This window comes from Ranitomeya imitator, chromosome 1 (assembly GCF_032444005.1).
Source record: "Ranitomeya imitator isolate aRanImi1 chromosome 1, aRanImi1.pri, whole genome shotgun sequence".
Taxonomy (NCBI): domain Eukaryota; kingdom Metazoa; phylum Chordata; class Amphibia; order Anura; family Dendrobatidae; genus Ranitomeya; species Ranitomeya imitator.
In genome coordinates, this window is record NC_091282.1 from 1,043,998,968 (window position 1) to 1,044,143,146 (window position 144,179).

At 45.1% G+C, this 144,179-nt stretch overlaps 1 protein-coding gene across 3 annotated transcripts; it reads right to left on the reverse strand.

Moving 5' to 3' along the window:
* Nucleotides 1–28,051: 28,051 nt before the first annotated feature.
* TMEM154 (transmembrane protein 154) lies at nt 28,052–114,658 on the reverse strand. 3 transcript variants are annotated; one of them, XR_011316974.1, is made up of 7 exons: nt 114,530–114,658; nt 91,736–92,003; nt 83,496–83,523; nt 70,124–70,206; nt 49,696–49,741; nt 47,169–47,315; nt 29,770–30,360 (listed from the first exon to the last, which is right to left on the reverse strand). XR_011316974.1 is itself a non-coding variant. In XM_069744072.1 (7 exons), exons 2-7 carry the CDS (start codon nt 92,001–92,003, stop codon nt 30,328–30,330), a joined length of 561 nt encoding a protein of 186 aa, XP_069600173.1. In that variant the 5' UTR covers nt 114,530–114,658; the 3' UTR covers nt 29,770–30,327. The 3 variants fall into 3 exon arrangements, 2 of the variants coding, with proteins under 2 accessions (XP_069600174.1, XP_069600173.1); XM_069744072.1 differs by having other exon boundaries at nt 47,169–47,271; XM_069744073.1 differs by lacking the exon at nt 47,169–47,315 and having other exon boundaries at nt 28,052–30,360.
* Nucleotides 114,659–144,179: the final 29,521 nt, after the last annotated feature.

A 144,179-nucleotide genomic window follows, 5' to 3' on the forward strand; every position in this document is an offset into this window, starting at 1 on the left:
TTCGCTATAAAATGTGGAGATATTAACGATAGTTGTTATTTGGTTGAAAATGCCTGTGTAAATATCTGTGTTATAGGTTTAAAAATGGACAATGGTGTGATGGACAGTGAATCACTCCAAAACTTTCACAGGGGCCCCTTTGTTTACCCGGGGTCCCTGCTGTTCTATGGTTGCACCTACTGAACTGGGAGTCATGGACTGTGCATGACCAATCTTTTGCAACGTTCAAGCATCCTTACCTTCCATGACGGAAAGCACTGTTATATTTACTTGTTCATAGTATGTAAAAATTTTGTGTGTTTCCTATTAACATGTATTGTTATTCTTCTTTTCCCAGTCCGGGAGTACTGGATTTAATTGGGGGGGGGGAGTGCAGCTTCCCAGAGTCTTGGTCGTTGCAGTAATGTCGCTCTGCCACTAAGGGGAGCGATGTTATGTCTGATTGCACTAAAGGAGTTCACTTGACCAGGTATCACAGTCACACACTACACTTCACACTCCGGCCACCAGGGGGAGCAAAAGGCACTATGTACTAGGCCACTCCTCACACTGGTAAAACTGGGGGTTGGATAGGAAGTTAGGTGAGAACGCAGCCTAGGAGAGCTCCATGGAGGACCTGTCAGGGGTGGGTTCCTGACAGGGTCCTAGCAGAACGAATAGAAAGCAACGGAACCGCACCTGCACTACCTTGCGGCGGTATCCTAAGAAAGGACACGAAGAGAAGGATATTGTGGAAAGTGAGAAACGAGATCAAGCACAAAGGAGAGCCAGTAGGAGCCGTATATTATATATTATAGTTTGTTATTACTGAAGTAAAATATGAAAAATAATTGTAAAACATTTTGATATTTCTACTTTTGAACACTAGAGGGAGCAGCTGCTGAAGTTTGTCATGAAAACCTGGCGTACAACTAGCTCACATTACAACTGCAGTAAATGTGGGCGGGATCTGATCACATGTGTGTGATGTCACTAATCTCCTCCCCTTCTCGATGTTTGTAAAAACATAAAGGATAAAGTTTAGGATCACAGTGCAGAGCCATTTTGTTGGTGAATTTACGTATGCCAGCTGTATTGCATAATTGGTAACATGAGACCCCTACAGCTAAGATAAGGTTGCGGCTATAAACATTTAAAATCAATAAAAGTCTTTCTGGGGGGTTGAGGTGGTTATACCTATCTTATACCTACCCTGTATGCGTAAATATTTGTAATTATCTTGGTGGGCCTCAATAAGTATACTATTTTGGACTATTGTGTGTTTGTATCATCCTGGCTTTTGCATTATGGTCTGACCGAGTAATAGGGGTAATTTGGTAAGGCACACTAGTATAGCCCCCTAGACGCTAGTATTGCTAGGATCCCCATTTAATAGGGATCTTGTAAGGGTCAGCAGGGTCAGCCGCCGAGGAGCGGGGGCGCCATTTTGCGTTCAAGAGGGGGCCAACCTCCTCTGTCAGGCAGGAACTACCGGTTAGGGTTTCTGGAGGGTGTAATAGCCATTAAGTAGGCTAGTTATATATCTATACACCTATAGGGCCTGGTACGGTCAGATCGGGCCTTTTTAGCTAAGGTTTATTATTGGCGATTTATCACTTGGTATGTTTTTGTGGTTTGTTGTTGTGAATTCTGTGGTCAAGCTCCCTCCTGTGGTCATGAGTGGTACTTCGGCTGGTTCTGTCTATGAGCTTCCTCTGGTGGATGTGAGTGGGGCTGCGGCTTCTGAGTTTCCTTCCTCAGGTGACGAGGTCAAGTCGTTAGGTGCTGCTCTATTTAACTCCACCTAGTTCTTTGTTCCTGGCCTCCAGTCAATGTTCCAGTATTGGTCTTGCTCTCTCCTGGATCGTCTTGTGGCCTGTCTGCCCTGCATAAGCTAAGTTCTGCTTGTGTTACTTTTGTTTGCTATTTTTTCTGTCCAGCTTGCTATATTGGTTTTTCTTGCTTGCTGGAAGCTCTGGGACGCAGAGGGAGCACCTCCGTGCCGTTAGTCGGTACGGAGGGTCTTTTTGCGCCCTCTGCGTGGTTGTTTGTAGGTTTTTGTGCTGACCGCAAAGCTATCTTTACTATCCTCGGTCTATTCAGTAAGTCGGGCCTCACTTTGCTAAAACCTATTTCATCTCTGTGTTTGTATTTTCATCTTTACTCACAGTCATTATATGTGGGGGGCTGCCTTTTCCTTTGGGGAGTTTCTCTGAGGCAAGGTAGGCTTATTTATCTATCTTCAGGGCTAGCTAGTTTCTCAGGCTGTGCCCAAGGCGCCTAGGTCTGGTCAGGAGCGCTCCACGGCTACCTCTAGTGCGGTGTGATAGGATTAGGGATTGCGGTCAGCAGAGTTCCCACGTCTCAGAGCTCGTCCTATGTTATTAGTAACTATCAGGTCACTTTGTGTGCTCTTAACCACCAGTTCCATTGTGTTTCTGAATCACCAGTTCATAACAGTACTGGAGGCCCAAAGTACTAATGCTTCTCAATAGAAGGAAAAGAGAAGTTCTGAGACCATTTTTTTTTCTCTGCACTGTGTTTTGTCTTTCTTTTCCCCTAGACATTTGGGTGGTTCAGGACACAGGTGTAGTGATGGACATTAAAGGTCTGTTTTCTTGTGTGGATCATCTCGCTGCAAGAGTACAAAATATTCAAGACATTGTGATTCAGAAATCTATGTTAGAACCTAGAATTCCTATTCCTGACTTATTTTCTGGAGATAGAGCTAAGTTTCTGAATTTCAAAAATAATTGTAAACTGTTTCTGGCTTTAAAACCCCGCTCCTCTGGTGACCCAGTTCAACAAGTTAAGATCATTATTTCTTTATTACGTGGCGACCCTCAAGACTGGGCATTTTCCCTTGCGCCAGGAGATCCTGCATTATGCGATATTGATGCGTTTTTTCTGGCGCTCGGATTGCTGTATGATGAACCTAATTCAATGGATCAGGCAGAGAAAAATTTGCTGGCTCTGTGTCAGGGTCAGGATGAGGTTCATTGTTCGGTGTTGGCTGGTCATCCTGGAATCTTTGGTACCAGAGATTTGGTGGCTAGATCCTTTTGGTGGCCGTCTCTGTCGCGGGATGTGCGTTCGTTTGTGCAATCCTGTGGGATTTGTGCTCGGGCTACGCCCTGCTGTTCTCGTGCCAGTGGGTTGCTTTTGCCCTTGCCAGTCCCGAAGAGGCCCTGGACACATATCTCTATGGATTTTATTTCGGATCTCCCCGTCTCTCAAAAGATGTCGGTCATTTGGGTGGTTTGTGATCGCTTCTCTAAGATGGTCCATTTGGTACCCTTGTCTAAATTGCCTTCCTCCTCTGATTTGGTGCTATTGTTTTTCCAGCATGTGGTTCGTTTACATGGCATTCCGGAGAACATCGTTTCTGACAGAGGTTCCCAGTTTGTTTCGAGGTTTTGGCGAGCCTTTTGTGCTAGGATGGGCATTGATTTGTCTTTTTCCTCGGCTTTCCATCCTCAGACAAATGGCCAAACTGAACGAACCAATCAGACCTTGGAAACATATATGAGATGTTTTGTTTCTGCTGATCAGGATGATTGGGTGTCCTTTTTGCCTTTGGCTGAGTTCGCCCTTAATAATCGGGCCAGCTCGGCTACTTTGGTTTCGCCGTTTTTCTGCAATTCTGGTTTCCATCCTCGTTTCTCTTCAGGGCAGGTTGAGTCTTCGGACTGTCCTGGTGTGGATACTGTGGTGGATAGGTTGCAGCAGATTTGGACTCATGTAGTGGACAATTTGACATTGTCCCAGGAGAAGGCTCAACGTTTCGCTAACCGTAGGCGCTGTGTGGGTCCCCGACTTCGTGTTGGGGATTTGGTTTGGTTGTCGTCTCGTTATATTCCTATGAAAGTTTCCTCTCCTAAGTTTAAGCCTCGTTTCATTGGTCCGTATAGGATTTCTGAGGTTCTTAATCCTGTGTCTTTTCGTTTGACCCTTCCAGCTTCTTTTTCCATCCATAATGTATTCCATAGGTCATTGTTGCGGAGATACGTGGCACCTGTGGTTCCATCCATTGATCCTCCTGCCCCAGTTTTGGTTGAGGGGGAGTTGGAGTATATAGTGGAGAAGGTTTTGGATTCTCGTATTTCGAGACGGAAACTCCAGTACCTGGTTAAGTGGAAGGGTTATGGTCAGGAGGATAATTCCTGTGTCTTTGCCTCTGATGTTCATGCTGCCGATCTGGTTCGTGCCTTTCATTTGGCTCATCCTGGTCGGCCTGGGGGCTCCGGTGAGGGTTCGGTGACCCCTCCTCAAGGGGGGGGGGGTACTGTTGTGAATTCTGTGGTCAAGCTCCCTCCTGTGGTCATGAGTGGTACTTCGGCTGGTTCTGTCTATGAGCTTCCTCTGGTGGATGTGAGTGGGGCTGCGGCTTCTGAGTTTCCTTCCTCAGGTGACGAGGTCAAGTCGTTAGGTGCTGCTCTATTTAACTCCACCTAGTTCTTTGTTCCTGGCCTCCAGTCAATGTTCCAGTATTGGTCTTGCTCTCTCCTGGATCGTCTTGTGGCCTGTCTGCCCTGCATAAGCTAAGTTCTGCTTGTGTTACTTTTGTTTGCTATTTTTTCTGTCCAGCTTGCTATATTGGTTTTTCTTGCTTGCTGGAAGCTCTGGGACGCAGAGGGAGCACCTCCGTGCCGTTAGTCGGTATGGAGGGTCTTTTTGCGCCCTCTGCGTGGTTGTTTGTAGGTTTTTGTGCTGACCGCAAAGCTATCTTTACTATCCTCGGTCTATTCAGTAAGTCGGGCCTCACTTTGCTAAAACCTATTTCATCTCTGTGTTTGTATTTTCATCTTTACTCACAGTCATTATATGTGGGGGGCTGCCTTTTCCTTTGGGGAGTTTCTCTGAGGCAAGGTAGGCTTATTTTTCTATCTTCAGGGCTAGCTTGTTTCTCAGGCTGTGCCCGAGGCGCCTAGGTCTGGTCAGGAGCGCTCCATGGCTACCTCTAGTGTGGTGTGATAGGATTAGGGATTGCGGTCAGCAGAGTTCCCACGTCTCAGAGCTCGTCCTATGTTATTAGTAACTATCAGGTCACTTTGTGTGCTCTTAACCACCAGGTCCATTGTGTTTCTGAATCACCAGTTCATAACAGTTTGTGTAGTCTCTTGTGTGGGTCTTTTTTGTGAGGTGTCTAGAGTAATTATCATCGATAATATCCCCACATAATTCTAGGGACTGGTAGAAATCTCCCACTTTACCAGCACCAAAGCAACCCCAGACCATCACATTACCTCCACCATGCTTGACAGATGGCGTCAGGCCAGGGCCGTATTTAGAGTTTCTGCTGCCCTAGGCACTTTTAGTGCTGCCTCCCCCATTGTTGAATATGACACTATCGGCAGTGACTTTGGCAAAAATCGCTGATGTGAAAGTAGCCATTTGCAGCAGATCTGGCAGTTTCTCCGCATCTGCCGCGTAATGGATCACTTATGGCAACAGTGCAATCGGCCTGATTCATTCCCTATGGGACTTCCGGACATGTGCGGCACTTGCGGTTTTGCCGCGATCCAGCAAATGCGGTATTTGCAGCAATGGAAAAAAACAGCAGTGTTTTTTTGTCTAACGGCAAGTGCAAAACCGCAAGTGCTCCACATGTCTGCAAGTAGCCATCACTACCTGTCCCTGCACCTTGCTAGCTCATCCCTCCCTGACCTAAAACTACACTATAAAGCTTTAGAAAAACAATTTATTAACTGACATATTCCTATGATAATGAGGGCTCAGGCTACGGCGTAGACTGGGACGGGCAGTCTCCGGGTCTCCTTTCTCTCTCTTTGCACACCCTCAGTCCCTGCCTCACTGTCTGTGCACAGACATAACTCCACCAGACCCAGTAATCACCGCTCACAGTGGCAAACCGGCAGAGGTGTACCTAGGGTTTCTGGCACCTTGGGCAAGAATTCAGTTTGGTTCCCACCCCCCCCCCCCCCCAGGACGTATGCAATTTGCACTTAGTCATGTACCCACGAGCTCCTATCCCTAATGCTCTCAATGTTTAGTGAAAAACTGAGAGAAGCGGAAGAGAAGCTCGTTGCTACAGGACCATAAGTATGAAAATCGCATATGAGTGAAGTGTCCATGTGACGACCACTGGATCCTGCAGAGCTGAATAATGACATCGCAGGCTTCTGAAATCTCACAACGAATGCACTGCATACTTTTAGGATTCTCATTGGCCGGTGGACAGTCATGTCAACACAAGCATGCGATTTGTATACTTCTGACCACATTACGACTAGACCTGCCCGGCCTCGTTCAGTTCATTTTCATTGAGTGAGGCCACACAGTCAGCACATGACCGTATGAATGTAAATCACCAGCACGAGAGAATCCTGACAGCGTGCAGAGCGCACTGTGAAAATTTAGAAGTCTGCAGTCACAAAGAATGACTGCAGACTCATTACAAACCTGGACATCCACTTTAGTGCTCCTAACATAAATAAAAACATGAGAGTTAGTTAGTATCACAAATAACATTTATATCCAGGTACCTTATAGATAACGACGTCTCTGGGGTCGTTCTCCTTTTCTTCATCTTGTCCAGACCCCATGATGAGTTTTCTCATCCACAGCTCGTTTCTGCAGATTTCCATCTACTCCGCTCTTTTGCAGAAAATTTCCACATGATGACCTTAAAGATGCAAGTGTCATTAAAATGCTGCTGTATGAAAAATTGCCCCCCACTATATTGTCTGCACAAAATATGACCCCCACACTGTCCCTCTTATGGTATATGCTCTTCCCACTGACCTCTCCTTTCCATACCAGCACCCTCGTCACACTGTCCTCTCATACTGTGTCCCCCTCTCTCATCATACTTCTCCCTCCTTGGTATACTCTCCCGTCCTGGGTGTGCCCTTACACTGTCCCTCCATGCTACGCCCCCACTACTCACTTTCTATTCTGTGCCACTCACTTTTCTCCCCCATTCTGTCTCCTCACACTATTCCCATCCCTCCTCATACTGTCTCCTCTCACATCCCCCTGTTCACCATACTGTCTCCTCATATATTTATCCCCTCACTTTCTATACTGCCTGCTCACACATACCCCCCGACTCCACATTCTGTGTCTGCACACATCCCATCTCCTTCACTACCCGAACTCTGTCCACATACATTTTTCACATTGCTACTCATACTGTGTCCGCATACATTCCCCCATTCACTCCTCATAGTGTCTGTACCCATCCCCCATACTGTTTACTCATATATGCCCCCCATTCCCCCATACTGTTTCCTCAGATATGCCCCCATTCCCCTGTACTGTTTCCTCATACATGCCCTCATTGTCCCATATTGTTTCTTCATCTTGTATGCATAGCTCGGCTCCCCCTCCCATCTTGTATGCATGGCTCGGCTCCCCCTGTCCCATCTGGTATGTATGGCTCTGCTCCCCCTGTTCCTTCTTGTATGCATGGCTCGGCCCCCCTGTCCCATCTTGTATGTATGGCTCTGCTCCCCCCATTCCATCTTGTATGTATGGCTCTGCTCCCCCCATGTATGGCTCTGCTCCCCCATCTTGTATGCATGGCTCTGCTCCCCCCATCCCATCTTGTATGTATGGCTCTGTTCCCCCCGTCCCATCTTATATGCATGGCTCTGCTCCCCATCCCATCTTGTATGTATGGCTCTGCTCCCCCATCCCATCTTGTATGTATGGCTCAGCTCCCCCCTCCCATCTTGTATGCATGGCTCGGTTCCCCCCTGTACCATCTTGTATGCATGGCTCAGTTCCCCCTGTCCCATCTTGTATGCATGACTCCCCCATCCATCCACCGTCCTCCTCCCATCCTCCTCCCATTCATGCATCCATATTCATGACCTTAATCAGCGATACCATGTGACCGCTCACACAGGAAGAAGCTGCAGCGCTGGGACAGAGATGCAGGGACTTTCGGAGCAGAGGAGAAAGGTGAGTATTATGTCTGCAAGGTGGGAGGTGGGGAGGTGGGCGGTTTGGGCGGTGGGTGGTTGGTCTGGAGGTTTGGGTGGGCGGTGACCCTAGACTTTAATTTAAAAAAAAAAACACACAACTTGCTCAGGTGCTGCCCCCCTCGCATCCTGGCGCCCTAGCCACGTGCCCCCAAGTGCCTAGTGGCAAAAACGGCCCTGCGTCAGGCACTCTTCCAGCATCTTTTCATTTGTTCTGCATCTCACAAATGTTCTTCTGCGTGATCCAAATGCCTCAAACTTGGATTTGTCTGTCCATAACAATTTTTTTCAATCTTCCTCTGTCCAATGTCTGTGTTCTTTTGCCCATATTAATCTTTTCCTTTAATTAGCTAGTCCTAGATATGGCTTTTTCTTTGCCACTCTGCCCTGAAGCCCAGCATCTCGGAGTCGCCTCTTCAATGTAGACATTCACACTGGCGTTTTGCGTGTACTGTTTAATGAAGCTGCCAGTTGAGAACCTGTGAGGTGTCGATTTCTCAAAATACAGACTCTGTGTAACAACTCTGCTGGCATCATTGCATGGCATCCACCCCATCTTACTCACTGCTCCAGGTCATGTTGTGATTTCTGTCTGCTGCCGGCTCCATGTTCTGTGCCTCTTGCTTTCTGCCTGCTCTCTGCATGCTTCCTGGCTGTGTGCATAGGGGGCGGTGCCAGAACTCTCTGGTTGTTATGGAATCAGGGTGCACCTGTCTGTGTTCCTGAATAATTTCCAAGAGGCCTCTAGTATTTAGGACAGTTCCACCCTGTGGAACTTGCCAGTGCAATGTGTTATCTCACTTAGTGTCTTGCTACTGAGCTGCCAGGTCTTGCTTGCTCTGTGTTCCTCCTTCTCTGGAGGCTCTACTCCTAGCTTTGCTTGGTTATTCTCTGTCTGCCCTCCAGCAGGCTGTATATCCTGGTCTCAGTGTCTTTGTTCTAGCCTTGCTTTTTACTTGTCTGTCCAACCTCCAGGAGGCAGAATATCCTGGTCCCTGTGTCTTTGTTCTTGGACCTTGTGTCGTTCCATTACCTTGTCTGAACTCTGTCCTACCTGTGTGTCCTTGTCTGTGGCTTCTTTCCCTGCTGTGTCTTTCCTTGTGTCCTCTCTGTTTGCCTGTGCTCCGTACTCTTGCAGCTCTGCTTATGCTCCGCACTCTTGCTGCTCTGCCTGCTCAGTACTCTTGTGACTTTGCCTGTGCTCTGCTCTCTTGTAGCTCAGCTTGCTCTGTTCCCTTGTCTCTCTGCCTGCTCTGTACTCTTGCAGCTCTGCCTGTGCTCTGTACTCCTGCGGTTCTGCTTCACTCTGGTTCTGCTGCTGCAGAATCTCTTGCTGCTCTAGAGCTCTTATCTGCAGCCTTGCGGTGCACCTCCTGTGTGAACAGGTCCCAACCTGTTCCATCATACTTCATTGCTTCCTGCTTGCATCCATACCTTCACCTCCTGGCTGAACAGGTCCCAACCTGTTCCTTCATACTTCATTCCTCCCTGTTTGTATCCGTACCTGTACCTCCTGTGTGAACAGGTCCCAACCTGTTCCTTCATACTTCATTCCTTCCTGCTTGTATCTGTATGTGCATCTCCTATGTGAACAGGTCCCAACCTGTCCCTTCATACTCCATTCGCTCCTGTCTGTTCCAGTACTAGCATCCGCTGTGTGAACAGGTCTCTACCTGTTCCTTTATCAGCCGTGCCTGTCTGCCCTGTGTCTCAGCCGTGCCTGCCTGCCCTGTGTCTCATCCGTGCCTGCCTGCCCAGTGTCTCAGCCATGCCTGCCTGCCCTGTGTCTCAGCTGTGCCTGCCTGCCCTGTGCCTCAGCCGTGCCTGCCAGCTTGTGTTTCTGCCGTGACCACCCTAGCCATGCTCACCAGCCCCTCTGCTACTCCTACCTGTCCTAGTGTGTGTCATGCCGTTGCTGCCGCCGGCTCTTCCCACTGCAGCTCGCCGGGTGCGCGCGCGCGCCGCATTCAGCTCTGCGCGTGCGCACATCTGATTCCTCTGTTGGCGCTCTTTCCTGTCCTCTCTGTCATCCTGGGGGACTGTAACCCGGAAGTAGCTCCCATGCTGCTATGTAAACTGCTTCCTGCTGCTTCTCTGTGCCTGATGTTCATTTGTGTTTACAAGTGCTTCTGGCCACCTGTGGTCTCTGAGCGTTCCTAGCTCTCTGACTTTGGGTCTCCTCCGCCCTCTTCAGTGCCTGCCTGTTTCCTGTGTTCCTGTCTTGTTCCTTCAGTTCCTTTTCCTCTGCAGTACCTGCCCGGCTCCTATATCTTTTCCTTGCTCCCGTCAGCCTCGGTCTCTCCATATTGTCCTGCCAGTCTCCGTGCCTCAGTAGCGTTCCCATCTTCTCCCTTGTCTCAGTATTTCCTTTCTGTTCCCTCTTTCCCTTTGTGCCTGCTGTGTTCCCATCTGTTCTCAGTCGACCCTCCAGCTTCCGTGGCGATAGTCCCTCACGGGCCTGCCCCTAACTCTCCCTGTATAGGGGGCGGTCCACCTGGTCAGCTCGTCCGAGAGGGGTTCGTCATCACGGTCCAGTGGGTCCACTCTCCGTTTGAATATACATGCTCTAATCGGACTGCACTCGGGTGACATCCGAGTGCAGCCAGATTCTTACAGCGTCACAGTAACATCAGGCCATGGACCCCGCTGGAGTCTCTGCCACTCAAAAGGAGTTACTCTTTTTGCGTGAAAACCAGACTAGGATCATGTCATTTTTAAAGAATATGGAGTCTCGCCTAGCGGCTTTACAGCCTTCTGATCCTGGTATTGCTCCGCAGTTGGTTGCCCTTCAGCAGGAGCTAGATCAACAACGGGACACTCGGTCCCATATTTTGAATTTTATGGCCTCCATTAATGATCGGCTTCGCTCCCTCCAGAATGTGGCCTCTGGTTCCACTCCTGTCTCTGCGCCACAACCCTCTCCCCGACTTGCTAGACCTCCTCGGTATGGTGGGGATTCTAAAGCGTGCCGTGGCTTTCTTAATCAATGCCAGTTGCATTTTGAATTGTCTCCGCTACTTTATCCTACCGACCGAGCTAAGGTTGCTTTTATAGTATCCCATTTGGAGGGTGAGGCTTTGGCATGGGTTAATCCCCTCTGGGAGCGTGATGATCCTTTGGTCTCCCAACTCAATCCGTTCCTGGATACCTTCCGTAAGGTTTTTGATGAACCTGGTCGTCTGGTCTCTACCACTGAGTCCCTCTTTAACCTTTACCAGGGTACTCTCTCAGTAGCCCAGTACGCCATCCGTTTCCGGATTCTGTCCTCAGACCTTGGGTGGAATAATGAGGCTTTGGTTGGAGCATTTTGGCGTGGTTTGTCTTCACGGATTAAGGATGAGTTGGCGGGACAGGACACTCCCACCTCTTTGGATGATCTTATCTCCTTGGCCATACGCATTGATCTGCGCTTTCAGGAGCGCACTCGTGAGCTTGCCAGAGAGAGGAGACCTCTTCGCCAGACCACTGTTGCTCGAGGGACTTCCTTTTCTCAAGCAGCCCCGGTGGCTTCTTCATCTTCTCCTGAACCCATGCAGGTCGATCGCCTTAAGTCTTCTGAGCAACGCCGCAAAGAGAGACTCGCACAAGGTCTTTGTTTTTACTGCGGCAGTGCCTCTCATCTCTTACGCGCGTGTCCTCAGAAGTCGGGAAACGCATCCGCCTAGGACAGGTAAGAGAGGCCTTCCTAGGTGGTTATGATTCCTCTCCGCCTCTGGTTTTGTCTGTTATTCTTCATTTAGGTTCCCATCACTTTTCTCTGGAGGCTTATGTTGATTCAGGAGCGGCTGGGAACTTTGTTCAGCTCGAGGTTGTTAACAGGCTTGGGATACCTGTTAGACCCTTGGAGACTCCTAGACAAATAGCTTCTGTCGATGGTCAGCCTTTGCGGGAGACCGTCAACTTGGTTACGGAGGAAGTCGAACTTCAGATTGGAGCACTTAATCGTGAGAAACTGGCCTTTTATGTTTTACCTTCTTTGTCTCATTCTTTCCTTTTGGGTCTTCCTTGGTTGAGAGATCACGAACCCACGCTGGACTGGCGTACTGGAGATGTTCTACGGTGGGGACAGTCTTGTCTGAACAGGTGCCTGCTTCCCGTCAAGCCTGCGTCCTCCTCTTGGTCTGCTTCGGAATCCATGGGAATTCCTCCTGCCTATTGCGCTTTCTCGGACGTCTTTAACAAGAGGGAAGCGGAGATTTTGCCGCCGCACCGTTCTTATGACTGCCCGATAGACCTTGTTCCTGGTTCTACTCCACCTAGGGGTCGTATTTACCCATTGTCTCCTACCGAGACGCAAGCCATGTCCGAATATATTCAAGAGAATCTGGCCAGAGGCTTCATTCGAAAGTCTTCCTCACCTGCAGGAGCTGGGTTCTTCTTCGTTAAAAAGAAGGACGGTTCTCTTCGCCCATGTATAGACTACCGGGGTCTCAACACCATCACGATCAAAAACAAGTACCCACTTCCTCTCATACCAGAACTCTTTGATCGTCTGCGTGGAGCACGAATCTTTACCAAATTGGATCTCAGAGGAGCTTATAATTTGATCCGTATCCGTTCTGGTGACGAGTGGAAGACTGCGTTTAATACCAGAGATGGTCATTATGAATATTTGGTTATGCCCTTCGGTTTATGCAATGCACCCGCAGTCTTCCAGGAGTTCGTAAATGATGTTTTTCGGGATCTACTTTACACCTGTGTTGTAGTGTACTTGGACGATATCCTTGTGTTCTCTCCAGATCTGTCTATTCACAGAAGAGATGTACGGCAAGTACTTCAGCGTTTGAGAGAGAATCGGCTGTATGCAAAACTGGAAAAATGTGTCTTCGAACAGTCATCTCTACCCTTCTTGGGTTTCATCATTTCCGACGCTGGTTTGTGTATGGATCCGGGAAAAGTTTCTGCCGTGCTCAACTGGCCGCGTCCTCTTGGAGTGAAAGCAATTCAGCGATTTCTTGGATTTGCTAACTACTATCGGCAGTTTATACCTCACTTTTCCTCTCTTTCAGCTCCAATCTCCTCCATGATTCGGAAGGGTGCCAATCCTCATCTGTGGTCGTCTGAGGCCGAAGAGGCTTTCCGGTCCATCAAGCAAGCCTTTGCCTCAGCTCCTATTCTTCATCGTCCAGTGGCCAATAAACCCTTCATCCTTGAAGTAGATGCTTCTGCAATTGGAGCTGGAGCTGTGCTCTCGCAGAAATCCTCTTCTGGTCGTCTTGTGCCTTGTGGTTTTTTCTCAAAGATCTTCTCCTCCTCGGAAAAAAATTATTCCATCGGTGATAAAGAACTGTTGGCAATCAAGTTGGCATTAGAGGAGTGGCGGTACCTCTTAGAAGGGGCTTTACATCGTTTTATAATCTACAGCGATCACAAGAATCTGGTGTATATTCGTTCTGCGCAAAGACTTAATCCTCGGCCGGCCAGGTGGGCCTTGTTTTTCGCCAGGTTTGACTTCGAACTTCGTTTTTTGCCAGGAAATAAAAACTCCAAAGCCGACGCTCTGTCTAGGTCATTCCAGGTGGTGGATTTGGAGGACGAGCCTGCACACATCATTGATCCTGCCAGAGTCATCACAGTTGCTCCAGTCTCTCTTACTTCGTTGCCTCCGGGTAAGACCTTTGTCGCTGAAGGGAACAGGAGACGTGTCTTACTTTGGGGTCACGCCTCCAAACTGGCTGGACATGTTGGTTTCAAAAAAACCTTTCGTTTGATCTCTCGTTTTTACTGGTGGCCAACGTTGTCTAAGGATGTCCAAAGTTTTGTCGCCTCTTGTCCTTCCTGTGCCAAGAATAAGATTCCCAGGCAACTACCTTCTGGGCTTCTACATCCTTTGCCAGTACCTTCCTCTCCGTGGCAACATTTATCTATGGATTTCATCACTGATCTGCCTCATTCTTCTGGTTCCACCGTCATCTTCGTGGTCATGGACCGTTTCTCCAAGATGGCTCATTTCATCGCTCTCCCAGGTTTACCTTCTGCTCCCGAATTGGCAAAGATTTTTGTTCACCATATTTTTCGTCTTCATGGTCTTCCTTTACATATTGTTTCTGACCGAGGTGTTCAATTCACCGCCCGCTTCTGGAGATCCCTCTGCAGATCTATGAACATTTCGCTTGATTTTTCTTCGGCCTACCATCCACAGTCCAATGGCCAGGTGGAACGTACTAATCAGACCTTGGTAACTTATCTCCGCCATTTCTCCAATTCTCATCAGAATGATTGGTCTGACTTACTGCCATGGGCTGAGTTTTCTTACAATAACCATCCCAGCGAAGCTACTAACAAATCTCCATTTTTTATCGTCTACGGTCAACATCCTGGTCTTCCTCTTCCGGTTCCTCCTGTCTCTACTGTACCAGCGGCTGATCTTCTGTCTAGAGAGTTCTCCAGGGTCTGGCAGGAGACCAAGTCCGCCCTTGAGTTGACTCAAGTTAGGATGAAGAGACATGCGGACAAAAGACGTCTTGATTCTCCTATATTCCATCCTGGGGACAAGGTTTGGGTTTCTTCTAAATTTATCCGTCTCAAAATCCCTTCACATAAGCTGGGTCCTCGCTATATCGGTCCATTCGAAGTTTTGTCTCGTATTAATGACGTTTCTTACAAACTTAAGTTGCCTGCCTCTCTGCGTATTTCTAATTCTTTTCATGTGTCTCTCCTTAAACCTGTAGTTTTTAATCAGTTTCATTCTTCTAACCTTTGTTCTCCTTCGCCTGTTTCCGAGGATGATGTCTTTGAGGTTAGGGACATCTTAGCCATGAAAAAACTTAGAGGGAGAACTTTGTTTTTGGTTGACTGGAAGGGTTTTGGTCCTGAGGAGAGGTCCTGGGAGCCTCGAGAGAACATTCGGGCTCCTCGTATTTTGTCCCGTTTTCTTTCTAGTCTTAAAAAGGAGGGGCGTAAAGGTGGGGGTACTGTCATGCTGTTGCTGCCGCCGGCTCTTCCCACTGCAGCTCGCCGGGTGCGCGCGCGCGCCGCATTCAGCTCTGCGCGTGCGCACATCTGATTCCTCTGTTGGCGCTCTTTCCTGTCCTCTCTGTCATCCTGGAGGACTGTAACCCGGAAGTAGCTCCCATGCTGCTATGTAAACTGCTTCCTGCTGCTTCTCTGTGCCTGATGTTCATTTGTGTTTACAAGTGCTTCTGGCCACCTGTGGTCTCTGAGCGTTCCTAGCTCTCTGACTTTGGGTCTCCTCCGCCCTCTGCAGTGCCTGCCTGTTTCCTGTGTTCCTGTCTTGTTCCTTCAGTTCCTTTTCCTCTGCAGTACCTGCCCGGCTCCTATATCTTTTCCTTGCTCCCGTCAGCCTCGGTCTCTCCATATTGTCCTGCCAGTCTCCGTGCCTCAGTAGCGTTCCCATCTTCTCCCTTGTCTCAGTATTTCCTTTCTGTTCCCTCTTTCCCTTTGTGCCTGCTGTGTTCCCATCTGTTCTCAGTCGACCCTCCAGCTTCCGTGGCGATAGTCCCTCACAGGCCTGCCCCTAACTCTCCCTGTATAGGGGGCGGTCCACCTGGTCAGCTCGTCCGAGAGGGGTTCGTCATCACGGTCTAGTGGGTCCACTCTCCGTTTGAATATACATGCTCTAATCGGACTGCACTCGGGTGACATCCGAGTGCAGCCAGATTCTTACAGCGTCACAGTGTGCCATCTCCCCAAGTGGGATCAGCAGCCACAGCCAGACACCACCCTGGAGTAGCACCTGGCAGCTGCCTGCCACACAAGCCTGACCTCACCATCAGAGGCTCCAGCGAATATCAAGGCAGCTGTCCTAAGGTACCGTCACACTAGACGATATCGCTAGCGATCCGTGACGTTGCAGCGTCCTCGCTAGCGATATCGTCCAGTGTGACAGGCAGCAGGGATCAGGCCCCTGCTGTGATGTCGCTGGTCTGGGAAGAAAGTCCAGAACTTTATTTCGTCGCTGGACTCCCCGCAGACATCGCTGAATCGGCGTGTGTGACACCGATTCAGCGATGTCTTCACTGGTAACCAGAGTAAACATCGGGTAACTAAGCGAAGGGCCGCGCTTAGTAACCCGATGTTTACCCTGGTTACCATCCTAAAAGTAAAAAAAACAAACAGTACATACTTACCTACAGCTGTCTGTCCTCCAGCGCTGTGCTCTGCTCTCCTCCTGCACTGACTGTGAGCGTCGGTCAGCCGGAAAGCAGAGCGGTGATGTCACCGCTCTGCTTTCCGGCCGCTGTGCTCACACAGACAGTACAGGAGGAGTGCAGAGCACAGCGCTGGAGGACAGACGGCTGTAGGTAAGTATGTACTGTTTGTTTTTTTTACTTTTAGGATGGTAACCAGGGTAAACATCGGGTTACTAAGCGCGGCCCTGCGCTTAGTTACCCGATGTTTACCCTGGTTACCGGCATCGTTGGTCGCTGGAGAGCGGTCTGTGTGACAGCTCTCCAGCGACCAAACAGCGACGCTGCAGCGATCCGGATCGTTGTCGGTATCGCTGCAGCGTCGCTAAGTGTGACGGTACCTCTAGTCTCGCCCCTTCCAGGGTAGTCTGGTTTGTGGGTTCACAAACCCCCTGGCTCATGCCCACCAGTCAGGGCGTGAGCATGACATAATGTAATTGTCTTGTTGCTCTGTTGTGCAGCGGGGTCTCCCACTTCTCTTTCTACTCTGGTTAGAGCCTGTTTGTGCTCTCCTCTGAAGGGAGTTGTACACACCGTTGTAGGAAATCTTCAGTTTCTTGGCAATTTCTCAATTTCTTGCACGGAATAGCCTTCATTTCTAAGAGCAAGAATAGACTGTCAAGTTTCACATGAAAGTTCTTTTTTTCTGGCCATTTTGAAAGTTTAATGGAACCAACAAATGTAATGCTCCAGATTCTCAACTAGCTCAAAGGAAGGACAGTTTTATATCTTCTCTAATCAGTCAAACTGTTTTCAGCTGTGCTGACATACTTGCACAAGGGTTTTCAAGGGTATTCTAACCATCCATTAGCCTTCTTACACAGTTAGCAAACACAAAGTACCATAAGAACACTGGAGTGAAGGTTGTTGGAAATGGGCCTCTACAGGTATACACCTACACTGCGTACAGAATTATTAGGCAATTTGTATTTTAGAGGATTATTTTTATTATTGATCAACAACTATGTTCTCAATCAACCCAAAAGACTCGTAAATATCAAAGCTTAATATTTTTGGAAGTTGGAGTGGGTTATTTTTAGATTTGGCTATCTTAGGAGGATATCTGTTTGTGCAGGTAATTATTACTGTGCAGAATTATTAGGCAACTTAATTAAAACCAAATATATCCCCATCTCACTTGTTTATTTTCACCAGGTAAACCAATATAACTGCACAAAATTTATAACTAAACATTTCTAACATGCAAAAACAAAACCCCAAAACATTAGTGACCAATATAACCACCTTTCTTTATGATGACACTAACAACCTTCCATCCATAGATTCTGTCAGTTGCTTGATCTGTTTACGATCAACATTGCGTGCAGCAGCCACCACAGCCTCCCAGACACTGTTCCGAGAGGTGTACTGTTTTCCCTCCCTGTAGATCTCACATTTTATGAGGGACCACAGGTTCTCTATGGGGTTCAGATCAGGTGAACAAGGGGGCCATGTCATTAATTTTTCTTCTTTCTTCTTTGAGACCTTTACTGGCCAGCCACGCTGTGGAGTAGTTGGAGGCATGTGATGGAGCATTGTCCTGCATAAAAATCATGTTTTTCTTGAACGATACCAACTTCTTCCTGCACCACTGCTTGAAGAAGTTGTCTTCCAGAAACAGGCAGTAGGTCTGGGAGTTGAGCATCACTCCATCCTCAACCCGAAAAGGTCCCACAAGTTCATCTTTGATGATACCAGCCCATACCAGTACCCCACCTCCACCTTGCTGGCATCTGAGTCGGAGTGGAGCTCTCTGCCCGTAACTGATCCAGCCTCTGGCCCATCAAGAGTCACTCTCATTTCATCAGTCCTTAAAACCTTTGAAAAGTCAGTCTTAAGATATTTCTTGGCCCAGTCTTGACATTTTATCTTATGTTTCTTGTTCAAAGGTGGTCGTTTTTCAGCCTTCCTTACCTTGGCCATGTCCCTGAGTATCGCACACCTTGTGCTTTTTGTTACTCCAGTAACGTTGCAGCTCTGAAATATGGCACAACTGGTGGCAAATGGCATCTTGACAGCTTCACGCTTGATTTTCCTCAATTCATGGGCAGTTATTTTGCGCCTTTTTTGCCCAACACGCTTCTTGCGACCCTGTTGGCTATTTGCCATGAAACGCTTGATTGTTCGGTGATCACGCTTCAAAAGTTTGGCAATTTCAAGACTGCTGCATCCCTCTGCAAGACATCTCACAATATTGGACTTTTCAGAGCCTGTCAAAACTCTCTTCTGACCCATTTTGCCAAAGAAAAGGAAGTTGCCTAATAATTAACCACACCTTATATAGAGTTTTGATGTCATTAGACAACACCCCCCCTCATTACAGAGATGCACATCACATGATTTACTTAATTTGTAGTTGGCTCTCAAGCCTGAACAGCTTGGAGTAGGACAACATGTATAAAAAGTATCATGTGATCCAAAAAACAACTTGCCTAATAATTCTGCATGCAGTTTATGAAGATGTTGCACTACAAACCAGACGTTTGTAGCTAGAATTACCACTACTAATTTACCACATTATCAATGTATAGAATGTATTTCTGAATCATTTAATGTTAGCTTCATTGGAAAAAAAATGTGCTTTTCTTTCAAAAATAAGGTGACCCTAAACTTTTGAACAGTAGTGCATAATGTGCACGATTAGCTACGCTTAGAGTGACACGCTGGGATTAGATACAGGGTGTAGTGTAGTTTATCACATGATAGGATTAGATATTTAGCTTAGCCGAGTGTATCACACAAGATGAGATTAGATACACAGTATCTAATGTATGTAATGTGTGACCCCGCTCTGTCCATTTTTATGGGAGCAGTGCTTTAATGTGTGACACCCAGTAGAGTACCTACCAAGTGGGCAGATGAGGCCCTGCGCTCTAAGGGGCCCACCCGGAGCCACGCTGCTGTAAACTGTATCGATGTGCACCGATACAGTTATACTCTGCTGCAGAGCAGGAAGGCATGATCTCCCTGTACTGCCACGTGGCTGCTCTGGCGCCTGTGAGCCTGGCAAGGAGAGGGGCCCAGCATCAGACCACCACCCGTCATCATCATCACAAGTTCAACTGTATAGGTGGATGGATTCCAATGCTGTTGAAAGAAATGATGATGAGTGAGCAGGATGCATCAATTACCCTCTGCGTCTGACGTCACTGACGCAGACACTGAAAACGGGCAAAATGACGTCACTAGATGGAGTCTGCTCTGCTGAGATGTGTAGGTGCTCGCTGGAGAGAATGGAGAAGTGGAGGAACGAGGAGGAGAGGTGAGTATTGTATTTTTTTTAAATGGGGGAAGCATTATACTATTTGGAGGACTATATGCAGTGCATTATATTGGATGGAGGCTTATGAGGAATGCATTATACTATATTGAAGCCTATGGGGAGTGCATTATACTATATAGAGGCCTATGGGGAGTGCGTTACACTATTTGGAGGCCTATGTGGAGTTCATTATAGTATATGTAGACCTATGGGGATTGTATTATACTATACAAAGGCCTATGGGGAGGTGCATTATACTATATGGATGCCTATGGGGAGTGCATTATACTATGTAGAGGCCTAGGGAGAGTGCATCATACTATATAGATGCCTATGGAGAGTGCATTATACTATATAAAGGCATTTGGGGAGTGAATTATACTGTATAGAGGCCTATGGAGAGAGCATTAAATTGTATGGAGGCCTATGGGATGAGCATTATACTATATTGAGGCCTATGGGGAGTGCATTATACTATGTAGAGGCCTATGAGGAAAGCGTTACACTATTTAGACACGTATGGGGAGAGCATTATACTATATAGAGGCCTATGGGGAGTGCATTATACTATAAAGAGGCCTATGGCAAGTGCATTATTTGATATGGAGGCCTATGGGGAGTGCATTATAATATATAGAGGCCTATGGGGAGTTCATTATACTATATTGAGGCCTATGGGTAGTGATTTATACTATATAGACTCAAGCAAAAAGGCAGCACTCTGTAGCGCCATAGCATGCAAATATGAAATATGAAAATGGAATTGCATTACTGCACTAGAAGTATGAAAAACTGAGAAAGCTTAGTACATAAATTGGCCAATTCAGGTGTACTTGTAAGCCACGGTAAGGCGTTTCTTTTTTCTAGGACCCAACAATGCCATTCCTCTCTTAGAATAAAGTCTTCATCTGAATGGGAACCTAATGTGAGTCCTCTCTTAGACTAAAATCTCTCTCTGCGGAGGGGTAGTGGTGCTGCTGTAATTAAGACACCTGTGGCTAAACGGCGAAGTGCTCAGTCAGAAGGTTAATGAATGCAAATTTAAAAAAACTGCATGAAGGCCTATGGGAAGTGTGTTATACTACATGGAGGCCTATGGGAAGTGCATTATACTATGTGGAGGCCTATGGGGAGTACATTATACTATATGGAAGCCTATGGGAGTGCATTATACTATATGGAGGCCTATGAGGAGTGTATTCTACTGTATAGAGGCCTATGTTGAGATTATTATACTGCACAGAGGCCTATGGGGAGTGTGTTATACTGTAGAGATGCCTATGGAGAGTGCATTATACTATATGGAGACCTATGGAGAATGCATTCTACGGTACAGAGGCGGTACACTATATAGAGGCCTGTGGGGAGTGCATTATACTATATGGGGGCCTATGGGGAGTGCATTATACTATATGGAGGCCTATGAGGAGTGCATTATACTACATGAAGGCCTATGGGAAGTGTGTTATACTACATGGAGGCCTATGGGAAGTGCATTATACTATGTGGAGGCCTATGTGGAGTACATTATACTATATAAAGGCCTATGGGGAGTTCATTATACTATATTGAGGCCTATGGGGAGTGAATTATGCTGTATGGATGCCTATGGGGAGTGCATTATACTATATGGAAGCCTATGAGAGTGAATTATAGCATATGGAGGTCTATGGGGAGTGCATTATACTATATGGAGGCCTATGGGGAGTTCATTCTACTATATAGAGGCCTATGTTGAGATCATTGTACTGTAAGGAGGCCTATATGGAGTGTGTTATACTATATATAGGCCTATGGGGAGTGCATTATACTATATGGAGACCTACATTTCTGTTCTGTTGTGATACCTATCAGACCAGACTGCCCTCGGGTGAGTATAATACAACTTATTTTTCTTATCTTTCAGGTCGGAACGGGGGCTTATGTACAGCATTATAGAATGCTTTAGATAAGCCCTGAAAGGCAGTGGCCACATTTTACATCGGCCAAACCTGGTGGCAGGTTCTCTTTAACCTAAGATCTTTATTCTTAAACAATAATGTTCTCAAACATATCTATAAGATGTCAATATGTTTTAGCCCGTTCACTAAGTTCATAGGTGCTCATTAGCTCTGTCATTTCAGCTCCTCTTGTACTTGGCTGGTGGAGTGAAGCAGCCTATTCTCATTTGAAAATTTCTGAGGGGAAACTTAAATAACATCAGGAGACAGTATGACAGTAATATAAATAAAAGCATTATCAATGACAGATGTGAATCGAGATTTTCCTGCAACAGGTGCAAAAATTAATTTTGGTGTCACCTCTTTCACAAAGCCTAAACGATTTGAATAGCTGTCATGTGACCTCTCACATGTGATTTGCATACTTACATATTTACTTGCTCTTCCTGCTTCTTTCAATGTTCAGTGAAAAACTTCAGATGCTGCTTCATTGAGAGAAGAAAGAAGAGAAGAAAATTTCACATGATTTGTCATGTGATGAACCCTAGAATCGACAAGCAGAGCCGAATCCTGACAGTGAGACAGAGGCGTAGCAAAGGTTTTGGTTGGGGGGGTGAAACTTCTGAGTGGGCCCCTAACCAGGTTACCTTGATTACAACTCGGTGACGCACCCCAATAGTGAATGTAGGAGATGACTGCGCTGTTACTGAAAATAATCTCTATATAAAGACCAACATGGATATTACCACCATATGGTGATTGGTAAATACCAGTGCTACAGAACATATAAGAGATCACAGCACAGTTACAGATAATGACTTTCCGCTGACATTCTTTCTGATTAAACCGTTCACTTTTCACGTCTTTTCCATCTGGCCCAGACCGACATGACAACTTCTTCCAGCCAGGATTCGGCTGCAGAGATTGCAAGAAAGACACATTTCATGTCTCATATTTTCTGCACCTTCACCATCTATTCCCAACCTGCACAAACTGCTCATCCTGTTGATACCCCAATACTGAGCCGCTGCTGCCGTATGTGTCCCTATTACTGCATCTGCTGTGTGGTACTATGTGCCCTTTAAATTCTAAAGCAACCCTCTAGAATACAGTAATGCTGGGTGCAAGTGCCCTAGAAAATAGTGCCCATATTTTGTCCCCTAGAAAGTTATAGTGCCCTGTGTGTGCCCCTTTGATAGTCAAGTTACCTGAGTTCCCATATAAGTGCCCACTTTACATTTCAGAATGTCCCGAGTCTCCCCCTGTACAGCTCCCCTATGCAGAGTATGATGCTCTTTTATACACAGTATAATGCTCCCTCACCTTATATATACTGACCCCTTAGTATCCCCCAAACTGTTTGATAACTCAAACATTGTGTGATGGCTCCGTCACTGTAATCTCCACACTGTATGATGGACCCCCAGATAGCCTCCATATAGTATAATGCACCAGATAGTCCTCAATATAGTATAATGCACTCCCCATAGGTCTCCATACAGTATAATGTACCCCCCATAGGTCTCTATAGTATAATGCATTCCCCATAGGCAGACTCTATAGTATAATGCACTCCCCATAGGCAGACTCTATATTGTATAATGCAGGCCTCCATAGGCAGACTATATATGGTATAATGCATTCCCCATAGGCCTCCATATAGTATAATGCAGCCCCCCCATAGGCAGACTCTATTATAAGGCAGCCCCCCATCGGGAGACTCTAATATAATGCAGCCCCCCATAGGCAGACTGTAATATAATGCACTCCCAGGCAGACTGTAATATAAGGCAGCCCCCCATAGGCAAACTCTAATATAATGCAGCCCCCCACAAAGGCAGACTCTAATATAATGCACCCCCTCAGGCCTCTATATTATGATGCACCTCTATAAAAATAAATAAATACTCACCCTTCTTCCTCCTTTTTCCTCTGCTGCTCTGAGCTCCCATACATCTCCGGTCCCCAGGCGCCAAGTAGTGACATCATTGGTGACGTCAGATGCTGACAAGGAGATGATGGGAGAGGGAATGTAACGCTCCTTCTCTCATCAATGCGGTCAAATGTATTGCACTTTCAATGATGGGCGGGGGGCCACTACAGGCAACGGGCCCCTCAGCCTCCTCAGGGGCCCCATAGCGGCTGGGCGGCAGAGCAGGGAGATCGATTCTCCCTGCTCAGTGGCAGAATGTAGCTGTATCAGCACAATGTACACACAGATACAGTTACAATAGCATAGCTCGGGGTGGGCTCCCTCAGAGCACGGGGCCCAGGGCGACTGCCCCCTCTGCCCCCCGTAGCTACGCTACTGGTGAGTAAATTACATAATGAATGAAATATAAATAACATTAGTGTCGCCACGTGTTTGGTTTAGAGCTGCATAACCCAATGAACCTTTTGCCTTGGTGCACAATAGACTATGTTCACTAGACTAAACACAAAAATTAAGCTTGACTTAAGTTGGTACACATGCAGCACATAAACGCGTGTTCACATTGGCCATAAAACATATAAAACCTACAAGAGAAAAAATTAGCAAAAAACCTGCTGTATTATTATTATTTATTTATATAGCACCATTGATTCCATGGTGCTGTACATGAGAAGGGGTTACATACAAGTTACAAATATCACATACAGTAAACAAACTAACAATGACGGACTGATACAGAGGGGCGAGGACCCTGCCCTTGCGGGCTTACATTCTGTAAATAAGTAAAAAGCAAAAAGTGCTTCTAAATAACAGAGTTTTTAGTAATACTGTTTTTAATTAAAAATAGCATAAAAGCTATCCCACCACGACAAGGTAACTCTGATCGGGACAGTCCTACTCTGTCTAATAGTAAAAACCTTACCATGTGTCAATGTTGACCTCATTGTGAATAAGGGCAGACAACAGGACTGGGCCCAACCAGTAGAACACCAGCCTGGGGGAGCTTTATATGCAATCTCCAGTTCAGAAAAGGGTGGCCACACAAAAATTGAACACAAAAAAAATTGAACACAAAAAAGGGAGGACCCAGAAGACCGCAGCGTCTGATTTCTCCTACTCCTACACTGATTAGAATCACTTCATCTTCTTATTAAACTATGTAAATTTCTTTTGGCAGTGCAGGGGTTAATCTGCTGTGCTGGAGCATTTAGGCTATCAGCTGTGCACTATTAGCCACTCCCATCTCCTATATAAACTAGACCCTGGCTAGCACCCATTGTCAGAGTGCTTATGCTGCATGACAGAAGGTTGTTGCTCATTATTATAGGAGACTGCTTTTGGTGGGTTTATCTGTGACTGTAGTTAGGTTTTCAGTGTGTGGTAATTCCCTTTCTTCTCCTACTTTGGTTTAACACCATCCTCCTCTCCCCAGTGCATTTCGATGTTATATGTGTGAGTATATTTGTATGTTTGGTATTTTTTGTTATCTTCACCAACAGAAGTAATCTGGGGAACAGGGCAAGCTAGAGCACCCCTAGCATGAGGGATAGGGAAGGAGCCCCTGGTCCTGGGACACCCGGCAACAGAGTCGTGGCACCCTCACTTTAAAAAATATGACCCACACACTGTCCTCTCTTATAAAATATTTCCTCCACACTGTCCACCCTTATGAATTATAACCACCAGTGTTCGTCAATAATGCCTAGACTTGCCACGCTGTCCGACTATAAGTATAGCCACCTCATTGTCTGCCCTGATTAGCTATAACCACCATATTGTCAACATCTTAACTGTTGAAAAACTGGCCTTTTTGATGAAGATGAAGTGGGTGTAGGTGTCTCTTCAAAAGAAAAATAGATTTCAAGATTTTTGTTAAGCTGATCCTCTAAGTGATCCTCTAAGTCTCAGGTTCATTGATGGGTGTTGATGCAGCAAGCAGGAAGGCACGTGGGAAGCGATGACTTTGCACATTTTGCAGTTTCAGGAACATCAGAACGGATGAAGTGGAAACCAGCAAGGATGGAGCTAAGTTAAAGCACAGTATGAATAGAAGGGGGAGTACACCAAGCATGCAAGTGTAGAGTCTCAATTCTAAGACACACATGTGTATCTTAATGGGCCTTAAAGGTAGTCTGTCATGTAAAATAGCTATTAACCTGCAGATTTTGGGTTATTATGCAGGTTAATAGTGTGCTGAGACTGCCCAGAGCCCACACAAAAAATAACTTTATTCCCCTGACAGCGTTCAGCTTCCTGTCATAGGGGTGGTGCCAGCACGGTTTCAGTGTATACAGAGCGGAGGCTGCAACCACACTCCTAGCACTGACTAACAACAGGCCCTCCATTAGGGACAGCTGTCAGTCAGTGTCAGGTGCCTGGTTACAGTTGCCCCTCCCTATACACAGAGTGGTGACTGAATCTGTGCTGGCACCACCCTTATGACAAGACCAATGCTGCCAGGGGCTCTCAGTGCTGGCACCGCATGGTGTCAGAACGCTATTAACCTGCAGATTAACCCCATATCTGTAAGTTAATATCATTATTTTACATGATAGGTTTCCTTTAAGTTGGTCTAGGCAGATAATGTCATTGACCGACACTGGGAAACTTTAAAAACTCAATTTGGAGCACAACAGAGGGCAGAGGACCCAGGGGAAGGATACTCAGGGCAGGTGTGTAACAATTTCTTTGACATTTGGTAGAGTTTTATAGAACTTTTATCTTACTACATTCATTAATCCTAGCAAGATGGTTTCAACAAAGGCTGTTTGATGGCAGCTTCTCCAATAATGTTATCTTAGTTTTCCTAGTTTTCCACTATAAGTTATATCTGCGGTATGAAAATACAAAGCCATGAGGATGAGCTCCCCTACTACTATTTCCCTTACAATCCCTACAATTTTCAATGATGGGAGGGAGGAGAAAACGTGGGTAATTGTTGTTTTTGGTTTTAATTTGATGCTACCGTTAAAGCTTATTTTATATTTGACTAGCTGAAGAGCCCAACGTTGCCCGGGCATAGTAACTAACTGTGGTTAGTTATAGCAAATTATAGTAATTATCCTCCATCCCATAGTCCCGTGCCCATATACCCATCATACGTATCCTCCATCCCATAGTCCTGTGCCCATATACCCATCATACGTATCCTCCATCCCATAGTCCCGTGCCCATATATCCGTCACACATCCTCCATCCCATAGTCCCGTGCCAATATTTCCATCATACATATCCTCCATCTCATAGTCCCGTGCCCATATACCCATCACACATCCTCCATCCCATAGTTCCGTGCTCATATAACCATTCTGACATAATCTTCGCCATGGCAACCATTCTGACATCATGGTCACCATGGCAACCTATTATGACATCATTGTCACCATGGCAACCATTATGACATAACCGTCACCATTGCAACCTATTATGACATCATCATTGCCATGGCAACCATTATGACATCATCTTTGCCATGGCAACCTTTATTACATCATTGTCACCATGGCAACCATTATGACATCATCATCATCGATACACACATACATACACAAATACACTCGTTTTTATATATATATAGAAGATTAACCTATTGCACAGCAATTTATATTGCTACATTGACTTATATCAAAAATATTATATATAGAATGGTTTCTTTTTTAGTCGAATCATCCATTTATTACTCTATTTCATTGGCTTGTATACTTTAAAGGTTTTTGTAATTCTAAAAATGTTAAATTAAACATTCTTTAAAAAATAAATGATAGTTAAGATTTTTTATGGACACACTTCCTAACTTTAAGGAACCATAAAGATTATAAGTGATACATATCTAGAGCTCACACAAGTCATATTAATATATTCTTAGAATTTACCGTGAGCTATATGGTAATAAATACAGTCCCAATAACCTGTACATGTTTCTTTAGCTTCCAAAATATCACACACGTTTTCAATTTTTTTTCAAGTGAAGGCTGTCTTTGCAATTCAGAACAGGATAAGTTGCCCAAACTCATCAGTAGGGTAAATGAAATTGGGCTTTCTAACATACCCTTTAACCATCATGAAGCTGTGATGAACTCTCATCCACCAAATAAACTGTTTCCAGTACAATTATTTGTTGGTAAATCCATTGATGGTGGAAATCATCTTGCTGGGCCCTCAAGTTCTCCATCATACTTAACCTAATACGGTGATTAGGGTCTGTTCTTATCAAATGTATCTTATAACCCCTTGCCTATCCCTTTCTGTTATCAGAAGCTCCATTTAGGACCTAAGCCCCATCAAAACCTGATAAAATAGATCCAATTTATCACACCGCCATTTATGCCATTTATTATAATATTGTTCTCATTCTATGTGCGATGAGACAAAATGTTTGAGGAAGATATTGTGACATCTTCATGATGACTCGAATGGAAGCACGGGGGTGAATCTGACAAAGACATTTATCAGATAATACTTTTTTTCCCTTGTTATAAACAAGCACATTATCAACATCCTGGAACAGGGAAATTCATGTACTGCATCAAAGGAGCAATGGATCATACCATAAGTGGATGACGTGTGTAAGCCTGTAACATATGGGATGTCATTTATCACTGCCAGCGTGGAAGGAATGAGCCAAACACATTTTCTACCTAATTTGTCAACCCATAATACTGTAATGAGATGGATCCTTGCAGCAGTGTCAGCCGAAGCTTCAGAACGGCAGCTTTCAGATTTTCTTTTTGTGTCACATCTTATAATTTTTCTTTGTCTTGTTGAGAGGTATAACTTTGTTTCAGCTAGTATTAATTGCAAATGAAAACTATACAGTAATATGTTAACATAAACATCAATTTGCAGTATAAAAATGTAGACATTTTATTACTTTCCATCAATTTTCCAACACTTACAAACTGGCCTGTTTTATTCCCAGAACAAAAAAAAAACTTTGTCCCACAGGTTTATTAAAGCTGTATAAAATAATTGTAAGTTGTGTAAAAAGTTTATCATGTATGTTTCACTAGTTGTAATCAAATATCTTTATTTATTACTTTTATTACTCTTATTATTTTATGTCTCAAAAACTTTTGGTTTTGTGATCTCCAATTTTAATAGCTATATATTATTATATAAAGGCCATACACATATGATTGCTAAAGGCAAAGTGTCCATTCAGCCATTGGCTATATGTCACAACTCGCCATACACACTGTCATTCAGCTTGGTGGAGAAAGCCGCTGCCAAGCAACTCTGGCTGCAGCTTATGTCATGACAAAAGGGTCAGGCATTCAAATTCAAAATGGCCAACCCTTTTCTCTCTCAACATCATGTGTCTGGCGAGATTTGGGAGGCTGCTATAAACATTAGGCCATCTAACCCTACTGATATAGGCTTGTTTGGCTGACTTTAGTTTAATGTGTATGGGGACCTTTAAAGAGAACCTGTCATGTAAAATAACACGCCTCGCTGCTGGAAGGAAATTAACTTTAATCACCCTCGGCAGCATTTGCCGGGAGGAAACGTACTTTATTCCCCCCAGCAGGCTAACTCTTTCAGTCATAGTGGTGGCATCGGCATGGTTTCAGACACCATTCTGTATATAGAGAGCAGCGGCTGTAACCGCACCCCCAGCACTGACTGACAGCCGGCCGGCCCTAATGATGAGCTGCTGTCAGTCAGTGCTGGGGGTATGGTTACAGACGTCGCTCTCTATGCACAGAATGGCAACTGAAACCGTACCGATGCCACCACTATGACTGAAAGAATGAGCCTGCTGAGGGAATAAAGTTAATTTCCTCCCGGCAGTGGGGCTCTCGGTGCTGGCACCGAACAGTGTCAGAATGCTATCATCTGCAGATTAACCCTATATTCATTTTAATCCTACTTTAATATTTTACACTAAGATTATAATGGCAGTGTCCATGATCAGCTATTGAAGAACCTATATATTGTCTTTGCACGGGGGGTCTTCAGATGTCTCTGACTACCCCAGGTGCCAGTCAATTTGGGTGCATGTGTAGGGAAGGTTTAAAAGGAGTTGGTTCACAGAAAATAACGATAGTCCTAACACATAATGTTCTATTAAATATTCCTGGTCGACAATGACAATGTAAGTATAAGCATGTCATCAGCTCACTAGGTTATGCAGTGGAGAACATTGGCATAAGACTACAGGGTAGATTATGTGAGTAGCACTTGGCACTGGAACATCGGTGACCACGTACATGACTACTGAAGTGTGTTGGCTTGTATGTGCTTTGGTTTGACATATTACAGAATGGATAGATATACTGGTAGATGGGACTGGAAATCAGTGACCGATAACTTTACCAAAGGTGCTTATGGAATGTTCTCCAGACATGTTGAAGCTTTCCTTTACCTAGGGAAAAGATTCAATTTGCTGCTCTAGCATCTAAATCATCTTCACATTGGCTCGTTTGTAGGCCCTTGGCATCGGGCACTCTGGGCAACTAATGCATCTTTACAGCTCCATAACTTCATTGTAAAGTTTGTGAGAGACCGGAGTGGGTTGAAAGATGAGTAATTGTGACAGAGAACACTGTACAGTCTATAACATCATTGTACAGGATTTATATACAGGGGACAAGAGACCGCATTATTACAGTATGTGGCCTGTGGCCAGAGTAGACAACTCCAAGCAGAAGTCGTCACCCGCAGAGAAATAGATTTATGATCTGTAGCTGAAATTAAAGGTAAAGCTCTGACTATTGAAGACTATTTATCATTTCCTCTGTCACTCATATAATTCTTACAAGATTATTGTCCACAGTGGTTACTTAACTCTTTTCCCTTTTATACTTTCTTGTTCATTTTTCATAAAGTGATGATGTACGACAGCTCATGATATATGAATTTTTTCTAGAGACATTCCTTAATAGTTCTAGCTGGAGCGGAGTCAGTTTTCCATGAAGAACTGTATTTTTCTTTTCTTTCATACATCTGTTTTGGAGATTCTCAGTCTTTTTTCTGAATTATCAAATTCATGTGGCATGATTTGTACAAATATTACAAAAGCTATTTTGAAAAAAAAAATCTAAAATGTTGTACTGATATTTTCTGAGGTTTCGTATCATGAGATAATATCCACTTGCGGATGGAGAGATGAAGGCTAGGCTCTATGAATAAGCATCATGTATCCGTTCTGCAAAACAAATAGACATACATTGATTGGTAACAGCAATGCAAATGTTTGTTAGTACACAACACAGGTGTACTTAGAAAACTAGTGAAATGTCAGTCCAAACTATGTAACATGGAACTGGAATATCTACATCAAACTTAAATTTTACATACAATTGTGTGAAAAAGTGTTTGCCCCCTTCCTGATTTCCCATTCTTTTGCATGTTTGTCACATTTAAATGTTTCAGATCATCACAAACAAATGCAAATATTAGACAAATATAGAGCGCCCCCAAGGGCGGCAGGGTACTCGGAGCCGGGCCCTTCGGTTTTCGAGGGGGATGTCACGGTGGCTGACCCGGTCCGTGGCCCTAGGGGCATCTGTTGATAAAAGAGGGGAAAGGTATTTAAAGGGATAATGTTCGTGATGCCACCTGTGGTATTCGGTCAGGGTGACCGACGATGCTTAGGGGTCCGCCGGGGTGGTGTTATGGCAGCTAGATGGTATACCTTCCCACAGGTGAAGTATGTCCCCAGGGCTTCCCGAAGTGTAGATGATGGATGGTGTGAGGCGCAGTGAAGAACGAGGACACAAGGGTGCAGTCTCTTTACCTTTTTACTGAAGGTTCAGCATCCACAGTCCAGAGCACCAGATCACAGGGCAGGCAGAGTCCAGCCAGTCTGAAGGCAAATCCAGAGTCCCCTTATCCAGATGGAAATCAGTAGCCTTCCTTTAGCACCTGAGTGTTGTAGTACCTCCCTACTGTGCGTCTCGGTAAGGTCCTCACAACTGATGTTGGTGTTTTTGATGTTATGTCTTTCTCTCTGTCCCCCTGACGGTAAGGATAGGACAAACCCGTATGACTGATGGCCTGAGGCTTTTTACAGGGACACTATCACGCCCCGGCCCCCACTGTTGCCGCCGTGCCTCCTGGGTGTAAGGTCGGGCAACTAATATGGAACTACCTGTCCTGCCGGTCTCTGGAGCCAGGCTTGGAGACGATGACTCCCTCGGTGTTCAGGCTACCGGCTTCTGCACCTCAGAAAGGAGGCAGCCTTTTACAGGGCAGAACTCCTTCTGGTTTCCTCTCCTTTTGCTATGACTTCGTTTCTCACTCTCAGCAACGCAATTCCCTTCAATGTCTCTTTCTTAGGATGCTGCCGCATTAGTAAGCAGGCGCAGCTCCGTGGCCTTCTGTCTAGGCCTCTGACAGGATCCCATCCCTGTCAGGGACCCTCTCTGTCAGCAGCTATTAGATGCTCTTCCTCCCTCTCTGTCTGCCTGACAGGTGCTGCCTGGGTGAAGCCCAGTCAGCTTCTGCCTAACTTCCTATCCAGACCACCAGTTTTACCTAATTGTGAGGAGTGCCCTAATAGACAGGAGCATGGTTCCCCCTGGCGGACTGGAGTGTGAAGTGTGTTGTGTGGTTTGTGATACCTGGTAAAGTGATCTCCTTTATTGCCTTCAGACATAACACCACTCCCCCTGGTGGAAGAATGACATTACTGCAACGACCAGGACCCTGGGGCACTGCAAATATAACACAAGTAACCCCAAAATACAGTTTTTTAATGAAGGCCTTTATTATTAAGGGAAAATTAAATCCAAACCTACAGGGCCCTGCAAAGATGAGTCGGCCAAAATTCCTCCAGAGCGTTGGTAAAGACTCATTGTCAGTTATCGTAAATGCTTGGGTGGCCTGTTGTGAATTCTGTGGCAGAGTTCACTCCTGTGGTCACAAGTGGTACTTCGGCTGATTCTCTCTGGGATCTTCCGTTTGTGGAGGAAAGTGGTACTGCAGCTTCTGAGTTTCCTCCCTCAGGTGATCTGGTGAGCTCGTTAGCTTCTTCTCTACTTAACTCCACCTGATGCTTTGATCTATGCTTCCTGTCAATGTTTCAGTGTGGGACTTGTTTTTTCCCTGGATCATTCCTGTGGCCTGCTGCTCTGCAAAGCTAAGTTTTGCTTATGTTATTTTGTTGCTATTTTTCTGTCCAGCTTGCTTTATTGGTTTTTCTCGCCTGCTGGAAGCTCTGAGACGCAGAGGGACCACCTCCGTACCGTTAGTCGGTGCGGAGGGTCTTTTTGTCCCCTCTGCGTGGTTTTTTATAGGTTTTTGTGCTGACCGCAAAGTTATCTTCCCTATCCTCGTTCTGTTCAGCTAGTCGGGCCTCACTTTGCTAAATCTGTTTCATCTCTATGTTTGTGTTTTCATCTTGCTCACAGTCATTATATGTGGGGGGCTGCCTTTTCCTTTGGGGAATTTCTCTGAGGCAAGGTAGGCTTATTTTTCTATCTTCAGGATTAGCTAGTTTCTCAGGCTGTGACGAGGCGCCTAGGTTCTGGTCAGGAGCGCTCCACGGCTACCTTTAGTGTGGTTTGATAGGCTTAGGGATTGCGGTCTGCAGAGTTCCCACGTCTCAGAGCTCGTTCTATTATTTTGGGTTATTGTCAGTTCACTGAATGTGCTCTGACCTCCATGTCCATTGTGATTCTGAATTGCCTTTCATAACAGTACAGGAAGCCAAAAGTGCTAATGATTCTCAATAGAGGGAAAAAAGAAGTTCTGAGACCATTTTTTTTTCTTTGCACTGTGTTTTGTCTTTTTTTTCCCTAGACATTTGGGTGGTTCAGGACACAGGTGTAGCAATGGACATTAAAGGTCTGTCTTCATGTGTGGATCAGCTCACGGCAAGAGTTCAAAATATTCAAGATTTTGTGGTCCAGAATTCTTTGCTTGAACCGAGAATTCCTATTCCAGATTTGTTTTTTGGAGATAGAACTAAATTTCTGAGTTTCAAAAATAATTGTAAACTATTTCTGGCTTTGAAACCTCGCTCTTCTGGTGACCCAATTCAACAGGTTAGGATCGTCATTTCTTTTTTGCGCGGCGACCCTCAGGACTGGGCGTTTTCTCTTGCGTCAGGAGATCCTGCATTGAGTAATATCGATGCGTTTTTCCTGGCGCTTGGGTTGCTGTACGATGAGCCTAATTCAGTGGATCAGGCAGAAAAAAATTTGCTGGCTCTTTGTCAGGCTCAGGATGAGATAGAGGTATATTGTCAGAAATTTAGAAAGTGGTCAGTGCTCACTCAATGGAATGAATCTGCGCTGGCAGCAATATTCAGAAAGGGTCTCTCTGAAGCCCTTAAGGATGTCATGGTGGGATTTCCTATGCCTGCTGGTTTGAATGAGTCTATGTCTTTGGCCATTCAGATCGGTCGACGCTTGCGTGAGCGTAAACCTGTGCACCATTTGGCGGTATTACCTGAGCTTAAACCTTAGCCTATGCAGTGTGATAGGACCTTGACCAGAGTTGAACGGCAAGAACATAGACGTCTGAATGGTCTGTGTTTCTACTGTGGTGATTCCACTCATGCTATCTCTGATTGTCCTAAGCGCACTAAGCGGTTCGCTAGGTCTGCCACCATTGGTACTGTACAGTCAAAATTTCTTCTGTCCGTTACCTTGATATGCTCTTTGTCATCATATTCTGTCATGGCATTTGTGGATTCAGGCGCTGCCCTGAATTTGATGGACTTGGAATATGCTAAGCGTTGTGGGTTTTTCTTGGAGCCCTTGCAGTGTCCTATTCCATTGAGAGGAATTGATGCTACGCCTTTGGCCAAGAATAAGCCTCAATACTGGACCCAGCTGACCATGTGCATGGCTCCTGCACATCAGGAGGTTATTCGCTTTCTGGTGTTGCATAATCTGCATGATGTGGTCGTGTTGGGGTTGCCATGGCTACAAGCCCATAATCCAGTATTAGATTGGAAATCCATGTCGGTGTCCAGCTGGGGTTGTCAGGGGGTACATGGTGATGTTCCATTTCTGTCAATTTCGTCATCCACTCCTTCTGAGGTCCCAGAGTTCTTGTCTGATTACCGGGATGTATTTGATGAGCCCAAGTCCAATACCCTACCTCCGCATAGGGATTGTGATTGTGCTATCAATTTGATTCCTGGTAGTAAATTCCCAAAAGGTCGATTGTTTAATTTGTCCGTGCCTGAGCACACCGCTATGCGCAGTTATGTGAAGGAATCCCTGGAGAAGGGGCATATTCGCCCGTCATCGTCGCCATTAGGAGCAGGGTTCTTTTTTGTAGCCAAGAAGGATGGTTCGCTGAGACCTTGTATAGATTACCGCCTTCTTAATAAGATCACGGTTAAATTTCAGTACCCCTTGCCATTGTTATCTGATCTGTTTGCTCGGATTAAGGGGGCTAGTTGGTTCACAAAGATAGATCTTCGTGGTGCGTATAATCTGGTGCGAATTAAGCAAGGTGATGAATGGAAAACTGCATTTAATACGCCCGAGGGTCATTTTGAGTATCTCGTGATGCCGTTCGGACTTGCCAATGCTCCATCAGTGTTTCAGTCCTTTATGCATGACATCTTCCGAGAGTACCTGGATAAATTCCTGATTGTGTACTTGGATGACATTTTGATCTTCTCGGATGATTGGAAGTCTCATGTGAAGCAGGTCAGAACGGTTTTTCAGGTCCTGCGTGCTAATTCCTTGTTTGTGAAGGGATCAAAGTGTCTCTTTGGTGTGCAGAAGGTTTCATTTTTGGGGTTCATCTTTTCCCCTTCTACTATCGAGATGGATCCTGTTAAGGTCCAAGCCATCCATGATTGGACTCAGCCGACATCTCTGAAAAGTCTGCAAAAGTTCCTGGGCTTTGCTAATTTTTATCGTCGCTTCATCTGCAATTTTTCTAGTATTGCTAAACCATTGACCGATTTGATCAAGAAGGGTGCTGATGTGGTCAATTGGTCTTCTGCTGCTGTGGAAGCTTTTCAAGAGTTGAAGCGTCGTTTTTCTTCTGCCCCTGTGTTGTGTCAACCAGATGTTTCTCTTCCGTTCCAGGTCGAGGTTGATGCTTCTGAGATTGGAGCAGGGGCTGTTTTGTCGCAGAGAGGTTCTGGTTGCTCAGTGATGAAACCATGCGCTTTCTTTTCCAGGAAGTTTTCGCCTGCTGAGCGTAATTATGATGTGGGCAACCGAGAGTTGCTGGCCATGAAGTGGGCATTCGAGGAGTGGCGTCATTGGCTTGAAGGAGCTAAGCATCGCGTGGTGGTATTGACTGATCATAAGAACTTGACTTATCTCGAGTCTGCCAAGCGCTTGAATCCTAGACAAGCTCGTTGGTCGTTGTTTTTTGCCCGTTTTGACTTTGTGATTTTGTACCTTCCGGGCTCTAAAAATGTGAAGGCGGATGCTCTGTCTAGGAGTTTTGTACCCGACTCTCCGGGTTTATCTGAGCCGGCGGGTATCCTCAAGGAAGGAGTAATTGTGTCTGCCATCTCCCCTGATTTGCGGCTGGTGCTGCAAAAATTTCAGGCTAATAAACCTGATCGTTGCCCAGCGGAGAAACTGTTTGTCCCTGATAGGTGGACGAATAGAGTTATCTCTGAACTTCATTGTTCGGTGTTGGCTGGTCATCCTGGAATCTTTGGTACCAGAGAGTTAGTGGCTAGATCCTTTTGGTGGCCCTCTCTGTCGCGGGATGTGCGTGCTTTTGTGCAGTCCTGTGGGATTTGTGCTCGGGCTAAGCCCTGCTGTTCTCGTGCCAGTGGGTTGCTTTTGCCCTTGCCGGTCCCGAAGAGGCCTTGGACACATATCTCTATGGATTTTATTTCTGACCTTCCCGTTTCTCAAAAGATGTCAGTCATTTGGGTGGTCTGTGATCGCTTTTCTAAGATGGTCCATCTGGTACCCTTGTCTAAATTGCCTTCCTCCTCTGATTTGGTGCCTTTGTTCTTCCAGCATGTGGTTCGTTTGCATGGCATTCCAGAGAATATTGTTTCTGACAGAGGTTCCCAGTTTGTTTCGAGGTTTTGGCGAGCCTTTTGTGGTAGGATGGGCATTGACTTGTCTTTTTCCTCGGCTTTCCATCCTCAGACTAATGGCCAGACCGAGCGAACCAATCAGACCTTGGAAACATATCTGAGGTGCTTTGTTTCTGCTGATCAGGATGACTGGGTGTCCTTTTTGCCTTTGGCTGAGTTCGCCCTTAATAATCGGGCCAGCTCGGCTACCTTGGTTTCACCGTTTTTCTGCAATTCTGGGTTCCATCCTCGTTTCTCTTCTGGACAGGTTGAGTCTTCGGACTGTCCTGGTGTGGATACTGTGGTGGACAGGTTGCAGCAGATTTGGACTCAGGTAGTGGACAATTTGACCTTGTCCCAGGAGAAGGCTCAACTTTTCGCTAATCGCAGACGCCGTGTGGGTCCCCGACTTCGTGTTGGGGATCTGGTTTGGTTATCTTCTCGTCATATTCCTATGAAGGTTTCCTCTCCTAAGTTTAAACCTCGTTTTATTGGTCTGTATAGGAATTCTGAGGTTCTTAATCCTGTGTCTTTTCGTCTGACCCTTCCAGATTCTTTTCCCATACATAACGTATTCCATAGGTCATTGTTGCGGAGATACGTGGCACCTATGGTTCCATCTGTTGAGCCTCCTGCCCCGGTTTTGGTGGAGGGGGAATTGGAGTATATTGTGGAGAAGATTTTGGATTCTCGTGTTTCAAGACGGAAACTCCAGTATCTGGTTAAATGGAAGGGTTATGCTCAGGAGGATAATTCCTGGGTTTTTGCCTCTGATGTCCATGCTCCCGATCTTGTTCGTGCCTTTCATGTGGCTCATCCTGGTCGGCCTGGGGGCTCTGGTGAGGGTTCGGTGACCCCTCCTCAAGGGGGGGGTACTGTTGTGAATTCTGTGGCAGAGTTCACTCCTGTGGTCACAAGTGGTACTTCGGCTGATTCTCTCTGGGATCTTCCGTTTGTGGAGGAAAGTGGTACTGCAGCTTCTGAGTTTCCTCCCTCAGGTGATCTGGTGAGCTCGTTAGCTTCTTCTCTACTTAACTCCACCTGATGCTTTGATCTATGCTTCCTGTCAATGTTTCAGTGTGGGACTTGTTTTTTCCCTGGATCATTCCTGTGGCCTGCTGCTCTGCAAAGCTAAGTTTTGCTTATGTTATTTTGTTGCTATTTTTCTGTCCAGCTTGCTTTATTGGTTTTTCTCGCCTGCTGGAAGCTCTGAGACGCAGAGGGACCACCTCCGTACCGTTAGTCGGTGCGGAGGGTCTTTTTGTCCCCTCTGCGTGGTTTTTTATAGGTTTTTGTGCTGACCGCAAAGTTATCTTCCCTATCCTTGTTCTGTTCAGCTAGTCGGGCCTCACTTTGCTAAATCTGTTTCATCTCTATGTTTGTGTTTTCATCTTGCTCACAGTCATTATATGTGGGGGGCTGCCTTTTCCTTTGGGGAATTTCTCTGAGGCAAGGTAGGCTTATTTTTCTATCGTCAGGATTAGCTAGTTTCTCAGGCTGTGACGAGGCGCCTAGGTTCTGGTCAGGAGCGCTCCACGGCTACCTTTAGTGTGGTTTGATAGGCTTAGGGATTGCGGTCTGCAGAGTTCCCACGTCTCAGAGCTCGTTCTATTATTTTGGGTTATTGTCAGTTCACTGAATGTGCTCTGACCTCCATGTCCATTGTGATTCTGAATTGCCTTTCATAACAGTGGCCCAACCAGTTATTAGGTTTAGAGGGCAATCACTTTTTCACACAGGACCCTCTAGGTTTGGATTTTTTTTCCCTTAATAATAAAGACCTCCATTTAAAAACTTCATTTTGTGTTTACTTGTGTTATCTTTGTCTAATATTTATATTTGTTTGGGGATCTGAAAGTGTGACAAACATGCAAAAGAATAGGAAATCAGGAAAGGGGCAAACTGTAGTTATTACTTTATTTGAAGAACATTTCTCTCTTTGAATAGAATTATAAGGCCACGTGCACACGCTTAGTATCTTACCTCAGCATTTGTAAGCCAAAACCAGGAGGAGAACAATCAGAAGAAAAGTAACACGTCACGAGAAGAAAAGAAACACTTCAACACTCCTGCATTTTTCACCCACTTTTGGTTTTGGCTTACAAATATTGACCAAATACTGAACATGCCCTAATAATTCTATTAACTGGTTAAATGGGTTGTCCAGTCCAAATTGATAAGTCTGCAGTCACTCTTGTCTGTGTGACTGCAGACTTATGAATCCCCCCCAGCACATGCACGGTGTGTTGCGAGGATTCGCCGGTGTCTGAACAGGGACCGGAGGGTATGTATGAGTTATACATTATCCCGGCCAGAGCCCATCTACTGTGCGCAGCCTTGCTCCAAACACCTGTGACGCAACCGTCCAGTGGGCGTGGTCGACTGGAGGCAGGGCCGCACTCCATACTCTCAGAAGCACATTCTACTGAAGTGGATTGCGGTGCACAGACCGGTCGGGTTCGTCCTCGGCAATACACGCTGCGGTCAATCAGAAGCCATCCGCTGACATCAGCGTGCACGTAACTGGGGGCACATGGCAGTAACATCATTCGCTCCTGTCGATTGCACTCTGAAGTCAGCTGCTGGCTTTAGAAGAAGACACCGTGTGGTGCGGGAATGGAGGGAAGGTGAGTATAATGGGATTTTTTTCTATACATTAAAGGGAACCTGTCACCCCGTTTTTTGAGATTGAGATATAAATACTGTTAAATAGGGCCTGCGCTGTGCGTTACTATAGTGTATGTAGTGTACCCTGATTCCCCATGTATGCCGAGAAATACATTACCAAAGTCGGCGTTTTCGCCTGTCAATCAGGCTGGTCTGGTCAGGTGGGCGTGTTCACAGCGTTCTTTTCTTCCCCAGGTTTCCGTTGGTGGCGTAGTGGTGTGCGCATGTCCAAGGTCCGGATTCCCTGTGCCCACGTGAAGACACAGCGCGCGATCTGCGCTGTCATTCCTTTCATCGGTGCGGGCGGCCATCTTCCTGGGGCCGCGCGTGCGCAGATGTAGTGCTCTGCTGCACGGGGCTTCAGGAAAATGGCCGCGGGATGCCGCGTGTGCGCAGAAGAGATCGCGGCGGCCATTTTCCCAAAGCCGAGTTTGCATCTCGGCTTTGGGAAAATGGCCGCCGCGATCTCTTCTGCGCACGCGCGGCATCCCGCGGCCATTTTCCTGAAGCCCCGTGCAGCAGAGCACTACATCTGCGCACGCGCGGCCCCAGGAAGATGGCCGCCCGCACCGATGAAAGGAATGACAGCGCAGATCGCGCGCTGTGTCTTCACGTGGGCACAGGGAATCCGGACCTTGGACATGCGCACACCACTACGCCACCAACGGAAACCTGGGGAAGAAAAGAACGCTGTGAACACGCCCACCTGACCAGACCAGCCTGATTGACAGGCGAAAACGCCGACTTTGGTAATGTATTTCTCGGCATACATGCGGAATCAGGGTACACTACATACACCATAGTAACGCACAGCACAGGCCCTATTTAACAGTATTTATATCTCAATCTCAAAAAACGGGGTGACAGGTTCCCTTTAAAGAACAGTGGCAGAACAGGGTACATATACCAGGATGGAGGATATATTCAGGTGCTTCTCACAAAATTAGAATATCATCAAAAAGTTAATTTATTTCAGTTCTTCAATGCAAAAAGTGAAACTCATATATTATATAGGGTCATTATAAACAGAGTGATCTATTTCAAGTGTTTATTTCTGTTAATGTTGATGATTATGGCTTACAGCCAATGAAAGCTTAAAAGTCATTATCTCAGTAAATTGGAATACTTTATAACACCAGCTTGAAAAATTATTTTAAAATCCAAAATGTTGGCCTACTGAAATGTATGTTCAGTAAATGCACTCAACACTTGGTCGGTGCTCCTTTTGCATCAATTAGGCCTCTTTCATATATCAATTATTTTGCCGTCAGTCACAATCTGTTGGCTTGACAGATCGACGGATCCGTCGCATATTGTGAAAAACTGATGCAACGGATCTTTTTTTTTTGACGGATCCGACTAGCAGATCAGGCTAATTGGATCGGAGCATGCTCAGTTAAAAAAAAACGGAATCCGTCGACGGATTCCATCATTTGGCTTCCATTCTAGAAAACGACGGACGGCGACGGATCTGTCGCTGTCCGTTTTTTCGACGTACACAAAAAACGTTACTTTGTCCGTTGTCTCCAGCCACCGGACAAACAATTTTCAACGTATCCGGCGAACGACGGATGAAACGTGAGGCAATCTGTCGCTAATACAAGTCTATGAGAAAAAAACGGATCCGGCGGCATCAGTCACCAGATCCGTTTTTTACAAAATTCGACGGATTGTGACTGATGGCAAAAAACTGATGTGTGAAAGGGGCCTTAGTGCAACAATGTGGCATGGCATGAAGGCAATCAGCCTGTGGCACTGCTGAGGTGTTATGGAAGCCCAGGTTGCTTTGATAGCAGACTTCAGCTCATCAGCATTGTTGGGTCGGGTGTCTCTTATCTTCCTCTTGGGGTTAAGGTCAGGTGAGTTTGCTGGCCAATCAAGCACAGCGATACTGTTGTTTTTAAACCATTTCCATTTGGCAATGACAACCACAGAGGTCTGCTGCAGACCCCTGGTTGTCATGCCGACCTGCAGTCATGTGATGCTGTTACCGATGGGCGGAGCAAGTGACGCTCTTCCTGTAAGCGCGAGTTAAATACTGCTGTCAGACATTGACAGTGGCATTTAACTAGTTAACAGCAGCGGGTGCATCGCGATTCCACCCATTGCTGTTGCAGGTACATATTAGCTGTATAGATCTGCTGTTATGTGCCCAGAAAGGTACGGGCTCAGCGTCGGAGCCCACACCAAACAGGGGGAATTCGACATGTGCGTTCACTGCTAGAAATTGTATATAGGGAGCCAGATGTGATCGGGGTTAGCTTTCTCAGCTCTGCTACATGCTACATCTAAGAGCTCTGATTGTGTCAGAACGGCTGCACCCAGTAATTTAAGTGATACATCGTTGGATTCAGCTACTCTTTGCCTATATCAGGCAGCTCTAAGATGAGGTAGTAAAAACCTGCTGACAGATTTCCCTTCCCTTTCTTGTAATAATCATGCCAGCATCTAAATCATTAATGTTTATATTAATATATTTTTTTATTAAAGAGAATCTTTAAATCGATGGTCTGTTATGCACCACTATCATTTATCTTTCCTTTGCCTTTGCTCAAACTCCAATACAGTAGAAAATACATCTGTGCTATTCTAATCTGTTCCTTGGCTTTCTTGTAAGCTAATCTATTTCCATCAGCACAATGACCTTGCGGCTAGACAACAAGGTTATATATGTATATCTTTTTGATGGGCAAGTTTGAATTTGATGTTCGTGCCTGTGTTTGCATCCTGTGTAATACATGTGTCGATCACTCCGGAGAAAGAAGCTAGTACATCAGAAATGCTGAACTAACAGTGCAAGTAAAAGGATTGTGTTACTGACTCATGTTTGAGACTGGAGTAGTAAATATGTCTCCAAATCCAGAAACAAGATTTAAATGAAAGCTTGACACTAAAGATGAACTGATTGAACATATTTTTAGGTTTAATGATCCTTAGGATGATTGTATCAGTTACATTTCAAAGAGAATTTGAAGATAAGCTGATAAATACTAAGTGTTCAAATCGATGACAAATGTCGATGTCACACCTTAGTGGGTATAAAAAAAAAAGAACCTGACCAGTGAGACCCACACTGCTACAGAGAATGGAACATTTTTATTTTCCTTCTTCACTGCTGTCACTTTCACTAGCTGTCATAGTTTTGAAAGAAGCCAAGTGCAGCAGCTTTCACTCATGTGGTGGCCGAGATAAATTTGGGATTGTGAGCGTCACAAGCATGAGACCTCAAGCAATGAGATGCCCTCTGGACTAGAATCAGTATTATGGGGAGGAAGAATCAGTGGTCACCTAGTGCACCATTGAGAGGGGGAGTAATTTAGGATTTTATTCTGCCACTTTTTACCAATGTAAAATTATGCTGCATGACCACCTTACTGAAAGTGTGGCTACTGGGAGAAAATGAAGTTATCTCCTCCCATGAGCCGCCGGCTTTCAGTCATGTAGCGGTGCAGGAGTGATTACAGTCATGTCGCACAGCACTGATCACTATACTGTGAGCTGTAGATGTAAGTATAGTGAGTGCTGCTGCGAGCTGTGAATGTGGCCGAACAGTTCATGCCCTCAAAACTGAAAGCTAGCATCTCTTGGTAGCTTTGCAATGCTATTTGCCCGCCGATTAACCCTATACTTACAGGTAAATAGCATTTTCCAATGTGACAATCAGTTAAGCTATGCCATAACAAGTGGGGTTAATTCCAGTACGCTGCTGTGAGCTGTTGTGACATCTCAAGTGGGATAGCGTCAGGTAAACTTCTGTATTATTACAAATGGGTTTCTGTCAATTTTACTTCTGTGACAAGTCAAGTATTATTTAGTCATGGGAACTGCTGTGACTTTATAAGTGAGGAAGGAATACTACTGTGAAAGACATTACTACTAGGGTAGCCTTGCAGTCGTCGCTATGGACCCCGTAGATAGCTCTGGAGAGAAATTTAACTTTATTCCCCCGGCAGCTTTTTGATTTCAGTCAGAGGGGGAGGGGTGGTGCCTGCGCTGGTTCAGTCAGCGCTCTGAATATAAAGAGCCAGAGCCGAGTATAAACAGCCCTGACTGATAGCCGGCCGCAATGCAGAGCCAGTGTCAGTCAGGGCCTGGGGTGCGACAGGTTCCCTTAAAAAAAAAAAAACATCACTTTCCATAAATATGATATGAACCCTCTTCCTATTTGCACATTGTATGTAAATGTGGTAATCAACTCTTCTCCATGGAAATTGTTTTAGCCAACACCCAGTTGGCTAAAAACAAAATCGGATTTTTTTTTTATATAGGGAAGATGTCACATCTTAGGAACAAATAAATACGTCATATTCAGGAGAAGAGTTACAATTACTGTATATTTTAATATAATACAGTATATGGCAAGTGATGGCCAGGCTTGCTACTAAGGTTTACTAACCTTCTTCAGTTATTAATCTGTAAGATGACTTTAATTGTCCATATCACAAGAGATGAGCACATTTTTGTGGAGGTTTCACCAATTTGCGTGCTGCCAGGATGTATTGGATAAATCAGATTGCCAGGCGTGGGATTCGTATGGTCGAACACATCTGCTTACTAAGCTGTTTTGGTGGGAGGAATGGGCTAAAAGTCCGCCAAGCCGATGTGCAGGATTAATCAACAATGACCAGAAATGTTTAGATGTAATTATTGCTGCACAGAGGGGTCACACCAGATTCAGGAAACAAAGGGTCACATATTTTTGCTATTCACAGATGTGTGATTTTTTTTTAGTTTAATGATCCAATAATAAAGTGTAATATTTTTTACTCAATTGTGACATTCAGTTCTATTTCTACTTTTAGGACTTCTGTGAAAATCTGATCTAATTTTAGGTCAAATTTATACAGAATTGTGAAAAATGATGACATACTTCAAAGCACTGTTGTATGTTTGTATAGTTGTTTTTTTTATTTAGTTTTTTTCTTTTTTAGATTTTACAGTATTTCTCTTATTCTAATTGAGCTCGAAGGTTCTAGATAAAAATGGAAATTTAAGGACACCGACAAGCAGGTAGTGCAGCATTAGTGGCAGATGACCTTCATGCCCCAGATGGATTATGTACAGTATTACCTATGTAACACATCAATCAGGAGTTCCTATTAATGTATTGATTTGAGTGAGCCAAACCGTAGAATAGACTAGAGATCTATTTGGGCCATTAAACCGTCCTAACAGAACTGCGGATTGTGGATTGCATCTTCCTGCGTAAGATATATGGCTGAGGAGACTGCCAGGACGGGGGATTTTACTACAGAAATATTCTGTGCGTGCAGCCTGTTTGTGACTGATGTGGAAAACAAACCTAAACGCTGCGTGTATGGGAGACGCTGTGCTCTTATTGGCATCCCTGGCCGGACCAGAGACAGCCGCACAATGCTAATGGAAGGATGCTATACAGGATGCAATTGACCCTGCGCCAGCAATCTTTATAAAATAATTGCCTAGCAACAGGGGTGAGCGCTAGATGGAAGGATTGATTTTGTCTTTAATGAATCCCATGGAGGAGGCAGGAGGTTTGAAAATTGGCTGGAAATACATTGTGGGTGCCAGTCTCTGGCTGCTGTTTTTCACACATATAATAAGGCCTTTTAACGACACCTTTGAAAGCAGCCTTAAAAATATTGGCTGAGACATTGTTTTCCTTCACACGTTAAACATTTGGAAGGATACTAAAGATATTATCATCCGTCTCCACTTTTTGCTCAAACAAGAGATAATAAAGGACATTCATGAGCGGAAAGAATACAGGTTCAAGCGGGCAAACTTGCATGGATGCAGAAATGTCGAAGAGCGCTAAAGCAATTTCCTTATCTATAGCCGGGAGTGGATTGATGCTGTGGCAATAAGGAGCCCAGAAGAACGCCATAGTCTATAGTCTATAATCATCCTTTTTACTGAGGCAGTAAGACTGGAATGGTGGAAATACATATATATTTTAGACACATGTTCCTGGCAGAAAGAATGAGTTTTTGCAGTCGGAGAAGTCATGATGTGCTAATGTAGGGAGCATTAAAAGTTCTCTGCTTCTAACATTTACATCTGAAGATTATTATTGCTCTGGATTATAATATAGAGATAATAAAGTTACCAGTTTGTCACATTATTTTGTAATATAACAGAAATTACAGCGGATCTGTCACTTGTCTTAAATATGTATGTATTTTTGTTTACTTGGTGTAACTGCCTGAAAGGGGCGTTCATTATTTATTTTGTTCCTGTACCTCTCTGTTCCTCAGATATGGCCCCCTCTTCCCTGTATGTGTAACCAGGCACAGTAGATGTGTAACACTATGGCCAGCGCCCCTACATGGTTCCCCTTCACCATACATGCAGGGATGCTGACATACTCTCCGAGCCAGCCATGCAAAATGGTCCCCTGCGTGCTTCCTGTCTTCCTGGTGTAGTGCACGCTGCACTTACCAGCGGCTCCCCTGCACGTTCCCCTGCTCTTGAAGGTACAGCGTGCGCACATAGTAAAATGCCACCAGCCAATGGTTGGAAAGCATTTAGCATAGCGTACACCTGCAAGATAGCTCCCTGGCAATAGCTGGGAGGTATCTTGTTTAAAAGGCACCCTCCTCAATTGGGAGGTGCTAAGCAACACCTGTCACCAGGATTTTGCTAAGTAAACTACAGTCATTGTCAGGTTGGTGTTGTTATACTGATTAAAATAATACCTGGGGTGAAGAAATCCATCTTGTGGTTGTTGTGCAATCAGTGTTAGAAGTTTTCAGTTAATGAGATGCCCATGCTGCAGGGCAGGACTGTAGACAGAGTCTTATCTTCCTGCTCTAGGCCAGAGAAACCAAGAAGAGACCTTCCTACAGGCCTCCCCGAAGCACAAACAGTCTTTCGCTTTTTGTCTCTATGATGAGGAAGATGTTTGTGCTTCGGAGCGGGCCTGTGGGCAAGTCTCTCTGGCTTAGCTAAGGCCTTCCTAGGTTAGCCCGACCCTGTGGCACCGTAGGTCCTTGAACAACGTGCCCCACCTGCGTGCGTAACAAGATGGTAGCATGGAGAGGCTTTGCACAAGACATTCAACTTAGCAAGTCCCAGGGGAAACCTGGCCTTCACCCTTTAACCTCTACACATGTATCTGGACTTATGAAGGGCTCCCAAAAGTTACACCCAAAGAGTGGTTGAAGGCCGGTGGAGATGGCAGAGAATTGTCCTGATGCCATATCTAAACCAGGAGGTCAAAGTTAAGGGCACAATAGTAAGAGAGTTAGGTTGTCAAAGACTAAAAAGGTCAGAAACTAAACAGGACATTTGTGACCATAACTGATAATCTCCAACCAACAATAAGCCACAGCATATATAAGCATATATCAGAAATCAGAAAGGTGCAGTAACAAAACAAAAATAACTATAATAAAACAAAAATAACCATAGATTTCAGAGAACAGCAGCATTTACACTAGGTAAAAAAATGATATGTTTATCGAACGTGATAGGTCTTCTTTAACTAATTTCGGGCTGCCTATAGAATTTAATTCTCCAGGCGGTCTGCATTGTACTGTGCTATGACATTCTAAACGTTATTGCACAGCAAGAAGTGATCAGGCTATCGCCAGGTGCCAGAAAGGAGCAAGGATTGCTAGGATCTAGAAAACCCAGATTAGCGCTGCTGTTCAAGCAGGCGGTTGAATTTGCCCTGTAACGTGGGCTATTATACCAGCCCCAGTTACAGATAAAATCAGCAATGTAAAAATGTATTTCAATGTTAAAATTCCTCAACGTGTAAAATAAATAAAGAAAAATAAATAAATAAAACAAAATTAGGAAACCAAAGCCACAGCCAGTTCAAATTTCTATTTCTAATTAACTGATAGAATTTTATACAACAATTAAAACTACATTTATGAAATAAACAAATCTGAAAATGTGTCCGGTCATTAAAAGGGAGAAAAGGCCAAATCCTGAACTGGTAAAGAATATATATCTTTATGACAGAAGTTAGAAAATTAATGCAACCTATAATATGAACTAATAGATTAGTAAGCTGCAGCTTGCAGGTAACCAAGGAGCAAGAATGTGGAATTCATGTACAGTTGTGCTCAAAAGTTTACATACCCCGGCAGAATTTTTGCTTTCTTGGCCTTTTTTCAGGGAATATGACCAAAACATTTTCTCCACTCATGGCTAGTGTTGGGTGAAGCCATTTATTGTCAAACCACTGTGTTTTCTCTAGTTAAATCATAATGACAACCCAAAACATCCAAATGACCCTGATCAAAAATTCACATACCCTGGTGATTTTGGCCTGATAACATGCATAGAATTTGACACACATGGGTTTGAATGGCTACTAAAGGTAACATCCTCACCTGTGACTTGTTTGCTTGTAATCTGTGTGTGTGTGCATAAAAGCTGAGTGAGTTTCTGGGATCCAGACAGACTCTTGCATCTTTTATCCAGCCACTGACGTTTCTGGATTGAGAGTCATGGGGAAAGCAAAAGAATTGTCAACGGATCTACGAGAAAAGATAGTTGAACTGTATTAAACAGGAAAGGGATAAAAAAAAGATATCCAAGGGATTGATAATGCCAGTCAGCAGCGTTCAAACTGTGATTAACAAATGGAAAATCAGGGGCTCTGTAAAAACAAAGCCACGGTCAGGTAGACCAACAAAAATGTCTAAAACTGCCAGAAAAATTGTTCAGGATGCAAAGAAAAATCCACAAATAACATCAGCTGAAATACAGGACTCTCTGAAAACTAGGGGTGTCGCTGTTTCAAGATGCACAATAAGGAGGCACTTGGAGAAAAATGGGCTGCATGGTTGAGCCGCCAGAAGATAGCCATTACTGCACATATGCCACAAAGTTAACCACCGATCGACCAAACCGCTGCATGACCAGCTCTACTACCTCGTCTACTACCTCTACCTCGCCTACTGTATCCTCACTCATCACTTGTAGATTGTGAGCCTTCGCGGGCAGGGTCCTCTCTCCTCCTGTACCAGTTATGACTTGTATTGTTTAAGATTATTGTACTTGTTTTTATTATGTATACCCCTCCTCACATGTAAAGCTCCATGGAATAAATGGCGCTATAACAATAAATAATAATAATAAAAGTATCTTGCCTACATTACGCAAAACAGCAGAGAGACAAGCCTCAAAACTTCTGGAACAAGGTAATTTGGAGTGATGAGACCAAAAGTTAACTATTTGGCCACAACCATAAACGTTACATTTGGAGAGAGGTCAACAAGGCTTATGATTAAAGTAATACCATTCCTACTGTAAAGCACAGAGGTGGATCGCTCATGTTTTGGGGATATGTGAGCTATAAAGGCACAAGAAACTTGGTCAAAGTTGAAGGACAGATGAATGCACCATGTTATCAACAAATACTGGAGGCAAATTTACAATTATCAGCACGTAAGCTGCGCATGGGACAAACTTGGGCATTCCAACACGACAATAATCCAAAACACAAGGCCAAGTCAACCTGTCATCGGCTACAGAAGAACAAATTAAAGGTTCCGGAGTGGCCATCTCAGTCTCCTGACCTCAACATCATTGAGCCACTCTGAGGAGATCTCAAGTGCGCCGTTCATGCTAGACAGCCCAGAAATTTACAGGAACTGGTGGCTTTTTGCCAAGAAGAGTGGGCAGCTTTAACATCTGAGAAAATAAAGAACTTCATCCACAACTACCACAAAAAACTTCAAGCTGTCATTCATGTTAGAGGGGGCATAAACGGTATTAAGAAATAGGGTATGTGAACTTTTGACTAGGGTCATTTGGATGTTTTGGGTTGTCATTATGATTTAAAAAAGAGAAAACACAGTAGTTTGACAATAAATGGCTTCACCCAACCACTAACCATGAGTGGAGAAAAAGTTTTGGTGTTATCATTCATATTCTCTGAAACAAAACCCAAGAAAGCAAAAATTCTGCCAGGGTATGTAAACTTTTGAGCACAAATGTATGAAAAAATAAGCCAAATTAGTTCTCCTGCTTTGCGCTTCAACTTTTTATCATGTCACTTGGTAATGCTTGTTAAAGAGTCGATATTGACTTTTTGGGATGCTACCTCCAATATGTGGCACTAGAGTTGTAGTTCTCTTCTGAAGAGTCGATTTGCATATTTAAATTCCCAAGGAAGCTTTGCATGGCCTATAATTATGCCAACTCGATCTTTTTTTTATTGACAATGAGCAATATCCATATTTCAATCACCAGTAAAATAGCAAAATATGTTTTAGCTCATATAAAAAAGAGGACAGGGCCCGTTCACATGTTCTCCTGCTATCAGTTAGTTTCATGCATTCATGAGTCAAACGCATAAAACTGAGATGAAGGAACAAGATGAGATGTAGGTGTTACGTGGAAGCCAATGGGGAAAATTGTGTGTATTGTGAATGGGATTGGTGGAAAAACCTGGGGTAAAGTAAGGCCGGAACAGAGAGCAATTACTGGAATGATTGTCTAGTTGACAGATATCATACTGTTGAGAGGCGTGCATCGTGAAACCCTTGTCCCAAGCACCAAGAGATTTCATTCTGTTATTCACAGCCACTTGGCTAAAATCAGTCTGTTGTCTGACAATACTTGCTTTAATGTTAAAAATCAGGAAAAATAACTATTACAGACTTCATGTGTATTCTTCATTCCTATTTTGGCAATAGGAGAGTTAGTAATTATACAATGTAGGACTATTTGCCCATCTCTATAGTGTCCACAATCTAACCATACTAATCTGTGGCTATGATCGCTGCGGCCTGTAAAGCCGTTTTATGCTCATCACACTTTCTCCTGGTCAGTATAGATGGATTGCTTGCTATCTGAAATCTTCTTTCAGTTGGAGCCACCTAGTGGCTACATGATGAAAGTGTCTCTTACCTTGTGTGAAATTTGTTCTCTTCTTCCAGGGTTGACAAGCGACAACCTGCAAATGCAGAGCAATGTATATAGTAATTCGGTAAGGTCTTTATGTAGAGATACATAGTTTTTAAGGTTGAAGGAAGACTTTAAGTCCATCTAGTTCAACCCATAGCATAACCTAACATGCCCTAACATGTTGATCCAGAGGAAGGCAAAAAAAACCCATGTGGCAAAGAGTAAGCTCCACATTGGGGAAAAAATTCCTTCCCACCTCCACATACGGCAATCAGACTAGTTCCCTGGATCAACACCCTAACAAGGAATCTAGTGTATATACCCTGTAACATTATACTTTTCAAGAAAGGTATCCAGTCCCTTCTTAAATTTAAGCAATGAATCGCTCATTACAACATCATATGGCAGAGAGTTCCATAGTCTCACTTCTCTTCCAGTAAAGAATCCGCATCTGTTATTATGCATAAACCTTCTTTCCTCCAGACGTAGGGGATGCCCCCTTGTCCCTGTTTCAGGTCTATGATTAAAAAGATCATCAGAAAGGTCTTTGTACTGTCCCCTCATATATTTATACATTAAAATAAGATCACCCCTTAGTCTTCGTTTTTCCAAACTAGCCCCAAGTGTAATAACCTATCTTGGTATTGCAGACCCCCCAATCCTCTAATAACCTTGGTCGCTCTTCTCTGCACCCGCTCTAGTTCAGCTATGTCTTTCTTATACACCGGAGACCAGAACTGTGCACAGTATTCTAAGTGTGGTCGAACTAGTGACTTGTATAGAGGTAAAATTATGTTCTCCTCATGAGCATCTATGCCTCTTTTAATGCATCCCATTATTTTATTTGCCTTTGTAGCAGCTGCTTGACACTGGCCACTAAATGTGAGTTTGTCATCCACCCATACACCCAGGTCTTTTTCATTGACGGTCTTGCCCAGAGTTTTAGAATTAAGCGCATAGATATACATCTTATTACTTCTAAATATCACATGGTCAGAAGTATCCAGATCCTATGCTCAGACACTCATATTTAAATCACATGCTGTCCATTTCCTTGTGATCCTCCTTTAGATGGTTCTACTCCTTCATTGGAGTCCAGTTGTGTTTAATTAAACTGATAGGACTTAATTTGGAAAGGCACACACCTGTCTATATAAGACCTCACAGCACACAGTGCATGTCAGGCCAAATCAGAATCATGAGGTCAAAGGCACTGGCCAAAGAGCTCAGAGACAGCATTAAGGCACAGATCTGGCCAAGGTTACAACAGAATTTCTACAGTGCTCCAGGTTCCTAAGAGCACAGTGGCCTCTATAATCCTTAAATGGAAGAAGTTTGGGACCACCAGAAGTCTTGATGCGGTGGACAAAGAACACCATGTGTGCTCGAAACGCGTTTAGCTAACTTATGGCTTCTTTTCTGGAATAGCTGTGCAGTCATTCCCAAGCAGCTTTTTCTGAATTTTAATATGTGGAAATAAATTTGATGATTTTTTATTCCGGAGCTGGATTTTCTTCTTACTCATTCAATATTGGACTTTGGGCGGTGGCGTTTTCCTTGCTCGGATGTTCCTGTGGACTTTCATGGATTTGCTGATGGGGGTGAGCTGAAACCTAACCTTTTTCATTGTTCACCACCAGAAGGCTTCCTAGACCTGCCCATCCAGCCAAACTCAGCAATCGTGGTACAGCCCCTTGAGAAAACAATCCGCGAAACGCATGTCGGGGCATTCGTGGTACTATGGACGGGCATCTTATCTTCATATGGGCATGTTTTGAACTCACCACAAGGCATCCTGTGTGGTTATGATCCATTATTTTGCCCTACCAGCACTTTATGTTTGACATAAGCACCTGCTTTTTAAGCTTGGCTTTTTCCATACCCTAGGTTAGGTCCATGTGATATACTTACCTTTACTAACCCATAGCCTGTTACTAGTTCCACTCTACCACATGTGTCTTACTTGAGTAAACTCTTTTCCTCTTACTCATTTTTTTGTACATGTTTAGTGTAACTTTTGAGATTTTATGATTTTTTTGTATTGTAGAAATTCTTAAATAAAATTTATTGTTTTAAATATACCCCCTTTTCCTTTTGAATGGTGTGCGTGGATACTTGTTATCCATTTTTTAGGCTACATATTCTCAACGCACCCCCAGTTTAAACACTATTTGGGAATCATTATCATGGTGAAGGTCCCTATTTATAGTTCATACGTCTTTGGACATGTTTGTAATCGTGGGAGAAGATCCTTGGTGAGATAGGTACAGACGAACCCAAATGTCACTGTGGCTGAGCTCCAGAGATGCAGTAGGGAGATGGGAGAAAGTTCCACAAAGTCAACTATCACTGCAGCCCTCCACCAATCGGGCCTTTTCAGCAGAGTGGCCCGACGAAAGCCTCTCCTCTGTGCAATAAAGGCACAGATGATTGGCCTCGGGGAGACCAAAACATCCAACACCGCGGAGACACCATCACGTGTTTCTCAACGCAGTGATTCCAGAACACTGCCTCCATCCCTTATGGGAAATATGCAGATGCATGTAAAGAAGCTGCGGAGACACCATCACGTGTTTCTCGACGCAAGCAGTGAATAGCCAGGCCTTTCCCCGGGAAGGAACAACCACGGGAAGGGCAGCATCCTATGAAGGAAAGCCACCTATGCCAAGCATGGTATCCATCCACAGACAGCTGTTTCGGGGTTTTTGCCCCTCATCAGTGTGGAGTAGGAATCTGGCTATTAGGAGCAGTGCCTAGTAAAAAGGCTATAAAGGCACAGATGATTGGCCTCGGGGAGACCAAAACATCCAACACCGCGGAGACACCATCACGTGTTTCTCAACGCAGTGATTCCAGAACACTGCCTCCATCCCTTATGGGAAATATGCAGATGCATGTAAAGAAGCTGCGGAGACACCATCACGTGTTTCTCGACGCAAGCAGTGAATAGCCAGGCCTTTCCCCGGGAAGGAACAACCACGGGAAGGGCAGCATCCTATGAAGGAAAGCCACCTATGCCAAGCATGGTATCCATCCACAGACAGCTGTTTCGGGGTTTTTGCCCCTCATCAGTGTGGAGTAGGAATCTGGCTATTAGGAGCAGTGCCTAGTAAAAAGGCTATAAAGGCACAGATGATTGGCCTCGGGGAGACCAAAACATCCAACACCGCGGAGACACCATCACGTGTTTCTCAACGCAGTGATTCCAGAACACTGCCCCCATCCCTTATGGGAAATATGCAGATGCATGTAATTTCTCGATGCAAGCAGTGAATAGCCAGGCTTTTCCCCGGGAAGGAACAACCACGGGAAGGGCAGCATCCTATGAAGGAAAGCCACCTATGCCGAGAAACACGTGATGGTGTCTCCGCAGCTTCTTTACATGCATCTGCATATTTCCCATAAGGGATGGGGGCAGTGTTCTGGAATCACTGTGTTGAGAAACACGTGATGGTGTCTCCGCGGTGTTGGATGTTTTGGTCTCCCCGAGGCCAATCATCTGTACCTTTATAGCCTTTTTACTAGGCACTGCTCCTAATAGCCAGATTCCTACTCCACACTGATGAGGGGCAAAAACCCCGAAACAGCTGTCTGTGGATGGATACCATGCTTGGCATAGGTGGCTTTCCTTCATAGGATGCTGCCCTTCCCGTGGTTGTTCCTTCCCGGGGAAAGGCCTGGCTATTCACTGCTTGCGTCGAGAAACACGTGATGGTGTCTCCGCAGCTTCTTTACATGCATCTCCTCTGTGCAAGACATATGAAAGCCTGCATAAAGTTTGCTAAAAAACACATGAAGGACTCCCAGACTATGAGAAATAAGATTCTCTGGTCTGACGAGATAAAGATAGACCTTTTTGGTGATAATACTAAGCGGTATGTGTGGAGAAAACTAGGCACTGCTTATCACCTTGTCCAATACAGTCTCAACAGTGAAACATGGTGGTGGCAGCATCATGCTATGGGGGTGTTTTTCAGCTGCAGGGGCAGGACGACTGGTTGATATAGAAGGAAACATGAATGTGGCCAAGTACAGAGATATCCTGGATGAAAACCTCTTTCAGAGTGCTCTGGACCTCAAACTTGGCCAAAGGTTCACCTTCCAACAAGACAGTGACCCAAAACACACAGCTAAAATAACAAAGGAGTGGCTTCAGAACAACTCTGTGACCATTCTTGACTGGCCCAGCCAGAGCCCTGACCTAAACCCAATTGAGCATCTCTGGAGAGACCTGAAAATGGCTGTCCACCAACGTTCACCATCCAACCTGACGGAACTGGAGAGGATCTGCAATGAAGAATGGCAGAGAATCCCCAAATCCAGGCGTGAAAAACTTCTTGTATCATTCCCAAGAAGACTCATGGCTGTACTAGCTCAAAAGGGTGCTTCTACTCAATACTCAGCAAAGGGTCTGAATACTTATGACCATGTGATATTTCAGTTTTTCTTTTTTAATAAATTTGCAAAAATTACTACAGTTATGTTTTTTTCAGTCAAGATGGGGTGCAGAGTGTACATTAATGAGAAAAAAAATTACATTTTTGAATTTACCAAATGGCTGCAATGAAACAAAGGGAAAAATTTAAAGGGGTCTGAATACTTTCGGTACCCACACTGTATACCAGTATAAGGAACCTTTACCAGGGTGAGGAACATATTGCCAGTATGGGCGCTATATATACCAACATGGGGCCCAGGTAGGATAAGGGGGACTCGCCAGCACCTGCACAGAGTGAACATGAAGCCTATGCTCATAGAGAGACACAATACTGAAGAGCAACACCGGGAGATAGAATGCGGATTCGTGAAATTTCTGGCTGAGCACCCGATCTCATAGGGACAGAGTGATGCTGTGGGAGGCGATGCATAGCATAATGAAGTGAGGAGGCAGCATTATTTTCTGGGTACCGTCCTCCTCAGAGCCTGAAAGATGTCATTTACATGAACAGATAAAAGATGATTTCTTCACAACAAGGCATCTGATATGAGACATACAGGTAGGACTTTTTCAGCAACCTGTATGCCCATATTAATAGGTTAGATAGCTCAAATGTGATGACAAATTCCCTTTAAAAAAAGATGAAAAAACGTACCCGTTTCTATAACACTGCAGACATTGAAAGACATGCTATAAACATAAGGATGAATGACTTCGGGGAGATCAAAACATCCAACACCGCGGAGACACCATTACGTGTTTCTCAACGTAGTGATAGTGATCCAGAACACTGCCCCCAGAAACACGTGATGGTGTCTCTGCGGCTTTTCTACATGCATTTGCATATTTCCCATAAGGGATAGGAGCAGTGTTCTGGATCACTGCGTTGAGAAACACGTGATGGTGTCTCCGCGGTGTTGGATGTTTTGATCTCCCAGAGGTCATTCATCCTTATGTTTATAGTCCTTTTACCAGGCACTGCTCCTAATAGCCAGTTTCCTACTCCACACTGATGAGGGGCAAATACCCCGAAACAGCTGTCTGTGGATGGATACCATGTTTTGGCATTGGTGGTTTTCCTTTTGGATGCTGCCCTTCCCGTGGTTGTTCGTTCCCGGTGAAAGATCTGGCTATTTATCGCTTGCGTTGAGAAACACGTGATGGTGTCTCTGCGGCTTTTCTACATGCAAATGAAAGACATGCTGTCATACATTTGCATCCATTTCTCAGCTGTTTTTTGTTGTTGTTATGGGATATCTATATTGACTACTAACGTCCATATTTTATGCTTGATATACTCGGTATCCATTTTTTGGAGAAATTTCTCTTGTTTTATGTGTGTAGGTTTGACACAGCATGGAGGGTTTATCTTATTATAGATTTCGCCTTGTTTTTTCATGCTTTCTTTTGTTTTTCATTTTTTGGTATTTTGGGGCATTTGATATAAATAAAAGTATTTGTTCATCCCATATACGCTCCAACTGTTGCTAGCTTTTCTCTGTATATGTATTACATGCATATATGCAGGGCCGTATTTAGAGTTTCTGCTGCCCTAGGCACTTTTAGCGCTGCCTCCCCCTTTGGTGAGTATGACACTATCGGCAGTGACTTTGGCAAGAATCGCTGATGTGAAAGAAGCCTTTTGCAGCAGATCCGGCAGTTTTTCCGCATCTGCCGCGTAACGGATCACTTATAGCAACACTGCGTTTGGCTTCATTCATTCCCTATGGGATTTGCGGCACTTGCTGTGATCTGGCAAATGCGGTACCATACCTCCCAACTTTTGAAGAAGGGAAAGAGGTATAAAGTTTGCGGCGCACTACGGCAAATTTTAGGCCACGCCTCTGACCACACCCATTTCACAGCTTGTCACACCCATATCCAAGTCCCAACCACACCCATTTAGCACTGCTGATCACACTGTTTCATATACAATAATTATAACCAAAAAAAAAATGGCCACACAGTGCTCCATACTGTATAATGGCCACACATGATGCTCCATACTGTATAATGACCACACATGATGCTCAATACTGTATAATGGCCACACATGATGCTCAATACTCTATAATGGCCATTGGCCACACATGATGCTCCACGCTGTATATTGGCCACACATGATGCTCCATACTGTATAATGGCCACACATGATGCTCAATACTGTATAATGGCCATTGGCCACACATGATGCTCAATACTGTATAATGGCCACACATGATGCTCCATGCTGTATAATGGCTACACATGATGCTCCATACTGTATAATGGCCACACATGATGCTCAATACTGTATAATGGCCATTGGCCACACATGATGCTCCATACTATATAATGGCCACACATGATGCTCCATACTGTATAATGGCCACACATGATACTCAATACTGTATAATGGCCTTTGGCCACACATGATGCTCAATACTGTACAGTATAATGGCCACACATGATGCTCCATACTGTATAATAGCCACACATGATGCTCCATACTGTATACTGGCCACACATGATGCTCCATACTGTATAATGGCCACACATGATGCTCAATACTGTATAATGGCCATTGGCCACACATGATGCTCCATACTGTATAATGGCCACACATGATGCTCCATACTGTATAATGACCCCACATGATGTTCAATACTGTATAATGGCCACACATGATGCTCAATACTGTATAATGGCCTTTGGCCACACATGATGCTCAATACTGTACAGTATAATGGCCACACATGATGCTCCATACTGTATAATAGCCACACATGATGCTCCATACTGTATACTGGCCACACATGATGCTCCATACTGTATAATGGCCACACATGATGCTCAATACTGTATAATGGCCATTGGCCACACATGATGCTCCATACTGTATAATGGCCACACATGATGCTCCATACTGTATAATGACCCCACATGATGCGCCATACTGTATAATGGCCACACATGATGCTCTATACTGTATAATGGCCACACATGATGCTCAATACTGTATAATGATCCCACATGATGCTCCATACTGTATAATGGCCACACATGATGCTCCATACTGTATAATGGCCACACATGATGCTCCATACTGTATAATGGCCATTGGCCACATATGATGCTCCATACTGTATAACGGCCACACATGATGCTCCATACTGTATAATGACCCCACATGATGTTCAATACTGTATAATGGCCCCACATGATGCTCAATACTGTATAATAGCCACACATGATGCTCAATACTGTATAATGGCCACACATGATGCTCCATACTGTATAATGGCCACACATGATGCTCCATACTGTATAATGACCCCACATGATGCTCAATACTTACATAGTTACATAGTTATTAAGGTTGAAGGAAGACTATATGTCCATCTAGTTCAACCCATAGCCTAACCTAACATGGCCTAACATGTTGATCCAGAGGAAGACAAAAAAAAAACCATGTGGCAAAGAGTAAGCTCCACATTGGGGAAAAAAATTCCTTCCCGACTCCACATACGGCAATCAGACTAGTTCCCTGGATCAACGCCCTATCAAGGAATCTAGTGTACTGTATAATGCCCCTCTCTGTTATGAAAGGCAATTCAGTATCACAATGGACATGGAGGTCAGAGCACATACAGTGATCTGATAATAACCCAAAATAATAGAACGAGCTCTGAGACGTGGGAACTCTGCAGACCGCAATCCCTGATCCTCTCCAAACACAACTAGAGGCAGCCGTGGATTGCGCCTAACGCTACCTATGCAACTCGGCACAGCCTGAGAAACTAACTAGCCTGAAGATAGAAAAAATAAGCCTACCTTGCCTCAGAGAAATACCCCAAAGGAAAAGGCAGCCCCCCACATATAATGACTGTGAGTAAGATGAAAAGACAAACGTAGGGATGAAATAGATTCAGCAAAGTGAGGCCCGATATTCTAGACAGAACGAGGATAGGAAAGATAACTTTGCGGTCTACACAAAACCCTAAAGAAAACCACGCAAAGGGGCAAAAAGACCCTCCGTACCGAACTAACGGCACGGAGGTACACCCTTTGCGTCCCAGAGCTTCCAGCAAAACAAATAGACAAGCTGGACAGAAAAAATAGCATCAAATAGCAAAGAAGCACTTAGCTATGCAGAGCAGCAGGCCACAGGAATGATCCAGAGAAACACAAGTCCAACACTGGAACATTGACAGGAAGCATGAATCAAAGCATTAGGTGGGGTTAAGTAGAGAAGCACCTAACGACCTCACCAGATCACCTGAGGGAGGAAACTCAGAAGCAGCAGTACCAGTTTCCTCCACAAACGGAAGCTCCCAGAGAGAATCAGCCGAAGTACCACTTGTGACCACAGGAGGGAGCTCTGCCACAGAATTCACAACAGTACCCCCCCCTTGAGGAGGGGTCACCGAACCCTCACCAGAGCCCCCAGGCCGACCAGGATGAGCCACATGAAAGGCACGAACAAGATCGGGAGCATGGACATCAGAGGCAAAAACCCAGGAATTATCCTCCTGAGCATAACCCTTCCATTTAACCAGATACTGGAGTTTCCGTCTTGAAACACGAGAATCCAAAATCTTCTCCACAATATACTCCAATTCCCCCTCCACCAAAACCAGGGCAGGAGGGTCAACAGATGGAACCATAGGTGCCACGTATCTCCGCAACAATGACCTATGGAAGACGTTATGTATGAAAAAAGAATCTGGGAGGGTCAGACGAAAAGACACAGGATTAATAACCTCAGAAATCCTATAAGGACCTATGAAACGAGGTTTAAACTTCGGAGAGGAAACCTTCATAGGAATATGACGAGAAGATAACCAAACCAGATCCCCAACACGAAGTCGGGGACCCACACGGCGTCTGCGATTAGCGAAACGTTGAGCCTTCTCCTGGGACAAGGTCAAATTGTCCACTACATGAGTCCAAATCTGCTGCAACCTGTCCACCACAGTATCCACACCAGGACAGTCCGAAGACTCAACCTGTCCTGAAGAGAAACGAGGATGGAACCCAGAATTGCAGAAAAACGGCGAAACCAAGGTAGCCGAGCTGGCCCGATTATTAAGGGCGAACTCAGCCAAAGGCAAAAAGGACACCCAGTCATCCTGATCGGCAGAAACAAAGCATCTCAGATAGGTTTCCAAGGTCTGATTGGTTCGTTCGGTCTGGCCATTAGTCTGAGGATGAAAAGCCGAGGAAAAAGACAAGTCAATGCCCATCCTACCACAAAAGGCTCGCCAAAACCTCGAAACAAACTGGGAACCTCTGTCAGAAACGATATTCTCTGGAATGCCATGCAAACGAACCACATGCTGGAAGAACAATGGCACCAAATCAGAGGAGGAAGGCAACTTGGACAAGGGTACCAGATGGACCATCTTAGAAATCGATCACAGACCACCCAAATGACTGACATCTTTTGAGAGACGGGAAGATCTGAAATAAAATCCATAGAGATATGTGTCCAAGGTCTCTTCGGGACCGGCAAGGGCAAAAGCAACCCACTGGCACGAGAACAGCAGGGCTTAGCCCGAGCACAAATCCCACAGGACTGCACAAAAGAACGCACATCCCGCGACAGAGACGGCCACCAAAAGGATCTAGCCACTAACTCTCTGGTACCAAAGATTCCAGGATGACCAGCCAACACCGAACAATGAACCTCAGAGATCACTTTATTTGTCCACCTATCCGGGACAAACAGTTTCTCCGCTGGACAACGATCAGGTTTATTAGCCTGAAATTTTTGCAGCACCCGCCGCAAATCAGGGGAGATGGCAGACACAATTACTCCTTCCTTGAGGATACCCGCCGGCTCAGATAAACCCGGAGAGTCGGGCACAAAACTCCTAGACAGAGCATCCGCCTTCACATTTTTAGAGCCCGGAATGTACGAAATCACAAAGTCAAAACGGGTGAAAAACAGCGACCAACGAGCCTGTCTAGGATTCAAACGCTTAGCAGACTCGAGATAAAGACATACTGATAGGGAATTTAGATTGTGAGCCCCATCGGGGACAGTGATGATGATGTGTGCAAAAACCTGTAAAGCGCTGCGGAATATGTTAGCGCTATATAAAAATAAAGATTATTATAAAAATAAAGATTATTATAAGTCAGGTTCTTATGATCAGTCAATACCACCACGCGATGCTTAGCTCCTTCAAGCCAATGACGCCACTCCTCGAATGCCCACTTCATGGCCAGCAACTCTCGGTTGCTCACATCATAATTCCGCTCAGCAGGCGAAAACTTCCTGGAAAAAAAAGCGCATGGTTTCATCACTGAACAATCAGAACCTCTCTGCGACAAAACAGCCCCTGCTCCAATCTCAGAAGCATCAACCTCGACCTGGAACGGAAGAGAAACATCAGGTTGACACAACACAGGGGCAGAAGAAAAACGACGCTTCAACTCATGAAAAGCTTCCACAGCAGCAGAAGACCAATTGACCAAATCAGCACCCTTCTTGGTCAAATCGGTCAATGGTTTGGCAATACTAGAAAAATTGCAGATGAAGCGACGATAAAAATTAGCAAAGCCCAGGAACTTTTGCAGACTTTTCAGAGATGTCGGCTGAGTCCAATCATGGATGGCTTGGACCTTAACAGGATCCATCTCGATAGTAGAAGGGGAAAAGATGAACCCCAAAAATGAAACCTTCTGCACACCAAAGAGACACTTTGATCCCTTCACAAACAAAGAGTTAGCACGCAGGACCTGAAAAACCGTTCTGACCTGTTTCACATGAGACTCCCAATCATCCGAGAAGATCAAAATGTCATCCAAGTACACAATCAGGAATTTATCCAGGTACTCTCGGAAGATGTCATGCATAAAGGACTGAAACACTGATGGAGCATTGGCAAGTCCGAATGGCATCACTAGATACTCAAAATGACCCTCGGTCGTATTAAATGCAGTTTTCCATTCATCGCCTCGCCTGATTCGCACCAGATTATACGCACCACGAAGATCAATCTTGGTGAACCAACTAGCCCCCTTAATCCGAGCAAACAAATCAGATAACAAAGGCAAGGGGTACTGAAATTTAACAGTGATCTTATTAAGAAGGCGATAATCTATACAAGGTCTCAGCGAACCATCCTTTTTGGCTACAAAAAAGAACCCTGCTCCTAATGGCGACGATGACGGGCGAATATGCCCCTTCTCCAGGGATTCCTTCACATAACTGCGCATAGCGGTGTGCTCAGGCACGGATAAATTAAACAGTCGACCTTTTGGGAATTTACCACCAGGAATCAAATTGATAGCACAATCACAATCCCCATGCAGAGGTAGGGCATCGGACTTGGGCTCATCAAATACATCCCGGTAATCAGACAAGAACTCTGGAACCTCAGAAGGGGTGGATGACGAAATTGACAAAAATGGAACATCACCATGTACCCCCTGACAACCCCAGCTGGACACCGACATGGATTTCCAATCCAATACTGGATTATGGGCTTGTAGCCATGGCAACCCCAACACGACCACATCATGCAGATTATGCAACACCAGAAAGCGAATATCCTCCTGATGTGCAGGAGCCATGCACATGGTCAGCTGGGTCCAGTATTGAGGCTTATTCTTGGCCAAAGGCGTAGCATCAATCCCTCTCAATGGAATAGGACACTGCAAGGGCTCCAAGAAAAACCCACAACGCTTAGCATATTCCAAGTCCATCAAATTCAGAGCAGCGCCTGAATCCACAAACGCCATGACAGAATATGATGACAAAGAGCAGATCAAGGTAACGGACAGAAGAAATTTTGACTGTACCGTACCAATGGTGGCAGACCTAGCGAACCGCTTAGTGCGCTTAGGACAATCAGAGATGGCATGAGTGGAATCACCACAGTAGAAACACAGCCCCTTCAAACGTCTGTGTTCTTGCCGTTCAACTCTGGTCAAAGTCCTATCGCACTGCATAGGCTCAGGTTTAAGCTCAGGTAATACCGCCAAATGGTGCACAGATTTACGCTCACGCAAGCGTCGACCGATCTGAATAGCCAAAGACATAGACTCATTCAAACCAGCAGGCATAGGAAATCCCACCATGACATCCTTAAGGGCTTCAGAGAGACCCTTTCTGAACATAGCTGCCAGCGCAGATTCATTCCATTGAGTGAGCTCTGACCATTTTCTAAATTTCTGGCAATATACCTCTATCTCATCCTGACCCTGACAAAGAGCCAGCAAATTCTTTTCTGCCTGATCCACTGAATTAGGCTCATCGTACAGCAATCCGAGCGCCAGGCAAAACGCATTGATATTACTCAATGCAGGATCTCCTGGCGCAAGAGAAAATGCCCAGTCCTGAGGGTCGCCGCGCAAAAAAGAAATAATAATCAAAACCTGTTGAACTGGATCACCAGAGGAACGAGGTTTCAAGGCCAGAAATAACTTACAATTATTTTTGAAACTCAGAAACTTAGTTCTATCTCCAAAAAACAAATCAGGAATAGGAATTCTTGGTTCTAACATAGATTTCTGATCAATAGTGTCTTGAATCTTTTGTACTCTTGCCGAGAGCTGATCCACAAATAAAGACAGACTTCTAATGTCCATCGCTACACCTGTGTACTGAACCACCCAAATGTCTAGGGAAAAAAAAAGACAAAACACAAAGCCAAGAAAAAAAAATGGTCTCAGAACTTCTTTTTTCCCTCTATTGAGAATCATTAGTACTTTTGGCTTCCTGTACTGTTATGAAAGGCAATTCAGTATCACAATGGACATGGAGGTCAGAGCACATACAGTGATCTGACAATAACCCTAAATAATAGAACGAGCTCTGAGACGTGGGAACTCTGCAGACCGCAATCCCTGATCCTTTCCAAACACAACTAGAGGCAGCCGTGGATTGCGCCTAACGCTACCTATGCAACTCGGCACAGCCTGAGAAACTAACTAGCCTGAAGATAGAAAAAATAAGCCTACCTTGCCTCAGAGAAATACCCCAAAGGAAAAGGCAGCCCCCCACATATAATGACTGTGAGTAAGATGAAAAGACAAACATAGGGATGAAATAGATTCAGCAAAGTGAGGCCCGATATTCTAGACAGAACGAGGATAGGAAAGATAACTTTGCGGTCTACACAAAACCCTAAAGAAAACCACGCAAAGGGGCAAAAAGACCCTCCGTACCGAACTAACGGCACGGAGGTACACCCTTTGCGTCCCAGAGCTTCCAGCAAAACAAATAGACAAGCTGGACAGAAAAAATAGCAACAAATAGCAAAGAAGCACTTAGCTATGCAGAGCAGCAGGCCACAGGAATGATCCAGAGAAACACAAGTCCAACACTGGAACATTGACAGGAAGCATGAATCAAAGCATTAGGTGGGGTTAAGTAGAGAAGCACCTAACGACCTCACCAGATCACCTGAGGGAGGAAACTCAGAAGCAGCAGTACCAGTTTCCTCCACAAACGGAAGCTCCCAGAGAGAATCAGCCGAAGTACCACTTGTGACCACATGAGGGAGCTCTGCCACAGAATTCACAACACCAATCCCATCTTGTATGTATGGCTCATCTCCCTCCCATCCCATATGCATGGCTCATACTCCCTCCTCCTCCTGTATGCATGGTTCATATTCTCCCCCTCCTGTTTGCATGGCTCATACTCCCCCCCTCCTGTATGCATGGCTCATATTCCCCCCTTCCTGTATGCATGGCTCATAATCCCCCCTGTATGCATGGCTCATAATTCCCCCCACCTCCTGTATGCATGGCTCATAGTCCACCACCACCCCCTCCTGTATGCATGGCTCATATCCACCCTCCTGTATGCATGGCTTATATTCCCTCCCTGTATGCATGGCTCATATTTCCCATCCTCCTGTATGCATGGCTCATATCCCCCCTCCCGTATGCATGGCTCATATCCCCCCTCCTATATGCATGGCTCATAATTTCCCCCCTGTACACATGACTCATATCCCCCCTCCTGTATGCATGGCTCATAATTCCCCCCTCCTGTATGCATGGCTCATATTCCCCCCTGTATGCAAGGCTCATATTCCCCCTCCTCCTGTATGCATGGCTCATAATTCCCCCCCACCTCTTGTATGCATGGCTCATATTCCCCCCGTATGCATGGCTCATCTCTCCACCCCCCGATCCTTCTCCCATCTTGCAAGGAGCGGCTTACCATCCTCCTTCATCCCCCCGCCCCCTGTCCCTCATACTCACCTGTCCCACACCGCGCGGCCGCACCGACATCCCTATGGCTCTGTCCCGACTCCCGGCGCAGCACCTTCCTGAGTGAGCGGTCATGTGGTACCGCTCATTAAGGTCATGAATATGCCCATATTCATGACCTTAATGAGCGGTACCACGTGACCGCTCACTCAGGACACGCTACAGACGCTGAGACCAGGCATCGCTGGAGCAGGGTGACCATCATCTTCAAGGAGGGTGGGTGGGAGGCAGGGGGGCAGTTGGGGAAAGGGCGGGGGGGTTTATGCGGTCGGTCGGGAGGTGACCCAGGACTTAAAAATAAAAAAAAACCTTGCTTAGGTGCCGCCCTCCACATCGTCCCCGCCCTAGGCACGTGCCCTCAAGTGCCTAGTGGCAAATACGGCCCTGCATATATGCGCATGTGGTGGGCTAATCCTTCAACTTTGGTAATGCCCACTCCTCCATTTTTTCTTAAAGGTACCTTCACACATAACGATATCGTTAACGATATCGTTGCTTTTTGTGACGTAGCAACGATATCGTTAAGGAAATCGTTATGTGTGACAGCGACCAACGATCAGGCCCCTGCTGGGAGATCGTTGGTCGCTGAACAAAGTCCAGAACTTTATTTCGTCGCTGGATCTCCCGTGGACATCGCTGGATCGGCGTGTGTGACACCGATCCAGTGATGTCTTCACTGGTAACCAGGGTAAACATCGGGTAACTAAGTGCAGGGCCGCGCTTAGTAACCCGATGTTTACCCTGGTTACCAGCGTAAAAGTAAAAAAAAAAAAACACTACATACTTACCTACCGCTGTCTGTCCCCGGCGCTGTGCTCTGCACTCCTCCTGTACTGGCTGTGAGCGTCGGTCAGCCGGAAAGCAGAGCGGTGACGTCACCGCTCTGCTTTCCGGCCGCTGTGCTCACAGTCAGTACAGGAGGAGTGCAGAGCAGCTGAGCGCCGGGGACAGACAGCGGTAGGTAAGTATGTACTGTTTGTTTTTTTTTACTTTTACGCTGGTAACCAGGGTAAACATCGGGTTACTAAGCGCGGCCCTGCGCTTAGTAACCCGATGTTTACCCTGGTTACCCGGGGACTTCGGGATCGTTGGTTGCTGGAGAGCTGTCTGTGTGACAGCTCTCCAGCGACCAAACAGCGACGCTGCAGCGATCCGGATCGTTGTCGGTATCGCTGCAGCGTCGCTTAATGTGAAGGGGCCTTAACACATTCATAGCCTCAAGGAATAGATCCTAATCTTATCTTTTGTACTGAAACATCTAAGGCCGGCGTCACACTTGCGAGTTTTACGGACGTAAGAGCGCAGAAACTACGTCCGTAAAACTCGCAAAAAATACGGCACAATTATTCTCTATGCCCCTGCTCCTATCTGCCGTATTTTACTAATCAGTATTATACGGCTTTCTACGGCCGTAGAAAATCGCAGCATGCTGCGTTTGTCACCGTACTGCGCAAGAAATACGCCAATGAAAGTCTATGGAAGCGTGAAAAATACGGATTACACACGGACAAGCAGTGTGACTTGCGAGAAATACGCAGCGGTGTTAGAGAGAAAAGCCGGTAATTCAGTGCGGTGTACAGTAAAATCACACTGACAGCTTACAGTAGAATAGGTAGAATAAATGTGTACACATAGAATAAGTATACTGTATATATATATATATATATATATATATATATATATATATATGTCAGTGAGACACATATATGTATATATATTAATATTTATTCCAGCGCTATACAGCTTGAAAGCCGGTAATTCAATTACCGGCTTTTTCTTTCTCCTTCCTAAACCCGACATGATTTGAGACATGGTTTACATACAGTAAACCATGTCTTCTCTCCTTTTTTTTTGCAGATTCCACACTACTAATGTCAGTAGTGTGTATCTGCAAAATTTGGCCGTTCTATCTACTAAATTAAAGGGTTAAATGGCGGAAAAAATTGGCGTGGGCTCCCGCGCAATTTTCTTCGCCAGAGTAGTAAAGCCAGTGACTGAGGGCAGATATTAATAGCCTGAAGAGGGTCCATGGTTATTGGCCCCCCCTGGCTAAAAACACCTGCCCCCAGCCACCCCAGAAAAGGCACATCTGGAAGATGCGCCTATTCTGGCACTTGGCCACTCTCTTCCCATTCCCGTGTAGCGGTGGGATATGGGGTAATGAAGGGTTAATGTCACCTTGCTATTGTAAGGTGACATTAAGCCTAATTAATAATGGAGAGGCGTCAATTATGACACCTATCCATTATTAATCCAATTGAATGAAAGGGTTAAAAATAAACACACACACATTATTAAAAATTATTTTAATGAAATAAAAACAAAGGTTGTTGTAATATTTTATTTAACGCCCAATCCAATCACTGAAGACCCTCGTTCTGTAATAGAAAAAACATAATAAACCAACAATATACTTACCTTCCGCAGATCTGTAAAGTCCAACGATGTAAATCCTTCTGAAGGGGTTAAAACATTTTGCAGCAAGGAGTTCCGCTAATGCAGGCTGCTCCTTGCTGCAAAACCCCGGGGAATGAAGCTAAAAATAGGTCAATGATCTATATTTAGCTTCATTTGCGGTGAGGCACCCTCTGCTGGTTGTCCTCATATGAACTCGAGCCTGGGAGCTTTCTAGGTAAGTTCCCACGATCTATGAACAGCCAGCAGAGGGCGCCTCACCGCAAATGAAGCTAAATATAGATCATTGACCTATATTTAGCTTCATTCCCCGGGGTTTTGCAGCGAGGAGCAGCGCTGCATTAGCGGAACTCCTTGCTGCAAAATGTTTTAACCCCTTCAGAAGGATTTACATCGTTGGACTTTACAGATCTGCAGAAGGTAAGTATATTGTTGGTTTATTATGTTTTTTCTTTTACAGAACGAGGGTCTTCAGTGATTGCATTGTGCGTTAAATAAAATATTACAACAACCTTTGTTTTTATTTCATTAAAATAATTTTTAATAATGTGTGTGTGTGTTTTTTAACCCTTTCATTCAATTGGATTAATAATGGATAGGTGTCATAATTGACGCCTCTCCATTATTAATTAGGCTTAATGTCACCTTACAATAGCAAGGTGGCATTAACCCTTCATTACCCCATATCCCACCGCTACACGGGAGTGGGAAGAGAGTGGCCAAGTGCCAGAATAGGCGCATCTTCCAGATGTGCCTTTTCTGGGGTGGCTGGGGGCAGGTGTTTTTAGCCAGGGGGGGGGCCAATAACCATGGACCCTCTCCAGGCTATTAATATCTGCCCTCAGTCACTGGCTTTACTACTCTGGTGGAGAAAATTGCGCGGGAGCCCACGCCAATTTTTTCCGCCATTTAACCCTTTAATTTAGTAGATAGAACGGCCAAATTTTGCATATACACACTACTAACATTAGTAGTGTGGATTATGCAAAACAAATGGTGATATGAGATGGTTTACTGTATGTAAACCAGGTCTCATATCATGTCGGGTTTAGGAAGGAGAAAGCAAAAGCCGGTAATTGAATTACCGGCTTTTTGCTATCTCGCGCTGTATGAAGTAATAATATATATATACATATATGTGTCTACTGACATATATATATATATATATATATATATATATATATATATATATATATATATATATATATATATATATATAATTCCCATAGTCCTATTTAGAACAGGCAAAGGTCACTTCAAATATTCATAATTCACATATTCCTTTGTAGAGAATGGTATCTTCCAAAGGAAAGACGAAGTGAGGATGAGGAAGGTAATTTAAAAATGTAATTTTTTATTAACAATCTTTAAAAAAACAAAACAATCAAAAACACAAAATATAGATAAAATACAGGGGATATTTCAACACCTAGACAAAAATCTGGGGGAGACGGACCTGCCTCATATGGGCACAGGAGATAGAAAAGCCCAGAGTATAGCAGATGATAGTATTGATGGTGGCACTAGTATATGTAAGGCTGAATAGCAAGACACTGCACAAAACTGTTACCAAATTGTGGTATGTGGACCCTGAGCATGGTATTCCCCTCTAAGGCTTGGCAGAAAAAAACCTAAAATGTATCCAGTGGTGCAAAAAAGTATGCTAACCACCTGGAAAAGGATTCATGTGAGATTGCCACGATAGAGGAGGTACCTAATGATAAGGGGCTAAGGTACACATATTAATAGTCCCAGGGTTAATTACCTTAATGTAGCCAGAGGTGCAGAGAGATACTAGTGACCCGTAGCAGGAGGCAGGAGCGGATCCCCAGCGCCCGACAAGCGCTGTTTCGCCGTAGCTTCTTCCAGTGGGGGCGAGGACGAATGACACGCCCCCTGCCGCTCCCGCCCGCCGCGCGCTCTGTAATGGCGGATTCTGAAGTTTTTCAGTCAGACTGGGGCTCAGGTAACGGCGTAGCTCAATTAACAGTCTCGTGCCCAACGGTTATGAGGTGATGGCGGCCATCTTTACTCCATTATAACCAATGGGGAAAAGTCACTTTCAATAGTTTTTAATGGGAAATGGAATTTTCTTTAATAAAGTAAATTTTCAAGATTTTTCATCCAAGTTTTCACAGTTTTAGGCTCCAATCACGGCACACAATACCCGGTATACGGGCTGGCTGAATCCTGTTCGTGTATATATATATATATAGACAGTATACATGTTTTTATTTTTTTTTTAACACATGGATCCCTTGTATATCCGTATGTCGGTTTGGCAAGCCTGCGATAAAAACACGCAGTACGGCTGCCATACGGATTACATACGGAGGATGACATGCGCAAAAAACGGTGACACACCCTGCCTACGGAGGAGCTACGGACCACTATTTTCAGGACTTTTCAGCATATTACGGCCGTAATATACGGACCGTATTTGCATACGCTGAGTGTGACGCCGGCCTAATGGTTATTGGGAAGGGAACAGTAACAGGGTCAGCTGTAACATTGCCTATTAAACTTGGATAAGTTTTATTAGCTGTGTATAGAGCTGTTACCTATCATTGTGATCCTGCATCTGCTGATAAGAAGCCTGCTGAAAGCTCTTCCTGAAAAGGACAGGCAGTATGAGGCTAAAATAGCCCCAGTGGCCAGTGTGAGAATTGCAAGATTACCAATTTAGTTTTTAATAGATATTTTCTTAAATACATGTAACACAAAATCACGATTTAAATAATAAGTAATTTTCAGATGATAGCTTCCCTTTAACTGTACGAAATGTAACTGCAATATGGATATAAAATCTGCAGATTGTTAGTTTATGCTGCAGATTCCCTTTGTAGAATTCACCTGTCACAATGCAAGGTTGAAAGCCGTGGTGCATCTGCAGCAGTTCGACAACAAAATATGCTAGATCTGGAGCAGATATTGTCATTTTGGATTTTGCTGCAGATTAAACCTGTGTGGTTGTAACCAAAATGTGATGATATATTGTAAAAAAAAATAAAAGTAAAAACTATCAGTGTTGGAAGCTCTTGTCTATTTCGTGATAAATATCACATTTTTGTGAATGTGAACTAGTCGTTTATATGTTGTCTCCAGTAAGAGGATGCATTTATATTTTTAGCTTATACGGTAAAGTCAGAATTATCATTCAACAAGTGATCATTTGCGAACACAATAAAGACCAGTTCCTTCTCACAGCATAGTAATCTACTATCTAACAAAAGCAAAATTACGGGCGCCTATAGAGATAAGTGATATAAAAACATGAAGCAAACACAGACATAATGTATCAATGGGTATCTGCTGGAGCTGCAATTTCATAGTATTATACAGAAATGTGTATGAAGTGCTTACTGTTCTTCATGTCGTTCATCCATTTGTCAAGATCATCCATCTCAATCTCCATTACTGATGGAGTGTCCTCTTCAAAGATAGGACTGGAAAAAATGTAGAAAACAGCTGCTCATTAATAATAAGAACTGAGAATTAGGAAATCAGATCTTATCGGCTGGTATTCTCTAGGAACGGGAATATGATAGAGAGCCACACACTTAAGGCCTCATGCACACTGTGTTTAAACTCGTGTGTGAACACAATGGCACCAGTGTCACCAATGTTTTGCATCAGTGTTTGATCCGTGTGTGTCCTGAGAGTGTTACGTCCCCCTAGAAGACCTAAAGTTAGACGGTCACGTCGGGTAATGAATTTTAGGTCATCTTTAGAGATGGTGTGATTTGTGTCCCATATTAATTGGAATTAGTTTCCTCTGAAGAGGTTAATGACCCTTTCTATGCTGGTTAGAAACATGCAGCTCCATTTCAGCTGCTTTTGATCTGGCCATTACCTTTTTCTATAAAAACTGGTCAGACCTTCTTGTCCCTGCCGGTGAAAAGATTTGTTTTCCTGTACTGTGTGCTAAAGCTAAGTGGTTGGAGTGGAGTTGTTGTACTAGGGTTATGTGGTTTGCTGTAGTACGTGTGTGTTTATCTCCTGGTCCCTGTTCCCATTTAGTTTATTCCTCCCCGTCTCTATCCTCCTCCCTATTGTTGGTTAGTGCTTTTGTATGAGAGAGGTTTTCTGTTATCCCTGATTTGTCTTTGTGTCTTGTTTACGTTACATTTCTGTCCCATTCCTCATGCGGTGGGGGAAGGGACAGATCACGGTTTAACAGGAGAATAGTAAGGTCGGATACTGGGGCCTCTCTACCTTCAAGAGTACCCAGGGACAGGGATAGTTAGGGCCCCAGTTCCAGGGACAGATTGAGGCCCCCCTTCCTTACCAAAAACCGCCACAGCATGACAGTGTGTCCGTTTTTACCATCAGTGTCATCAGTGTTTTTCACGGATGGATAAATTAAAAAATGATAAAGCTTCTTCTATACGCTGCAATTTTAAATATATACAAAACAAGGATGACACACAGATGCCATTCATGTGCTGTACATGTTTTTCATGGACCTATAGACTTGTATTGGCCCTTTCCATTCATGATACTGGAAACAAATGGACATGACTCTGTGAATTTTGCACTGACTGTAAAAAATCCCAGACATATAAACAGCACCATAGACTATAATGGGTACGTGTTGTATCTGTTAAAACACAGATACAGGGGTTTGCCAAAAAGGGGCATGGTCTAACATGTGGTGCTCTGGCTCCAATTCAGGACTGGATTCTTTCACACCAATCTTTATGAGGAGGCCGATTCACTAATGTGGCACACACCACTTAATAAATCAGGTTAGGGGCGAAGTGTCTGGCACCTCCATGTGTGCTTCCCAACAAATCTTACTCCAGTCAGGGACTGGACTAAGATTTGTGATGTAAGGAATGTCACTGCTTGTCATGATCTTGACGAAAGGCGGGTCAATTCGCCCTCACACCCCAGCTCGTTACACTTTTTTGGAGCTGGGCAAAAATGGCGTGAACACTCTCAATCAAGGCCAATGCTCATTCCGCGCATTCCCACAACAATATGATTGACAACCTGGTGTGTACAGGTAGGGCAATATTCCACACATGCCTGAATATTAGTCACATTAATGTGAAATTGATTGACAGCGGCCCCAGACCAGTACGGTGACTGCAGGCAGGGAGAGCAGGGACAATCAATGTTCGCTTTTAAACAGAAAGGAGAAGAAGGAGGAGAAGAAATGAGTGTCACGCCCTACCGAAGGATCAATCGGGTAGACCCACTGGACCGCAAATACTGCGGTTGCTGATACCAGGAAGGGAGAGCCAGACCAGGGAAGCAGGTAAAAAGCTTTATTGAAAGAAATACAAATATACTCGGAGAGACACCCCAAAGGAAGGCCTCTGGACCAAAACACCAGGGTGCCTCTAAGGAGTCCAAGGCTTGGAGTGACCCCTATACAGGGATTTCCCCTTGACCTCCAAAAGAGGGTCCGATGAGACAGAAACCTGTGTTAAACCGACCTAGGAGGTTGAGAAGAAATGAACGGACAAAAACGGGGAAGAATGTGGAATTTGGAAGCAGGCTGAAGACTGCAGGGAACCGCACTGGATACAGGACTCAGGATGCTGAGAAGACCAGACACGATCCTAGGGAAAAAGGTAAGCAGAGTGAGACAGGCAAATTGGACTGGTAAACCTAGCTAGACCAGACCTGGAGCAGAGACTTCAGGATAATAGAAGTTGCCCAGGCGGCGTCCAGGAGTGACTGAGATCCTTATATACCTCCAGCCTCCAGGTGATAGGCCGGGAGGAGGGGCAGTGAGTAGGGAGGGGCTGACCCTTTAAGAAGCCAGAGAGCTCGCCTGACCGCCCCCTATGCACTCCCTAGGAGAGGGAGAAAAAGGAGGAAGTGCAGCAGACATGGGAGCAAGGACCCGGGCAGCATGTCTGCAGGGACAGACCCCGGAGCGCCGGCGGACGACCGGAGCGTAACCCTGCTGGCTAATGACAGGACCAGAAGAGGTAAGAGCAGGCGGGGAAGAGAAAGAAGGCACCCTGGACTGCGAGGTGGTGACAGTGAGGACATTAAAATCGAAGCTACCAAGTTCACTTCACATCACCAATATGAGGATAAGTATAAATAATTATGAGACAATTTGGACAATTTTGAAAAATTTATCATGTAACTTAAAAAAAGGAAATTTCAGACTGATACTTTAGATTATAAAAATAATAAAGCATATGAGTAGAAAATAGCATTTGGAAGGAGAAATGTATCAAAATCAAGTTTTTAGAAATCAGAAAAGAAACCAAGGAAAATTAATTTTTCCTCAACTGAATATGAAACATTGGACTCAGGTCAAGATTCTTCTAAAAGTAGGAAGAGTTATGTCTACAATGATAATGAACCATTAAAAAATGGAAAAGGAAGAGGGGACGAAAGAATGGAAAAAAACGGATGGAAAAAGAAACTGGAAAGGATGACTTTAATATGGACAAAAATGTAGTGGTTCTTAGTCCTACCAAATTATCTAAGGAACAATATGAGGCGCTTTCCAAAGGGCTAAATTTTGTTCTAGATCAAACTTTTGACTTATTCCAGATTTATTTGATGTTAACAAATTTTCTATAAATTTTACAATCAAGCAACATTTTTTTTTTCAGAGAACAACAATTGTGTTACAAGAATTAGAATAGGAAAATAATGGTGAAGGAAATATAATCAGTAAGGATTTGATTAGTGTCAATTAAAAAAAAAATCCCTATTATTACCCACTCTAAAAAAAATCAAGGAGTACTGCAATTGATATACTACAAATGATAGTTGAAAAATAACATATTAATTTATACAGTAAAGTTAATAAATAAACAAAACTAGTAGTGATCATGAATAAAGAAATGTGTGCAAGACAAGTATATACAATTCTTGATAATAACAGGACATACAAAAAAGTTAACTGAAAATCCTACATGTAAAAAAACTCTTCACAACCTAATAGAAAAAGGAGGGAAATTACATATCTTTAGTATACAAGAAAAAGAATTGATTATAACAGTATATCCAGCAACTTCCTGTCTTCCATGGACAACCCAAAATTCACAAATAGATGTTTACTCCACCACCACGTCCCATTATAGCATGGATAGGGTCCTTTAATGAAGGGTTAAGCTCGTAGGTAGGTGATCACTTGTGTTTGTTGATACAAATAACTCCCAGTTTCATAAAAGATACTGTGTTGAGAACTATGAACCACATCAAGTGGGATAAATAATGTGTATTTATAACCTATGATGTTATTAATCATAATTCTGTACTCGTGTATGCCTCACCATCTCGCACTGAAGGCAGTGGAGTATCATTTAAACAGTTTCTGTACTTATAATGAACATTTAAAATATTTTATTGTAATGGCAGTGGGGTATTTATTGACACCCAATTTATTTTTGTTTGAAAGGGAATATTTTTTACAAACAAAGGGAGCCCCAGTGAGGTCTATATTCTCGCCTTCTTTAGCTATATTGTCATGTTTATTCTGATGTTAACCCATTTGGAGATCAGTTGATGTGGCCTGGCCGATATGTTGATGACATCCTTTTATATGGAGAGGGGAATAGTTGCCATACCTAAATTCATTAATTATCTGAACATGAATTATGTTAATTTGAAATTCACTGCTTCCTACTTTGATAAAACTATACAATTTCTAGACTTTGAATTGTCAGGAGATGTAGATTTGGGAGTTGTTCATACATCCATGCTCAGAAAATCAGTCAGTGGTAACGTCCTGCTGCAAGCAGACATCTGCCACCCAGCTCATACAATAAGAGCAATCCCCCATGGGAAATTTTTGTGAGCAAAATAGATTTGTTCAGGGAAGAAACATTTTGTAAAGGAAAGAGTCCTCCGGTCACTGAGGCTGTGTCCCAGCAGGGCTAAACTACCTGACCTCAGCACCAGGGGCAAATATCAGTGATGAGGTCAGTGCAGATCAAGCTCAATAACTTCACGGCCGATCACGGTGAGGAATTCTGACTGCAGCAGCTCATTCACCAGTAGTTCTCAGCCTCTGGTGCATCTTGGCACAGTCCAGGTTAAAAATGATTAATCCTCCAGACATGGATTACGGCGTGGGACAGAACGACCGACAGGTGAGGGATATTTTTGTTTTTTTTATTTTAGTTTTATTACAGGAAAACGAGGTGAGTATAACTCTGTTTGTTATTTTTAATTAAAATGGAAAACTGTGTTTAGTCTTCTTTCTAATAAAGGACTTTATTCTGGCTGTGTATTTACCATATAACTATAGGATTAGTAATCGATAGGTGTCTTATAAACGCCTCTCCATTAGTAATCTGTGGTCTTGATGTCACCTGACAATACAAAGGTGACATAAACCCTACAAATATTAACCCCATCTGCCACTGCTACAGGGCAAGGGGGAAGATCTGGGCAAAGCACCAGATGCGCATTTTCTGGGCAGCTGCAGGCTGCTATTTTTAGGCTAGGGAGGCCTATATCCATGGCCCCTTACCAGCCTGAGAATACCAGCCCTCAGCTGTCTGCTTTAGCAAGGCTGGTTGTCAAAAATGGGGGGGACCCCCACACTGTTTTTTTTAAATGATTAATTTAAATAATTAAAAATAAGGTGTGGGGACCCCTCTATTCTTAACCCCTTCCCGACCCATGACGCCACGTAGGCGTCATGAAAGTCGGTGCCAATCCGACCCATGACACCTATGTGGCGTCATGGAAAGATCGCGTCCCTGCAGGCCGGGTGAAAGGGTTAACTCCCATTTCACCCGATCTGCAGGGACAGGGGGAGTGGTAGTTTAGCCCAGGGGGGGTGGCTTCACCCCATCGTGGCTACGATCGCTCTGATTGGCTGTTGAAAGTGAAACTGCCAATCAGAGCGATTTGTAATATTTCACCTATTATAACGGGTGAAATATTACAATCCAGCCATGGCCGATGCTGAAATATCATCTGCCATGGCTGGAAATACTAATGTGCCCCCGCCCCACCCCACCGATCGCCCCCCCAGCCCTCCGATCTGGCCGGTACACTGCTCCGGCTCCCCTCCGTCCAGTGCTCCGCTCCCCCCCGTGCTTTTGTCCGCTCCCCCCGTGCTCCAATCATCCCCCCGTGCTCCAATCACCCCCCCGTGCTCCAATCACCCCCCCTGCACTCCGATCCACCCCCCCTGGTGCTCCGTTCCACCCCCCCGTGCTCCATTCCAGCCCCCCGTGCTCCGTTCCACGCCCCCCGTGCTCCGTTCCACCCCTCCCGCGCTCCGATTCCCCCCCCGTGCTCCGATCCCCCCCCCCGTGGTCCCCCCACCCCATCATACTTACCGATCCAGCCGGGGTCCCGTCCGTCTTCTCCCTGGGCGCCGCCATCTTCCAAAATGGTGGGCGCATGCGCAGTGCGCCCGCCGAATCTGCCGGCCGGCAGATTCGTTCCAAAGTGCATTTTGATCACTGAGATATAATCTATCTCAGTGATCAAAATAAAAAAAATAATAAATGACCCCCCCCCCTTTGTCACCCCCATAGGTAGGGACAATAAAAAAATAAAGAAATTTTTTTTTTTCCACTAATGTTAGAATAGGGTTAGGGTTAGGGTTAGGGGTAGGGTTAGGGTTAGGGGTAGGGGTAGGGTTAGGGGTAGGGGTAGGGTTAGGGTTAGGGGTAGGGTTAGGGTTAGGGTTAGGGGTAGGGGTAGGGCTAGGGGTAGGGTTAGGGCTAGGGGTAGGGTTAGGGTTAGGGTTTCGGTATGTGCACACGTATTCTGGTCCTCTGCGGATTTTTCCGCTGCGGATTTGATAAATCCGCAGTGCTAAACCGCTGCGGATTTATGGCGGATTTACCGCGGTTTTTCTGCGCATTTCACTGCGGTTTTACAACTGTGATTTTCTATTTGAGCAGTTGTAAAACCGCTGTGGAATCCGCACAAAGAAGTGACATGCTGCGGAATGTAAACCGCTGCGTTTCCGTGCAGTTTTTCCGCAGCATGGGCACAGCGATTTTTGTTTCCCGTAGGTTTACATTGAACTGTAAACTCATGGGAAACTGCTGCGGATCCGCAGCGTTTTCCGCAGCGTGTGCACATACCTTTAGAATTAGGCTATGTGCACACTGTGCGGATTTGGCTGCGGATTGGCCGCTGCGGATTCGCAGCAGAGTTCCATCAGGTTTACAGTACCAAGTAAACATATGAAAAACCAAATCCGCTGTGCCCATGGTGCGGAAAATACCGCGCGGAAACGCTGCGTTGTATTTTCCGCAGCATGTCAATTCTTTGTGCGGATTCCGCAGCGTTTTACACCTGTTCCTCAATAGGAATCCGCAGGTGAAATCCGCACAAAAAACACTGGAAATCCGTGGAAAATCCGCAGGTAAAACGCAGTGCCTTTTACCCGCCGATTTTTCAAAAATGGTGCGGAAATATCTCACACGAATCCGCAACGTGGGCACATAGCCTTAGGGTTAGGGTTGGAATTAGGGTTGTGGTTAGGGTTGTGATTAGGGTTATGGCTACAGTTGGGATTAGGGTTAGGGGTGTGTTGGGGTTAGTGTTGGAGTTAGAATTGAGGGGTTACCACTAGTGTTGAGCATTCCGATACCGCAAGTATCGGGTATCGGCCGATACTTGCGGTATCGGAATTCCGATACCGAGATCCGATACTTTTGTGGTATCGGGTATCGGTATCGGATACATAGAGATGTGTAAAATAAAGAATTAAAATAAAAAATATTGATATATTTACCTCTCCGGCGGCCCCTGGTGAGTCCGCGGGTAACCGGCAGGCTTCGTTGTTCAAAATCAGCGCTTTTAGGACCTGAGAATCACGTCCCGGCTTCTGATTGGTCGCGGGCCGCCCATGTGACCGCCACGCGACCAATCACAAGCCGCGACGTCACCGCAAGCTATTAGCGCGCTCATTTTTGAAAAATGAGCGCGTTAATGACTTTCAAAGACGTAGCGGCTTGTGATTGGTCACGGCCACGCGACCAATCACAAGCCGCGACGTCACCGCAAGCTATTAACGCGCTCATTTTTAAAAATGAGCGCGTTAATGGCTTTCAAAGACGTAGCGGCTTGTGATTGGTCGCGGCCGCGACCAATCACAAGCCGCGACGTCACCGCAAGCTATTAACGCGCTCATTTTTAAAAATGAGCGCGTTAATGGCTTTCAAAGACGTAGCGGCTTGTGATTGGTCGCGGCCACGCGACCAATCACAAGCCGCTACGTCTTTGAAAGCCATTAACGCGCTCATTTTTAAAAATGAGCGCGTTAATAGCTTGCGGTGACGTCGCGGCTTGTGATTGGTCGCGGCCACGCGACCAATCACAAGCCGCTACGTCTTTGAAAGCCATTAACGCGCTCATTTTTAAAAATGAGCGCGTTAATAGCTTGCGGTGACGTCGCGGCTTGTGATTGGTCGCGTGGCCGCGACCAATCACAAGCCGCTACGTCTTTGAAAGTCATTAACGCGCTCATTTTTCAAAAATGAGCGCGCTAATAGCTTGCGGTGACGTCGCGGCTTGTGATTGGTCGCGTGGCGGTCACATGGGCGGCCCGCGACCAATCAGAAGCCGGGACGTGATTCTCAGGTCCTAAAAGCGCTGATTTTGAACAAAGAAGCCTGCCGGTTACCCGCGCTGAGTTCAGGGGCCGCCGGAGAGGTAAATATATCAATATTTTTTATTTTAATTCTTTATTTTACACATCCCTATGGATCCCAGGGCCTGAAGGAGAGTTTCCTCTCCTTCAGACCCTGGGAACCATGAGAATACCTTCCGATACTTGATGTCCCATTGACTTGTATTGGTATCGGATATCGGTATCGGCGATATCCGATATTTTTTGGGTATCGGCCGATACTATCCGATACCGATACTTTCAAGTATCGGATGGTATCGCTCAACACTAGTTACCACTGTTTAGGCACATCAGGGGTCTCCAAACGCAACATGGCGCCACCATTGATTCCAGCCAATCTCGTATTCAAAAAGTCAAATGGTGCTCCCTCACTTCCGAGCCCTGATGTGTGCCCAAACAGTGGTTTACCCCCACATATGGGGTACCAGCATACTCAGGACAAACTGCGCAACAATTACTGGGGTCCAATTTCTACTGTTACCCTTGTGAATAAAAAAAAATGCTTGCTAAAACATAATTTTTGAGGAAAGAAAAATGATTTTTTATTTTCACGGCTCTGCGTTGTAAACGTCTGTGAAGCACTTGGGGGTTCAAAGTGCTCACCACATATCTAGATAAGTTCCTTGGGGGGTCTAGTTTCTAAAATGGGGTCACTTGTGGGGGTTTCTACTGTTTAGGCACACCAGGGGCTCTGCAAACGCAACGTGACACCCGCAGACCATTCCATCAAAGTCTGCATTTCAAAAGTCACTACTTCCCTTCTGAGCCCCGACGTGTGCCCAAACAGTGGTTTACCCCCACTCATGGGGTATCAGCGTACTCAGGAGAAACTGGACAACAACTTTTGGGGTCCAATTTCTCCTGTAACCCTTGGGAAAATAAAAAATTCTGGGCTAAATAATTATTTTTGAGGAAAGAAAACGTATTTATTATTTTCACGGCTCTGCATTATAAACTTCTATGAAGCACTTGGGGGTTCAAAGTGCTCACCACACATCTAGATAAGTTCCTTTCGGGGTCTAGTTTCCAAAATGGGGTCACTTGTGGGGGGTTTCTACTGTTTAGGCATATCAGAGGCTCTGCAAACGCAACGTGACGCCCGCAGAGCATTCCATCAAAGTCTGCATTTCAAAACGTCACTACTTCAATTCCAAGCCCCGGCATGTGCCTAAACAGTAGTTTACCCCCACATATGGGGTATCACCGTACTCAGGAGAAACTGGACAACAAATATTGGGGTCAAATTTCTCCTGTTACCCTTGGGAAAATTAAAAAATTCTGGGCTAAATAATTATTTTTGAGGAAAGAAAATGTATTTATTATTTTCACGGCTCTGCATTATAAACTTCTATGAAGCACTTGGGGGTTCAAAGTGCTCCCCACACATCTAGATAAGTTCCTTTGGGGGTCTAGTTTCCAAAATGGGGTCACTTGTGGGGGGTTTCTACTGTTAAGCCACATCAGGGGCTCTGCAAACGCAACGTGACGCCCACAGAGCATTCCATCAAAGTCTGCATTTCAAAACGTCACTACTTCACTTCCGAGCCCCGGCATGTGCCCAAACAGTGATTTACCCCCACATATGGGGTATCAGCGTACTCAGGAGAAACTGGACAACAACTTTTGGGGTCAAATTTCTCCTGTTACCCTTGGGAAAATAAAAAATTGCAGGCTAAAAGATCATTTTTGAGAAAATAATTTTTTTTTTTTATTTTCATGGCTCTGCGTTATAAACTTTTGTGAAGCACTTGGGGGTTCAAAGTCCTCACCACACATCTAGATTAGTTCCTTTGGGGGTCTAGTTTCCAAAATGGTGTCATTTCTGGGGGATCTCCAATGTTTAGGCACACAGGGGCTCTCCAAACGTGACATGGTGTCCGCTAATGATTGGAGCTAATTTTCCATTTAAAAAGCCAAATGGCGTGCCATCCCTTCCGAGCCCTGCCGTGCGCCCAAACAGTGGTTTACCCCCACATATGGGGTATCAGCGTACTCAGGACAAACTGGACAACAATATTTGGGGTCCAATTTCTCCTATTATCCTTGGCAAAATAGGAAATTCCAGGCTAAAAAATCATTTTTGAGGAAAGAAAAATTATTTTTTATTTTCATGGCTCTGCGTTATAAACTTCTGTGAAGCACCTGGGGGTTTAAAGTGCTCAATATGCATCTAGATAAGTTCCTTGGGGGGTCTAGTTTCCAAAATGGGGTCACTTGTGGGGGAGCTCCAATGTTTAGGCACACAGGGGCTCTCCAAACGCGACATGGTGTCCGCTAACAATTGGAGCTAATTTTCCATTCAAAAAGTCAAATGGCGTGCCTTCCCTTCCGAGCCCTGCCGAGTGCCCAAACAGTGGTTTACCCCCACATATGAGGTATCGACGTACTCGGGAGAAATTGCCCAACAAATTTTATGATCCATTTTATCCTACTGCCCATGTGAAAATGAAAAAATTGAGGCGAAAAGAATTTTTTTGTGAAAAAAAAAGTACTTTTTCATTTTTACAGATCAATTTGTGAAGCACCTGAGGGTTTAAAGTGCTCACTAGGCATCTAAATAAGTTCCTTGGGGGGTCTAGTTTCCAAAATGGGGTCACTTGTGGGGGAGCGCCAATGTTTAGGCACACAGGAGCTATCCAAATGCGACATGGTGTCCGCTAACGATGGAAATAATTTTTCATTCAAAAAGTCAAATGGCGCTCCTTCCCTTCCGTGCCTTACCATGTGCCCAAACAGTGGTTTACCCCCACATGTGAGGTATTGGTGTACTCAGGAGAAATTGCCCAACACATTTTAGGATCCATTTTATCCTGTTGCCTATGTGAAAATGAAAAAATTGAGGCTAAAAGAATTTTTTTGTGAAAAAAAAGTACTTTTTCATTTTTACGGATCAATTTGTGAAGCACCTGGGGGTTCAAAGTGCTCACTATGCATCTAGATAAGTTCCTTGGGGCGTCTAGTTTCCCAAATGGGGTCACTTGTGGGGGAGCTCCAATTTTTAGGCACACGGGGGCTCTCCAAACGTGACATGGTGTCCGCTAAAGAGTGGAGCCAATTTTTGATTCAAAAAGTCAAATGGTGCTCCTTCCCTTCCAAGCCCTGCCGTGCGCCCAAACAGTGGTTTACCCCCACATATGAGGTATCAGCATACTCAGGACAAATTGGACAACAACTTTCGTGGTTCAGTTTCTCCTTTTACCATTGGGAAAATAAAAAAATTGTTGCTAAAAGATAATTTTTGTGACTAAAAAGTTAAATGTTCATTTTTTCCTTCCATGTTGCTTCTGCTGCTGTGAAGCACGTGAAGGGTTAATAAACTTCTTGAATGTGATTTTGAGTACCTTGAGGGGTGCAGTTTTTAGAATGGTGTCACTTTTGGGTATTTTCAGCCATATAGACCCCTCAAACTGACTTCAAATGTGAGGTGGTCCCTAAAAAAAATGGTTTTGTAAATTTCGTTGTAAAAATGACAAATCGCTGGTCAAATTTTAACCCTTATAACTTCCTAACAAAAAAAAATTTTGTTTCCAAAATTGTGCTGATGTAAAGTAAACATGTGGGAAATGTTATTTATTAACTATTTTGTGTCACATATCTCTCTGGTTTAACAGAATAAAAATTCAAAATGTGAAAATTGCGAAATTTTCAAAATTTTCGCCAAATTTCCGTTTTTATCACAAATAAACGCAGAATTTATTGACCTAAATTTACCACTAACATGAAGCCCAATATGTCACGAAAAAACAATCTCAGAACCGCTAGGATCCGTTGAAGCGTTCCTGAGTTATTACCTCATAAAGGGACACTGGTCAGAATTGCAAAAAACGGCAAGGTCTTTAAGGTCAAAATAGGCTGGGTCATGAAGGGGTTAATAACCAGCCTTGCTGAAGCTAACAGCTGAGGGTTGCAGCCCCCAGTTGTGAGTTTTGCCTGGCTGGTTATCAAAAATACAGGGCAACCCGGGCAGGTTTTTTTTAATTATTTATTTACAGCTCAGGGGAGGCTGATGTATACTCCCATATGCAGCTCCTGCTCTCACTGTTATTAGCGGCAGCAGGTGTCAGCTGATGGGAGCTGTAGTCTCATCAAGCTGACACCAGTGACCGGAGGTAAGCTTCATACCTCCGGTCACAGCTGCGCTCTCACTCTGTCTTTTGACAGCATGGAAACCGCGGCTCTCTGACTGGCAGGGATGATTTCTCCACCGATCAGAAGCGCTATGCAGGTGGTTCTCACACTGTCACACAGGGTGGGAAACACCGGCTTTTGTGCTGTGTATTTTCGGCTATATTCGGAGATTAAATGGGCAAATATAGCAAATTTGGCAATCGTGAGCTGAACTCAATATCCAAATATTCGCTTATCTCTAGTCATAAATAAAAAGATCAAAAAGAATTGGTCCCAACACAGGTCACTGATGTCACATCGACAGCCCTGCAGACAATGACAGACACCAGGAGCAGTGGCGGAGACTCAGCACTGGACCCGGGGAGGGTGAATAAAGGTTAGTTTGTTTTTTAAGGTTGAGGTTTTTTGTAACTAGAAAAACTCGTTTAAGTAATTCTGAAATATTCATGAGAAATAGGACAGTAAAGTAATAACAGTAACAGTAGGCAGTGACAGAGAAGCCATACCAGTGCCATAGCTCCAATGGAGGCAGACCACGCGTGTGTTATGGGGCCTGAGAAGTGAGGGGCCCATTATCCTACCTTAACTTTTGTTTTCTTTTACACCATTGATTACATATTTTTTCAAAAAACATTCAAAGCTAAGCTACAAGGTTAGATTTGTATCCTTTTTTTGGAACATTGCTTTGCCCATGATATTTATTTTTATGTTTATTTGCTTGCTTTAATTTACAGCATACATTTATGGTTTATGTTCTGATTATATTAGCTACAATCATTGTTTTTCATTTTTTTGGGGGTGGAGAGGTTACAATTGAACCTTTTGCAATGGGACCCTATAATGTCTATGTACTCCCCTGAACAATGTTACTACTAAAAATGTGAACTCTGCAGCCCAACATAAATCTCCTGGCCATGGGAACAATTCCAGTTCTGTCTTGTAGAATATATGCGGGTGGATTACACAATGCGGCAGTGCAGACAATCACTACATCCTCCAGTGTTGTATATAAAAGCTTACCTTTTTACATCTTCATCTCCTGGCAGATCTAAAAATGTTAACGAAGAAAATGTATAATTAAAGGGAGACCAAAAAGATACTTTTGAAAATGTACATATTTTTATTTAGTATATGTACCTTAATTGAACTTATATAGAAAAGCAGCAGAGGGAGAAAAAAAAACAACTTAGAAAGAAACAATGAAGTAAATGGCAACAGTGAGCATTAGGCCGGAGTCACACTAAACGTGTGAAAAATTGGTTTGAGTTTCCCTGCCGAGAGTCATGCGAGTGTCATGCGAGTACAATCCGATTTTTGCACACCTAGCATCCGATTTACATCCGAATGCAGTGCGATAGCTATCCAATTACAATGCGATTTTAACATGAGCTTTTACATAGAGCAATTCTCTATGTCATAGTTCTCAAAGGAAATATTCATCAAAACACACACACTTGGCGGATTGCGCTAAATAAAATAAATAATAAAGTGCAATCGCAACCTGGGGTCCACTGTGCAGAGATATTAAAGTACTGCTACTGAGGAATGATGGAACACACGGCGAGCGATTACTTGCACACACTGGGGTAACGCCACTCCGTGTGAACGGGAAGCTGAGCTCCAAGCTCAGTTACTCCACAGGAAGGAATAGCACAAACGAGGACTAAGTGCTCTGTCCTGTTAAACGTCACAAGACAACTGAACTCGCACTGCAACTGAGCTGTGTCAATCGCACACAGAATCAAAACAGATGCGGAGCTTAATACTCTGACTAGTGTTGAGCTTGCTCTGAAACTTTACTGTGCTAACCGCACACATGTAGGTAAATGCTAAGCCAAGCGGCTAATTGCCCCCACTGAGGCTAGCTGCCTCCCGACGTGTACAGTCCCAAAGCTAGACAGACATACGACACTTGCAGACAGAATGGTAGGGTCTAAACTCACGTAGCCACACACAAAAGATACTAGCGCAGGCGCCATTGGGGGTCTTTCATACAAAAGGCTCCACCCCAAACACTCACGCCCAGTTGGCCAAGACATCGACCGCGGACCAATCCGGAGCTGCCACAGCACCAGAGGCGGAGACGTCCAACCACCAATAGGAAAACGCCCCACCACGGACATGCTCAGTAAGGTGATTTCTGGACTTATACTCCAGAGCGTCAGGTCACCGCTGCCTATCGCTGGTTACCATAGACTTGGCTGGATAGCCAGCAGTAACCAAACGAACACCACGAGCCTGAGTAAGAAGCTGGGACCGACGTCTATGTTCAGCAGCACACGCAGCGGCCGAACCTGAACGAGAGATCGCAGAGGCAGATAAGGTTTGGGATCTATCCCATGCAGCAGTAGAATCCCAACACCTAACACACACATTATTTATATATATATATATATATATATTAGATAGATAGATAGATAGAATAAAAGCCGGAAATTCATGTGCCATATACAGTAAAATCACAGAGTGACAAGTTAGGATAGAATAGATATATATACACATAGGATAGGTAGATATATAGATGTCAGTATCACACATATATATATATATATCTACTATATAATTATTTAAGGGTCACTTCCGTCTGTCTTTCTTTCTTTCTTTCTTTCTTTCTGTCACAGATATTCATTCGCTGATTGGTCTCGGCAGCTGCCTGTCATGGCTGCCACAACCAATCAGCGACGGCCACAGTCCGATAAGTCCCTCCCTACTCCCCTGCAGTCAGTGCCCGCTCCATACTTTCCTCAGTCACCGATCACACAGGGTTAATGCCAGCGGTAATGGACCGCGTTATGCCGTGGGTAACTCACTCCGTTACCGCCGCTATTAACCTTGTGTGACCAAGTTTTTAGTATTGACGCTGCCTATGCAGCGTCAATAGTAAAAGGGTCTAATGTTAAAAATAATAAAAAATTATTATATACTCATCTTTCCCGCTCCTCGCGACGCTCCGGTGACCTCTCCATGGAAGCGGCAGGTTCCGTTGCCAACGAAGTTATGGGAGAAGGACCTGCCATGACGTCACGGTCATGTGACCGCGACATCATCACAGGCCCTGCGCGACAAGGACCTGCCATGACTGTGACCGTGACGTCATGGCAGGTCCTTCTCGCGCAGGCGCGAAGAAGCTGTGGTACCATGGGACAGGCAGGGACAGCGTAAGGAGAGCCAGGAGCAGGTGAGTATTTCATATTCACCTGTCCGCGTTCCATCCGCTGGGCGCCACTCCGTCTTCCCGTCCTCTTGCAGTGACTGTGCAGGTGAGAAGGCGCGATGACATATTAGTGTGCGCGCCGCCCTCTGCCTGAACAGTCAGTGCGGAGAGACGGGACGCTGAGGAGCAGCGACGAGAGGTGAGCATGTGATTTTTTTTATTTTTTATTGCAGCAACATTACATGTGGCACAATGCTGTATGGAGCTTCTATGGGGCCATAAAGAACTGCATGGAGCATTAAATGGGGCATCTATGGGGCCATAACTGGATGGAGCATTATATGGAGCATCTATGGGGCCATAACTGCATGAAGCATTATATGGGACATCTATGGGGCCATAACTGCATGGAGCATTATATGTGACATCTATGGAGCCATAATGAACTGCATGGAGCATTATATGGGACATCTATGGGGCCATAATGAACTGCATGGAGCATTATATGGGGCATCTATGGGGCCATAATGAACTGCATGGAGCATTATATGGGACATCGATGGGGCCATTATGAACTGCATGGAGCATTATATGGGACATCTATGGGACCATAATGAACTGCATGGAGCATTATATGGGGCATCTTTGGGGCCATAACTGCATGGAGCATTATATGGGGCATCTATGGGGCCATAACTGCATGGAGCATTACATGGGGCATCTATGGGGCCATAACTGCATGGAGCATTATACTACGTGACTGGGCAATATACTACGTGACTGGGCAATATACTACATGGACATGCATATTCTAGAATACCTGACGCGTTAGAATTGGGCCACCATCTAGTATATATACACCTTCTCATTTAAAGATTCGTTCTGTATTTTCATGACTATGAAAATTGTATATTCACACTGAAGGCATCAAAACTATGAATTAACACATGTGAAATTATATACTTAACAATAACGTGTGAAACAACTGAAATTATGTCTTATATTCTAGGTTCTTCAAAGTAGCCACCTTTGGTTTGATGACTGCTTTGCACACTCTTGGCATTCTCTTGACGAGCTTCAAGAGGTAGTCACCGGGAATGGTTTTCATTTCACAAGTGTGCCCTGTCAGGTTTAATAAGTGGGATTTCTTGCCTTATAAATGGGGATGGGACCATCAGTTGTGCAGAAGTCTGGTGGATACACAGCTGATAGTCCTACTGAATAGACTGTTAGAATTTGTATTATGGAAAGAAAAAAGCAGCTAAGTGAAAAAAAAAACGAGTAACCATCATTACTTTCAGAAATGAAGGTCAGTCAGTCCGAAAAATTGGGAAAACTTTGAAAGTGTCCCCAAGTGCAGTGGCAAAAACCACTACAAAGAACCGCTACAAAGAAAATGGCTCACATGAGGACCGCCCCAGGAAAGGAAGACCAAGAGTCACCTCTGCTTCTGAGGATAAGTTTATCCGAGTCACCAGCCTCAGAAATTGCAGGTTAACAGCAGCTCAGATTAGAGACCAGGTCAATGCCACACAGAGAGGAGACTTTGTGCAGCAGGCCTTCATGGTAAAATAGCTGCTAGGAAATCACTGCTAAGGACAGGCAACAAGCAGAAGAGACTTGTTTGGGCTAAAGAGCACAAGGAATGGGCATTAGACCAGTGGAAATCTGTGCTTTGGTCTGATGAGTCCAAATTTGAGATCTTTGGTTCCAACCACCGTGTCTTTGTGCGACGCAGAAATGGTGAACGGATGGACTCTACATGCCTGGTTCCCACCGTGAAGCATGGAGGAGGAGGTGTGATGGTGTGGGGGTGCTTTGCTGGTGACACTGTTGGGGATTTTTTCAAAATTGAAGGCATACTGAACCAGCATGGCTACCACAGCATCTTGCAACGGCATGCTATTCCATCCGTTTTGCGTTTAGTTGGACCATCATTTATTTTTCAACAGGACAATGACCCCAAACACAGCTCCAGGCTGTGTAAGGGCTATTTGACCAAGAAGGAGAGGGATGGGGTGCTACGCCAGATGACCTGGCCTCCACAGTCACCAGACCTGAGCCCAATCGAGATGGTTTGGGGTGAGCTGGACCGCAGAGTGAAGGCAAAAGGGCCAACAAGTGCTAAGCATCTCTGGGAACGCCTTCAAGATTGTTGGATGGCCATTCCCGGTGACTACCTCTTGAAGCTCATCAAGAGAATGCCAAGAGTGTGCAAAGCAGTCATCAAAGCAAAAGGTGGCTACTTTGAAGAACCTAGAATATAAGACATATCTTCAGTTGTTTCACACTTTTTTGTTAAGTATAGAATACCACATGTTTTAATTCATAGTTTTGATGCCTTCAGTGTTAAAGTACAATTTTCATAGTCATGAAAATACAGAAAAATCTTTAAATGAGAAGGTGTGTCCAAACTTTTGATATATATTCTAACGCATCGGGTATTCTAGAGTACGCATGTCCCCGTAGTATATGGACAATGATGATTCCAGAATTCGTGGCAGACTGTGCCCGTCGCTGATTGGTCGAGGCAACCTTTATGACATCATCGTCGCCATGGCAACCATTATGACATCTACGTAGATACTGTGCCCGTCGCTGATTGGTCGAGGCGAATTCGCGGCAGACTGTGCCCGTCGCTGATTGGTCGAGGCAACCTTTATGACATCATCGTCTCCATGCTGTGCCCGTCGCTGATTATTCGAGGCCTGGCAGCCTCGACCAATCAGAGACGCGGGATTTCCAGGACAGACAGACAGACAGAAAAACCCTTAGACAATTATATATATAGATAAATATATTAGATAGATGGATGAATAGCTGGCAATTCAGCAGCCATGTAGTGTAAAATCACAGCAGGAGCCATCAGCATAGAATAGATGGATTACATACAGTAAATACAAATAGAATAGGTAGTGCCAATTCTGGCACTTATCCTCGTTCTTCCCACTTGCCCTGTAGCGGTGGCAAGTGGGGTGATATTTGGGGGGGGGTTGATGTCACCTTTGTAGTGTCAGGTGACATCAATCCCCGAGGTTAGTAATGGAGAGGCATCAATACGACACCCCCATTACTAACCCCATAGTTACATTGTATGAAAACACACACATCCAGAATAAAGTCCTTTAATTGAAATAATGACACAGACTCCTTTAATAAATCTTAATTAAACCATACAACCTTGCCCATTCCACCATTCATGGTTGCCATGAATTTAGTGCATTTCTTTTCTTTTCATTTACGAAATGTGAAATAAAAAATGTAGAATGCTTTTCCATCTTAAAACTCATCCTACAATGCAGAAAGGAGGAGTTGTTACAGCTCTCCAGAGTTGGGACAAATGTCTGCAGTTACTTTATGTGACTGCTGACTGCCAGCACATGCACGGTCACAATTTTTCAGTATTGCCGATGCGAGCAGGCAGTCAAATGATCGCATGTATGCGCTTTACATGCTGTTGGTCACTCGGCGACTAGACTGATCCGACTTCTCTCAATTCTCCTACTGAACATATAGTTGTCACATAACCGCCCTCTCACATGGGGAATACCGTGGAATCGTAACGGCAAATAAAGTGACTGGAGAATTTTGTCCCATGCCTGGACAACACCTTCAAGGGCTCGCTCCCACAAGCATATAATATGGGCGAGTGCAATCCAATGTATTATAGAATCGCAATCGGCCCAATGTTACACTATGCGGCAATGCCGACTAGCGCTTTTTTAACTCATGCCGATTTGGCATTGGGAAAAAAAAATCATAGAATGCTCGAAGTGCATCTGAGAATAGGACCGTGCTCACCCATGTAAGTCTATGGGGGTGTCTAAAACATCAGGCTGCAATCGGACGTCATCCGAGTGCAGTGCGACAACTGTGTACCTGTGCTGCCATTCTCTCATTTGAGAGAATTGGATCATTGAAAGTTGACACTCGGATCAAACTCTGACAGAGTATGAGCCGAATGTCATTAGTATTATCGGCCCGATTCTCTCGCATGAGAAAACACTGACTGCAGCTTTATACCTCACCAGTATATCTCCCCTTTTTGCTGTTTCAGCTTCAGAACTATCGGCCTGTGATCAGCTGGTGTGGGCTGAAAACAACCTCTGCTGTGAAGAGATCTTACTTCTTGGAACGGTCTTTTGACAATAAGTTGATCAAAAAGTGTCCCCTGTTGGGACTGCTAGGATTCAGCTGGAATTTGTTGTAATTTTTAAGAAAGAGATCAATTTTTCTTAAGTGTCCCTAGAGGGATATTGAAGCATTACATGATACCCATTCAAATTCTAGGGGGTATCCCAATATATATTATTTTGTCAACCTCTATGCAGTCTAATAACAGCTCTCACGTACCCTAACAATGCCTTCAGATGGTCCCAGCTCAGTGAGGGCCATATGACCACTGTAATCTCCATGCACGGTTACCTAGTTACTCTTCACCTGCTTGGTGAGCTACTAGAGGTCTCCAGAGCAGAGCTGACAAGGGGAGACACGTCTGGGCTCACTTCAAAGTATGGTGAGGATACCCATTATAAAGGGTTAGCAGGAGTCTACTGAGCATGTGCAGCTTGCAATGAAAAAGCTGCCTGGACAGCGAGGCAGGCAGCAGCCTCTGCCATGCGTGTTGTCAGGGAATTTTGGAAGCTGATTGTATTTCACTATTTTATTTCTTTTAGTATTTTAAGACACTAACCTCTGATTAATATTGTAGGAATAACTCATAAGCTGTCTGTGATTACAGGACAGGTCTTACCCAGGGGGAGGTTCTATTTGTCACCACTCTCTACCTTGGTGGATGATGAAGATCCACAAAGGGAGACCATGTCTATTAAAGGAATTTGCCACTTTTAGAAAATTGGACCCCATATCTATTATGTAAAATGACAAAAGCAGGCTCTCTGCTTCTGCTCCCATCTCAGTGTTTTGGTTATAGTGGCAATGTCACATCGACCACTCACATCACCACTGTGGTTCACAACATCTACGTCAGCATGAGCTGCTGAGTTCAGTGACTGGCTGCAGCGGTGATGTGAGCAGTTGATATGACTCTGAAAACACTGAAGCCAAAGCTGTAATGGAGACTCAGAGAGTACTGGACCTGGGGAGGGGAAATTCTGTCTGAAATTGTCATTTTATATAATAGGCTACATTTCAGGTCCACTATCTGAACACATAACTCCTAAATGGGGCCCAGAATTTAGAATATGGACAGTCAGCACTGAATGTTATTTTTAGCCTTCTTTGGTGGCTGTATTGCTCTTTAAAGGGAACGTGTCACCCCAAAAATCATATATAAGCTAAGGCCACCGGCATCAGGGGCTTATCTACAGCATTCTGTAATGCTGTAGATAAGCTCCCGATGTATCCTGAAAGATGAGAAAAAGACGTTAGATTATACTTACCCAGGGGCGATCCCGCTGCGGTCCGGTCCAATGGGCGTCGCGGTCCCGGTACGGCGCCTCCCATCTTCTTACGATGACGTCGTCTTCTTGTCTTCCTGCCACGGCTCCGGCTACGGCGCAGGCGTACTGATTTGCCCTGTTGAGGGCAGAGCAAAGTACTGCAATGCTCAGGCGCTAGGCCTCTCTGTCCTTTCCCGGCGCCTGCGCAATGCAGTACTTTGCTCTGCCCTCAACAGGGCAGATAAAATATGCCAGAGCCGCGGCAGGAAGACAAGAAGAGGACATTATCGTAAGAAAATGGGAGGCTCCGGACCGGACAGCGATGCCCATCGCACCCGAAACGAACCAGAACCGCCCCTGGGTGAGTATAATCTAACCTTTATTTCTCATCTTTCAGGTTACATCGGGGGCTTATGTACAGCATTACAGAATGCTGTAGATAAGCCCCTGATGCCGGTGGCCTTAGCTCATATATGATTTTTGGGGATGACAGATTCCCTTTAACATAGGCCGTAAACATTTAGTTACTATTGTATCATTACTCCTCCTGAAAATGTACTTTTATACTGATAATAAAGAAAGAATATGCATATTTCAAATACTGCCATCCACATCAAAAATTAGCTATAACGGTAAAATACTTATTCCCTTTAATGTCCAAGAACACAGATTCAGAAAATCCTATAAAAAATTACATATTTTACCTTCTTGAAGTTTTTTTCGTCTTTTGCGCTTTACAATGAAAATAACGATGGGTATCATCAGCAGCACTAGAATGATGGCAGGGGCAGCATATGTCAGGATAGTGATCACTTCTGAATCCGAGCCATCAGGTGCTTCAGTGACTTCAGTGTTTGAGCCACTGATGACATCAGATGTGATTGAGGACAGGGTCTGGTCTCCATCGGCTGTAACTACACCGTATGTCTGGCTGGTTGGTGTGAGCGCTTTCTCTGTGGCAGTTTCCTCCATCTGTAAGTAAGCACTAAGATTGTACACATTTACAACAACCGGCCTAATACACCCATAATGGAAGATTTATTTCATCATAACAATTTTGGTGGTCTCGTGACGTTACCCCTCTTAATGCTGTAGTGGTTCTATATATGGAATTAGTTGCCTAGCTTTATAGGTGCTTATATCTTTTTGTAGAGACCTGATGTGCCAGTAATTAGAAATCTAGTGTAGAAATGTGTTAAAGGGGTTGTCCAGTTTGTGATGAAAGATTGTAGCCACACCATGTAACTGCAAACTTTTGTATCATCATTCGCACGTACCACATGTGTAAGCATACTCCGGTGCCAGAAACGAGAGTGGGTGGTCAAGTGCCCACAAGTATGTGATTTGCACACATGCAGGCACGTGCTGACTAGACGTGCTCGTTCTCGCTCAGTTCACTTGTATTCAGCAAGGCAGCAAACGTCTAGTTGGAATGTGGCCAGAAGTAAGCAAAACATATTCTTGCAGTTAAGTGACTGTCCTCTCTTGCCGCAGGCACCGGAGAACACTGACAACGTCGGATGCACGTGCAGTTAGGATTCAGATGTCGGCAGCGGCTGTAATGTGATCCCTCAGCAAAGACAGATTTGAAGACAGATTTGAGCAGTGAACGATCACTGCAGGAAACAGGAATGAGGAGAAGAAGTGCTGATGTGAATGTTGTTGTGAAATTACCGCAGAACCTTTATTTTAATGCTGCAAACTTCCTTTTACGTAATATGTATTGGTAATCATTCTGCAGTATCATCGCCCTTGACTTTTGATATTACAACCTCTTGCTGCCTCCTTTCACAATTATTGTGTTTTTATTAGAAGTATACCTCTAAACCACTATCTATGTACAGTACATTTATCTTGGACATCTTACTTCCCCTTTATGAACACGATAGAAAAAAGATTAATAGATTAATTTACAGTATAACTACAGCCAATATCACAGCTAGAGCTACTATGCTTTTATTTTGACATTTAAAACTTCTCCATTTTGCTATGTGCCATTTTATGCTATATTTTATCTATTTCCTGGCAGTATTGTATTTTACATTTTTATCTTAACATACTGTATACTGTTTGAGCTAAAAAAAAAAAAATTGAGACCAGAAATACAAACTGTGCTGCTCGTGCAATACTTGTTGCTGACAATTTGTACAGTATTGACAAACCCAAAAAAGACTGAATCATACGTTCATGTTTACATGATGCATTTTGGCCACAACTTTCCTTTAACGCTAAGCATATTTACCATTTTTTTAAATTGAGGCAAAATATCTATCACTAGTTTGTTGTGTGAACACGTCCCAACGTTTAAGGAAAAACACTATAGTCCTATACCCATGCATTGATGAAACATAACTGACACATTGTTCAAATACTAGAACTTTCAAGCCATAACAGATTATAAAAAAGCATACAAATGTATGTTTGTTGCTAAAAGTTGTACAAAAACAAAGCCTGAGCTGTGCAAAACCTTCCAAAAATAAGAACACAAATATGTAGAGTTCATACATGTCACTTATTACTACTATTATCTTTTTAAAAAACTGATGTGAGTATGGCTTAAATTCTATGTGTCGATGTGCGGTCTGAGAAAAAAAACGGACAGCACTAGGACGCACCACATGGATGTGTGAATAAAGTCTTAATTGACTGTGTTGAATGTCTATAAATATACACTCCATAACAAAGATTATATGATCACTTCTCAATACTCTTGTGTGTACTTGGATTTTTTTTATTTTACTTTTTGTTGTGCCCATTGTTCTTATTTATTAAACTGAGATTCCATAGACAGTTGATTTTAAAGGGGTTGTGTACTACCTAGGCAACTCTTTTTTAAATCAAATAGTTACCCTTATAAAATAAAAATAACATATACTCATCAGTGCCGCTCCAGCAATGTCAGCACGGGGCCCGCATTACACAACAATCAGCGGCCACTATTGAGTTTTTTGAACTCACAGTACTTCCCTTGGATGAACCTCAAGCAGATGCATATAGTGAGATTGCAACAGCAGATTGATTGCAGAGCTCATGTGACAGAACAATCTCATACAAGCCCTGGGAGGTGAGTATCTGGTTGTTTTTTACCAAGGAGGAATATTATAGTTAAAAAAGGGGTTGTCCCGGTAGCAGACAACTTTTTAAGGAGAGTGAGTCCTTATACAGTTGTGCCCAAAAGTTTACATACCCCTGCAGAATCTTTGCCTTCTTGGCCTTTTTTTCAGAGAATATGAATGATAACACCAAAACTGCACAAGGGACGTACTTGGATATTCCAACATGACAACAATCCAAAACACAAGGCTAAGTCAGCCTGTCTTTGGCTACAGCAGAAGAAAGTAAAGGTTCTGGAGTGGCCATCTCAGTCTCCTGACCTCAATATCATTGGGTCACTCTGGGGAGACTTCAAGCATGCAGTTCATGCTAGACAGCCCAGGAATTTACAGGAACTGGAGGATTTTTGCCAAGAAGAGTGGGCAGCTTTACCATCTGAGAAAATAAAGAACCTCATCCACAACTACCACAAAAGACTTCAAGCTGTCATTGATGTTAGAAGGGGCAATACACAGTATTAAGAAATGGGGTATGTGAACTTTTGATCAGAGTGATTTGGATGTTTTGGGTTGTCATTATGATTTAACCTCTTAGTGACAGAGCCAATTTGGTACTTAATGACCGAGCCAATTTTTGCAATTCTGACCATTGTCACTTTATGACGTTATAACTCTGGAACGCTTCAACGGATCCCGCTGATTCTGAGATTGTTTTTTTCAAGACATATTGTACTTCATGTTAGTGGTAACATTTCTTCAATATTACTTGCGATTATTTATGAAAAAAACGGTAATATGGCAAAAAATTTTAAAATTTTGCAATTTTCAAACTTTGTATTTTTATGCCCTTAAATCAGAGAGATATGTCACAAAAAATAGTTAATAAATAACATTTCCCACATGTCTACTTTACATCAGCACAATTTTGGAAACAAATTGTGTTTCACAGGAACTGAAACGATGTGGAAGGAAAAAATGAACATTTAACTTTTTTTTGCAAACATTTTAATTCAGAACCATTTTTTTATTTTCACAAGTGTAAAAACAGAAATGTAACCATAAATTTTGTTATGCAATTTCTCCTGAATACGCCAATACCCCATATGTGGGGGTAAACCACTGTTTGGTCGCACCGCAGAGCTTGGAAGTGAAGGAGCGCCGTTTGACTTTTTCAATGCAGAATTGGCAGGAATTGAGATTGGACACCATGTCGCGTTTAGAGAGCCCCTGATGTGCCTAAACAGTGGAAACCCCCCACAAGTGACACCATTTTGTAAACTAGACCCCTTAAGGAACTTATCTAGATGTGTGGTGAGCACTTTGAACCCACTAGAGCTTCACAGAAGTTTATAATGTAGAGCCGTAAAAATAAAAAATCGCATTTGTTTACACAAAAATGATCTTTTCGCCCACAAATTCTTATTTTCACAAGGGTGATAGGAAAAATTAGACCACAAAAGTTGTAGTGCAATTTCTCCTGAGTACGTCGATACCCAATATGTGGGGGTAAACCACTGTTTGGGTGCACCACAGAGCTTGGAAGAGAAGGAGTGCCGTTTTACTTTTTCAATGTAGAATTGTCTGGAATTGAGATTGGACGCCATGTCGCGTTTGGAGAGCCCCTGATGTGCCTAAACAGTGGAAACCCCCCCACAAGTGACCCCATTTTGGAAACTAGACCCCCCATGGAACTTATCTAGATGTGTGGTGAGAACTTTGAATGCCCAAGTGCTTCACAGAAGTTTAGAATGCAGAGTCGTGAAAATAAAAAATATTTTTTTTCCACAAAAAAGATATTGTAGCCCCCAAGTTTTTATTTTCACAAGGGTAACAAGAGAAATTGGACCACAATAGTTGTTGTCCAATTTATCCCGAGTATACTGATGTGCCATATGTGGGGGTAAACCACTGTTTGGGCGCACGGCAGAGCTCGGAAGGGAAGGAGCGCTGTTTTGGAATGCAGACTTTGATAGAATGGTCTGTGGGCGTTATGTTGCGATTGCAGAGCCTCTGATGTACCTAAACAGTAGTAACCCCCCACAAGTGACCCCATTTTGGAAACTAGACCCCCCAAGGAACTTATCTAGATGTGTGGTGAGAACTTTGAATGCCAAAGTGCTTCACAGAAGTTTAGAATGCAGAGTCGTGAAAATAAAAAAATTTTTTTTTTTCCACAAAAAAGATTTTGTAGCCCCCAAGTTTTTATTTTCACACGGGTAACAGGAGAAATTGGACCACAATAGTTGTTGTCCAATTTATCCTGAGTATGCTGATGCCCCATATGTGGGGGTAACCCACTGTGTGAGCACACGGCAGAGCTCGGGAGCGAAGGAGCGCTGTTTTGGAATGCAGACTTAGATAGAATCGTCTGTGGGCGTTATGTTGCGTTTGCAGAGCCCCTGATGTACCTAAACAGTAGTAACCCCCCACAAGTGACCCCATTTTGGAAACTAGACCCCCCAAGGAACTTATCTAGATGTGTGCTGAGAACTTTGAATGCCCAAGTGCTTCACAGAAGTTTAGAATGCAGAGTCGTGAAAATAAAAAAATATTTTTTTTTCCACAAAAAAGATTTTGTAGCCCCCAAGTTTTTATTTTCACAAGGGTAACAGGAGAAATTGGACCCCAAAAGTTGTTGTCCAATTTATCCCGAGTACGCTGATGCCCCATATGTGGGGGTAACCCACTGTTTGGGCGCACGGCAGAGCTCAGACGGGAGGGAGCACTGTCTGACTTTTTGAGCGCAAAATTGGCTGTCGTGTTTGGAGACCCCCTGATGTAACTAAACAGTGGAAACCCCCCAATTCTAGCTCCAACCCTAACCCCAACACACCCCTAACCCTAATCCCAACCCGATCCATAATCCTAATCACTAACCCTAACGATAATCACAACCCTTACCCCAAAACAACCCTAATGTCAACCCTAACCATAACCCTAATCAAAACCCTAAATCCAACACACCCCTAATCCTAATCTCAACCCTAACCTCAAACCTAACCCTAATCCCAATACACCCCTAATCACAATCCTAACCTTAACCCTAATCCCAAACCTAACCCTAATCCCAAGCGTAACCCTAATGCCAACCCTAACCCTAATACCAACTCTAATCCAAACCCTAACCCCAAATCTAACCCTAACTTTAGCCCCAACACTAGCCCTAACTTTAGCCCCAACCCTAACTCTAGCCCCAAGGCTACTTTCACACTTGCGTCGTTTGGCATCCGTCGCAATCCGTCGTTTTGGACAAAAACCAGATCCTCCAAATGTGCCCGCAGGATGCGTTTTTTTGCCCATAGACTTTTATTGTCGTGTCCGTCGTGCACTGGATCAGTTGTGTTTTGGCGGACCGTCGGCACAAAAAACGTTCAATGTAAAAAAAATTTGTACGTCGCGTCCGCCATTTCTGACCGCGCATGCGTGGCTGTAGCTCCGCCCCCTCCTCCCCAGGACATAGATTGGGCAGTGGATGCGTTGAAAAACTACATCCGCTGCCCACGTTGTGCACAATTTTTACAACGTGCGTCGGTATGTCGGGCCGACGCATTGTGATGGCCCCGTACCGACCTAAGTGTGAAAGAACCCTAACCCTGAATTTAGCCCCAACCGTAACCCTAAATGTAGCCCCAACCCTAACCCTAGCCCTAACCCTAGCCCTAACCCTATCTCTAGCCCTAACCCTACCCCTAACCCTAGCCCTAACCCTAACCCTAGCCCTAACCCTAACCCTAATTTTAGCCCCAACTGCTCTTCTCCTGTCGGCCGGCAGATGGCGATAGATGGCGGGCGCACTGCGCATGCGCCCGCCATTTTCTTTTCCCCGGCAGCCAGGAGGAGCAGCAGGAGGATCCAGGGACACCGGTGAGTATGATAGGGTCCCCAAATCCCCCTATTTCTCTGTCCTCTGATGTGCGATCACATCAGAGGACAGAGAATTACACTTTGATTTTTTTTTTTTTGCGGTCGCCGGTAAACAGTTAATTACCGGCGATCGCAAAACAGGGGTCGGTAAAACTGACCCCGATCATGTTCTTTGGGGTCTCGGCTACCCCCGGGAGCCGAGACCCCAAAGATTCTCCCGGTGCCGGCCGGCGGGCGCACTGCGCATGCGCCCGCCATTTTGAAGATGGCGGCGCCCACCGGGAGCCACGAGGAGCACCGGGGGAGATAGGTGAGTATCGGGGGGCCACCTGGGACCCTTTTTCTCTGTCCTCTGATGTGCGATCACATTGGAGGACAGAGAAATTAAAAAGAGATCGCGTTTTTTTTTTTTTTTTTTTTGCGATCGCCGGTAAGCGGTTAATTACCGGCGATCGCAAATGCGGGGTCGGTTAAAAAAAACCCGAATCATGTTCTCTGGGTTCTCGGCTACCCCCGGCAGCCGAGACCCCGGAGAAAATCCAACTCTGGGGGGCGCTATTCACTTTTTCCACAGCGCCGTTAATTAACGGCGCTGTGGTTTAAGTACCCTTAGCGGCCGCCGTTAAAAGGCGTATCGGCGGTCGCTAAGGGGTTAAAAAGAGAAAACACAGTAGTTTAACAATAAATGGCTTCACCCAACCACTAACCATGAGTGGAGAAAAAGTTTTGGTGTTATCATTCATATTGTTTTTATTATGTATACCCCTCCTCACATGTAAAGCGCCATGGAATAAATGGCGCTATAACAATAACTAATAATAATAATATTCTCTGAAAAAGGCCAAGAAAGCAAAAATTCTGACAGGGAATGTAAACTTTTGAGCACAACTGTATCTACGCAAGATCATCAAACTTGAAGAGAGGGAGAGAGATTAGATAGATATTCAGATCAATAGATCTATTGGTCAATTGATACAAAAAGATTATTATAAATATGTGAGATATAAAATCAGTGTTGTGTGTGTGGGTAGTTTACTGAACATTTTTTTTAGTAAATAAATTCCTATAGGGGGAAAAAAGGATCCCCAAACATTTTATTAAATAGCAGAGGGAAATCGGACAGATGGGGGCAGGTATTTATAGCCAGGGAAGGGGGTAATACACATGGAGCTTCTCAGGTTATTAATATCAGCTCACAGATGTATATTTAGCCTTTCCTCATTATTAAAATGTGGGACCCCCCAAAAAATGATGAAGGTTCAGCCTATAATTAGTAACCAGCAATGGCTAAGCACACAGCTGCATGCTGATATTAATAGCCTAGGAAGGGGCCATTGCTATTAGCCCCCTCTCAGACTAAGGCTGCCGTCACACTATCAGTATTTGGTCAGTATTTTACATCAGTATTTGTAAGCCAAAGTGGAACAATTAGAGGAAAAGTATGATAGAAACATATGCACAACTTCTGCATTTATCACCCACTCCTGGTTTTGGCTTACAAATACTGATGCAAAATACTGACCAAATACTGCTAGTGTGACGGCAGCCTAAGACTTTCATCTCTCAGCTGCTCCAGAAATGGTACATAAATAAGATTTGCCAATTATGGCACTTAGCCTCGCTCTTCCCATTTGCTCTGGTGTGATGGCAAGTGGGGTGACAGTATTGGGGTTGATGTCACCTTTGTATCATCAGTTGGCATCCCCATTATTAACCCCATAGTGATATTATAAAAAAATACACACTGTGAATAAAATCAATTAATTTAAATAATCACACAGACTCCTTTAATGAACCTACATTTACCAAAAACATGTATACTCAAGTCAATGCTCAATCCGCTGAAGCCAATGTCTCCTGTAACAGAATTAAAATAATAAACAACCATATCCTTCACTTGTCCGCCGAGAAGATAATAATCCATTTGTCCCGCAACACATCTAGCACTGCTACATCTGGCTGACAGGCTGCATTGTTCCATAATGAGATTATACAATGGGGCAAAAAAGTATTTAGTCAGTCAGCAATAGTGCAAGTTCCACCACTTAAAAAGATGAGAGGCGTCTGTAATTTACATCATAGGTAGACCTCAACTATGGGAGACAAACTGAGAAAAAAAAATCCAGAAAATCACATTGTCTGTTTTTTTAACAATTTATTTGCATATTATGGTGGAAAATAAGTATTTGGTCAGAAACAAAATTTCATCTCAATACTTTGTAATATATCCTTTGTTGGCAATGACAGAGGTCAAACGTTTTCTGTAAGTCTTCACAAGGTTGCCACACACTGTTGTTGGTATGTTGGCCCATTCCTCCATGCAGATCTCCTCTAGAGCAGTGATGTTTTTGGCTTTTCGCTTGGCAACACGGACTTTCAACTCCCTCCAAAGGTTTTCTATAGGGTTGAGATCTGGAGACTGGCTAGGCCACTCCAGGACCTTGAAATGCTTCTTACGAAGCCACTCCTTCGTTGCCCTGGCGGTGTGCTTTGGATCATTGTCATGTTGAAAGACCCAGCCACGTTTCATCTTCAATGCCCTTGCTGATGGAAGGAGGTTTGCACTCAAATCTCACGATACATGGCCCCATTCATTCTTTCATGTACCCAGATCAGTCGTCCTGGCCCCTTTGCAGAGAAACAGCCCCAAAGCATGATGTTTCCACCATCATGCTTTACAGTAGGTATGGTGTTTGATGGATGCAACTCAGTATTCTTTTTCCTCCAAACACGACAAGTTGTGTTTCTACCAAACAGTTCCAGTTTGGTTTCATCAGACCATAGGACATTCTCCCAAAACTCCTCTGGATCATCCAAATGCTCTCTAGCAAACTTCAGACGGGCCCGGACATGTACTGGCTTAAGCAGTGGGACACGTCTGGCACTGCAGGATCTGAGTCCATGGTGGCGTAGTGTGTTACTTATGGTAGGCCTTGTTACATTGGTCCCAGCTCTCTGCAGTTCATTCACTAGGTCCCCCCGCGTGGTTCTGGGATTTTTGCTCACCGTTCTTGTGATCATTCTGACCCCACGGGGTGGGATTTTGCGTGGAGCCCCAGATCGAGGGAGATTATCAGTGGTCTTGTATGTCTTCCATTTTCTAATTATTGCTCCCACTGTTGATTTCTTCACTCCAAGCAGGTTGGCTATTGCAGATTCAGTCTTCCCAGCCTGGTGCAGAGCTACAATTTTGTTTCTGGTGTCCTTTGACAGCTGTTTGGTCTTCACCATAGTGGAGTTTGGAGTCAGACTGTTTGAGGGTGTGCACAGGTGTCTTTTTATACTGATAACAAGTTTAAACAGGTGCCATTACTACAGGTAATGAGTGGAGGAAAGAGGAGACTCTTAAAGAAGAAGTTACAGGTCTGTGAGAACCAGAAATCTTGATTGTTTGTTTCTGACCAAATACTTATTTTCCACCATAATATGCAAATAAATTGTTAAAAAAAACAGACAATGTGATTTTCTGGATTTTTTTTTCTCAGTTTGTCTCCCATAGTTGAGGTCTACCTATGATGTAAATTACAGACGCCTCTCATCTTTTTAAGTGGTGGAACTTGCACTATTGCTGACTGACTAAATACTTTTTTGCCCCACTGTACATATAACATATAGTCATAGAATGTAAGTCCGCAAGGACAGGGTCCTCTCCCCTCTGTACCAGTCTGTCATTGTAAATTTGTTTACTGTAAACACTATCTATAACTCTGTACGTAACTCCTTTCTCATGTACAGCATCATGGAATTAATGGTGCTATATAAATAAATAATAATAATAATAATACAGCCTGCCATCCAGCAGAGACACTAAGCTGCCTCACGGTGTATGCCGTTCACCTTTTTGACGGCGCCACGAGCATGAGAACTTTGTCACGCTCATGGTGACGTCAGTGAGGTGAAAGGAGTTCATTGGATATGATCTGCGCTCAACTTGACCAACTCATCGCGAAGCGCTGAGCAAGCACATGCAGCTCAGTGTCTCTGCTGGATGACATGTTGGATAGTCACATCATGCAACAATTCAGCCTGCCATCTAGATGCAGCACTGCTTGACATGTCACAGGAAAATTGGATTATCTTCTTGTCAGACAGGTAAGGAATATAGTTGTTTATTATTTTAATTCTTTTACGGGTGACATTGTCTTCAGTGGATTTGGGATTGAGGTGAGAACAGCTGGTTTGGTTTAATTTAGAGTCATTAAAGGAGTCTGTGTCACTATTTCAATTAAAGGACTTTTTTCTGGGTGCGTGTTTCTATACAATATCATTATAGGGCTAATAATAGGGGAATTTTATAGACGCCTCTCCATTACTAACCTCTCTGTTTGATGTCACCTGACATCAGGCTGGTCCTGCTTTCTGTCCCTTAGGGGGTCAGCTGCCATGACTCTGGGATCCGATCTTGAGTAGCACCAGGTAACCACCTGGGTTCAAGTCTAACCACACCATCATGGGCTCTAGTGAAGAACCATGTGTTTGTTTAGAGCCCTCCGAGCTCTTACTGGACCGTGGCACAGTGGTTCCACAAACACATGCGTAACAGTGTCATTATGGTAAGCACTCTAAAGGAGCTGAAGAAACTGGAGTTTTAATGTCATGCTAACTCTTGAGAGGGAACAGTTTGAGGGGATATAAGAAGAATGTATGGGTAGGAGAATTGTGTGGAGAGGCAGTATGGGAAAGGGACATGTGTGAGGAGACAGTATGGGGAGAGGGAAAATGTGTGAGGAAGATGGAGCTAGGTTCAATTTGTGAGGAAACAGTATGAGGAGCAGAGCTGGAGGAATATGTCAGGAGGCATATGGGGAGGTGGAAATGTGTGAGGAGACAGTATGGGTAGTGTAGTGGTGGAATGTGTGATGAGACGGTTTGGGAAGTGGGGGTGGTGAAATGTGTGAGGAGACAGTATGGTGAGGGAGAAATGTGTGAAGAAACAGTATGGGAATGTGGAAATGTGTGACTCAGTATGCAGTGCATGCACTGTGAAAATTAAGAAGTCTGCAGTCACAAACCTGGACAACACCTTTACATATAAATTTCAGGATTGTAGCATGCCCAATCCTGTGTGCAATATACTCACTGTCAGGGTTCAGGCCTGCTTGCTAGTTCCAGTGGACATCACATGACCTCACATAGGCGATTTTCATACTTATGGTTATGTGCCAACTAGCTTCTTTCCTGCTTCCTTCAATGAAGAAGGGGTTGTAGTTTTTAACTGAACATTGAGAGAATTAGGAATAGTAGCTTTATGGCATGTGACTGTAAGTGTGCAAAACTCATATGAGCAGTCACACTACAATTACTCAGACCGCTTAAGCCATGTATAAGATGAGGCAACAAACTTCTTTTTTTTTTTCAGTCTGGGAACCAGAATACCTAAGTTTGCTTTTCTTGTCTGCAGCAGTTTTCCCCTTTTTCTTGCAACTCCTCCATGTGGTGCTATTGTAAAGGTATAGGCAGAGCCACCATCAGGGCATTTCTGCCCTTACTGCTATATGGGGCCCAATAAACAGCGGCACACAGGGGTGCCCGCAGGACCCCACCTCTTGTGCTTCTGCTCACCGGGCCCCTGTTGTGAATTCTGTGATCGAACTCCCTCCTGTGGTCATGAATGGTACTTCGGCGAGTTCTGTCCATGGACTCCCTCTGGTGGCTGTGAGTGGAGCTGCTGCTTCTGAGGTTCCTTCCACAGGTGACGTAGTTTATTCTTTGGCTGGCTGCTCTATTTAACTCCACTCAGATCGTTACTCCATGCCAGCTGTCAATGTTCTTGTACTGGTTCAGTTGCTCTTGGATCTTTCTGGTGACCTGTCTACTCCAGCAGAAGCTAAGTCCCGGCTAGTTAATTATTTGTTCATTGTTTCCTTGTCCAGCTTGCTATCATGATTTTGCCTTGCTAGCTGGAAGCTCTGGGATGCAGAGTGGTACCTCCGCACCGTGAGTCGGTGCGGAGGTCTTTTTGCACACTCTGCGTGGTCTTTTTGTTATTTTTTGTGCTGACCGCAAAGATACCTTTCCTATCCTCAGTCTGTTTAGTAAGTCTGGCCTCCCTTTGCTGAAACCTGTTTCATTTCTGTGTTTATGACTTTCATCTTAACTCACAGTCAATATATGTGGGGGCTGCCTTTTCCTTTGGGGAATTTCTCTGAGGCAAGGTAGGCTTTATTTTCTATCTTTAGGGCTAGTTAGCTCTTAAGCTGTGAAGAGGCGTCTGTTATGAAAGGCAATTCAGTACTACAATGGACATAGCGGTCAGAGCACATACAGTGATCTGACAATAACCCAAAATCATAGAACGAGCTCTGAGACGTGGGAACTCTGTTGACCGCAATCCCTAATCCTCTCCAAACAACACTAGAGGCAGCCGTGGATTGTGCCTAACTCTGCCTATGCAACTCGGCACAGCCTGAGAAACTAACTAGCTTGAAGATAGAAAATAAGCCTACCTTGCCTCAGAGAAATACCCCAAAGGAAAAGGCAGCCCCCCACATATAATGACTGTGAGTAAAGATGAAAAGACAAACGTAGAGATGAAATAGATTCAGCAAAGTGAGGCCCGACTTTCTTAACAGATCGAGGATAGAAAAGGTAACTTTGCGGTCTACACAAAACCCTAAAGAAAACCACGCAAAGGGGGCAAAAAGACCCTCCGTACCGAACTAACGGCACGGAGGTACACCCTTTGCGTCCCAGAGCTTCCACAGCAGCAGAAGACCAATTGACCAAATCAGCACCCTTCTTGGTCAAATCGGTCAATGGTTTGGCAATACTAGAAAAATTGCAGATGAAGCGACGATAAAAATTAGCAAAGCCCAGGAACTTTTGCAGACTTTTCAGAGATGTCGGCTGAGTCCAATCATGGATGGCTTGGACCTTAACAGGATCCATCTCGATAGTAGAAGGGGAAAAGATAAACCCCAAAAATGAAACCTTCTGCACACCTAAAGGTACCTTCACACATAACGATATCGTTAACGATATCGTTGCTATTTGTGACGTAGCAACGATATCGTTAATGAAATCGTTATGTGTGACAGCGACCAACGATCAGGCCCCTGCTGGGAGATCGTTGGTCGCTGAAGAAAGTCCAGAACTTTATTTCGTCGCTGGACTCCTGCTGACATCGCTGGATCGGCGTGTGTGACACCGATCCAGCGATGTCTTCACTGGTAACCAGGGGAAACATCGGGTAACTAAGCGCAGGGCCGCACTTAGTAACCCGATGTTTACCCTGGTTACCATGCTAAAAGTAAAAAAAAACAAACACTACATACTTACCTAACGCTGTCTGTCCTCCAGCGCTGTGCTCTGCTCTCCTCCTGTACTGTCTGTGAGCCGGAAAGCAGAGCGGTGACGTCACCGCTCTGCTTTCCGGCTCCCAGACAGTACAGGAGGAGAGCAGAGAAGCAGAGCGCAGCGCTGGAGGACAGACGGCTGTAGGTAAGTATGTAGTGTTTTTTTTTTTTTACTTTTAGCATGGTAACCAGGGTAAACATCGGGTTACTAAGCGCGGCCCTGCGCTTAGTTACCCGATGTTTACCCTGGTTACCGGCATCGTTGGTCGCTGGAGAGCGGTCTGTGTGACAGCTCTCCAGCGACCAAACAGCGACGCTGCAGCGATCCGGATCGTTGTCGGTATCGCTGCAGCGTCGCTTAATGTGAAGGGGCCTAAAGAGACACTTTGATCCCTTCACAAACAAAGAATTAGCACGCAGGACCTGAAAAACTGTTCTGACCTGCTTCACATGAGACTCCCAATCATCCGAGAAGATCAAAATGTCATCCAAGTACACAATCAGGAATTTATCCAGGTACTCTCGGAAGATGTCATGCATAAAGGACTGAAACACTGATGGAGCATTGGCAAGTCCGAATGGCATCACTAGATACTCAAAATGACCCTCGGGCGTATTAAATGCAGTTTTCCATTCATCTCCTCACCTGATTCGCACCAGATTATACGCACCACGAAGATCTATCTTGGTGAACCAACTAGGCCCCTTAATCCGAGCAAACAAATCAGATAACAATGGCAAGGGGTACTGAAATTTAACCGTGATCTTATTTAGAAGGCGGTAATCTATACAAGGTCTCAGCGAACCATCCTTCTTGGCTACAAAAAAGAACCCTGCTCCTAATGGTGACGATGACGGGCGAATATGCCCCTTCTCCAGGGATTCCTTCACATAACTGCGCATAGCGGCGTGCTCAGGCAAGGATAAATTAAACAGTCGACCTTTTGGGAATTTACTACCAGGAATCAAATTGATAGCACAATCACAATCCCTATGCGGAGGTAGGGCATCGGACTTGGGCTCATCAAATACATCCCGGTAATCAGACAAGAACTCTGGAACCTCAGAAGGGGTGGATGACGAAATTGACAGAAATGGAACATCACCATGTACCCCCTGACAACCCCAGCTGGACACCGACATGGATTTCCAATCTAATACTGGATTATGGGCTTGTAGCCATGGCAACCCCAACACGACCACATCATGCAGATTATGCAACACCAGAAAGCGAATAACCTCCTGATGTGCAGGAGCCATGCACATGGTCAGCTGGGTCCAGTATTGAGGCTTATTCTTGGCCAAAGGCGTGGCATCAATTCCTCTCAATGGAATAGGACACTGCAAGGGCTCTAAGAGAAACCCACAACGCTTAGCATACTCCAAGTCCATAAAATTCAGGGCAGCGCCTGAATCCACAAATGCCATGACAGAATACGATGACAAAGAGCAGATCAAGGTAACGGACAGAAGAAATTTTGACTGTACCGTACCAATGGTGGCAGACCTAGCGAACCGCTTAGTGCGCTTAGGACAAACAGAGATAGCATGAGTGGAATCACCACAGTAGAAACACAGCCCATTCTGACGTCTATGTTCTTGCCGTTCAACTCTGGTCAAAGTCCTATCGCACTGCATAGGCTTAGGTTTAATCTCAGGTAATACCGCCAGATGGTGCACAGATTTACGCTCACGCAAGCGTCGACCGATCTGAGTGGCCAAAGACATAGACTCATTCAAAGCAGCAGGCATAGGAAATCCCACCATGACATCCTTAAGGGCTTCAGAGAGACCCTTTCTGAACATAGCCGCCAGCGCAGATTCATTCCATTGAGTGAGCACGGACCACTTTCTAAATTTCTGACAATATACCTCTATCTCATCCTGACCCTGACAAAGAGCCAGCAAATTTTTCTCTGCCTGATCCACAGAATTAGGTTCATCGTACAGCAATCCGACCGCCAGGAAAAACGCATCGATATTACTCAATGCAGGATCTCCTGGCGCAAGAGAAAATGCCCAGTCCTGAGGGTCGCCGCGCAAAAAAGAAATAACAATCAAAACCTGTTGAACTGGATCACCAGAGGAGCGAGGTTTCAAGGCCAAAAATAATTTACAATTATTTTTGAAACTCAGAAACTTAGTTCTATCTCCAAAAAACAAATCAGGAATAGGAATTCTTGGTTCCAACATAGATTTCTGATCAATAGTGTCTTGAATCTTTTGTACTCTTGCCGAGAGCTGATCCACAAATGAAGACAGACTTCTAATGTCCATCGCTACACCTGTGTACTGAACCACCCAAATGTCTAGGGGAAAAAAAAGGCAAAACACAGTGCAAAGAAAAAAAAAATGGTCTCAGAACTTCTTTTTTCCCTCTATTGAGAATCATTAGTACTTTTGGCTTCCTGTACTGTTATGAAAGGCAATTCAGTACTACAATGGACATAGCGGTCAGAGCACATACAGTGATCTGACAATAACCCAAAATAATAGAACGAGCTCTGAGACGTGGGAACTCTGTTGACCGCAATCCCTAATCCTCTCCAAACAACACTAGAGGCAGCCGTGGATTGTGCCTAACTCTGCCTATGCAACTCGGCACAGCCTGAGAAACTAACTAGCCTGAAGATAGAAAATAAGCCTACCTTGCCTCAGAGAAATACCCCAAAGGAAAAGGCAGCCCCCCACATATAATGACTGTGAGTAAAGATGAAAAGACAAACGTAGAGATGAAATAGATTCAGCAAAGTGAGGCCCGACTTTCTTAACAGATCGAGGATAGAAAAGGTAACTTTGCAGTCTACACAAAACCCTAAAGAAAACCACGCAAAGGGGGCAAAAAGACCCTCCGTACCGAACTAACGGCACGGAGGTACACCCTTTGCGTCTCAGAGCTTCCAGCAACAAATTAGAAAAGCTGGACAGAAAAAATAGCAAACAAATAGCAAAGAAGAACTTAGCTATGCAGAGCAGCAGGCCACAGGAATGATCCAGGGAAAAGCAAGTCCAACACTGGAACATTGACAGGAAGCCAGGATCAAAGCATTAGGTGGAGTTAAGTAGAGAAGCACCTAACGACCTCACCAGATCACCTGAGGGAGGAAACTCAGAAGCCGCAGTACCACTTCCCTCCACCAACAGAAGCTCACAGAGAGAATCAGCCGAAGTACCACTTGTGACCACAGGAGGGAGCTCTGCCACAGAATTCACAACAGGCGTCTAGGCAGTGTTAGGTACGCTCCACGGCTATTTCTAGTTGTGTGATAGGATTAGGGGTTGCGGTCAGCAGAGCTCCCACTTCCCAGAGCTTGTCCTGTGTGAGTTTAACCATCAGGTCGTTCCGGGTGCTCCTAACCACCAGGTCCATAACAGGCCCCATCATGCACTAATTGTGCTGTGCGCTGCGGGCCTGCGGCGTACACCCCGCCTCCCTCCACCCTTTGTGGACTTCTGGTCAGGTGTTGGTGCGTATGCGATGACGTCATCGCCTACGCACCAACATGTACGAGGACACTGTGACCATAAGCGGTGCTGTGTCTGCTGGGGATCACTTATAAGATAAACTAGATGGCAGCCCGATTCTAAAGAATCGGGAGTCTAGAATCCATATATACTTTATTTATTCAAATGTAAGAATAATACCAATATACCCAATGTGGCAAAGAAGAGGTTAATAAACGGCAGTCTCTCAGTATAACAGTCAGTGAATAATAGGCAGTATATGGAGAAAACACCAAACAAAAGTTCAAAATTGGTGTGAAAATGTCACTGAACCACTTCACAACTAAATATATATAGTTTTGGTAAATGGTATTATCATTTTTTTGACGAAATTCGGCAGGAGCTTGAAGAGCAACGTCACTGGGCCCGCCTCCACGCAGTAGAAACTTGCTGTGAGATAAAAATTCAAAAATCACACCATAATGGCGGGCGGAGTGTGTCACAGTACGGCACGTTTCTGATTGGTCGCTCGCAGCAGGCGGCAACCAATCAGACACTGGACACTGTTGACGTCACTTATCTCCGGACATTAACTCCGGACATTAGCTCCGGACATTAGCTCCGGACATTAGCTCCGGACATTATCTCCGCACATTAGCTCCGGACATTAGCTCCGGACATTAGCTCCGGACAAAGCCACGGAAGTTGGCACAAATTGCAGTAAGTAGTATTCTAGGCAATTAATCTCCGGACATTAGCTCCGGACATTAGCTCCGGACAAAGCCACGGAAGTTGGCACAAATTGCAGGAAGTAGTATTCTAGGCAATTATATATTAGATATGTAAAAGGTTGTTTTTTCCTTTATAAAATGAATTAAATGGGTGAGGAGGGGATGAGAGGGGGACTGCACATGATAAAGGGGGATGCACATGATGAAGTGGGGCTGCACATGATGGAGAGGGCTGCAAATAGTGAAGGGGCTGCAAATGAAGAAGAGGGCTGCAAAATGATGAAGGGGGCTGCAAATGATGGAGGGGGCGGCAATTGATGGAATGGGGCTGCAAATGATGGAGGGGCTGAAAATGATGAAGGGGGTTTCAAATGATGAAGGGGTTGCAAATAATGGAAGGGGCTGCAAATGATGGTGGGGCTGCAAATAATGGAGGGGGGCTGCAAATGATCAAAGGGACTGGAAATGATGGAGGGGTGCTGCAAATGATGGAAGGGAGCTGCAAATGATGAAGGGGACTGCAAATGATGGAGGGGTGCTGCAAATGATGAAGGGGCTGCAAATGATGGAGGGTGCTGCAAATGATGGAGGGGGGCTGTGCAAATGATGTAGGGGGCTGCAAATGATGGAAGGGGGCTGCAAATAAAGGAGGGGGTGCTACAAATGACTGAGGGGGCGGCAAATGATGATGTGAGGGAGGGGATGGGGACTGCACATGATGAACAGAGAGGGACTGTACATGATTAAGTGGGGGTAGAACAGGGGACTGCAGTGCAAATGATGAAGTTAGGGGGATAGGAACAGTGAATGATGATCTGAGGGTGGAAGGGGGACTGCAATTGATCAAGAGAGGGGGAAGGAGGACAGCAAATGATGAAGTGAGGTGGAGGGCGACTCCAAATGATAAAGTGAGGGGCAGATGGGGGACTGCAAATGATGATTTGAGAGTGAGGGACAGGGGGCAGCAATTTAATTGAAGGTGGGGGATGGGGACAGCAAATGAGGACCTTGGGGAGAGCAAATAATGATGAATTTTGAGGGTGGTGGGGGTAAATGGTGTATTGAACATGGGGTTGAGCAGTTGATAATGAATAGAGGGTGGGGGTGGGAGAAATAGAAGACATGACAATGAATTGGGGTGGAAAGGGCATGTAAATATAATGAATCAGTGGAGCGGGGAGCACATAGTGGGGGCATTGAGGATGTAGTGACTGGTAGTGAATTGAGGGAACAAGTACAGGGCTAATTAATATATATAGTAGGTGGGGAAAATGGCTATTTATAGTTGGTTGGGGCGCAGTGGTGGATTATAATTTATATTTGGAATGGTGGATTGCGTAATAACTAATTACATATTAATGGTGGGTGCACGTCTGTATTCAGCTGTGTAGTGTAGAATAAAGAGAAAAAGTGGGGGATGTGCTCTGGGAGCAGTGCTCTAAGTAACTATGTTACTTTATGCAGAGATGAGTCCTGGCTGGAGGAAATGATGGCGGTCTGTGTTGCATGATAAAGAAAAGCAAAGATTAAGGACTTCAGCTAGAGATGTCACTGGTGAGTCAGTGTGTTACCTGTATGCTGACACTATATACTATATACAGAGCTCCTGTGTATATTGTCACTGATCACTGAATTATCTGTACACTAACACTATATACAGAGCTCCTGTTTATAATGTCACTGGTGATCACTATATTACCTGTACACTATATATGTGGTGCCCCAGGGTCCTGGTCATCACAGTAATGTCGCTTTCCTCATGGGGGCCAGGTACCACAAGCATGCAACATATTCACACTCCAGGCCACCAAGGGGAGCTTTTGATCCTATTTACTAGGTGACTCCCCATATATATAACTGGTAGTCTGTAGGGAGAGGAAGTCAGTTCCAGACAGCTATCTGAGGAGGATGGAGGGTTCACAGAGCTGTTCATGCCCTAAGAGCTGCAGCTCCCAGAAAGAGACACATAGAAAGATGAATACATTGCATTGAGTGTGCAGGAAAGCAAAGCACGGGAGAGGATACTAGAAATGGACCATCCCCGAGCAGGCTGCCTCCTTCTGAGGCGCAGAATACCGGTAGCCAGAACACCGAGGTTGTAAGGACCTCCACACCTTACATCAGAGAACGGCAGGACAGCTGAACTGCAAGTTCCCTGTCTGACCTAATACCCAGAAGGCACCGTGACACCCCACAGAGCCGGGTCATCTAAGAGACCCTATAAACAGGCTCAAGTCACCAGTCATACGGGTTTTGTCATTTCCTATACGGGGGACGGAGAGAGAGAGACACCACATCTGTGAGAACCTTACGAGAGGTTTAGCAGTAAGGGACTACACCACTACAGCGCAAAGGAAGGCTATTGATTTCCACCTGGATGAGGGGACTCTGGACTTGCCACCAAACCGGCCGGACCCTACCTGCCCTGTGATCCAGTGCCCTGGACTGTGGCTGCTGAAGTCTTCAGTAAACGAGGTAAAGAGACTGCAAACCTGTGTCCTCGTTCCTTACCGCACCTCTCACCATTCTTCCAGCTACACATTGGGAAGCCCTGGGGATATACTTCACCTGTGGGAAGGTATACCATCTAGCTACCATAACATCACCCCAGTGGACCCCTTAAAGCAGCGTCGGTCACCCTGACCGAATACCACAGGTGGCATCACGGACATAAACTTTATTCCCTTTAAAGACCTTTCCCTTTTACATGGGCGCCCAGGGCCACGGACCGTGTGAACACCACCGGACCTAGTACCGAGTACCCCACGGCCCTGGCGGGCGACTCATCTACATACAGAGCTCCTGTGTATATTGTCACTGGTGATCACTGATTCACCTGTACACTGACATTACATAAGAAGCTCCTGTGTATAATGTCACTGGTAATCCCTGTATTACCTGTAAACTGACACTATATACAGAGCTTCTGTGTATAATGGCATTGGTGATCACTGTGCAGCTCTAGCAAAAATTAAAAGACCAATGCAAAATGTTAAGTTTGTCTTATTTTTCCTTTTTATAGGTATATTTTTTAGTAAAATATAAATTGTTCTTTTAGTCAATAAACTTCTGACAACATGTCTCCGAATTTCCAAGCAATAAATTTTGTATTTTTTTTCTGAAAGGGAGAAATGGTCAAAATTAAAAGAAAAACACCATTTTCAGACCTCAAATAATTCAAAGAAAAGAAGTTCATAATCATTTAGAAACAACAACACTAATGTTTTAACTCAGGAACAGTTCAGAAATCAATATTTTATGGAATAACCATGATTTTTAATCACAGCTTTAATGCATCTTGGCATTCTTTCCACCAGTCTTTCACAGTGCTTCTGGTGCAAAAATTTAAGCTGTTCTTCTTTGTTAGGTGGCTTGTGACTATCCATCATCCTCTTGATTACATTCCAGAGGTTTTCAATGGGGTTCAGATCTGGAGATAGGGCTGCCCATGGCAGGGTTTGATGGGGTGATCTCTTAATTTTTGCCAGAGCAGTATTATCTGTACACTGACACTATATACAGAGCTCCTGTGTATAATGGCATTAGTATTGTATTTCTTTTTTATTAATGATAAGTATTATAGTATTCAGTCAATATGTGGTGGTAATATATGGTGTGGTGGTATTTGCTCCCTGTATGTGGTATTATTCAGTTACTATGCCATGGTAATATGTGGTCTGGTCTTGGTGTGGAGGTGTTTTTTCTTTGGATGTGGTAGTATTCAGTCCCTATGCCATGGTAATATGTGGTCTGGGATTGGTGTGACGGTATTTGTTTCTTTTATGTGGTATTAATGGTTATTCTAAAAAATATATGTGACTCAGTCCCTTAAAGAAAAATAAATAAAAATATACCTAAAAAGAGTATTGGGTATTTTAAGAAATGTTTAATAGGTTAGAGAAGAGTAGGGCCTGTCCAAAAGAGTCTACGTTGTCGTGGTGGTGGCTTAAATTTTTTTTAGGCCAAAACAAAAGCTGCTTGCTATATATGTGATCTGGTGTTTGATGGGAACTGTTAATATCAGATTGGTGAGGACGTGGCAAAGATGAGTTTTTCTAAAAGTGTCAGCCCTGGGTATAGGAAAAATATTTTCCTGTAACTTCAATGACTGCACAGAGTTTCGTGCATCACTATTTTTGCATGTTTTTCTAAGAGTGTTTTCCAGTCCTGTAAAATTACTGAAGAAGGCATATGGAGATGGCCACACTGTCCTCAGGAGGTCGTGGGGAGGATGGTCCGACCTGGTAGTGCTATTGTGGAGGTTACAGGAAATCCAATTACGGGTGAGCATAATTATCTTTCCCAATTATGGATCTCAGCTGTTCTCAGAATATGTCATCACTTGCTTGTGTGGAAGAAAAATACTTCAATCTTACATTTTGTTTAAAGGTCAGAGACCATTTTATGACTAAATAGCAAGAATAATGAAAATATGTGAGTTATATGTAACCTGTGATATTAGCAATTCATATACAGTTTACATATTATCAGCATTAGTTTGGGAAACATTTTTTTTTTGTTACCCGTAAACCTTTTTAATCAGTCTATCAAAGTATTGCCTTACTCTGGGATTAATGGATTCACAACAAACCTTGTCACCAAGTTGGATGATCTACGTTTTTTGTTCCTTGCAAGAAATTAATGGGCGGCAGCTGCCTGCACTGCTCATATCATCAGAAAAGTCATTTCAGGACGTAATGTGGGCCAGAAATTACTATTCTGTTCTAGGAGTTAAAATTGAGAATGTCAGAAGATCATAGTAATGTGAGGTCTCTTCCTGTTATAAAGAGTAACATATTAAGGTAGTTTTAGTCTCCCCTTCTTCCAGTACCTCCCAGTATCAGCTGTCTGTCTGACCAGAGACATATCCTGAAAATGTAAAATGAAAACCAGATAGATTTGTAGTAACACTGTGGTTGTTGTGCACAGGAAACATGAATTCCACATGTGAATACACCATCTCGAGGGCGAGTCACTGTGCACATAGGATCCTACATTGCACACAAGTTAAGTTACCAGTGTAAACCATGAGAATATACAAAAACTTACCGTAATGCAGGACCGTGCAGATAAAGGACCATCTGCCGATGTTTGTATATTACTTTTCTTACCTGGTCTCTGATCTTCTCGACTTTTTTCTATTTTTCTTTACTCTTTTTATCAAAGGAACTTCAACATTTCCTGTTTCCTTTAAATTTATCTGTGAACTTTTTCTCATCAGAGCTAAGGAGATATATTCAAGTGTGTACTTAGGAAGTGATGTAACTCAGCCTGGGCTTGTTGAAACAGCTACTTGCTAGGGAAAAAGTTTCAGACCAGCACCTGGATGACACACACTGGTTATGAATGCTTGTGGACTTTTATGGCATGTTTTCCTTTGTTTTGCTGACACACCGGAATCTTTAGCATTTTATAGCATCTTTCATAATTTCCAGTCCTTTTCACAGAGGGAAATATATACCACTGCAAAATGTACAGTTTGTCTGATTTTTCTCTTTATAGGTATATTTTTGAGTAAAATGTAAATTGTTCTTTTATTCTATAAACTACTGACAACATGTCTCTGAGGTTCATAGCAATACATTTTGTATTTATTTTCTGAAAATGAGAAATGGTCAAAATAACAAAAAAATGCATTGCTTGCAGACCTCATAGAATGCAAAAAAAACAAAAACAAGTTCATAATCATTTAGAAACAACAATACTAATGTTTTAACTCAGGAAGAGTTCATAAATTAATATTTTGTGGAATAACCATGATTTTTAATCACAGTTTTCATACATCTTGGCATGCTTTCCACCAGTCTTTCACACTGCTTTTGGGTGACCTTAAGCCATTCCTGGTACAAAACTTTAAGTAGTTCTTCTTTGATGACTTGTGACTATCCATCTTTCTATTGATTACATTCCATAGGTTTTCAATGGGGTTCAGGTCTGGAGATTGGGCTGGCCATTACAGGGATCTGATGTGGTGGTCCTTCTTCCACACCTTGATTGACCTAGCTGTCAGGAATGGCGCATTGTCCTGCTGGAAAAACCAGTCCTCAGAGTTGGGGAACATTGCCTGAGCGGAAGGAATCAACTGTTTTTCCAGGATAACCTTGTATGTAGCTTGATTCATACGTCCTTCGCAAAGATAAACCTGCCCAATTCCAGCCTTGTTGAAGCATCCCTCATCACAGATCCTCCACCAAATTTCACAGTGGGTGCAAGACACTGTGGCTTGTACGCCTCTCCAGGTCTCCGTCTAACCATTAGACGACTAGGTGTTGGGCAAAGCTACAAATTAGACTCATCAGAGAAGATTACATAACTTCAGTCCTCTATGGTCCAATCCTTATGGTCTTTGGCAAACTTCAACCTGGCTCTCCTTTGTATCTCATTGATGAAAGGCTTTTTTCTAGCTTTACATGACTTGACCCCTGCATCTAGGAGCCTGTTACGAACTGTTCTTGCCAAGCACTTCACCCCAGCTGCCATTTGCCATTCCTTGTAGGTCACTTGATGTCATACTGCTGTTGCTGAGTGACATTCAAATAAGATGACGGTCATCCCGGTCAGTGGAGAGTCATTTTCGCCCTCTGCCGGTCTGTAGCTTTGTTATCCCCAAGGTCTGCTGCTTGACCTTGTTGTAATGTACTGCCTTCTTAGAAATTTTATGGTTGGAGGCAACATGACGCTCACTGTGTCCCTCTGCTAGTAAAGCCAGAATTGAGCCCTTCGTTTCCTCACTCAAGACTTTTCTTTTCAACTCCCTTGGCATGGTAAAAAGTTATTTTTTCATTCCTATTACTTTTGGGATATTACTAGCACTTGTTTTGCCATCCAGCTTGTCCTATTGCAAGACGATTGTGAACACCACAGCAGTGTTTTTTCTACTTTATTCGTTAAATAAGGTTTGGTTCCGGTGATCACCTAATCAGAATCACATTAAGTAGAATGAGGTGTACTCTGGTTGGAATTCACCTGACACTGGAATGGAATGGCAGTCAGACATGTAGAGAAGCTGATTTTTATAAAACTGTGCAGTGGTCTCTTAATTTTCGCCAAAGCTGTATATGCACATGTGGACAAAATTGTTGATACCCTTCCGTTAAAGTGAACCCAACAGCTGATACATGCTGCCCAATCCACAGGCAGTATGAATCAGGCGCTGGCTGTTTTATCTCAGTCGGTTATGTTTGTCTTTGTACTTACAGTCAGACAGAGACCTGTCACTCCTGGGCAGCGAGTGGGGAAGTCGCCAGGGTCCAGTCTGTCCAACTAGTCTCCAGCACTGCTCGGTCCCCAGCAGCTTTTGTAGTATTTTTTCTCTGAAACGCCTTTGTTCTGCCCATCTTAATGTGCAGAGAGTTAATTATCATGTTATTCAAGTTGTGGCCACTGGAGGTCATCAGTTGCCTACTTTTCATGTTGTTTACCAACCTTTCCCTCCTAAGAGCAATGTCTTATGGGTTAGTTCCGCCCACATTCTTCTTGTGAAGACAAGCTTCAGTAGCCATTTTTCCTCAGATCTGCAGAGAGGCACACGTGCTCCTGTCTCGCTTACTTTCTTACCCCTGTCCTAACGGATCTCGGTACGTTTATAAAGGTTTAATGCATCTTATGTTTGTGTTAGTATTTAAGCCTTATGCAGCTCCTATAGTCAGATATAGTTAGGCAGATGTGCTTTGCAGCTTGCAGTTAGGTTAATGTGTACTCTGCATTTAGATAGATGCATTCTTGTATAGAATAGGGCAGTGCTGTTAGAATTACTGTGTAATGCACTCTGTATAATTCTTGCTGTTATGTCCCAGTTATTTATGTGATTGCACCCTGTATGTGCATATACTGAGATGCTGTTATTCTTTACAGTTTTTCACCAGTCATCCACTATGATCAGTCATCCACTATGATTATTCACTGAACATCCACTTTGTACATCAACATCATTCACTATTCGATCATCTACTATGAATACTGTCCACCATTGTTGTTCAACGTTATAGTTTTGGTTATCATCACCCTAATAAATAAGACTTAAGCATCAACACAGTCTGTTTACTGGGATGTGGATGAAGGTTTAGCCGTATGTTGGAATCCACACAGCATCCTACGTGGAGGAAGACAGAACAGTGAAAAACGAGACCGCCAGTCGCAGGCGGTGATTGTAAAGTAAGAACAGATTAGCTGCCTTCAGTGAAACTGATAGCCGGTCGCAGGCTGTAGTTGTTCAGACTGTACGGAACCGCTAACACCCACACTGATCCGCATTCGGGTATCACAGCAGCCGCCATACAGCCGCGGGACTATACTGCAGCCCGCCAAGAGGAGCTACATCATTCCCGCCACGCGGAAGCTCACCGCACCTAGACTCAGTTTCCCGCCAAAACACTCAGCAGTACGCAGCTAAGCGCACAATGTCTCGAAACAGCACATCCTCACTCAAGACGAGGTCACGAGCAAGCTCTAACAGGTCATCATTAGCAGAGCTGGCTGCTGTCGCTCGTGCTGAAGCTGAAGCAGCCAAAGTGAGGTCCTCCTTTGTCGAGAAAGAAATGCATCTAAAGCTGAGACAAGCAGAGCATGAGGCAGAAAAGGTACGTTTGCAGGCAGAACAAACTGCACGCCTGCAAGCCGAAACCGCACATTTGCGGGCAGAGCATGAAGCAGAAAATGCACGTTTGCAGGCTGAAACCGCACGTTTGCGGGCAGAGCAAGAAGCAGAAGGTGCGCGCCTGCAAGTGTCTCTAGAAAGACTTATGGTAGACAAAGAGGCAGCAGCTGCAATAGCTAAGGCAGAGTACTTGGAAGCCATGAAGGATCCTGATTATGAGAGACGCAGCAACGTTCTTGGAACAGATCTAGAGCAGCAAGATCCAGCTCAGCGCGTCACAGAGTACGTTCATCGACACTCCAGCATGGACAACACCCTCGACAGACTACAACGATCAGCCTACGCCGATTATCATCGATCCAAACCCGAACTTCACTACTACAAACAAGAAGACGTCCAACACAGAGGAGTTGACCACAGCTACCGTTCCACTGAGAAGAAGGTACAGCTCCCACCTCACCTTAAAGAGACATCTTCTTCACCAGAAAGGTACTATGCAGACTGTCCGAAGCCAAGAGCGTCTCACAGGTATGGTGACGCACCACACACTAGACATGGCTATAACATACCGGCTCGTACCAACACTGATCAAGCCACCATAGACTTGGCAAAGTTCTTTGCCCGCCGAGAACTGGTAACAAAAGGACTTGTAAAGTTCACTGACAAAGCCGAAAACTACAGGTCGTGGCGAGCTTCGTTCCAGAACGCCATTCAAGGACTGGACCTTTCTAGTAGTGAGGAGTTAGATCTCCTGGTAAAGTGGCTTGGAACTGAATCGGTCGAGCATGCTAAAAGACTAAGAGACATTAACATAGAATACCCACACATAGGTTTACGTAAAGTGTGGGAAAGACTTGACGAATGCTATGGGTCCGTAGAAGTAATAGAGAATGCTTTATTCAAAAGAATTGATGGTTTCCCTAAGATAGGGCCCAAGGGTTATCAAAGACTTAGAGAATTGAATGATTTATTGATAGAGTTACAGGTTGCCCAGAAGGAAGGTCACTTGGCTGGATTGGCATTCTTAGACACTGCTAGGGGTGTCAATCCAATAGTACAAAAACTTCCTTACAATCTTCAAGAAAGGTGGATTATACATGTTTCACGGTATAAACAAATTCATAACGTACCATTCCCTCCTTTTACTGTATTTGTTGAGTTTGTCACCCAGCAAGCCAAGATCAGAAATGACCCTAGTTTTGATTTCACTCTGTCATGTTCCACTACCCCTGGTGTCAAACCCAGTAAGACACCCGTGGCAGTCCATAAAACTGATATTGATTCCACAGGTCCTCCACACAAGACAACTAAGCCCCCTACGGAAGAGAGCAAACCTCAGGATGTCAGTAAGCAGTGTCCTCTACACAGGAAACCACATCCTCTACTAAAGTGCAGAGCCTTCAGGGAGAAGACTTTAGAGGATCGCAAAGGTTTCCTCAAGGAAAACAACATCTGCTTCAAATGCTGTGCTACGACCTCTCACTTCGCCAGGAACTGTGGAGCTAGCGTGAAATGTGCAGAATGCAGCAGCACGGATCACAATACAGCCTTGCATCCTGGACCACCTCCAGGAGTGTTGTCACAAGCAGAGGAGCACGATGAGAAACAGAAGAACACCGACGAAGACACCCCTGCGGTCACCTCTCAATGTACGGAGATCTGTAAGGGACTCAAGGGAGGAAGATCCTGCTCAAAAATCTGCCTTGTCCGAGTCTATCCAACAGGCCACAGAGACAAAGCGCTCAAGATATATGCAATCCTAGATGACCAAAGTAATAGGTCTTTAGCCAGGTCCATCTTCTTTGACAACTTCAGCATTGTAGGCCCCAGTTCTCCCTACTCACTTAGGACATGTTCAGGTACCGTCGAGACGGCGGGGAGGAAAGCAACCGGATACAAAGTGGAGTCCATGGATGGCCAGACCTGTCTGTCACTACCGACCATCCTGGAGTGCAACCAGATTCCTGACAACAGGTCTGAGATACCTTCACCAGAGGTGGCAACGTATCACCCCCACCTGAAGCGTATAGCCCACCTGATACCTAAGTTGGAACCAGAAGCGCCAATAGCTTTACTTCTGGGAAGAGATATACTACGAGTCCACAAGACTAGAGAATATATCAAGGGCTCACTGAATGCTCCATACGCGCAGAGGCAAGACCTTGGATGGGTCATTGTAGGAGATGTCTGTCTAGGAGGAGCACACAAGCCGGTCTCAGTCAACAGTATGCTTACCAGCACACTAGAAAATGGACGTCCATCTCTCTTCCAGCCGTGTCACAATAGTCTGCTGGTAAAGGAACTACCGAGCAGCACTCCCCTACCTTGCCCTTTCTCAGTTCCTATCAATGAAGACCACGCCTGTGAAGGTGAACAAGACCACATAGGATGTACAGTCTTCCACAGGACGAAGGAAGACAACAAGGTAGCGATGTCTATAGAAGACAAGATATTCCTGGAAATCATGGACGAACAAATAGTCAAGGATACGGCGAATAGTTGGGTCGCACCTCTACCATTTCGACCTCAGAGGAGACGCCTACCCAACAACAAGGAATTGGTCTACAGCAGATTCATCTCCCTAAGACACAAGCTTCAGAAGTCACCTGAGACGAAGGAACATTTCTTTACCTTCATGGGAAAGATATTCCAGCACAACCACGCAGAGACTGCACCTGCACTTCGACACGGAGAGGAGTGTTGGTACCTGCCCATTTTCGGAGGGTACCATCCTAAGAAGCCAGGTCAAATTAGAGTGGTATTCGACTCAAGTGCCAAATGCGAAGACGTGTCATTGATGTCTTACTGTCGGGCCCAGACCTCAACAACAGACTTATGGAAGTATTACTCTGTTTCCGTAGAGATTCAGTGGCATTTATGGCCGACATACAACAGATGTTCCACTGTTTTCTCGTCAAAGAGGAACACAGAAACTACCTGAGGTTCTTCTGGTACCGTGACAACGACCCGGACGAAGACATCGCAGAGTACCGGATGCGGGTACACATCTTTGGGAACAGTCCTTCCCCAGCGGTCGCAATCTACGGCCTCCGACATTCTGCCAAAAAGGGTGAAGAAGAGTATGGCTCGGACGTCAGGTCCTTTGTGGAAAAGGATTTTTACGTGGATGACTGTTTGAAGTCCACACCGACAAGTGTGTCTACTAAAGAGGACTCGTGACATGCTCGCTCAGTCTAACCTAAGGTTACACAAGATTTCTTCCAACAGCCGAGAGTTGATGGAAGCCTTTCCCTCTGAAGACTATTCCAGCGATCTAAAGGATTTAGACCTCAGCATCGACCCCCTTCCTATGCAACGGAGCCTTGGATTGCTGTGGGACCTGAAGACAGATACCTTCACCTTTCAGATCAGCAAGGATGAGAAACCCTTCACGCGCAGAGGAGTTCTTTCCTTCGTGAATAGTTTATACGACCCCTTGGGGTTCGTAGCTCCAGTAACCATCCAAGGAAAGCTGATGCTCAGGGACTTCACCCAAGACACTACTGATTGGGATGATCCACTTCCAGCAGAAAAGGCTGACCTGTGGGCGGAGTGGAGGAAGTCTCTTGAAGCTCTGACCGTCTATGTGAAGCGACCGTATGCTCCTGTGCCATCCACAGAGGTCAAAACACAAAGACTTTGTATTTTCTGTGATGCATCAGTCAAAGCGATTGCAGCAGTAGCGTACCTCAAAACCATAGACGTAAGCGGACAATGCCATATCGGGTTCGTTATGAGTCGGAAGAAATTGGCGCCACTTCGTGAACACACGATACCCAGACTGGAACTCTGTGCTGCTGTCCTCGCAGTTGAGTTGGCCGAACTGATCTCGGATGTGATGAGCCTGAAGATCAAGGATGCAGAGTTCTACACCGATAGCAAGGTGGTACTGGGGTACATCTGTAACGAGACACGACGCTTCTACGTCTGCGTCAGCAACCGGGTACTTCGGATAAGAAGATCCACCGACCCTAATCAGTGGCACTACGTACCTACTCACCACAATCCTGCGGACCACGCGACTAGATCCGTTGCACCCAGTCATCTGAAGGACACTTCATGGTTCACAGGTCCTACCTCTTTGTACCGTTCGATGTCCCACATCAGCAGGCCTGAAACTTTCGAACTAGTGGGTCCAGACACAGATGAAGAGATCCGACCTCAAGTGTCTGCTCTACATACAGAGATTTCAAGCTGCCACCTCGAATCTCACCGGTTCAGCAGGTTCTCCACATGGAAGTCACTTGTTCGAGCTATAGCTTGTCTATTTCATGTAACCCAGTCCTACAAGACAGCACTTTCTAGTGATTCTGGAGATCTATCCATCCTTACTCCTGCAATGTTACTCACACAGAAAACCTGTGTCCCGAAAGCTCCACTTGGAGAATTCAATGACAAAGACCTCTACAGACGACAATGGAGGCAAGTACAAAGCGTCTCCAACGTCTTCTGGAATAGATGGAGGAAACAGTATCTCTCCACTCTGCAAAGCAGGACAAAGTGGCAGAAAGACCGCCCAAACATTCAATCTGGCGATGTTGTACTCGTCAAAGACAGTCAGTCACATCGGAACGAGTGGCCACTCGGCCTAGTCATTAAGACCCTGCCCAGTAAAGATGGGAAAGGGCGGAAAGTAGAGGTCAGAGTGTGCAAGCTTGGAGAAAACAAACTGTTCCTCAGACCCGTTACCGAGCTTGTATTATTATTTTCCCCAAAAGAACCTAATTGTGGCCTCTGTTGACGCCAAGCGGGGAGTGTTCTGCCCATCTTAATGTGCAGAGAGGTCATCAGTTGCCTACTTTTCATGTTGTTTACCAACCTTTCCCTCCTAAGAGCAATGTCTTATGGGTTAGTTCCGCCCACATTCTTCTTGTGAAGACAAGCTTCAGTAGCCATTTTTCCTCAGATCTGCAGAGAGGCACACGTGCTCCTGTCTCGCTTACTTTCTTACCCCTGTCCTAACGGATCTCGGTACGTTTATAAAGGTTTAATGCATCTTATGTTTGTGTTAGTATTTAAGCCTTATGCAGCTCCTATAGTCAGATATAGTTAGGCAGATGTGCTTTGCAGCTTGCAGTTAGGTTAATGTGTACTCTGCATTTAGATAGATTCATTCTTGTATAGAATAGGGCAGTGCTGTTAGAATTACTGTGTAATGACTCTGTATAATTCTTGCTGTTATGTCCCAGTTATTTATGTGATTGCACCCTGTATGTGCATATACTGAAATGCTGTTATTCTTTACAGTTTTTCACCAGTCATCCACTATGATCAGTCATCCACTATGATTATTCACTGAACATCCACTTTGTACATCAACATCATTCACTATTCGATCATCTACTATGAATACTGTCCACCATTGTTGTTCAACATTATAGTTTTGGTTATCATCACCCTAATAAATAAGACTTAAGCATCAACACAGTCTGTTTACTGGGATGTGGATGAAGGTTTAGCCGTATGTTGGAATCCACACAGCATCCTACGTGGAGGAAGACAGAACAGCCTTAGCATTCCAGAGTCAAACATACTGGGCTGAGATCATGAACTCAGAACCTGATACATGCTGCTTGTGGATGTGGCAACATGTATCAACTGTCAGGTCCACTTTAACCCCTTCACCACAGGAGCTTTTTTTGGTTTAGCATTTTCGTTTTTTGCTCCCCTCCTTTCCAAAACCATAACTTTTTTAGTTTTCTGTCAATATGGCCATGTGAGGGCTTATTTTTTGCAGGACAAGTTGTACTTTTGAAGAAAACCATTGGTTTTACCATGTTCTGTACTAGAAAGCGGTACAAAAATTCCAAATGCAGTGGAATTGCAAAAAAAGTGCAATCCCACACTTGTTTTTTGTTTGGCTTTTTTTGCTAGGTACACTAATTGCTAAAACTGATCTTAAATTATCATTCTCCAGGTAATTACGAGTTTATAGACACCAAACATGTCTAGGTTCTTTTTTTATCTAAGTGGTGAAAAAAAATGCCAAACTTTACTGAAAAAAATTAAAATGCGCAATTTTCCAATACCCGTAGCGTCTCCATTTTTGTGATCTCAGGTTGGTTGAGGGCTTATTTTTTGCATGCTGAGCTGATGCTTTTAATTACCGTATATACTCGAGTATAAGCCGACCCGAGTATAAGCCGACCCCCCTAATTTTGCCACAAAAAACTGGGAAAACTTATTGACTCGAGTATAAGCCTAGGGTGGAAATGCAGCATTTACCGGTGAATTTCAAAAATAAAAATAGATCATTATTTCCCCATAGCTGTGCCATATAGTGCTCTGCACCGTTCATATTTCCCCATAGGTGTGAACCATATAGTGCTCTGCACCGTTCATTATGCCCCCTAGCTGTGCCATATACGGTGCTCTGCACCGTTCATTGTGCCCCATAGATGTGCCATATACGGTGCTCTGCACCGTTCACTGTGCCCCATAGCTGTGCCATATACGGTGCTCTGCACCGTTCACTGTGCCCCATAGCTGTGCTGTGCCATATACGGTGCTCTGCACCGTTCACTGTGCCCCATAGCTGTGCTGTGCCATATACGGTGCTCTGCACCGTTCACTGTGCCCCATACATAGCTGTGCTGTGCCATATACGGTGCTCTGCACCGTTCACTGTGCCCTATAGCTGTGCTGTGCCATATACGGTGCTCTGCACCGTTCACTGTGCCCCATAGCTGTGCTGTGCCATATACGGTGCTCTGCACCGTTCACTGTGCCCCATAGCTGTGCTGTGCCATATACGGTGCTCTGCACCGTTCACTGTGCCCCATAGCTGTGCTGTGCCATATACGGTGCTCTGCACCGTTCACTGTGCCCCATAGCTGTGCTGTGCCATATACGGTGCTCTGCACCGTTCACTGTGCCCCATAGCTGTGCTGTGCCATATACGGTGCTCTGCACCGTTCAGTGCCCCATAGCTGTGCTGTGCCATATACGGTGCTCTGCACCGTTCACTGTGCCCCATAGCTGTGCTGTGCCATATACGGTGCTCTGCACCGTTCACTGTGCCCCCCCTAGCTGTGCCATATACGGTGCTCTGCACCGTTCACTGTGCCCCATAGCTGTGCCATATACGGTGCTCTGCACCGTTCACTGTGCCCCATAGCTGTGCTGTGCCATATACGGTGCTCTGCACCGTTCACTGTGCCCCATAGCTGTGCTGTGCCATATACGGTGCTCTGCACCGTTCACTGTGCCCCATAGCTGTGCTGTGCCATATACGGTGCTCTGCACCGTTCATTGTGCCCCATAGCTGTGCTGTGCCATATCCGGTGCTCTGCACCGTTCACTGTGCCCCATAGCTGTGCTGTGCCATATACGGTGCTCTGCACCGTTCATTGTGCCCCATAGCTGTGCTGTGCCATATACGGTGCTCTGCACCGTTCACTGTGCCCCATAGCTGTGCTGTGCCCCATAGATGTTCCACATAAATTTGTGCCGCCGCTGCCGCAATAAAGAAAAAAAAACACATACTCACCTCCCTTGATTGCAGCTCCCGGCGTCTCGTTCCGGCGCCTCCATCTTCCCGGCGTCTCTGCTCTGACTGATCAGGCAGAGGGCGCCGCGCACACTGTATGCGTCATCGCGCCCTCTGCCTGATCAGTCAGAGAGCGCAGACGCCGGGAAGATGGAGGCGCCGGCCGGGAAGATGGAGCGGCGCCCGGCGGCTGGAACGAGGACAGGTGAATATAACATACTCACCTAGTCCTGGCGATCCTCGCGCTGTCCCCTCCTGTCTTCGGTGCCGCAGCTTCTTTCTCTATCAGCGGTCACCGGCACCGCTGATTAGAGAAATGAATAAGCGGCTCCGCCCCTATGGGAGGTGGAGCCGCTTATTCATTTCTGTAATGAGCGGTCCCACGTGACCGCTGAAGAGAGGAAGAAGCTGCAGCGCCGAAGCCCGTGGGACGGCAGGGACAGCGCGAGGATCGCTGGGACTAGGTAAGTATACCCCAGCGCCCTCACCCCCTCACCCGCCGACCCCACCGCTACCGTGACTCGAGTATAAGCCGAGGGGGGCACTTTCAGCCCAAAAATTTGGGCTGAAAATCTCGGCTTATACTCGAGTATATACGGTATACCATTTTGGTGTATATATGTACTTTTGATTGCCCGTTATTGCATTTTAATGCAATATTGCGGCAAACAAAAAAAGCGTAATTCTGGGGTTTTAACTTTTTTTTATCACTGTGCCATTTAATGATCAGGTTAATCCTTTTTTTATTGATAGATCGGGTGATTCTGAACGCGGCAATACCAAATATGTGTATGTTTGATTTCTTTTATTGTTTTATTTTGAATGGGGCAAAAGGGGGATGATTTGAACTTTTCTATTTTTTTTCTATTTTTTTAAACATTTTTCTTTAACTTTTGGCATGCTTCAATAGGAGACTTGAAGCTGCCATAGCCCCAGGGGTGCTCCTATTATGAGGCAAGTTGAGCATGTTAGACAATCTACATAGAAAAGAAAAACCAAATATACTAATAAGTACAAAAAATAGGATACTGAAAACAATCCAAAACCAAAAACACGAAAAAAGTATCCAAAGAAACCCAAATAATAATATAATAAATTGTATTACATAATCAAAAGAAAACAACACGATTGTGCACAAGGATAATTAAAAAAATACATGCTTAGCATGCTAAAACATGATAAAACCAATAATGAGATGAGGGGGCATAGTATGCCACATAGCCAGTACAATAAATCAATAGAATAGGGCCGCTGACTGTGACTTCTGTCGCACTCGGTAACGCACTTCCTGCTCCTTGTTGCCAGGACGCGGCAGGCTTGTGGGTGAGTGCAGCGCCATATAACATGACGCCCTTAATTGTTAGTGTTTGCAACTGCTATAGTATTATATAAAGCCCTACACACCCCGTCCTCCTCACTCCCTGATGAAGCGGTAGCGAAACACGTGTGGGAGTGCAGTGAGAGGGCGGTGTGTGCCATCTGGTCAGTATTCTTACATGTCATCACCATTTTTGACTTCAGTTGTCTCTTGGCTAATGCTGCTTATGTTCATTCATCGTATTGTTAATATTGTATATTGAGCACTATGCACTTTTCATTGTATATATACATATGGGTATAAATTGTATGAGTTACTGTAGACAGCTTTGCCAATGACGGATGTAGTTATTTAATAACTTATTGACCCTATTCTATTGATTTATTGTACTGGCTATGTCACTCAATGCCAGTATACTGAGCGAGGGCGGAAACAGGCTAATTGCAATGTGGACTGAAGTATGTCAATCACATACTTGCAGACATGTGTCTGCCACTTTTGACTCCGGAGAATCCTCAGTGTGTGGTGCACCCAATCTGAAGATTCACAAGTCTGCAGTCTCATAGAGTGGCTGCAGACTTGTAGCCTAAGACTGGATAACCCCTTTAATTTAATAATTAGAATAATTTTTCTAATATACTTTAATTAAAAATGTCCTAGTGACTGCAGCCATGCCCCCTGATAACATCCATAGGAGCACAAAGCCACAGCAACAATGGCCGCCACACAGCACCAGCACCAAAATGAAAGAAGCATTGAAACTCACCTTCCTGGCTTTAGATCAACGTATGATTTTGGGATGTGCGGTTCATGCTCTTTTTTTTTTTTCCTTTTTGCAAAGCATGTTCTAGTTTTCTTCTTGGACCAGCACTCCTCCCATTTGGCACAGGTGATTTTAATTAGCAGGAGACTGCAAAGTAAGGGGTCTAGCCCATTTTGGCTCTCACTGAAGAGCTGGAGGAAGGTGAGTTTCAATGCTCCTTTCATTTTGGTGCTGGTGCTGTGTGGCGGCCATTGTTGCTGTGGCTTTGTGCTGGTGGGGCGGCGCGGTCTGGAGTCATGGGGGCTCAGTCTCGCAGCATGGGTGCTGTGGGGCTACAGGCCGTCCGCCCTGCCGGTGCGTGGCCGCTGTGGCGGTGGTCGCCGCACGGCTCCGCTCCGTAAGGGCGATAGGACCCACTACGAGGTTTGCCGTGAAGTGGCAGTGGGCTTCATACAGTCTGATCAGAATGTTAAACTGAAAACCTCATGTTCAGTATATAAATTTTTGACTAGCGGCTTTAGATCAACGTATGATTTTGGGATGTGCGGTTCATGCTCTTTTTTTTTTTCCTTATTGCCATGAGAGAGTTCACCGGAGTTCATGCTGTCACTTGCGGCAGTGCTGCATGAGAAAATTCCCACGCAGCGGTGCCGTAAAGTGAGAGCAGGAACTCCGGTGAACTCTCAGTGAGGCACTGCAGGACTGTTCTACACGGGAGATCGTGATGGGACATTCGTTATGAACTGGATTACATCAGACAGGGAGTATTTATATTGGTTTATTCTTTTATTTTTGCTGTAGTAGAACAAGGGCGTCGGGGATGAGTGATGTTGTAAGTATGGTAAATTAAGAATAATAATGCAGTTAATAGCCCTCTGTGTCTGTACTGCTATATACTTAGGCAGTTAACTGGTTCATGCAGCTTTACATGAACACCCGAGCCTTACACTATGGCCGGTCCGAATAACTAAAGCAATTGTTACCATCCACCTCTCGTGTCTCCCCTTTTCCTCATAGTCTGTAAGCTTGCGAGCAGGGCCCTTATTCCTCCTGGTATCTGTTTTGAACTGTATTTCTGTTATGCTGTAATGTCTATTGTCTGTATAAGTCCCCTCTATAATTTGTAAAGCGCTGCGGAATATGTTGGCGCTATATAAATAAAAATTATTATTATTATTATTATAATAAAGGACTTTATTCTGGCTGTGTGTTTATTGACAATACAAATATAGGATTAGTAATAGATACAATGGTGTCCAAAAGTCCTGCACAGGCGTGAAGAAAACTATATATTTCATACTTCTGCATCTCTACAGTGAAACTGGTGGAACATATGTTTTTGTAATCCCTCATTGTATGCCATACTCATTTTTGAATATCCCAAGTGTATAAATTGTTATGGTATGCACATTTTTGATAATTGTTTTTACAGCATAACCATACCTACACCAGTACAGTGTGTAGAATGGTGAACAGGTTTTTAGGTTCATTAACTTCCAATGCCAGTTCACACAGACTTAAATTTTACTTTTTAAGATTTATTATTTTTTATTTAATTCAGAGTGTTGAGCAGAAGGCAGCATTTTCCTATTAAGGATGTCTATGTATTTTTTTTGCATTAACCATACCCTCCACAATATGAAGCCTTCCAACTCTATTGGCTGCCATACAGCCCCAGACCATTACTTTCATCTGATGTTTTACAGAGAAGCTCAAACACTCTGGCTTGTACTCTTCATGTGGGAACCTTCTCACATAAGACTTGCCATCATTTCCTAAAATGCAAAAAGTGCTTTCAACACTAAATAGCACTTTTTCCCACTCCTCCTTCCTCCATTTTAAATATTTCAATGCCCAGTTTTCGCCTTTGTCTTTGTATGGCTGTCATCAATGGCTTCTTTCGGGCCTTGCACCCTCTCAATCCTGCTTCCAAACATCTCTTCCTAACAGCTGATGTTGCTACCTCAATATTGCACTTTTCTTGCCATTCTCGCAGAAGCTGAGGAGAGGTGAGCTTTGGATTGGCAAGGGATGTTTTTATCAGTACTCTATCCTCCCTTTTAGTTGACTTTCTTGGCCGACCAGTTCTGAGCCTGTCCTGGGTAATTCCAAGCTGCTTATGTTTCTGCAAAATTCTTACGACTGTACTCTGATTACAGCCGACCTTCCTTGCGATCTGGGGGCCACTATAACCCTCTTTATCTTCATGTAGCACCACAACTCGCACACGATCCTCCACTGACAAAAATCTGAAGGCTCCCATCATAAAACTGTACAGTATGATTCACTAGATAGACCAACAGATAAAACAAACAAACAAAGCAGCAGATGTGATTGGCTGCCATATCCAGGTTATGATTGGTCACAAGAACCTCATCTGTGATTGGCTAATTTTGGATCTGAAGCTGTACAATATTTAGTTCTGCTTTCAATTACCATACTGTTGCAATAATTTCAGGCAAAACTGCTTCAAAAGCTAAAAATATTAAAGGGAGAGAATGCAAAATTGTATTCTGAACAAAACCATATATAATATGTCATATTAGCATCGAATATATTCAACAGAAAACGTTTAAAACTTGAAAAATCAATCAATTTATCCTAAGCCTGTGCAGGACTTTTGAACACCACTGTAGGTATCTTATAGACCCCTCTCCATTACTAAGCTGTGGGCTTGATGTCACCTGTCAATACGAAGGTGACATCAACCCCACAAATATTACCCCACTTGCCACCGCTCCAGGGCAAGTGGGAAGAGCAAAGCTAAGTGCCAGAATTGGCGCATCTATACGATGAGCCATTTCTGGGGTGGCTGAGAGCTGATGTTTTAAGCCTGGGGGGTGCCAATATACATAGCCCCTTCTCAGGCTATTAATATCAGCCCACAGCTGTTTGCTTAGCCTTTGCTGGTTCAATTTTATAGGAGGACCGCATGTCAATTTTTTTCTGGGGTTCCCCTGTAAACTAGCCAGTAAAGGCTAAGCAAACATCTGTGATCTGATATTAATAGCCTGGGAAACTTTATGGCTATTGGTGCCTTCCCAGAATATTAATACCAGCCCTAAGCCATTGGCTTTCCCTCTGGTGGTTATGAAAATTACGCGGGAGCATAACTTTTGGTCTGTACTGTATATATGGGGGGGGATGAATTTATGGGGAGCAGGACAAGGGACCAGGATGCATATATATGGGGGGCCAGGATGCATATATATGGGGGAGCCAGGATGGATATATATGGGGAGCCAGTGTAGGGATTCGGAAAGGAATCCGAGAGTGGACCCTCTGGGTCGTGACTCTAGAGCCCCCGGGGTCGAGCAGACCAGATGGAACCACCCCCTATACAGGGAGTGCTAGGAGCAGGACCTCGGGGGAATGGAGACACAACAGCTAGAGCCAAAGGGACGACCCGAGAGGAAGAAAGAGACCACAGAGCTATAGGAATGGCAGGGAACACTGTCACGCACGCGCCCAGACTGGTTGGTGCGGGCATACGGGGGTGTGGCCCCACTGGACCACAGACCAAACTTCCCTGGAAGGGGCGTAACTAAGTAGCTTCCTAGGTGTTCACTGGAGCCTCTGATGGTGAGGTCAGACTTGTGCAATAGGAAGCTACCAGGTGCTACTCCAGGGTGATGTCTGGCTGTGGCTGCTGATCCCACTAAGGAATGGAGCGGGCATGGCTGGCACTCTGGCTGACAGGCGGGCACGGCTGGGACACAGGCAGGCAGACGGGTACAACAGAGACACTGGCGGGTAGGCGGACACGGCTGGCTCTCTGGTAGGCAGGCGGTTACGGCTGGAACATAGGAAGAACCGGTAGGGACCGGTCTGCAGGCAGGTATGTGAAACAGGTAGGAACCTGTTCAGACAGGAGTACTAAGTAACAAGTAGAGAAAGACCGCAAGAGCGGATGCAGAGCGAAAGCACAAGAGCTAGAACCAAGAACAGAAACGCAGGAGGCTGAGTACGAGTAGAAGGTGGAACTAAGAGAAGAGAAGGAGAAGGCAGAGCCAAGAGCGGAGACGCTGGAGGCGGAGCCAAGAGCGGAGACGCTGGAGGCGGAGCCAAGAGCGGAGACGCTGGAGGCGGAGCCAAGAGCGGAGATGCTGGAGGCGGAGCCAAGAGCAGAAACGCTGGAGGCGGAGCCAAGAGCAGAGACGCTGGAGGCGGAGCCAAGAGCAGAGATGCTGGAGGCGGAGCCAAGAGCGGAGACGCTGGAGGTAATGCCAAGAGCGGAGACGCTGGAGGTGGAGCCAAGAGCGGAGACGGAGCCAAGTGCAGAAACGCAGGAGGCGGAGCCAGGTAGAACCGCAAAGAGCAGAGCCAGGTAGAACCGCAAAGATCGGAGCCAGATAGAACCGCAAAGAGCAGAGCCAGATAGAACCGCAAAGAGCGGAGCCACAGAGCAAAGCCACAGAGTGCGGAGCAAGGTCTGAGTGCAGAGCTGAGAGCAAAGCCAAAGAGTGTAAAGCAAGGTCAGAGTGCAGAGCAAAGTTACAGAGAGCAGAGCTGAGGGAAAAGCTGAGAGACACAGAAGCACAGGTAGTGGTAGAACTGAGCAAAGAGAAGCAGAGCCACAGACAGTGGCGAACAGAGCAGAAAAGGCAAACCAAGACAGATATAAACAGACAGTGGAATAGGACTAGACTAAGACAGAGTCAGGAACGAGACAAGACACAGAGACATAGACACAAGCCAGGGTATGATGCCCCTCTGGGTGGCTACACAAGACAGAGACCAGGGTACAAAGCCCCACTGGGTGGCTACACAGGACAAGACCAGGGTACAACGCCCCCTGGGTGGCAGACAAGAAAGAGTAACCGAGACAGGACCTGGCACCTCAGCAGCTAAAAACTGACTGAGGGAGAAAGTTGCACAGGCCCCGACCACAGGGTGGAGCTGCACTATATACAGGAGGCCTCTTGGTAATTGGTCAGGAACTGATTAGACAGATGCACCTGATTCCTATAAGAACCAGAGAGTTCAGGCGCCGGCCCCTGTTGTGAGTTCTGTTTTTGGACTCCCTCTGGTGGTTACTGATGGTACTGGGTGACTTGTGTTCTCTGCGGTCTCTGGTGTCCACCTGTTCCATCAGGTTATGGGAGTTTCCTATTTAACCTGGCTTTTTTGTCATTTCCTCGCCGGCTATCAATGTAATCAGCGTGTCTTTTTACCTCTGCTCCCTGCATCTGTTATCTTCAGGACAAGCTAAGTTTTGATTTTCCTGTTCCACGTTTTGCTTTATTTTTGTCTTCGTCCAGCTTGCAGATATGTGATTCCTTGCTGCTGGTTGCTCTAGTGGGCTGAAATTACTCCTCATGTTCCATGAGTTGGCACATGAGTTCAAGTAATTTCAGGATGGTTTTTTGAAGGGTTTTTCGCTGACCGCGCAGTTCACTTTTGTATCCTCTGCTATCTAGCTTTAGCGGGCCTCATTTTTGCTGATTCTATTTTCATAACTACGTATGTGCTTTCCTCTCATTTCACCGTTATTACATGTGGGGGGCTGCTATTTCTGTGGGGTGTTTCTCTGGAGGCAAGTGAGGTCTGTGTTTCTTCTAATAGGGGAAGTTAATCCTTCGGCTGGCGCGAGACGTCTAGGAATCATCGTAGGCACGTTCCCCGGCTACTGCTAGTTGTGTGTTTAGGTTCAGGATCGCGGTCAGCTCAGGTTCCATCACCCTAGAGCTTGTTTGGTTTTTGTGCTTGTCCTTTTGTGATCCCTTGCCATTGGGATCATGACAGTATAGCCGGCCTTAAAAAAAATTGGTCATCGTTTTGGCTGAAGTAGGAGGAAAAGTAGTCTGAGGAAGTTTTTTTTTTTTTTTTTCCCCTCTCCTCAGTGTTTGCTGCCTAGCCTTAATTGCAGCTTGGCTGCTTCTTTCCTCCTCTTAATCCTTGAATGGCTCTGACCTCAGCTGTTTATCATGGACGTCCAGAGTTTGGCTTCCAGCCTGAATAATCTTGCTGCTAAGGTTCAAAATATACAAGATTTTGTTGTACATACGCCTATGTCTGAACCTAGAATTCCTATCCCAGAGTTTTTTTCTGGAGATAGATCTAGTTTTCTGAATTTTAGGAACAATTGCAAGTTGTTTCTTTCCTTGAAATCTCGCTCCTCTGGAGACCCTGCTCAGCAGGTCAAGATTGTTATATCTTTCCTGCGGGGTGACCCTCAGAATTGGGCATTTGCATTGGCACCAGGGGATCCGGCGTTGCTCAATGTGGATGCGTTTTTTCTGGCATTGGGTTTGCTCTATGAGGAACCTAACCTAGAGATTCAGGCTGAAAAAGCTTTATTGGCTCTCTCTCAGGGGCAAGATGAAGCAGAAATATATTGTCAGAAATTTCGGAAATGGTCGGTGCTTACTCAGTGGAATGAGTGCGCTCTGGCTGCAAAATTCAGAGATGGCCTTTCTGAGGCCATTAAAGATGTTATGGTGGGGTTCCCGGCGCCTACAGGTCTGAATGAGTCCATGACTATGGCTATTCAGATTGATCGGCGTTTACGGGAGCGCAAACCTGTGCACCATTTGGCGGTGTCTTCTGAACAGGCACCTGAGATAATGCAATGAGTCCAGAAGTGAACGGCAAAATTATAGGCGGAAAAATGGATTGTGTTTTTATTGTGGTGATTCAGCTCATGTTATATCAGCATGCTCTAAACGCACAAAAAAGGTTGATAAGTCTGTTGCCATTGGTACTTTACAGTCTAAGTTCATTCTGTCTGTGACTCTGATTTGTTCATTATCATCCATTTCCGTCGATGCCTATGTGGATTCAGGCGCTGCCCTGAGTCTTATGGATTGGTCATTTGCCAATCGCTGTGGGTTTAGTCTGGAACCTCTGGAAGTTCCTATTCCTTTGAAAGGAATTGACTCTACACCTTTGGCTATGAATAAACCTCAGTACTGGACACAAGTGACCATGCGTATGACTCCCGTTCATCAGGAGGTGATTCGCTTCCTGGTACTGTATAATTTACATGATGTCTTAGTGCTTGGTCTGCCATGGTTACAAACTCATAACCCAGTCCTGGACTGGAAAACAATGTCTGTGTTAAGCTGGGGATGTCAGGGGGTTCATGATGATGCATCTCCGATTTCTATCGCTTCATCTACTCCTTCTGAGGTTCCGGTATTTTTGTCTGATTATCGGGAGGTTTTTGAGGAGCCTAAGCTCAGTTCGCTTCCTCCTCACAGGGATTGCGATTGTGCTATAGATTTGATTCCTGGCAGTAAATTCCCTAAAGGTCGTTTGTTCAATCTGTCAGTGCCAGAGCATACTGCTATGCGGAATTATGTTAAGGAGTCCTTGGAAAAGGGACATATCCATCCATCTTCGTCCCCTTTGGGAGCAGGTTTTTTTTTCGTGGCCAAAAAAGATGGTTCCTTGAGGCCTTGCATAGATTATCGTCTTTTGAATAAGATTACAGTCAAATTTTTGCCATTGTTGACTGATTTGTTCGCTCGCATTAAGGGGGCTAAATGGTTCACTAAGATTGATCTTCGGGGTGCGTATAATCTTGTGCGGATAAGGCAGGGTGATGAGTGGAAAACCGCATTTAATACGCCTGAGGACCATTTCGAGTATTTGGTGATGCCTTTTGGACTTTCTAATGCTCCTTCTGTCTTCCAGTCTTTTATGCACGATATTTTCCGTGAATATCTGGATAAATTTATTATCGTGTATTTGGATGATGTTTTGGTTTTTTCTGATGACTGGGAGTCTCATGTTCAGCAGGTCAGGAAGGTGTTTCAGGTCCTGCGGGCCAATTCTTTGTTTGTAAAGGGTTCTAAATGTCTCTTTGGAGTCCAGAAGATTTCTTTTTTGGGGTATATTTTTTCCCCTTCTACTATTGAGATGGATCCCGTCAAGGTTCAGGCTATTTGTGACTGGACGCAGCCTACATCTCTTAAGAGTCTACAGAAGTTCTTGGGCTTTGCTAATTTTTATCGTTGCTTCATAACTAATTTTTCTAGTGTTGTTAAGCCTTTGACGGATTTGACTAAGAAGGGTGCTGATGTTACTGATTGGTCTCCTGCGGCTGTGGAGGCCTTTCAGGAACTTAAGCGCCGGTTTTCTTCTGCTCCTGTGTTGCGTCAGCCAGATACGTCGCTTCCTTTTCAGGTTGAGGTTGATGCTTCCGAGATCGGAGCGGGGGCGGTTTTGTCACAGAGAAGCTCCGATGGCTCAGTGATGAAGCCATGTGCGTTCTTTTCTAGAAAATTTTCGCCCGCTGAACGGAATTATGATGTTGGTAATCGGGAGCTTTTGGCCATGAAGTGGGCATTTGAGGAGTGGCGTCATTGGCTTGAGGGTGCTAGACATCGTGTGGTGGTCTTGACTGATCACAAAAATCTGATGTACCTTGAGTCTGCCAAGCGTCTGAATCCTAGACAGGCTCGTTGGTCACTGTTTTTCTCCCGTTTCAATTTTGTGGTTTCATACCTGCCAGGTTCAAAGAATGTGAAGGCGGATGCTCTTTCTAGGAGTTTTGTGCCTGACTCCCCTGGAAATTCTGAGCCCACTGGTATCCTTAGGGATGGGGTGATTTTGTCGGCTGTCTCCCCAGACTTGCGACGTGCTTTGCAGGAGTTTCAGGCGGAGAAACCTGATCGTTGTCCGCCGGAAAGACTGTTTGTTCCGGATAATTGGACCAGTAGAGTCATCTCCGAGGTCCATTCTTCTGTGTTGGCAGGTCATCCTGGAATATTTGGTACTAGAGACTTGGTGGCCAGGTCTTTTTGGTGGCCTTCCTTGTCGAGGGATGTGCGTTCTTTCGTGCAGTCTTGTGGAGTTTGCGCTCGGGCTAAGCCTTGCTGTTCTCGGGCCAGTGGATTGTTGTCACCTTTCCCTATCCCGAAGAGGCCTTGGACGCACATTTCCATGGACTTTATTTCGGATCTCCCTGTCTCTCAAAAAATGTCCGTCATATGGGTTGTGTGTGACCGCTTTTCTAAGATGGTTCATCTGGTACCCTTGCCTAAGTTACCTTCCTCCTCTGAGTTGGTCCCTCTGTTTTTTCAAAACGTGGTCCGATTGCATGGCATTCCGGAGAACATCGTTTCTGACAGGGGATCCCAGTTTGTGTCTAGATTTTGGCGGACGTTCTGTGCTAAGATGGGCATTGATTTGTCCTTTTCGTCTGCATTCCATCCCCAGACGAATGGCCAGATGGAATGAACTAATCAGACTTTAGAAACTTATTTAAGGTGTTTTGTTTCTGCTGATCAAGATGACTGGGTTTCCTTTTTGCCGCTTGCCGAGTTTGCCCTTAATAATCGGGCTAGTTCTGCTACCTTGGTTTCTCCTTTCTTTTGTAATTCGGGGTTTCATCCTCGTTTTTCCTCTGGTCAGGTGGAGCCTTCTGATTGTCCTGGAGTGGACATGGTGGTGGATAGGTTGCATCAGATTTGGAGTCATGTGGTGGACAATTTGAAGTTGTCCCAGGAGAGGGCTCAGCAGTTTGCTAATCGCCGTCGCCGCGTGGGTCCTCGACTTCTTGTTGGGGACTTGGTGTGGTTGTCTTCTCGTTTTGTTCCTATGAAGGTCTCTTCTCCTAAGTTCAAGCCTCGGTTTATCTGTCCCTATAGGATCTTGGAAATTCTTAACCCTGTGTCGTTTCGTTTGGATCTCCCGGCATCGTTTGCTATTCATAATGTGTTCCATCGGTCGTTGTTGCGGAAGTATGAGGTACCTGTTGTTCCTTCGCTTGAGCCTCCTGCTCCGGTGCTGGTTGAGGGTGAATTGGAGTATGTTGTGGAGAAGATCTTGGATTCTCGTGTTTCCAGACGGAAACTCCAGTATTTGGTCAAGTGGAAGGGTTATGGTCAGGAGGATAATTCTTGGGTGATTGCCTCTGATGTTCATGCTGCCGACTTGGTCCGTGCTTTTCATAGGGCTCATCCTGGTCGCCCTGGTGGTTCTCGTGAGGGTTCGGTGACCCCTCCTCAAGGGGGGGGTACTGTTGTGAGTTCTGTTTTTGGGCTCCCTCTGGTGGTTACTGATGGTACCGGGTGACTTGTGTTCTCTGCGGTCTCTGGTGTCCACCTGTTCCATCAGGTTATGGGAGTTTCCTATTTAACCTGGCTTTTTTGTCATTTCCTCGCCGGCTATCAATGTAATCAGCGTGTCTTTTTACCTCTGCTCCCTGCGTCTGTTATCTTCAGGACAAGCTAAGTTTTGATTTTCCTGTTCCACGTTTTGCTTTATTTTTGTCTTCATCCAGCTTGCAGATATGTGATTCCTTGCTGCTGGTTGCTCTAGTGGGCTGAAATTACTCCTCATGTTCCATGAGTTGGCACATGAGTTCAAGTAATTTCAGGATGGTTTTTTGAAGGGTTTTTCGCTGACCGCGCAGTTCACTTTTGTATCCTCTGCTATCTAGCTTTAGCGGGCCTCATTTTTGCTGATTCTATTTTCATAACTACGTATGTGCTTTCCTCTCATTTCACCGTTATTACTTGTGGGGGGCTGCTATTTCTGTGGGGTGTTTCTCTGGAGGCAAGTGAGGTCTGTGTTTCTTCTAATAGGGGAAGTTAATCCTTCGGCTGGCGCGAGACGTCTAGGAATCATCGTAGGCACGTTCCCCGGCTACTGCTAGTTGTGTGTTTAGGTTCAGGATCGCGGTCAGCTCAGGTTCCATCACCCTAGAGCTTGTTTGGTTTTTGTGCTTGTCCTTTTGTGATCCCTTGCCATTGGGATCATGACAGGCCCCCTATACACATAGCCATGAAGCATGCACAGAGCAGAGACACAGAACATGGAGCTGACATGAAGCAGAAACCACATCATGGCCTGGAGCAGTGGGTAAGATTGTGTGAGAGATGTGAGGCCATGCCGTGATGCCAGCAGAGTTGTTACAGTACCCCCCCCCTTTACGGCCCCTCTTCTTCAAGCCCGCCAGAATAACTTGTAGAAGGATAGGAGCACACATAATCCAGGCCAACATGACATCTTCAGGGTAGAATAAGGCAGGCGGGTCACCAGGAATCTCATAAAACAAAGTCTCTTGGTGCTCAACAGGGTTAGCTTCCACAATGAGCTGGACCACCTCCTTCAGGTAGACAGGTAACAGGGAATTGAATGCTGCTGTCTTAACATCTTCACCAGCCGGACACACGGAAACTGAAAGCCTTCTCATAGGATTCAACTTTTGCCCGACAGGTAGCAGGGATGTTCTTAGGTAAGGAACACAAGAAAAGTCATTAGAGATGAGAGTGGAGAACAACAGCTCCACCGGGTCAGAGAAAAATTGAGGTGAACAAACTTCTGTTTTGAAATCTTCACCAGCCGGCCACAAGGACACTGAAGGTATCCACATAGGAACCATCCTCTGCCCGTTATCCAGAAGAAATCGTCCAAACGGCGGGGATGTTCCTAGGAACGGATTACAGGAATAGTCGTGGGAGATGTGTGGAGAGATAGTCACCGCTTCCCCATCTTCAGTGACGTTAGCACACCTTGACTCGACGACTAACTGTTTACTGGTATAGTCATTGGAGATGTGTGGAGACATCGTCACCGTTTCCCCATCTTCGGTGACATCAGCACACCTTGACTCGACGACTAGCAGATCAGCTGAAGAAGATGACACTGCTGAGAGTCTTTGATGCATGGGAACCAGACACTTCTCAAGACTGGGTAAGTTCAAACGAAGCACTTTACTGGAACTCTTGACCAGAGCGGGTGGTAGAGTCCTTGGCTCAGAATGACCCATGGGCATAACAGACAGCATACGGAAAACAAACTTCTTCATGTATAAAACTCCAACTTGGAGCTGTAGTTGTCCTTGCAGGACTAGACTGCTCTTTAACAGGGCTCGGCCATTATCAGGCAACGCCCACACCGGGTTCTGGAGCTGTAGAACGGAGACCATACACGGACTCCGAATGATAGGTGGCTTAAACACACCAAAGCTCCCAGAAGGCAGAGAAACAGTCATAAACTTAGATGGAGAGGAAGTACTCTCGCCTGGGGCAGCCTCTCCTGCTGGCCCAGGGTTTTGGAGTACAGGCTTCACAGGGCAAAGACCATCTGAATGTTCTTTACAACCACAGGGATACCGTATTTCAATCTCAGCACCAGATTCAGGCTGCAGATTTGCCAGACCCCTCTTATTAGACCTCTTGGATCTTGCTCGGGTGGCCGTTTTGGCGGGTTGTGGAACAGATGAGTCTTGGACGGTCATGGACGGAAGTGACGGTTTACCTACAGGTTTCTTTCGTCTGCACCGTCTCTGTGAGCTTGAAGGGGAAGACTTTTCAGGAGATGCAGTACTTGGCTCATCAAAGGCTTTACAGAAGGCCACCAGGAAGGCCGGCAAATTCGAGATGATGGGGTCCCCTGCTTCCCAAAGGGGGTCGCACCACATCAAAGCATCTCCTCTAAGGTAGGCCATTAAGAAACCTACTTTCAACCAGTCAGTGGGGAATTGGGTAGCATGCCACTTGAAATAACGCAAGCACCGCTCCAGGAACACACGACATTGCTTTGGGTCCCCATAGTAGCATGGAGGATCTGCTGGCTTGGATTCGTCATTAGGAGCGCAGGCTTGAAGTCGATCAAACAGCTCATTAGAGATGACAATAGGGGATGGAGCAGTGAAGGACTGGCTTTCAGACTGGGTAAACATTTTCCTCGGAGGCCAATACTGGCAAGAAGAGAGTTCATCTTGCTCCGAGAGCGAAGGCACATGGGACTCAGCGGGGACCATGGCCTGTGCAAACTGTCACGCACGCGCCCAGACTGGTTGGCGCGGGCATACGGGGGTGTGGCCCCACTGGACCACAGACCAAACTTCCCTGGAAGGGGCGTAACTAAGTAGCTTCCTAGGTGTTCGCTGGAGCCTCTGATGGTGAGGTCAAACTTGTGCAATAGGAAGCTACCAGGTGCCACTCCAGGGTGATGTCTGGCTGTGGCTGCTGATCCCACTAAGGAATGGAGCGGGCATGGCTGGCACTCTGGCTGACAGGCGGGCACGGCTGGGACACAGGCAGGCAGACGGGTACAACAGAGACACTGGCGGGTAGGCGGACACGGCTGGCTCTCTGGTAGGCAGGCGGTTACGGCTGGAACATAGGAAGAACCGGAAGGGACCGATCTGCAGGCAGGTATGTGAAACAGGTAGGAACCTGTTCAGACAGGAGTACTAAGTAACAAGTAGAGAAAAACCGCAAGAGCGGATGCAGAGCGAAAGCACAAGAGCTAGAACCAAGAACAGAAACGCAGGAGGCTGAGTACGAGTAGAAGGTGGAACTAAGAGAAGAGAAGGAGAAGGCAGAGCCAAGAGCGGAGACGCTGGAGGCGGAGCCAAGAGCGGAGACGCTGGAGGCGGAGCCAAGAGCGAAGATGCTGGAGGCGGAGCCAAGAGCAGATACGCTGGAGGCGGAGCCAAGAGCAGAGATGCTGGAGGCGGAGCCAAGAGCAGAGACGCTGGAGGCGGAGCCAAGAGCGGAGACGCTGGAGGCGGAGCCAAGAGCGGAGATGGAGCCAAGTGCAGAAACGCAGGAGGCGGAGCCAGGTAGAACCACAAAGAGCAGAGCCAGGTAGAACCGCAAAGAGCGGAGCCAGATAGAACCACAAAGAGCGGAGCCAGATAGAACCGCAAAGAGCGGAGCCACAGAGCAAAGCCACAGAGTGCGGAGCAAGTTCTGAGTGCAGAGCTGAGAGCAAAGCCAAAGAGTGTAAAGCAAGGTCAGAGTGCAGAGCAAAGTTACAGAGAGCAGAGCTGAGGGAAAAGCTGAGAGACACAGAAGCACAGGTAGTGGTAGAACTGAGCAAAGAGAAGCAGAGCCACAGACAGTGGCGAACAGAGCAGAAAAGGCAAACCAAGACAGATATAAACAGACAGTGGAATAGGACTAGACTAAGACAGAGTCAGGAATGAGACAAGACACAGAGACATAGACACAAGCCAGGGTATGGTGCCCCTCTGGGTGGCTACACAAGACAGAGACCAGGGTACAAAGCCCCACTGGGTGGCTACACAGGACAAGACCAGGGTACAACGCCCCCCTGGGTGGCAGACAAGAAAGAGCAACCGAGACAGGACCTGGCACCTCAGCAGCTAAGAACTGACTGAGGGAGAAAGTTGCACAGGCCCCGACCACAGGGTGGAGCTGCACTATATACAGGAGGCCTCTTGGTAATTGGTCAGGAACTGATTAGACAGATGCACCTGATTCCTATAAGAACCAGAGAGTTCAGGTGCCGGCCCCCTATACACATAGCCATGAAGCATGCACAGAGCAGAGACACAGAACATGGAGCTGGCATGAAATAGAAACCACATCATGGCCTGGAGCAGTGGGTAAGATTGTGTGATAGATGTGAGGCCATGCCGTGATGCCAGCAGAGTTGTTACAAACAATAGGAAAACAGGACTTAGCTGAATATGACAGGAACACGAGACGAAGCAGGACACGGCAGGAACTCAGGACTAGGTAGGACACGGCAGGAACACGGAACTTGGCAGGACACGGCTGGAACACGGAACTGGGCAGGACATGGCAGGAACACAGAACTTGGCAGGACACGACAGGAACACAGGACTTGGCAGGACACGGCAGGAACACGGAACTAGTCAGGACACGGCAGGAACACAGGACTTGGCAGGACACGGCAGGAACACGGAACTTGGCAGGACACGGCAGGAACACGGAACTTGGCAGGACACGACAGGAACACAGGACTTGGCAGGACAAGGCAGGAACACGGAACTAGGCAGGACACAGCAGGAACACTGAACAGAGACACAGAAAGAACCAAGCAGGGAAGAGATACTAATACTAGGAAGCCTAGGGCATAGGAACGCTGACAGCAGACAGTGCACCTACGAAGCAAAGGCGTCTTACCTGGAAAGACGCCGGGAAGAAATACCCAATGGGCGCCGCCATGTTGGGGCGGAGCCATCGGGTCGCGACCTCCCAGAGGGCTCAGCGACGGAGGAGACGCGACCGCGCATGCGCAATGACACCGGACGCCGAGAGCCAGCGAAAGAAGAGGCAGAGCGGTGAGGGACAGGATCGTGAGTGCGCCGAGGGATGGGAAAAGACCGGTAAGTATGTGCGGACGTGACAGTACCCCCCTCCTTAGTCCCCCTTTTTTTAAGGCTAGAAAGGAATCTCCTCATGATAAGAGGAGCATTGATGTTCTCTCGGGGCTCCCAGGACCTCTCCTCAGGACCAAATCCCTCCCAATCAATCAAAAAATAGGTTTTACCCCTAACTACCTTTTTGGCAAGAATATCTTTAACATTAAAGATTCCATCAGAAGTACAGAGCTGAGGAGAGAGAGAGGTAGCGGAGTGAAAACGATTAAACACTGCGGGCTTGAGAAGAGATACATAGAAAGCATTGGGAATGCGTAAAGAGGCAGGTAGCTTCAATTTGTAGGAAACATCATTAATGCGATTCAAGATAGGAAAAGGACCAATATAGCGAGGACCCAGTTTGTAAGAGAGAATTTTAAGCTTGATATAGCGAGAGGAGAGCCAAACTCTATCACCTGGAGAATATGGAGGAGCATCCAAACGCTTCTTATTAGCAAACCTTTTCATATTATGGCTAGCTCTCTCAAGAGCTTGTTTGGTCTCATTCCAAATCTTAGAGAATTCCCGGGACAAGAAATCCGCTGCCGGTACCCCCGAGGAGAGAGAAACAGGAAGGGAAAGCTCAGATGTTGACCATAGACCACAAAAAAGGGAGATTTGGAGGAAGACTCACTGGGAAGATTGTTATATGAGAACTCAGCCCAGGGGAGAAGGGAGACCCAGTCATCTTGGTGTGCATTGGAAAAATGTCGCAGGTATGTAGTCAGAACCTGATTAACTCGCTCCACTTGACCGTTGGATTGAGGGTGATAAGCGGAAGAGAAGTCCAGGTTAATCTTCAATAGACTGCAGAGAGCTCTCCAAAAACGTGAGGTAAATTGTACTCCACGGTCAGAGACAATATGATGTGGAAAACCATGAAGACGGAAGACTTGGTGTAAAAAGATTTTTTGCTAACTCAGGAGCGGAAGGCAGACTAGGCAACGCGATGAAGTGAGCCATCTTAGAGAACCGATCCACAACAACTAGGATGACAGAGCAATCCGAGGAACAAGGTAGATCAGTGATGAAGTCCATAGCGATATGGCTCCAAGGGACGGAAGGCACAGGCAGAGGATGCAGGAGACTGGAAGGAAGCTGCCTAGGAACTTTATTCTTGGCACAAGAAGAACAAGAAGCAATGAATTCGGTGACGTCTTGTCGGAGAGATGGCCACCAGTAGTGCCGAGAGATAAGGGAAAGTGTCTTCTTGACTCCTACATGTCCCGCAATCTTGGAGGAGTGACCCCAACGTAAAACTCTCTCCTTGTCTTGATTTGACACAAGAGTCTTGCCAGGAGGAGCTGAAATCACTCTTAGAGGAGCAAGAGTGACGATCTTCGCTGGATCAATGATGTGAGCCGGAGAGTCCTCTATGTCCTGAGGCTGAAAGGATCTTGAAAGAGCATCCGCTTTGACGTTCTTATTTCCGGGTCGGAAATGAAGTTCGAATTCAAATCGTCCAAAGAATAAAGACCATCTGGCTTGTTGTGGATTTAGT

Excerpts from the sequence above, each read along its gene's own strand:
- TMEM154 (XM_069744072.1), bottom strand. The coding sequence starts at position 92,003 with ATGGAGGAAACTGCCACAGAGAAAGCGCTCACACCAACCAGCCAGACA. Across the intron at positions 70,207-83,495 it reads GGAGATGAAGATGTAAAAAG|TCCTATCTTTGAAGAGGACA; the intron begins GTAAGCTTTTAT and ends CATTTTTTCCAG. Across the intron at positions 30,361-47,168 it reads TACAAGCAAACAAGTCACAG|AACGGATACATGATGCTTAT; the intron begins GTGAGGATGTTA and ends TTTGTTTTGCAG.